The sequence below is a fragment of the Aulonocara stuartgranti genome, assembly GCF_965226115.1.
Source record: "Aulonocara stuartgranti genome assembly, chromosome: 7".
Lineage (NCBI taxonomy): Eukaryota > Metazoa > Chordata > Actinopteri > Cichliformes > Cichlidae > Aulonocara > Aulonocara stuartgranti.
In genome coordinates, this window is record NC_138945.1 from 23179023 (window position 1) to 23321077 (window position 142055).

The following is a 142055-nucleotide window of genomic DNA, read 5'->3' on the forward strand; positions in this document are numbered from 1 at the left end:
CTTTCTACGTTTTAGGTGTTTGCAATTTCCTTTTATGGTTAGATGTAAAAATAATTCTATGCTGTAGCTGTTTCTCTTCTTCTTCCCTAGTTCCCACCACTGAGAAATGTCAGTCCTGTATCGAAGTGCTGGGTACGCTGTGGGCCTCATATTAGGGTCCACAGGCACAGGAGACCCCCCGCCAGGTCTAATGGGCAAAGAGGAATTCTCGGACCCTTTCAGTCCTGCAGCAGCCACTCAGCCACTGCACAATTACACGGCAGGCGTCTCAGTCTTTGCCTGGTCAATTACCAGCCAGTCCCTGCATTTACTGTTGTGCGCACACAGGTTGTAAGATAATCAGTGTCCAAAATTGCCCGGTTAGAATGAAGGGATGGAAGGAGAGTTATTCAGATTAGTCAGTCAAGCTGAAGGGGTGGCAGGAGGGATGGGGACAGCTATCAATCTCAATCTGGCTTCAGTGGTTGGAGAGGGGGAGGATTGTGGTGACCTTTCTGTTTTGTTTCTAGAAAGATATGATCCTGTGGAATTTTTTTACTGATATAATAGCTTGCATGCATTTCTTTTCAGAATTACAAGGTTGCGTATTGAAGTTTTACTTAGGTGAATACTGCTCTATCAACAACTCTGCACGTGTGTGTGTGTGTGTGTGTGTGTCTACTTACCATATCACATGTCATATCCCATCCGCCACCCCCTCCCTTCTACCTGCCTGTCCGGCCAAGCAGGTATGAAAACTGTCCCACACCTGACCAAGGGAATTAATCATCCTTGACCCTGGACCAATTACCCCTCATTACCCACTATGTCTTCCTCTCAGGGGAGAGTTGTGTGACAATAGAGTGACATGAAAGTCAGCGGTAGCACAGGACCGATGGACACTCCTAATGGACACTTCTGTGCGACTGTGTCTTCTCAGGAGGCCAGGTTGACTAGCCTTCCACTCCCTGTCACTCTTCCGCAGCACATGTACAAAGGAGGCTATTGTCCCGGATCACAGTCCGCGACCTCTTGAGCTGAAGTGCAGAGGGCCGCCGGCAACAAAAGCTGGAAAAGAAATACTCAAAGGTGGTGATGATAAGAAGGTTTAGTTTAACTTTATTTAACCATTTGGTACAGCTTTCTAAGATGACAGCACTTTTAAATGGATTCTAAGTTACTAATAATTTATAGACCAGTTATGCAAAATACTAAAATCTCTTTGGATGAAAGTCCAAACTTCACTTCCATCTAGTATTAATTCAGCTGCAAATGTTTGAAATGTACAGTGATTAAGTGCAAGAGAAGGGATGGGTGGTGTTGCTAATGCATGATCTCTCCAAAGTGTACCCTACCTCTCGCCCTATGTCAGCTGGGATAGGCTCCAGGCCCCCTCTGCATGCCTGAATTGGACGTGCAGTTAAGAATGGATGGATGTATGTTTGTTACCTGCTTCAAACCACTGCTTTAGCAAACTGCTCTCAGGACTTAATATTTCCCCATCGCTATCTCTAAGTTGTCATGTTGCAGTTTGCTTTTTGAATTTGCAGGAAGCTAAGTTAATCGTCAGGTTTTTACCCATCTATTGTGATATTAATTTGTTGAGGAATTAACAGAACAAAGCGCACGAGAATGTCTGCTGTCCCCCCCCCCCCCCTCCTTCAATCTGCGCTCCTCATCTGCCTGTCAGTGTGGAGAGAGAGCGATCCTTTTTTTCACTGACCTGTCCGCTTCAGCACAGTAAGACAGGAACAATGACCAAAGACCGTTAATTACCACCAATTACAGGCCAAAGAAGCTCTTGTTCACTATGGTTTGTGTGTAATCCAAGCCCAGGAAGCCGCATGACGGCTGTCCCGCTGTGTCTGTTCCTTCACCTGCCTCCAGAGCACCACATACACGCACTGTTCTTACCACCATCACGTCATATTTTATACCTACCTGGATTAATAAACACCCGCTTGTATCTGAATAAACTGGCAGCTGCTTTTTGTGCTCTACCATTTCACTTAATACTGCTTTACTTAGCAGGTAAAGGGTTAATGGACTGGTCCCCTGAGGTTAGTGTAGAAAGCTTATGGGCTTGGCAAAGATGATGAGGTCATTCCCAGCTAAGAAACAATAAGTGATTTGCAGCACACAGTAAACATTCTGCTGGGCTACTATGAATACATTATTTATATTAATATTTTCTGTGTTCACTGGAAGATCCAAATTGAACAGGACAGTATTAATAGCACATATATGAGGATAACCGCCTCATTGTTTTCTATACAGATGTGAAGTATCTGTTTTAACCACGGGCCATTAAATTGAATACTTTGAATAAACTGAGATGGGAGTGAAAGTTTCTGACACCTGTTGTATTAATTATCTAAATTATCTAATTCTGTGGTTCACGTGCTGGGTATAAGTGCCACTTATGCAGGCTAGTCTGAAAGCACTGATGTGTCTTTATGGGTCAGATGTGCGCTTCGTTCATACTCCTGAAACTTGATCTCCTGCTGCAACATCAAGGCGACCATCTGTGAGGAACCATCAAAATAAAACCTTCCAGGCTAGCTAACATCCACGGTTCCTGTGTGCGTGCATGCGTGCGTGCGTGTGTGTTTTTACCTTGATGTCAAAGCCTATTTTCTGGTGTCAAAGGACACCCATACATGATGTCCTGAAGATCTATAGACAGATGGGACCATTACGGTCAAAGCCCCTGGCTTTGTTTGTCCTAAGTCGGTGATGAAATATTGATGGAAAAATAGAAATATTTTGCCCGCTGCTCAATGTTGCTCATCTAAAAGGGTTAATGAGTGTGAGGACTTCCCTGTCTCCTCTTACAACCAAATGTAGCTCAACTACTCACTAACATTGACCGGAGTCTGCAGGCTCTGTGGGCCTAACAAGAATCGATAACCTTTTTCAATACCGGATTAAGTCCGGGTATAATTGCTCAAGTAGCCGAATCCTGACTGATGAGTGCGCTGGCCTGCATTTTACAAACTTTGGATATTGTCCGTCTTTGAAAAGATCAGAATAGTAGGACATTAAAAAGATTTTTGCCTATTTTCCTTCTTGCTGAGAGTGAGACTCACTTCTGTCTGGTAAATATAAAGCCACAACCATCTGCCAGTTAGCTAAGCCTGGCTCTGTCCAGACGTAACAAAATCCACCCTAGCCTGAGGTTTTTGCACTTTTATCTTTGCACAGATTAAGCAAACAAACTGTAACATGTTTGTTGCCTTTTGTGGTGGATTTTGTTCCAGCTGAACTGAGCCAACCTCTCTTGCTTCCCCTTCTTATGATAAGCTGGACTAACTCCCAGTCATGTAGGGTCATGTTTAATATAACAGTGATAGAAACACTGATCATTCACTGTCAATTTAAGTCAACGTATGCTTCTTAATCTGTAATTAAGGGTAGAAATATACATCACATCATATATTACCTACAGGTTTCTTAAGTATTTGACTAATTTGTGGATTTTTTCCGCAAACTTGCACAAATTGCTTCTTTTTAGCACACTAATCGCACAGATCAATACTGAGATGAGCGTACTGACTGTGATTCTCTTTACTTAGAGCTTCAGTACACTTTTATTGGCTACATTATAGCTTAAAGTAACATCTTTGCTTTGACAATGAGTTTTTTCCGACTTCATTTAAAACCTTTAAACTCCTGTGTTTGGATAATTCTTTGAAACTGGTTTGAAACTTCTGCCGTACTTTCACTGAATCCAAACCTATCAAAGTTATGACAAACACAAGCGCACACACACACACCATTACAATGCCCTCAATTTTGCAGGTCCCTCTGGGAAGCGCCAATGCAGCATGTTGATCTCAAATCAATAGATTTATCTCCCTGTGTTGCTTCCCTTCCCCTCCTCTCCCTGGGGGTCTGCTGGCGAGGTTTGTTTGCTGGCACACGCTCTTTATGTTCTTCGATCTGTTACTCTGTGAGGAGGTGACTGGATGAGGGGTTCAAGGTGGATGCTGGTAGCCTCATTCTCAGTGAATCCCCTGGATGATGTAAATGTTTAATGGCGCTGGTTATTCGGTTGTTATGGCGTGTGTTATGATGGATGGTAATGCAATGTTTTCTGATGGTGCCTGAATTACACCGCAGGGTATGCAGGCTATTTGGGCTGGGTGTTTAACTGGCTTTCATTACTGAACTTTGCAAATATGCTCTGAAATTATAGTTCAAGCTGCTGCAGTATTTTCTGCTTCAGTAGTCATTTTAAGTCATTTTTGCACAGCGTCTTGACTACTAAACATGGTAACTTCACTCTAGCTTTCTTGTTATTGCTTTGATACTAAATGCACTGAGTGACCACATCTTTCTCATCCCATATAAATGTCTTCCAACTCACCTAGCTTAAACGTTTTGTGTGCCTTGTATTCTCCATGTTTACATGTAGATTTTAAAGCTGACACATTTACATTTGAAACCTAATTTGACAGAAAATTATTGTAATTTTACAACATTGTGCTAAATCTTGAAAATGGATCATAAATCCTGAAGCTATCATCTACATCAGGGGTGTCAAACTCAAATACACAGTGGGCCAAAATTCAAAACTGGAACAAAGTCGCGGGCTAACGTTAATATTTATTGAAATATATTTATTCATCCAGATATAAGAATGAATCTTTTCTTATGGACTCAAACACGTTTTGCTGAAAAACTGAATATGGAACAAGCAAAGCTTAACACTAAACAATATATATATTAGCTGTATAATACCAGTAGGCCAGCTCTGATAGTAATTTGGTATGGCTTCGCGGGCCAAATGTAATTAGGCTGTGGGCCAAATTTGGCCCGCGGGCCAGAGTTTGACACCTATGATCTACATGTAAATAATGCACTACATTACACAACACAGTTACAAATTGCATTTCATTTATGCAAATTAAATTTTGTACAGTATGACTGATTTAGTGGAGGAGTGCAATTTTCTATTGGAAAAACAACTAGTTCAAAGAGAATATTGTTGATTTGTAAAGATAGTTATCAGGTCACTAACAAAGTTTAGGTTGATGATGAACAAATTTTGCTGGATGGATCCATCCTTTCATGTTGTTTACACCAAATTCTGGTCCTACTGTGCGAATGTTGCAGCAGAAATTGAGACTCTGGCAACATTTTTGCAATATTCTATTGCCCAAACTGAGGCAAACAGTTTCCTGTTCTTCATAACTGACTGCCTGTGAGGCAAAGATACTACAATATTAGAAAGAGATCCCAACAACCAAACAACCCATTATGAACAAGCAACTGGTGACGGTAGGAAGGAAAAAACACCCTTTCTACAGGAAGAAAACTGTAGAAAGTGGGTTTGCAATACTCATCACACAGGTCTTGTACCCTAAGTATAAACTTTATCAAAAAACACCCATTTTGAGCCTAATCTTAAAGGTCATTTTGAAAACTCTGAGAAGCACAAGTAAGCCAGCGGTCTGAGACTGAATTGCTCTAGTAGAATAAGATGGTACTATGAGGTCTTTAAAATATGATGGGACCTGATAATTCTAGATTTTGTGTGTAAGGATAAGAATTTTGAATTTAATCTGAATTTAATAGGGAGCCTTTCTCACCTTCCTCCTCGATTCTGATGCTCGGGTTGAACTTCACCAGGCTGTGTTGACCATGTATACATGGCTAAATGCATTGAGCCTCCACGTGACCAGCTGATTGGATGCTATGCGTTAATGAGACTTTGAACAGGTATACCTTATAAAGTGGCCACAAAGTGTACACATAGTGTTTTAGCTTTGGTGTGAGACTAACAGGGCTGCTAAGCTGTACAAAAGACTCATGTGACGTGTTTTGCAAACCATAAAGAAAGGCATGCAACCAGTTGTGAAAAATAGGTTTGAAAAGTTGTGAGATGGTGATAAATTATGCATGCTAAGTTGGGTTTTTTTCCTTTTTTGGACAGCCCTGGAAGATCTATGCGCCTTTGTATGCATGAAATGAGGAACACTTGTTTTGCTGTGCAGTATTCAGGGATGTGCTGCCACCTCAAAGCTGATCCAGCTGTATGCCTTGGCTGAGCATTACGTGATACTTTGCACCTCAGTGAGTATGAGCAACACAGCAGTAGGTGAGGGTTTTATCTCGAAAGTAGATTCAACACCAGCCGAGGACATCAACGGTCGGTTCCGCTTTTAAAATGCCTCGGGGCCCCATAAGCTGTGGGTTTAAAGTGCCGAAAAGAATTGCAACCCTGCTTTGCTTTGGGTGAATAAAAAAAACATTCAGTCCATTTCTGCAGCTCTGCCTGCTGATATGCTTTTATTTCTGTCATGCCTGGTGTTTGGCTTTGAACGGCGCCTCGTGTCATCCTTATGAAACTCTTTTCACCGGCTTGTTTTGTGGTGACAGCAGAAGAATTACCTGCAAAACACTCTTTGTCAGCTCAGTGTGCAGAGAGCTCACAAACAAGACCATTTAGCTATTATTTCCTCTCAGTATCCGTTAGACACAGCAAAACGGATGTTTATCAAGAAAAATGGGCGACTGTGGGAGAGGAGGAAAATAGGACAGGTGAAGAGAGAGGCCAGGAGAGAGGGATGGAGAAAAGACGAGAAGGGGTGAGGATGGGGGGGAGGGTTATTGGAGTTGAGGAGGGGTCATGGTGTCCCAGTGGAGAGAAATAGTGGAAAACATCCGTAATTTTCACTGCGGGATCCCGTGTAATTGAGTCATTTAAAATACAGATACAGAGCTGAATCAAAGCAAAGTGGCTCTTGGCGGGAGGAGGGGGCTGCAAAGTAAAATGGAAAAGAGGTAAAAACAAGGAGGTAAAAAGTGTGTTTCTCCTATTAGTGGGAGAAGCTGGTCTGTTTATCCTATTCATCTGTCAATCTTCTCTTTCAAGACACCGTGTTACCTGCCACAGATTTTCTTTTGTTTGTCCTCATATACTCTTTCAGTCAGCATTATGCTCCTGTTTTATGTTTTTTTAATTCATTTGTGGCACTGACTTAGCTTTTTGTCTCTGACTAGGTTCGTTTAGTCTTTGTGATGGATCTCCTATAATTTGACTGTTATGTTGCACTTTTTTTTATATCTCATTTATTTTAGTCAACAATCAATGTTGAATTGACTTAGCAAATTCTTTATATATAGCTTCTTCAGTTTCTATCATTTCTGATCACACATTTCCAGATAAATAAACACGACTTATAAATTGAGGAGTTTTTGGATTTTACGTTGTTTTTCATAAATAGAGAAAATGCTGATTTGATTTAGTAGCTTCGATTTTGTGAAGACATTTTTTAATTCTCGTTTTTAAATTTTAAAACGAGAGATAAACCTGTGGCGTGAGCAAATTTTGTTTAGACTGCAACAGAACAGCAAAAAAAGCAAGCAGCAGCACCTATGGAGAATAAGAAATGCAATAAAGAGTTAGCACAGCCTTCGTTTTAAAATGAACTTATGTGATCATGTAAATGAGTGTTAGAATGTAGAAAATATACATTTTACTAGCAGTGAAGTATTTCTGTGGGATTCTAGGATGAAAGTAACTTCAAGCACATAGTTTGCAAAGCAGGAAAACTTAACTGTCAAACTACTGTACAGAAAAAAATCACCAAGCATATATGGCATATTGTTTTCACTGAATTGTTGAGCACACCCAGGTGCAGACACACCTTACAGTTTGTGTCGCATGTGTGTGTTGCAGGTGTAAAGAAGTGTCATTATTCAGTAGTACTGTGTGAGAAGCACTGAGCATCTTTATAATGGCCATAATAAATAAAACCAATGCTTTCTGTTATGACAGGTGAACCAGTACTGCAAATACTGCAAACAGACATATTGTTGAACACCAAAAAAGTAAGAGCAATTTTTTCCAGCAACTCTACACCTCATCCCAAACCATAAGCAACACACACATGCTTAAAAAACATAGTTTGAGTACACCTACACTGGCTTATACAGGAAAAAGATAATAATATTACATAGTAAGTAAATCATTAATCATTAATATTTAATATGAAGGTTTAAGTCCTGGGACAACTGCTCAAGGTTTAAAGGCTAAGATAAGATCTGTGATTAGAAAACTAGTTCCCATACTTGCAGCTGCATGTTTCTACACACTGTTTAAAGGTGAGCTCAACATTTTTCACAGGTCATTTAATATATGGAATATTTGTTAAAAAAATAGTTATGTAAATTCTTTTGTGCCTCCATCTGAAGGCACATGAATCAGCATTGTTTGGATGTGCAGACTTTAGGTTTAAAAGAATTAAAAAATAATGAGCCCCATATGCTTCGTACAGACAAAAACTTGCACCCATCTGGTAGGTGGTTAAGTTGCACTGTGAGTAATTCTGGCCCCTGATTTTAAAACTGCACAACCGGGGTGTCGAACATGCAGCCCCGGGGGACCATATTCAACCCAATGGCTTTGCATGGTGAGAAAATTGCAATGAAGTCATTCACTACACTTTTCTTTTTTATCATAAGATGCAATCCCATTACTGCTGTGGTAATGTGATGTTAGTATTACTACACAGAAGAAGTATTTTTAGATGTAGACATTTTGTTTCAGTAGGATTGATGTTTAGATTCAAAGGCTATGCATGATCAGTAAATGTAACATGTCTGTGAAAAGCACTCCGTAATTAAACTTTACATAATTACTCCTTCCTCTCCTTCACTTATTAAAGTAAGAATAAATTAAGGGTTTTATTTAAGGGTTTTTTTTGCCTATGAAACACACTCTATAAATAGTTACTATAGTTACTTTCTTTCTTATTTACTCACACTACTTGTTATTTATGCAACTAACTGTGAATTGATGAATTTATGTTACTCTCTTTTTATTCTTATGCAATGTTCATATATGGACAATACACTAGAGTGAAACAACAGAAAGAATGTGTTTAGGGTCATAGTGTTTGTTGCAAACTTCTTACAGAGAAGGAAGAAATGAAAGAAACTAGTTATGCAACATACAAAATTTACAAAATTGCCAAAATTTGAGTGAATGCATGATATGGATAATACAAAAAACCCAACATATTTATTACGTTTGAAATTTAAGAACAGCTATTTTGGAAATTGGTTGTGGAAATAATTCACAAGCTGTGGCCCTCATTTTTTTTTCAGATATGAAAATCATTAACGCTTCAGAGCCAAGGTTTATTTACTGCTTCCTGCTGCATGAACAATGTCTTCCTGAATGAAAGCCATGCTGGGATACCTCTGAGACCTCTGGATGAAACTCTAAACTATGTCTTGCATCCAGCCTTTAGAAATTTATGCCCATAGCAGAACTATGGCAATTATAAAGCAATTACAGTCTCATATTGCCTGTTCTTTTGAGATTGGAGAGAAAAGAGGAGGAGGTAAAAGCTCGGTAGTCAAAAAGAGTAAGTGTGCCAATATTGATGCTCCTTTTTCCTAACTGCTCAGTTGTCCACCTCTGCATGTGTTCCACTTGCCTGACCGCAGAAAACATCAAATTTTGACTTCACTGAAATGAGCATGAAAAGGACAAAAAGAAAAAAGATCAGCTACTCAGCTTCAACTGATGATACTTTTTTTTTTTTTTTTTTTTAAAAACAACCTTTTATTCTTGAGAGACCAAAAGCTTGGCTGAGTTTGTGCTCAAATGCACTTCGCTGGCGAGTGGCCCAACAGTTTTACCACAGTGAACCCTGGGAACAAGCATCTATTCTCTGCCAGACAATGACAGGGAGGAAGCTGTGTCTGTGTGTGACACTTGATCAGCCTGCTACGGTAACCACAGCTCCACACACATAAACACACACTTGGTCAGTTCCCGCTGCTTGATTGGCAGCACTCCAGAGACCCACACCTGCCTTAACTGCCTTTGCTTACTACTAGGCCATTTAACCAGATGGCGGGCTGATTTTATACAAATTGTATGTGTGTGCTTGAGTCCATTCTCATGAATGCATCGTCTGGCTGTATATGAAGAAAACCACCTGACTGTGTCTTTGATTTCCCAGCCACCTCCGGGTTTGAATACATTGGCAGCACAGCACATGGTTGCAATATGTTAGTCGCCCAGATCAGACTTCAGTCCTGCTAGATTGGAGGTCTTCATTTAGAGGTGCTGGTCTGGGAACAGCGCTCAGTTGCCATTTAATTTCTCTGCTTCTTTTCTGGGAGTGATAACATGCCCGGGGGCCGACGAGGAAAGGAAACTGATATATGTAGTTACGTCTGTAAGACACGGCATGCCAGTCTCCATGTCTCAAATTAGAGCAGCTGCATGAACTTGCTACATATAAGAGGAAAACATATTTAAGTGTTTAAGAAGCAGCATCTTAACAGACTTATGAGGATCAGTTGTGGGCAACAGAAACTTCCACACAAACGACCAGACAGATTAGACTTGAAGAAAACTTGAAGAATGAAGAAAATCCTCATCAAGACGACTCCAAAAAAATCTCCAGAAACTCTTAACTGCATCTGCTCTGCTGGACCACATATTAATATCAGTCCTCAGTGGTCAACTTGTCTGAGGTTTGGATACAATTTATGGAGAACGAACTGTTTTGCATAAACATTTTGGAAATTTGCAGCAATTTTACTCTTCTGTATTGCTGCTGGCATTTTCCAGATGTGCAATGATATAGATGTTTCCACATGTGCAGGTTTTCATTTTGTTGCATGAGATGGGATTTTTTTTTCATCCTGTCAGACAGTGAAATGTGACTATAAATAGTAAAAAAAAAAAAAAAGATTGAAACATATGTGGCTCGAGGAATCCGCAAACTGTATGTTAAGGCTTTGCATTTTCAGCTCAAACACGTAATGTGTGGACCATCATTAAATCCAAAAATAAAGTTCATTATGTATAATTATGTGTAATTAAAAGTTGATGTTTTACTTAGACTTGTTTTGTTTTCAAAAAGGTATTTTTTGCTTTTAAAGGTATGCTTTTATTTTGCCTTTCTTAGTCTATTGGCATAAGAATAAGCTGCCAACAATTGACATATATGTTTATGTTTATCCTTTTAGTAAGTAAGAAAGTGTCCAAATTTTCCCTGACATGAAAAATGTCTCTCTTTCTCTGATTTGTATACGTATAATATGAATAGATTTGTGTTTGAAGCCGATAAGCAGTGAAAGACCAAAACTCTCAGAGTACCACAGACAAATAAAGACATAAACATAGAGAGCGATAGCGTCTCAATAAATACCATTAAATGCACAGATTATCATTTGTCATATCCTATTTTTAATTACATTTTTCTCATTAATTAATTAAATTACTGGTATACTATTTTCCTTTGCTGTTCGTTTTTTCCTAATTTCATTTATTTATTTATTTTGGATTTTCACAGTTTTGGTCTTTGATATTAGCCAACCAAATTTACAATATCCGTTTTAAGTTTGTTTCCACCACTGAAAAATAAGCAGCCAAATCTCAAAATAAGTCAGAAATTCTTGAAAGTTTGACTTATGAATATTTATTTTTGTTTAATTTAGTGGCAGAAAAAAGCTGCCACAGATATAGCACTGACCTCTGAGTGATATATATATATATATATATATATATATATATATATATATATATATATATATATATATATATATATATATATGTATGTGTGTGTGTGTGTGTGTGTGTAGAGAAAGAGGGGGAGAGAGAGAGAGAGAGAGAGAGAATTCGACTGAATAAAGAAATACACAAAATAATTTTTTTGACTAAGTACATATGATATTTCAAATATATAATATCATTAATGTGTGCAGTACAATTCTCCTCTATAGTTGTAATGACTGTGTTTTTCTTACCTATGTCCTACATGCCATGTGTTCTACGGTCAACTCGCGAGATCATCTGGCTCGCGGTGCTTTGGTTTGGCACGTGTGCTTTTTTTTTTTAAGTGCGGCTCTCAGCTGCCGAGGCGGATGATGATGATGGCGGAGCTGGTTCAGGGACAGGCCTCGGTGGCTCAGCCCGGAACGAAAGATGACTTCGCAGACACGATACGCCGGGTCCGACAGGTAAAATGCTCTTCAGCGAACACGGGAGAGACGCTTTCGCACCGCAGACAACGTGTTTGCGGGCGGAGCAGACCGAGACTTTGGTTGGGGCATCCCAGATCCTAAACTATAAACACCCCTTTTGCACACTGCGAGCTGGCAAGCTAACATTAAATAGCCGAGACGGCATAGCTGAGCGGACAGATTAGAGTTTATAGAGAGCAGAAAACGCTTTTATTCAGCGTCAACGCGGTGAAAACGACCCATAAAGACACGTTTGTCACAAGACACGACGGCTTATTGAGGTGTCGAAGTTTGTGCTACTTTAGGAAGTTAAGTGAGTCCACTGCAACCTGTTGTCAACTCTCAGAAGTTGCAGTTAGCTTGGCTTGCTAGCTGACTAACACAAGTTGAATACCCTGCAGCTCGACACCACGTGACTGAAGCTAACATTTAGTCAAGACTTGAAGCCCAATACGGCTAAACTCTCTCTACGGGCTAACTTGTTAGATTACAATGTTAAGTTAGCTTCAGTGAGACAGCTGTAAAGAGGCATCATCAAAGATTAGTGAGTAACTGAATGCATCACCAACGATTAAACTACCTCGTTTGTTACGCTTGTAATTTATTAACTCTTCCTTGTGAAACGTGTGGCGTGTGTTGGACATAAAAACACAAGCGAGCAAGTTACTACAGCTCGTGTTAGCTAGCTAGCGTTTGTGGTAGTGTGTCCTCGCACGCAGCGTTGGAGTTAGGCCATGTAACGTAACGTCATCAGTTGAAATAAGCCCCCCTCCACTACTCCTGTTATGTACACTGGATTTTTCCACTGCTCCTTGAAAAATAATAATTAAAATAAAATGCAGTTTCGTCAGAGATGCTGTCCGGTGTCTTTTTGTGACCGTTGCAGACATGGTCACTGGAGCAAGCTATCAATAAGTTGATCACATGGAGCTCGCTCTTTGCTGCAGGCTTAACTAAAAACACTTATATTGTGCAAACTGGACTTTACTCTATAGCTACTACTGTGCCCCCCTCCAACCCCCGTGAATTATAAACCCCACCTGAATATCTTACCCACTAAAGTTGTGTACTCAAATACTTCCACAGCAGCCCAATGCATTTTTTTTTCTCAAAATATACTAATATAGGTCAATTTAATCTAGTTTGGAGCTGACATGAGCAAAAACATACTGAATGTATTTCACTGTCTCAGAGTATGATTGTTTTCACATTATAACAAGTTATTTTGGGGGGGGGGGGGGGCTATGCACACACAATTTAAGGTATACAAACTTTGTTGGCTTTCCTATCAGAATTTTGTATTATCCTTTACATTTATAAAAAATTTTTAAAAGTACTTTAAGCTTGAGTACATGTAGACACCACATACAACACAGATCAGATGAACCTGGATTACCCCTTTTTAAAGCTGCATAGACACCGAAAGCTATTCACTCATCGCACATTGCTTTGAAGCTGATGGCTGGTCAGTTGTAGACATTCCAGGCTCTGGTGCCTAGGTGACCCACTACCAAGTCATACATCAGTCGGTTGCTTCAGTTACTCATCTGGAAGTTGAGAACTGTTGATCTCAGGTCGCGCCCATTCCCCCCTTGCCCGCAGTTATTTTGCCCCTAGTTGCTTCATCAAATCAAAAATGTTATTCACATTCTATAGTCTCTGGTCACCACATCACTGCAAATCGCTTCCAGTGTGTACATAACTAAAGTTTGACTAGAAGTTGACTAGAGCACTACAAAGTGCTTTTGGGGAGACGTTAATGTGACGGAACAGCAGCAGAAACGAAAACAAACTAAATACACTTAAAGAAACAGGATTTATTGGTGTTGTGGGAAAAAAGATGCAAAGTAATGTGCATTTTGATTGCATGATTTTTATAATGCTGTTAGTACGACTCTGCTGTAGGGCTGCACGATATTAGGAAAACCTGCGATGTGCGATTGTCTCCCCCGAAAAAATTTCCGTTGTGAAGGTTTTCCTTGTATTTCCATTGTTTATTCAACTTTTGTTGCCTGTGGACTTGGGCTTGCATGTGGCCAGTCAACCAGGGTCGTTGCGTAGTCAACATTAACAATACTACTTGGTTAAATGTACTATTGTTACTCGTACACCTTTGAGTGGCTTTGTAGCGTAGTGGTCTGAACAGTCATCTCACAAGTGAGAAATCCTTGTGCTGATCCCAAGGTTTTGTCTCTGGAAGGGCAATATAAAAACAAAGAGAAAATCTGACAGATGAAACGTATGGAGCTACCCACCGTGGAGCCCTCTTGTAAAAAGCAAGTAGCTAAAAGTAGCTTTTAGTATGTCCACATGCTGGTATATTGCTTTGCCAATTCATTCTGTTGGCTGTGAAAATACAATTAAAATGCTTCTATAAGGTGTTATAGATGCATGCATACAAGTAATGGGCCATTTTAGACCTTTGCTAAGTGGGTTATCAGCAACAGGGCAATGTTATATCATGTATAATTTAGCTTTTGTGGATAGAAAAGAAATGTTGTCCTGAAACTAAAACAATAGGATCATTTCCTTAAGGTGGTGTAGATGCATAAAGGATTAAAAAATGGGTATTTTTTTTTTTTATCCGGTTGCTACATCGTTGCTCGGCAACTTTATGGCATCTTAAGCCTAGATTATACTCTGTTGCAGACATGGACAGCTAGGGACCCGATGGCAGAATAATCATTCCCGTTATACTTTGACATACACTTAAACTCCGCCACCTGGGGAGCCTGCGTAGTTGGTGCATTGTAATGTAAATTCTCTGCGTGCGAGTTCACACGGGCAAAAGAAACCGGCTGGCACACGGACATCTACAGGGGCCCTCGCGCTAACAGTACATTGATGAAATTTACATCACTAGTTGACTTGCGGACATGTAAAGTATAATTCCTGCTAGGGCTGTTCAATATAATGATAAATATTGGATGACGATATGAAAACGTCTATCGTTTCATTTTACGCTATCGTTTGTTTCGTGGTGTCGCAAAATATTTTTTCATCGTTTTGATGGTCACTGTAGAATTTCTTAAAGTTCTCTCTTTATCTTATATTTAATATAACAGAGTGTTTACGGATGAGCAGCTAAAAAGAGCCGTCAAGTGCTAAAAAATAGACCTTAGAACACGCCATGTAATAAATACTCACAAGGAAAATTGCGGCCGTTTTTACTTATGTAACACTCAACTCCAGGTTCACGACGCCCATGCACACATTAACACTTCACTCAAGTCGAGTTGCCCAAGATTCACAGAATTTACAGAAAATGTAAAATTTTTGTGATCTATATCGTTGTCAGGACTAGAGCAGGGTGATATGACCAAAAATATCTATCACGATATACATTTGAAAATTTGCGATAACAATATAACTGACGATATAATTAACACTAGACAAAATACTTTACAACTCCTCAACTTTATTAGTGCAAAAAAAACCCCATCAATGTATTTTGCTCTTACACAAGCAGCTTTTTAAGTGCATTAAAATTTTATAAAAAATTTGCAGTGCAAATGCAAATCCTTGCTGATAGTTTAACTAAAAGGCATTTCCAGTGGAAATTGGCCGACATATCCTCAGCATAACCATGTATAATATCCACAAAACTTAAAAAGAAGTTATATACACACAATACGGTAATATTATGTTGAAGCAGAGTACGTATCACTCCGCGAAGCTCCTTACTACGGTAGCTATAATGCTCCGACACTCCATCAAGCGGTGCAGCTTCGTAGCTTAGCAAAGTCGTACTAAAACATTTGACAGATTTTCGAGCGCCGTGTAGCACATAAAATCGTTTCGAGGTCAGTAAACACAACCAGAACTCATACATAAGGCACACGGGATTATAAGGGGCACTGTCGATTTTCAGAAAAATCAAAGGATTGATTTCAAGTGTGCCGTATTTACCAAAAAACACTGTAATAACGACGGCCCGCTAGCATGCTCTACCAAAAATAGTGCTTTGTTGTGTATCTGACGGACGAAAGCTAAACCAGTTCCACACCACTGAAGCTCCAGCATTTTTACAATCCAATTCTGGTTCATCCGTTTCATTTAACGATCCACTTTCGCTCTTCTCATTCTGCGTCGCAGCCATGTGCGTATGTAAACAAAGGCACTGCGCATGCGCGTTTTACACATATTCTATCGCGATATTTCATTTTCTTATCGTTGCCCAACATTACACCGGTATTACCGTGAACGGTATGATATGGCCCAGCCCTAGTCAGAACGATAAATGTCTTATATCGGGAGATGAGATTTTGGTCATATCACACAGCCCTAATTCCTGCTTTCGTATATTATTCATAATTGAATTTTTGTGAATATGAAAATGTTCATAAAATGTCATAAAAGAAATTATGTAATTTTATTTATTTTAAATTAAAGGTGTTACAGGTATATGAATGGAAAAACATAGGCCATTTTAGTTTATTGCCAGGTGGTTGCTAGGATAAGATAATCTGTAAATAAAAACCTTCAGCTTAAGACATACCTGTATCAAGCGTAGTTGCTCAACACCAAGCTTGGCACAGTTAGTCACTGGCACACAAAGAAACAGAGATTTCTTGTACCATAGTAAGATTCCTTTAATGTACAACAAGAGTTACCGGTTTGAAAATGTTACAACACCACCAGCAATGCAGCCAATGTCCCTCTAGGTTTCTGTGAACGAAAGTTGCAAATAACCCAGTGGAACTGAGTAAAATGTTGAAAACTGTGCGTAACTGCACCAGTTAGCACTATTTTGATGTTTTGGTGTTTGTTTTAAAGGTGGATGTATGGCACCAGTTTCTCAATATACTGGAATATAACCAAGCAACTAAGGCCATGTGCTGAGCTACACTAATCTGATCCTCTGTTTGCTACAATGTACATGGCACAAAGTAAACTATATTTCAGGCACATTTAAAACACTTAAGTTTCACACAGCTCCTCAAAAATACAGGGAATATTTAACTATTAGCATAGGACCACTATTTTGAAACCACAGACTAAATTATTGCCATCTTTCTGTTAGAATCCAGAAGTAGACTGTGTACATGTAGCTTAACAGATATGAAAGAAAAGATTTGACTGTGTGATTAATTGCAGAGAGCCATAAACAGTTGAATGAAGCACCAATAATCTGTTCGTCTCTGCCACATTTTGTTTGTGACTCGCTACACTAGTTCCCTTAAGTGGCACCACATACTCGACAGAAAAGAGAAGTCATCCCATCGTTTTCTGTTTTGTTTTGTTTTTTTGTGCATCATGTGACATTGATGTGGCATTAGTGTTGTACGGTTTGTTTTGTTTTTTTGTGTCGTTTAAGTTCCCTCTGATGCAGCTAAAGCTAGTACCTGTTTGTCCCTGCTTGGGAGCAGCTGCTGAAAGTGACTGACATTTAAATCTTGGAGCCGAAATGGCTCAGCCGTACATTTCCTACTTTCTGCTTTTATTAAATGGTCTTGAGCCATAACAACAACAAGTCACATTAAATTGCTAGTCTAATTCACCTCTGCAATAAGCCCCCTATTTCCCATTATCTCAGTGTTGTTAAGCCATTTTAATCCCTAAATAAGTATTTGACATTTAACACATTTGTTTTTTATTAAAGTATGAGACCTGACTGACAGTAGCAGTTTTTCTTGTTTTGCATAGCTGCTCTGCAAAGGTTGCATTCAAGAAGTGAAACCCAGAGGACAGGCCAGGCTGCAGTGCTGTTTGCCTTATGGCCTCACTGGACACAGAAGGCTTTCTGCTGATGAATATGAAGTGTGTACCCTTCAGTGAGCCACCATCCATGAGATGGCATGCCTGTCAACCTCTTGCATCATAGATGTAGATTTCTACATTTGTTCAATGTCAGGAGTCCAAAAGTCAGAAAGGGGGGGGCAAATGATAAATTAATCTACACCTCTGCCCACAGTTAAATCTTTTTTCCCCTAACATTATTTAACTTGCACTAGTTTGCTCTCCTGACCCACAGCTGCAGGTTAACGGGTGGTGGTGGTGGGGGGTCAGGCAGTACAGAGCAGCAGGGGAACAGTAGCTTAACTGAGAGTATCCGCAGTGTTGAGAACAAATTCATATAGACGGATGTGGTAAAGGTGATAAACTTGAAGCTTTTCTACTTTTACAATAAGGTTTGAGTCAGCTCCTGTATAAATGCAGCATGTAGCAATTGCTGGTGTTTAAATTGCCTTAATTTTTGCTGGATAAATATAAAATGTTTTGAATTATGTAGTTATTTAGCAGTCTGCTAGTACCGCTATGATGATGGCACAAGGACTGGGCGATATATCGAGTTTTTAAATATATCGATATATTTTTATACGAGATGAGAGATGTGACTATATCGTTTATATCGATATAGTCTATGTTACATTATAATTATACTTGTGGAGCCGCATGTTTGCCTCTTTTGTCTCTACGCTGCGTCACTCTGCCTCGCCTCTCTCCTTCACTGAGCACAACTCCCCCTCCCCCATCGCTTCACCTGCAGGTAACGACAAGATGGACACGGCAGCTATCAAAGAGGAGCTGGTCGGTAAAAAAACATTTGGAGATTACTATTTTAGTGCTGCAGCGTTAACGTTATTAAAATGAAGTTAATGCCATAACTGTATTAACACGGCAAATCTCCGTTAACGAGTTGCCGCGGATCGCCCCGTGTGCGGTGCTGCATGGCGTCAACGTGTTAGCGTTACGGTTAGCGGTTACCTCGTTAACGTGTTGACGCCGTGCAGCTAGCACTACTAGTATTTTCACCATTTACAGCGCCATAAAGTGAAAAATGAAGAGTGTGTGAAACTGCGTGCTGTATCTCCTGCCCCGAAACAAACCACCTTACAAAACTCGTATACCGTATTTTTCGGACTATAACCTTACACTAAAATCCTTTCATTTTCTCAAAAATCGACAGTGTGCCTTATGTGTGAGTTTAGGGCTGTGCGATATGACCAAAATCTCATATCCCGATATAAGAATTCTATCGTCCCGATAACGATATAAATCACAAAAATGTAACTTTTTCTGTAAATTCTGTGAATCTCGGGCAGCTCGACTTGCGGGAAGTGTTTCCAGCTGCGCGTCATGTAGCTGGAGTCAGTGTTTTAACCGATGCATGAAACTATACATTTTTAGACATAAGTTGTAAAGGCCGCCGTTTTCTTTGTGAGTATTTATTACACAGCGTGTAAGCCTGTTCATCACCCCGTTCTACGTGAGCAAAAAGTGAGTATTGAGTGCCTGATTGGGAAATTGTAGTTCAATGGTGGAGGTCTGTGGACAGCTTCAGACTGCTCATCAACCTGCAGAGAGCGTCTGATGTCAGAAAGGGGCAGTGTCAAAAATATGTGGTACGACCGATGTGTGGTACACTCTTGGTTATAGGTTTTGCATGGCTCCTGTTCCTGGTAACTCCGCTGTCACTCCCTTCCCTATTTTGGCCCACTTATCAACCAGTTAGCAGTCTTCCACATGGGACATCATTGCAGCTGGGATGCTTCTAGGGCTGAACGATATATCGCATTTGCGATAATATCGCGACATGATCAAGTGCAATTTTCTAACCGCAAAGGCTGCGATTATACTCTGGACATGTCCAAATTCATGGGCTGCATCCTCCTGAGGCCGCATTTGTAGACCGATTACGTCACAGCGACGCGCCGAAGGCTGTCCAAATTCGTAGACTCCTCCGAATGTAGCCGACAAATGCGTCCTCCTTTTCCCCGAATTTGAAGGATGGGTCGGGTGTGTCCTTCGTGGCCTACCATATCCCAGAATTCATAGCGCGGCCCAGCCAAACTCCAGTTTCCAACAATGGCGGCCGCTACTAAGTTTTAAAATTACTCATACTAATCTTTCTGGGTCACAAAATAAACTTTTAACATATTTTCAGGCGAGAAAGTAGTTGTGTAAACATCAAATATCTGCTCGGTTTATCAAGATATCGCATATTTGCAAAAGTGACGTTTTCGGAGGCGTCTGCTACCCACCAGCTCGACAGCTAGCCGGGACCTCGAGGGTTACTGATGCGGCCGAGAACGGCACAACTCCCGGCACATCATTTTCAGATCACCGCGGAGTTTCGCTGCTCGGGTTAAACGTAATATATAAGTCACTTAGACAACCTAAAAATGTTATTGTTGGGCTTTTTTCAGTGTTTTGTTTGTTCGTGAGTAAATCGGTTTGGCTGAGATTAAAGTTATTAGATTAGATAAAATAAAACTTTATTAATCCCCCGGGCGGGTTCCTCCTTGGTTTTCACACAGCTGACTAAACGTCAAACAGAAAACTTATTAAACAGAAGTATGAGACAGTCGAGAATTTACACCAGTGTCTGGTTATATTTTAGATAGCAAGAAGCAGACGGCCGAGTTTATTAAACTCCACCGAGACAGCGGTGACGCTAATCAGAACTAGCCTTCTGATTCAGAAGGCTAGACCGTCCAATTTCACGCCTTTAAATTTTAAAGGCGTGTTTGTGTGTGTGTTTATACAATTGCTATTATGTTTGCACTTTATGTGTAATGTTACTGACTGCAGAGATCAGTAAGATGTGTGCATTTTTTATTTATTAGTTTTATTTATTTAATATTATTTTTTAATTGAATGACTGTCTAGTAGTTCACAGATGTCGAAAAACTGAGTGTGGTAAAGCCACTGATTTTTTTTTATGTATATTTCTGCAATCTGCACATTGTACTGACTTTCATTTTAATGTTTACACCAGGGTTCATTGCCAGCACTTTATGCTCAGATGTTTGTAAGCTAAAAATAAACTATTGTGTATGTTCAAATATACTGTTGTGATTGAAGAAGTTAGATAAAAATGTCAGTCATCAATTCATGCATCACCTCATGTCATCATAACAGAGGTCTGTCTTCCAGGAAAGAACAGTTTAAAATTAATGTAATATAGTATTGGCCATACTATATGATGTATTGCTTGTCTTTGTTTAATAATACAGAAGACAAAGACCTTAAAAAATAATCGCATATCGCATCGCAATCGCAATATTGGGGCAAAAAAATCGCAATTAGATTATTTTCCATAATCGTTCAGCCCTAGATGCTTCTACACAAGGGAAGAATTTCTGCTTTTATTTGAAACTACATTTAGGTTAATGAAGATCTCTGCTTTGTCTCGTTTACTTTTAAAATGATTTCTCACAGTGAAAGTTACTAAAATACAAAGTTAGGACTTTGTAGAGATGGTTTTCGAAAAGCTCAGCCTCTCTCCATGCGGGAAAAAAAATCAGCTGAGATGAAAAGATGTGCATTTCACATTTCTTCTTAATACAGAAATGTGTTTTTGTGTTGTTACACATGTACTTAAATGCCACATCACCATGGAAAAAAACAACCCCACACCTGCTTCCCTTTATGCCTCCTTATTTCCATTGCAGGCCTCTCACTTCATGAAGTGGATAATTGTCCCTGAAGGTGATGGGAAACTCTAATTTCCATCACTATATTTTCATATCGGGGAAGAAATTCCAGTCAGGCGCATATGGCAATTCAGTGTAATTTCCTGTAATCCAATACTTTTGTATGGAAGGAGAGGTTGCAGATATAATGGGGGAATGGAAGATGCAGCCGGTGCTCACAAGAAGATTTAAATGTCGATCATTGCAAGCATCTAATTTAGGCAAGTGGCTGATTTGGAAATGGCTTTAAATCAGTTTTTAGTTGAGCTTTAAAGCAAATAGCTGCACTCTACTTGTACTTTAAAGATGGGCTCGAACACTTTCCATCACTACAAGAAAACTGGGTAGTGAAACAAATGTTGTGTTGCTAACGTGGAGTGCTGAGCCTTACAGCTTGTTTGGTAATTTAAAAACAAGTGCTGGTCAAAGCTGAGCGTATTGTTTCGTTATGTTTTTTTGGGGGGGGGTTAGATATTCTGTGCTATATTTATTTGCCAGATTTCCCTGAATTATATTATAATTTAAAGAAACTGAAAAAATAAAGAAAAGTTGAATGTGCAACTGTTTGGTGCAAGTTGCATGATTTGTGTGTGGGGGATATTGTGGTGTCAACAGTTTTCCCCAACAGCCTTTCAATTTTGGAGATCAGTAGCAAACTAAAGTCCTGTGCACAACCAATGACGGCTTTGTACTTTCTTCTATCTGTTGTAGCTGTTTACTGTCACCAGGAGGCAGTGTCACAAACACCTGGTCAATGGCTTGTCAATGCTGTATCATTTTTGATCTTTGGGTTTTTTGGAAGTGCATCTGGACCAGCAGCTGACCAAAATTGCCTGACATTTATGCTGGCTGTCAGGCCGCTGGTTAAGCAGAACCCTGCGTTGTATATAATTGCAGTGAAATTGTGTTGCTGTTTGCTTTTTGGTTTAGTCACTGTGTGTTATACATTAGGTCCTTTAATTAATTGCTAGCCGGCCCTTTGAAAGAGATTCAGTTTTCGCTCCAAGGACCTGGGAGTCTTTGTCGGTGTTTTAGGTAGCTGTTGTGACATATCTTGTCAGTTGTGATATTGCAATGTACTCTGATCTTTATGATTTATTGATGAAAGCTTGAAAACTTGAGCCAGTGAGAACCAGAATGTGACAGATGTTTCCAGGAAAGCATCACCATCGATCAGTCGTTTGAATATATATACTGTCACAGATTGCAGCTGTCAAATAGATAACACCCTAGAGAGACCAAACTTTGCTCCAGAGCTGATGCTTTAAATCAAGCAAGAAGGAAAGACGAGGTGTCACACTTATAAAAGGTTGCCCAAGATTATGTGTTGGAAAGGAAGTGTATGTTGAAAGGGTATCATCATGTATCTGCTGTTTTGTCCGCAGATGACAGCCAAGATGGGAGGAGACCAGATGCCCAATATGAACAGTTCATCTCCAGTCTTGGACCCCTCCATGTATGGCTTTGGAGGCCAGAAACGTTCACTAGACAATGGAGGTGAGTCTTCAGGATATATACGCGCACACGCCGCATATTTTATAACATACGTGCTCACTGGCCCCTTTGTTAGGTACACTTTGGAACCACTTTTGACTTCAGAACTGCCACAATCCATCATGGCGGAGATTCAACGTTACTGAAAACATTCCTCAGAGATTTTGATACTGACATATGGCCACTCACAGCTGCTGCAGATTTGTCATCTGCACATCCATGAACTAACACCACATCTAAAAGGTGCTCTGCAATCTGGTAGCTGAAGAAGTAGTGAACTGAAGAAACAACCACTTTATTTGGAGAAAAATAAAACAAAAAAAAATGCAAGAATAGCCCAGACGTCCCAGTTTTACACTAGCACATGAACGCAGCTTACATTTGTGGATCTATGCAACGCTGGAAGTGTAAAATTACTTTTAAAAACCCCACATGGGCATATGACATCTGTGTCTATCAGGCAATTCATGCGCACACATTTAAGGTTTTGTAAGTGAGGGAGTGTATTTTTAAACATTTGTATTCAGACAAAGCTTTTTAAAAGGAGAATTTGTCTAATTTGTGAAGCCGAACTTTATAAATTGTGCGTAATGATCAGTATTTATTCCGGTGTGGGTTGAAGCATGTGCTTGCGAGTCCTCAAAAGTTGACGCATCACTGCACACATTAGTAAATCTTAATTTATGCCTTCCTTTGGAGGCCCATTTGCATCTAGGTGCATTTGAACATGTGTACCTACCAAAATGGCCAGCGAGTGTATAGTTCATATGTTGGCAGCATAAAATTCACAGATATGTTTTCTGGTTCTGCAGCTTCTCTTGCATAATGTTTACACGGGCATTCTGCTGCATGAAAACAAGACGCGTTTATCACTATTGGAGAGCGATTTTCAAAATCTGGGATATAGAGCCGCAGCAGGCGTGTGGTTGATAACCAAAGGAAAGCATGCAGTGAAATTAAACTGATGTAGGGAAGTTTGTTTTGGGTGTTGTCCCTTTTCCTCACTGAACTTGATCTTTGTTTTATTTGCTCTGTTTTATTATTAATGATTAATAAAAAATGGGTGACATGACACATGGCTCTTTGCCTTTTTAGCTTGCAAGGGTTTGTGCAACTCTGTTTCATACTGGGCTCCACAGAGTTTAGCCAACAAACACCATTATCCAATCCGAAGGAGAAAATGAGGCATCGCCTTTTGGCGTTACTTTTCAACAAAAAGCTGTGGCAGCAGTTGCTAGAAGCAGTTAATCGCTGCTTATAACAGTTTAAGTGCACTGGTGGCCAAATGTTTGCAGCACATGCCATGCCTTGTGCTTGTGATTATTATTTTTTTCCATCTCTTGCTTAAGATGGAGGGAAAACAACATTTCTTGAGTTATTTGGTGATTGGATAACTTGTACAATTTGCATCAGTAATCGTGATCCTTTTTCAGGGTTTGGCACAGAAGAAATACATTTTTGTTTTTACTCTTGCCTCTAGAGCTCTGGCTAATTGACAGTTTTTCCGCAAAATGTACAGTGAAAGCATCATGAAACCTGCTCTGTTATAAATAAACAGACGTGTGGACAGCAAATTGGAGATCTCAAACCAGACTACGCTAAAGCTTTGAGACATTTTCATGTAAAAGCAGCTGAATTTGGTCATATTAAATAAGGAGTTATTAATTTGAATTGTAATAAATGGCTTTTCTTTCTAAACTCTTTCTGAGTGACTCTCATTCAGTCACTTTTCAGTATTCACGGTTCTGTGTAGAAGTTGCCAAACTGCCTGTGTACATTTCATCTGTGTAGGAGGAACTGTTGTAATCTGAAGTGTTTTTGTGTCTGCTTGGACCTGACACTGCAGTGTCGTGATTTTATTTTATATATTTTTAACTACAACAACAAAACATTGCATTTTTCTATGCCTTGCACACAAAACAAAGATTTGATGTCTTTCATATCCCCGAAGTGGAAACGCGAGACATTTATCCTGTCGTCTTATCTCCTCACAGTTGTTTGTATGATAGTTCCACCCTGAATGAACGGATAAGAAAATTGTATGCAATTCTAGTTGAGGTTTATTTGCTACTGTCATTGTTTGGATCGCTGTGTGCTCAGCTTTTTCTCAGTCAAGGTTTTTCTTGCAGTCTGGAGGGGAAATGACAGAAATTGTATCTGTGTATCACTGCAGTTAATTATCAAACAAGTACACAGGCACTCGAGGCATTCAGACTTGATCATCCAGTCTTGTCCTCGTACGAGTGAGACACACACCTTCCTCGTTTATATTCATAGCGGTCCCATTCTTAAGCGTTAACCCCAGTGCTTTTCCAGAAGAAGTGAAATCAGTGCAAACAGCCATAAAATTGATTGAACCCACGAGATATCAACTCAGGTGTTCACGTCCATGGCAGCACATCCTCCAGTGACCCTGCAGGACCCTTGCTTGGTGCTACCTGTCAAAATTCAATTCAGGACCAGCAGTCGCTGACCCGGCTGCTGCCTCTCTCTTTCTGAGCGGCTCTGATTGAAACACTCACTCATACACTTGCAGGCCCGATTTCCATGCTGGTGAAAGCCCCCTGCTGCAGGTCAGCCACAAACATGAAGGATTGGCAGAGCCGTCCCCTCCACCACTGACTCGTTCTTTCTCATTTTGCTGCTTCGCTGGCGATCACTTGGGCAGATATTTGTGGTGCATCTGCTGTATTTTAAACCATGATCTCAGATTATTTGTCACATGTTAATTGGTGTGCTTTCCCCTCTTTTTCTCTCAGTGGGGAACCATCTCAGTGCAATGGTACATCAAAGGTAAGCAGAAAACACCTGAATAAGTCCTGTGTTCATAGAAGTGCACTCAGTTTATCAGCGTATTTTCTCATACAAGCACATGCATGTCTGTGGTTAACAGTATGTTGTTGTGCCGTCAAAGATGAATATGAACCCAGTTTTACATGGTTATCATAAAGTTGTTGCTGCTTTTGCTTTTAAGTACTTTTGCTATAGTTTAACAGTAAATTAAATTAGAAAAACGTAAAGCACCTTTAACGTGGACTTGTGATTATCTCATCATACAAATATTAATATAGTGGTGATCACATTAAATGGGGTCAAAGTTTAAAGTGATGTGGTAAATTTTTCTCAGTGAGTCAAAAGCTCAGGCTTATTAGCTTTTCTTTCCTACTCTTGGCTCTGTATGTAATCAGTGTGAGCAGATATTCCCTAGCATGGTCATCTCAGCCCCCTGCTGATTTGGCTGCAACCACAGAAGCTCCACACACCTGCTGTTCAAACCCTCTGTTTATGAGCGACAGCCATTCACAATAAAGTTAGCCAAAATTTGTTTCTGACTGTGGGTGGACACCAAGCCTTGGTAATAATATTTTAAACTGTTAGTCATGCAAAGCTATTAATGTCCAAGAATAAAACTAATATGGTACTCAAATTGATCCTCATAGGTCAAAGCAAACCTTTTGGTTCAAATTGTAACTTCCTCACAATCTTATAGCCTCAAACAAAATAAAATGAAGTAAATTATGTGCCCTGTGATGGACTCGCAGGATGTGCCCCAAATTTCAGAAGTTATTCTGTTGATTGTATAGAAAACGGTCATTAGTTGTAGTCCCAATAATTTCAGCATTATTTCTTTTGATGTGTACAAGATGTCTCTGGCAGAAGGGCAGAATATTGATCATGTACCAATTTCTCTCAGGGCTTTTACAACAGAAGACTTCAAAGTGCCTGATAAGATGGTGGGATTCAGTAAGTAGCCTAACATTTGACCTGTAATCATCAGTATTGACATTCTGCTCAGTTTTTGGGTCAAAGCACTGGGCCTCAATCTAAATTGTGGGGCGGGGGAGAAAAGTTAAATGCTGAAATTTCTCTCTTTTTGCTCAGTCATTGGAAAAGGAGGCGAGCAGATCTCAAGAATTCAGCAGGAATCAGGTTGTAAGATCCAGATTGCTTCAGGTAAGTCCAGTTTAATCATAAACATAATATAAAAACATGGTGGCAGTGAGGTCTTTCAAGGTGGCAAAACAAATGTAATAACACATAACATGGTCACTTTTCATTTTGTATATAAATACTGCGCCGTGTGCGTTACTCGCTTTTATTGTGTGCAGCAATAAAAGATGATGGTGAATGTTGTTTCCTCTGAGGGTCAAACTGTGGCTGGAAAGAAGTTTGACATAAATTAAATGTTGACGAGGTGAAAAATCATCAAAAAAGCCCCAGATGAAAATTTAATTTATTGTATATATATGATGTACAATATAATATATTTCAAACTCTCATCTTCTGTTTTATTTGGTCTTGTTTTGGTGACACATTGGGTTTCTCCAAAGCTTCAGCCTTCCATTAATATCTTTTTTCTTTTAAGTCTGAGCAAACTTGCTAATTTTTCATGATTGTATTTTAAAGATACAATTTATGCTAGCAGAAGCCTCGTGTCTCTGCCAGAGGCCGTTCTGCATTTGCAGCATACCTGCAGATTAAGAAAATATTGAATTCAGGATTTTGTATAGAATATTTACCTGAACTTTTTGTTTTTATCAAGCTTTAAGTTTGCATGAGCAAGCCTGTACTTTTGTGGACTTAAAGTATGATGTGATAAGATCAATTACTAAGTTTTCTGCTAAGGCTAGCAAACTTGGTTGGTAAGCGGCATTCACAAACTATAGCTGAAGCTCACATGCCTGCTAATTAGTGCAAAGTCAAGGACTAATAAAATATTAGAAACACTCAAATCCTGGGGCGCAGACTTCCTGGATGTCTGTTCCACGCTTTAGGCTAAATTTCACTGTCAGATTCCAGATAGTGAAAGTTGGACTTTAACATGTGTTGCTAACTTTTACCATTTAGGGAAGGGGAAGAAAGTCTAAATGCAGGGTTTTGTTTTTTTTTTTGGGTTTTTTTGTTTGTTTGTTTTAAACCAGGTTGTAACCTATTGCATAACATAAGAGCCAGTCGCAAGTGGACTTTACACTTTAGAGGACCTGCAGTTTGTGGCACTTGGCATTTTTATTTTCCAGCCTCTCTGTGGCTCTCGTCTTTGTTCTGCCATTCATTTATTCTTTGTCTTTGAGCCTAGTACAGAGGGTTTGGGAGTTTTGTTTTGTTTTTTTCCTCCCCACTCAAGCTAAATTAACAAAACAGAGGCTTGTCTTCACATAGTTTGTCCAACATTGGTTCCAGTGTTACTCGCACAACTATCAGCACTGTTTGTGGGACATGCAGTGTTCGCCACATCTCAGGCTGTGGTTTGTTATCATGTTAAGTTGCAAGTTTGTGAAATATGTTGCTGAAAAATGAAACTCACCTTTTCTAACATGCAGTGCATTCATTTTTTTTATTGCATGAAACTAAAACTTAACCAAAACTACTTGTAAATGCAAAGATTTATTTTTTAGTGATGAGTTTCTTTAATTGTCTGTTTTCTTGCAGACAGTGGAGGCATGCTGGACAGACCCTGCACGCTGACTGGCAGTCCAGAGAACATAGAGTAAGTCTCACATTAACTTTGACAGATTAACTGGAACTCCACATGTCATTAGGAAAGTGTGCCCTTTTGTCATTCAGGGCTTGAACTCCAGTCTCTTTTCACTTGAAGTGCTGATCAGTGAATGAATCACCTGAGCTCATCTTTCACAACTGCAAAGCGTTTTCTTTGGGGGTGGTTGTGCAGGTTGTAGTGACAAATCCCTTGTCTTGCTCTTGGCTCCATCCCTTCAGGCAGGCAAAGAGGCTTCTGTGCGAGATTATCGAGCAGTGTAGGTATGGTCCAGGCTTCCACAATGAGATGGACGGGAACAGTTCCATTCAGCAGATCCTGATCCCTGCAAACAAAGTCGGCCTGGTGATTGGAAAAGGAGGAGAGACCATTAAACAACTGCAGGTCCGCGAGTAGATGCACTGCACTGATAACACAACACATGCACTACAGTAAAAACGAACCATGGTGATGACCTGATTTTTGAACTTCGTATTATTATTGCAACATTTTGCATACAGATTGTAGGACTATAAAGATTGCAAATGGAGAGAATGGGTTTGGTGTTTAACAACTGTTGGAAGTTTCGGGGGACACGTCACAGCCCTGTTGCACAGGGTTAAACTTTTTTTTATTTTTTAGAAGGTGGTTTCGTGTTAGTCTGTTTGAATCACGTGACTGTAATTAAAAATATGCCTTGAAGTGGTAACTGTCTGCTTTATCTGAGAGTTCTGCAAAAAGGACACTAAAAGCACAAAGCCATCCTCTAAAAGAGGTCTGAGGAAGAAGGAAGCAGCTCTAGTTCTAAATTATCCACTGACTTACAAACTGCATCTTTAGAACCGATCAAATTAAGGTGGTCAAGTTGAAATTGATTTCTTTAGACTGGTTCTTTTGGGACAAACTTAAGGTTTGTGTGATTCTTCATCGAGCATTTAGAAATGAGTAAAGTGTTTGACCTGTCCAGTAGAAACTGACCCAAACTGAAATCAGCTGGGCTCTGTTTTAAGCATTAATCACTGGAGTAGGAACAATCGGAGGGCCCTTTTCAAACATTTTTCAAGGGACCTGTTTCAGTACCAGTGTGTGTTTTGAGCCTTGTTGTCAAATGCAGTGGTCTGATTGGTCAGATATCTTTATTCACATGTAAACAAACAAACAAAAACAAGCTTAATTCAAAGCTAAATGCCACAAATTTATCCTGCAAAAGTACATGGTTTGTGTGAACGGCTGCATTCAGAATAGTTTTGTTTTAGTTTTTTAACAACAAAAAATACATCCTGTTCTTTGAGATGTGCTAGAATCTCCTCCTTTTTGGAGCGAGTAGTATTTTGTTCCCCAGGTAACTCTTTGGTGGTTGTTTCTTCTTCTGTCTGATTGTACCCCTGCAGGAGAGAACAGGAGTGCAGATGATAATGATTCAGGATGACCCCATGCCCACTGGAGCAGACAAGCCCCTGAGAATCACTGGGGATCCCCACAAAGTGCAGGTCAGCCTCAGAAGTGCTCAGTGTGTGCCACTATCTGTCCTGTTTTACACTCAATTTTACACATTTTATGCCTTCAGCCTTCGACTCAAACATTTTATTTCGAAACTTTTTTTTTTTTTGAGGAGCGGGTCAGTCCGACTTGGCTGTGTTTCACATGCAGGATCGTTTACCCAGTATTTGAATTTTCTTCTTAGCAAGCCCGTGAACTTGTGGTGAAGCTCATCCGGGACAAAGACCAGGGGGACTACAGAGCTGGCAGGGCAGATTTTGGCTCCAAAATGGGTGGAAGCAGTCTGGACGTGAGAGCCTTTTTCTCTGCTTTTCAGCTTCGGGACAGCCAGCTAAATTTGCTCAGAGTACATTTAAGCGTTCTTCATTTTCCTTTCTTTCTGTCAACATAGGTGGTTGTGCCTAGATTTGCTGTTGGCATCATCATTGGCAGGAATGGCGAGATGATCAAGAAGATTCAGAATGACGCTGGGGTCAGGATCCAGTTCAAGCAAGGTAAAGAGGATTGAACAAGGCCTCATTTTGGCCATTTCTGCCTAATACGATTGGGTCTAGATTAATTAAATCACATACAAGGGAGTAGCTGACGTGCATCTCTGGTATTTTAATTAAGCTGTCGTAAAATAAGCTGTCATCATTTGTAGTTAATGTAAACTGTAGAGTAAGAGGTCAAGAAAGCCCTTAAAATCTGACATGAACGACACACAAAATATGGATTTAGTACAACCATGGGCTCTTGAGTGTCTTTGCAAGTGCTTGAAATCAAATTTTTGTACTTTATTATAATAATTTTACATTTGTAAAGTGTTAAGCTTGTACATTTTGGTCCTTATCAGCCTACCTGCATGTAAAAGATGACAAAATTATAGTTGTAGTGGTGATGTACTTTACAATCGGTCACAGAAAAGCTTTTTCTGAATTAGCCCAGCTGTCAGTAGCTGTTCATTCAGAAGTTACGGTTTTGTTTGACATCTGTCTCCTGGAGTGCATGCGTAGTTGGTGCATTTTCATGTAAATTCTCTGGAGACGTGTCCATGCAGTCACGGGGGAAAAAAACAGGCAGCCACTAAAGTTAGAAACATATCACCTATATTTTCTTAATTTAAATTCAGAAAAGTATATAAAGTCTTCATGCGGTTTAAGCTTCTCTAAAATAACTTTTCCTCCCTTGAATGTGGTTGTTCAGATGACGGTATCAGCCCCGACCGTGTAGCTCAGGTGATGGGACAGCCCGACCACTGTCATCATGCGGTCCACCTCATCAATGAACTCGTTCAGACAGCTCAGGTATGTGCTTCTTAGTCCCCGTGTATTTGCATCTGTTCATGCAAAGTTGGCTTTAAATATTTAATTAGACAATTTGTTTATGAATAAATTTTTTTATTTTTATTTTAAATGTCCATCAGAGCAGTCGCTCATATGCAGGGATTTTTTTCCTGACCTCCAACAATCTGTCAAGTTCTTTTGTGTCTTTATTATAATGACCTTTCTCCTGTCTCCTCCTGACAGGAGCGAGATGGATTTGGCGGCGTAATAGGACGTCGAGGGCGAGGTGACTGTAACATGGGAGGGCCTGGAGGTCTGCAAGAGATGACATATGCAGTACCAGCTGATAAGTGTGGCCTGGTGATTGGCAAAGGTAAGGAAAATGTTCTGGAGATATTTAAACACAGATACAGTTTTTTTTCTTTTAAATATCACTAACGCTTAAGCACAAGATGCTGTTTTTTGTATTTGTTTGAGCTGATGTTGCATAAGCCTGATTAAAATGAGCAGACTTGATAAGAGTATCCAGCTCAGCAGATTGCAGTTTCCATTTTAATAACTGCCGTTTGGTGTCCTGCCTCTGAGAGAGACTGATGAGGAGAGGAGGGGGTGAGTGACCACCCTCCTATTATCCCTCCAGGGCTCATGTATACAGCACAAGTGGCATTCATTGGCTTCACTAAGGGCTTAATGACGGGGATAATGCGTGTAATGTGACATTAATTGTTAAAGGTGCATAATAACAGCCCTCAATCATGTGGAAGGCTGCCTGGCATCTAATGAGGGTCTTTCAGCCCAATAGAGTGCAGCGAGGGAATGAATAGGAGGAATTAGCTTATTGGCTATTCATGCCCACTCTATTGCCAGCTATTTAAAAGTCATTGACCATTGCATTGGAAGGAGCTGTGTGTGTGTTGTATGCTAGGATGGATGCTGCCTTAGTGTGTGTGTGTGTGTGTGTGTGTGTGTGTGTCTGTGTGGGGAAGGGCAGGTCAAAGGGGGCCTCTTTACCTAAGATAAAAACATGGCGATAGAAATGTCAAGTGGCTTTTGTGCATGTAGTGGGGCGAGGGAAACAAATAAACCTGGGCGTTGCGTCCCCCTCTCTGTGCATTAGCATATGAAGTGGGCCAATATGGTGGAGATGGCGGTGGGTCTGGGTGCTGTCAGGCATCCCTTAAAGGGTGCAGTGATTAATATCTTTACGATGCCATATGCAGCTCATTGCCCCTCTGTTCTGACCTCATACACACCGCCACACCGAGCTTGACGAATCAAGCCACCCACCAACCTACTCAGACTTTACCAGAGACGTGACGTTAGTGCAAAACACATAACCAGCATCACAAAGTATATATCAGTATATCCGTACATTTGCCGTAGTACATCTGTATATTTGCTTAACTTATCTGTATATAATTGCTCTTATTGCACTTCTGATTAGATGCAAACTGTATTTCGTTACCCTGTATTTATACGTGTGTAATGACAATAAAGTTGAATCCTGATCCGAAAGTTACACCGCACAAGTTTTAACCTGAAACATCTAAACCCACAGTGGGCTGCTACCTTTGCTACTGGCTAAAATTACCATTTGTGTAGGAACTTTTGTTATTCATCATAATTTCAACCACTTGTTGTTTTGTTTTTGTTTTTTTTAATGATTTAAGCTTTTAATGATGTGATTTTGATATGGGGTTGTTTTGCTAATTTAAGCTGAGTGAGTAAATATTTAAAAGGGGCCTGTGACTTTTTCAGCTCTTCTTGTCAAAGAGACAAAAATAAACTACCAATAAGTACGTCTGAGACGTAATAAAAGGTTTAGTTTTTTGGGTTTTTTTGGCTTTTTGGGGAGGTATTTGGGTTTAAACTGTTTATATACTGAATTGTTTGCACTTTTAGTCCTTTTTTTTTTTAAATTTATTTAATTTTAAATCTCATTAGTGACAGACTGCTGAGAGCACGAAGGCATGTTTTTATCTACTCCGTTGTTTTCTATTTCATTTTTTAAAATTTATTTTATAACTTCTATTTTAAGTTTTTAAACTAACCAATGAGATGTTAAAATAAGATGTGATCTCTAATTGTTTATTTCTTTGGTAGATTCCTAATCTTAAAAAAAAAAAAAAAAAAAAAAAAGCCCAACCCTTCATTTGACTTCTGTAAAAGGTGTTAAAAATATATATAAACAGTCTTCCCTTGGAGATTAATGTATTTGAATGGGGCTACAGGTTTGTCTGTTTCCCTGCTCTCCCAGTGGAGCAGAGACTTTCACTGTTTAAAAGTAAATAAAATTTTTACCTCAGCTGCATTTAGTTTGTTATTAGGCTGGGGTTTCAGTCTCAGCAGTATTTCATTTTATTTGGCCTTCTTGGACAACAAGTCAAATGGTGCATTGGTGTTTATCCCATAACACGAGTCAATACCCATCCTTATTTTTTTAAAGTGGGAAAATACTTGCATGCAGTTCAGCGAATATACATTTCTGTTCGTGTTTTAGAAGTTTTATTTATTCCACTGTTTCAGCTATAACACCCCACTGTAATGTCATATAAAGCTGAATACAACGACATTAGAAACATCGCTGCCCGTTCTGCTAATTCTACTTTCCCTTAATGCCACTAGAAGTTTTATTTTCCCCACCAGCAGCTAACCAGTCCCTTGGCTTCGCCCTGAATGCCGTCACCAGTTGCACTTTTGTCTCCCTCCTTTTCTCCACCTCGCTAAACCAGTCTCATTAATAAAGCCTGTATTATCTGTCCTCACTACAGCCCAGTCCATGAAATGAATAGTCGGGGTCTTCATTGCTCTCTGCTGTCTGACTAGAAGAGCTCATAATGGCTTCATTAAGGCAGAAGTTTCATTTGGTTGACAATGGGTTAATGGCCCATGTGCAGTCTTTTGGCAGCATGGAATAAGGCTACCGGAGGAGGAGAGATTTTTGATGAGCGCTTTCATTCGGAGGTCAGCCAGGGTCATCAGAGTGTCAGCCACAAGTGAACAAATATGTAATTGATGTTGGGACAGCCCCGGTGTCCCCCCGGGAAGCACCCTCGGAGACACCACCCCCCCCACCCCCCCCCCCCCACCCCCCACCTCTCATCACAGAGGACAACACCGAGTCAAGAATGAAAGGGGGTAAAAGAGACAAACGATATCCCAGAAGGAGGATACGCTTCAATTTTGGCCCCCTTTCTCCTGCCAGCTATGTTTCATTTCTCCCTGCTGGTGTAATTGCTCTCCCCACACGTCGGGAAGCTGGCATCCGATGCAGAGGAGGGGCTGTCGTGCAGGAGATGTCTTCCTTTGTTTCCTGATTTGCATGGATGTTACAAGAGAATGGTAGATAAGTGGTGAGACACATGCCGTATTTTTCTTAAGGTAGCACTCTTAGATTTGGTCAGAAGAGAAAGTTGGCCCAGTGCTCGCTCCATGTGTTGTGGAGCAAAGCACCGAGTCGGACCTCAGAAGAGAGGTTACGATGACTTTGGTCTTCATGCAAACCCTGTAAGACAAACTTGACGGTCTCGTATTGAATGACCAGAAAGTGTAGTGAGCGACAACTGTTTTCTTCTCTCATTGCTTTAGTTTTGATGAAGTCACACACAGATATCATTTCCTTCACTTATCAGGTAATAACCTAATTTAAAGTAAAGACCTTTACACGCCGGCTGCGTGAAATCTGTGCAAATAGTTCATGCGTTCGAAATATTTTTCAGACTCTCCTTTATTTATTTTGTTGTTTTTTGATACAGCCGTGCACACGGATTTTTATTTTTTTAATTTATTTTTTATTTTTTCTTCCCATATCTGAATAAACCGATCTGGCCAATCAGATCATTACACTAAAATAATGCAGCTTTACATGTACAAAAGCCGTCGTGATACAGCTCCAACTCTGATGAAACAACAGGACCAGCTCATCATCGCTTGGTCTCATCTTGTTTTTAACTGCTTTTTATTGTAATTTCTTTTAGTTTTTTAAGGGCAAATTTCTCACTGTGTGTGTGTGTGTGTGTGTGTGTGTGTGTGTGTGTGTGTGTGTGTGTCATAGCCAGTTTGACTCTGAAAATTCTGAATTTCGTGAGTTGGGTGTGTAACGGCTTTTAGCCTCTTGGCCTTAAAAAGATGGCACGATGCATAGATGGAGTCATAAATAGAAAGAAGAGGGGAAAGCTGTTATTTATGGTTTTTACAAATTCAGTCATGCAGATAATTGGGAACTAGCAGTATATGAAAGCCAATCGTTAGGAAGGGCTGTGGACATCAGTGATAGCAGTAGCATGGAGAGGACAGTGGTAATGAAATCTAAAGTGGATTACAGCTCCTGTAAATATTAGTCGGGTGCATTCATAGTCAACAATTAATAAAACTGAGACGTTACTAAAATCGTTTCCTTGTCTGGAGCTTCTTTCAGCTGCTCCCGTATTCACAAAGGGTTGTCACAGCGGAGGATGAAGGCTCTTCTTGACATAACCCTCTCAAGGATTTGTTCCTCCTCTTGGTCTAGAGCGAGGGCTCTTTTAACATGTTAGGCGAATGTGTTAACCACTGTGCTAAACACATAACCTTGTTCCCAATTAGCTGTAAGCTTTTCACTGCTTTATTATGATAAACTCTGACAAGTACTGATAGTTGAGCACTTCAGATCTTGGAGTTTACTTGGAGATTAGATCTGGAGTCTTCCAAACCCACCTCAGCCCACAAGTGTTTGGCGTTAGTGCTAAATGCACTGTTGTTTGAAAAATGTGTGCAAGCTGCATATGAAAATTGAGTGCGTTTTTGTTTTGTTTTTTCAGGTGGAGAAACCATCAAGAACATCAAAGAGCAGTCTCGTGCCCACGTGGAGCTGCAGAGAAACCCGCCGCCCAACACCGACCCCAACGTGCGCATCTTCTCCATCCGAGGCACCCCTCAGCAGATGGAAAAGGCCCGCCAGCTGATCAATGAGAGAATTGGGGTAGGTGGTCTAGCTCCAGCCCCCCACGATACTCCCTCCCCAAAATGTCCATTGTCTGGTCTGATATTCATGAGCGCACATGTCAAAGCGGGGAGCTTCTCGGTTGAGCTAGGCTGCTCTGGTCCTGGTGGCCAGCAGGATGTCACCAGAGGTTAAACATGAAGAATCCATCAAATGGACTTAATGGAGTGCATCAGCGCTCGGCCCTGCCCTCTGACCTTGCCTGTTGGCTCCTTTTAAACACAAGTGTGGTCTCCTCTCTTTATCTTGTCCAGGGCCCAGGAATCGGGGGGAACAGCACCTTCGGTATGAATCCCTACAACCAAGGACCAACCACTCCCCCGCAACAGTAAGGGTCCATTTCTCTCCTCCTCACAGTGCATTTTAACACACACCTATGTGAATATAGATGTTCAGCAGATGCCGTTTAAACTCACGATTGCAATCTCCTGTTTGAAGTGGGCCTCAGACGTTCATGACTGGAGGATGGGGGACAACTTTTCAGATATGGCAACCCCAAGGACAACAGGATAACGGTGAGTAATTTCACCAAGAATGTGCTTCTTTATCTAGACGAATACTGTGATGCATTTTAAGAAGTTTTATTAGCTATAAATTTGAAAACTGCGACCAAAAGCTCGGCAGCAGAGCACGACTAGCTCTGTTCTCAGTCTTTGGCAGCTTTCCCGGAGGTTATCCACGTGTTTCTTGCACCGACGTGTTTTCCATTTGCTGTCGGTGGAAATCATCAGAAAGCAGCATTGCAGATGGAAAAGCGGAAAAGTAAAATCTAGCCTCAGTAACTCTGGCGGCATTATCTGTGTCTGGTTTCAGGTCACAATGGATCCCAGACGGGCCAGATGGACTGGGAGCAGTATTACAAAAAGTTAGGCAAGTGTCACTCAGGAACAAAAGGACATTAATCCCTCAGCTCTTTGTTTTACTCTTTCAAGACTGAAGTTGAATCTCATCTGTGCACATTCATTTTTATTCACACAAGCCTGTTTTTAAAAAGAAAAAAAAGAAAAAAAAAGAAGAGAAAGTCAGTGGAGTAGAAAATAAAAATTCTGCTCGTTATAGGTCAGCAAACCCAGGCCCAGAGTACTGTTCCTGAATACAACAAAGGATGGGGTATGTAGTTTTACCGTGTTGTTTTAGGAGTGCAGTAGATACGGATTTAAGCATATGCTCAATTCCTGCATTTGTTTCTTCTTCACCTAATTTGTTTTTCCCCTCCTTCTGTTCAGGCCAGGCGGCTAGTCCTGGATCTCAGCAGACCTCCAATCCTGACTACAGCACCTGGGTTGACGTCTACAGACAGCCGATGGCCTTCTTCAGCCAGGGCGCTCAGACGCAAGCCCCGGGTCTTCAGGTGAGGTCGGACTCAAATGTACAGATGTTGAAGGATCAGCCCGTCTCATACGGCATGCATTCAGTTTTATACTCCTGGAGTAAATATTAAAGTTAGGAGGATTTTTTTTTTTTTTTGTATTGCTGCTGATTGTGGTTTACATTTAAGAAATCATAGTAGTGATATTTTACTTTAGCCAGGTGTAGTAAAACTATGTACTGTTTTTGTTTGGTTTTTTTGTTGGGATTTTTTTTTCTTGATAAATAAAATTACATTTGTTAAAAAAAGTAAAATATTTATATAATATATATTATCACTTTTTTTTTCCAGCTTAAATTGGTGTATTTAATACTAAGCTCTTGGAAAATAGGAAGAAAAAGCAACTTTACTCCCATTAAGACTGTAAATATTTTATCCATTAACTGACTGTTAATTAGAAATGGTTCACACTCAAAATTAAAACTGTTTTTAGAAAGCTCGCAGTATGCTGCTGCACCGAACACTGTGACGATGCAGCGTTTTTGCAGTGCTGTCAGTAGTCGCACGTTTTAATGGAAGTGCCTGACAAATGTCGATGTGCTAAACGCTGTCATGTTTTAACTTTACAGGATCATTAGAGAAGGCGCCCAGGTTAAAGACTTGAATCACTGAGGATGAAAACAACCCTTCTTCTTCTTTCTTTTTTTTTTTTTAAACTGGGGGTGGGGGTGGGGGGGTCTAGATTTCCAGCGCCTTGAAGACTTTTTTTTTCTTTTCTTAGTGAGAAACACTAGCTGTAGAGTGACTTATATAATAAAGTAATATTTCTAAAATCAGGAACATTTATTTGTTACTAAATGCTTATGTACACTGTTATTTTGGATAGACAGTATATGGGATCCCTTTGTTCTTTGGACTTGAGAGAGCTGTTCTGTTATATTTTTTCTTCCTATATTTTCCTGTCTTTGCTCAGTTTGCGCGCCAAAATGAACCCAAGAGTTGTAACATTTCAAAAGGCAATATGATCTATTTTTTTCTAGCTCTGTCGAAATGAAACCATGATTGTGTGCTTAGCAGTCTTGAATACAGTGTTTTGTTGTCACATGTCGTAAGATGTTTAAAACGTTTGTTTAAAATGTCTTTTCTCTCCTTTTACATAATTCAATAAAATGAAACTGTGATGTTTTTTGTTACAGGTTTTTTTTTTTGTTTTTTTTTTAAAAGGTTAAAAGGTTTAAGGTGGGTTAATGTCAGCCAGTGGCAATAGTTCTAATTTAATTCCTGTTGTGCATTGTTATGCTGTTTCATTGTCATTTTTATTGTACTCTGGTTTAAAGAAAGGTGCAATATCTTATTTCACTTTTGAAACAAAGATGGGTTCTCTAATATTTTGACAGACTTTTTAACTTGTAGTTTTAAGATGATTTTTTTTTTTTCCAAATGCAAATGTCATGGATAATTTATTACACTGATCTGATTTAGGGGGATGTTGCAAATAGCTTTTTTGACTTTGCTACCTTGTACAACTATGTATATATATGCTCATATATTTGACTGTTTAATTTAAACATCTGTTTCATATATATAGATATATAAATACTTTTTTCCCTGCGATCAGAGTTGCAGGAAAATTGTCCCTCTTTTTCTGTTCTGTTTTCATACTGAAAATGTTCAGATTGTGAATGTGCGATTTGAAATTTGATGTTGCATCTTGTTATGAAGCAAAACAAGACGTGGTGGATTTTGTTTTTATTTTATTTTTCTCTCCTCTCCTGGGTGTGTTTTCTGTACCTGAACTATTCAAGACTGCTAAGCCCCTGTAATTCGTACCTGTGTAATAATTAATGTAGTATTTTATGTTTTAAGTATTATGATCAAAACCTGTCTTATTTGGTACCTCCCAGTTCGCCGGCGCCCCCTCTGAGCCCTTGCTGTGGACTCAGCGGGGCGTTGGACTCAGTCCAATGCTAATACCTTTTTTAATTTTTTTTTTTTAATTTTCTTGTGTGATCTAATATAAATGATGCGTCATTATAGCAAGTGATTCTGGTTATTAACGTCATTTCTTAATGAAAAGGGATATAAATTCAAAATGTCTAATTATGGTGTTTATTTTGTTTGGTTCTTTTTCCTCCTCTTGTGTACAGTTAACCATGTATTGAAAACATCTGGACTACCTTTATTGTGTACTGTTGAGCTGAATTTTTATTTTATTTTCTTTTTTCTGTTTGAATATTGTAATCATTTGGATGTCTTTGGTTGTATTCTGATACTAAAGTGTTAAATTTCACATCTGAAACTTTCTGAGAGCTCTATTGTGTTCGTGTGTGTATATATATACTAACAGATGATACATAGAGGATATATAGGCCAAATGTATGTTTTCATGTTTTATAAGCAGAATATCTATTTTCTATAGTCCATTGCCAGTTCTCAAATTCAAATAAATTTTCCGCAAGCCTCTCTTGTGGGTGATTTATGCTATTACACGTTCATAATGGTAACTTTCCTGCACTGCTGAGCTGCTGCATGCTGTAATACTTCCACTGCGTTACGTCCACAGACAAAGAAAATACCTGCGTGTTTAAGAGTCTGTTGCATGACTTTTCATTGAAACTGATTTTTGATTTATTATTAAAATAAGCCACTGCCTTAAGTTTCTGGATGAGGACTTCAGTTGGAGTTGTACTATAGCAGACTTCACCTTCAGAGCCTGTCAGGAAATCTAAAGTTGGCCTTCCTTTTATCTTTTTTTTGTTGTTGTTGTTGCTCCAAATGCTGCACTACTTGGCCACATTTCCTCTACAGCCATTCCTCATTGCACTTGAAACAATTCTTGCACTTTTTCCTTCCTCATCCTTCTCGCACATTAAATGCTTAAAGCCAGCATCAGCTCATTCCACTGTCCTGTCCCACCCCTCCTCCTCTCCTGCAGCTCTTTCCAGCTTTGTCACTGCACATCTTTGCCCTCAGCAGGGAGGCTCTTGCCACAGTGGATCCTGCGTGGCCCCGTAGCGGCCCCTGCTTTGATGCCGTGCAGCTGTTTCCAAATCCAGCCCTTGATTTTGATCCTCTTCGTCTTTAACGTGCCATCCCTGTGGACGTTTTGGACCTGCTGGGTCCTTTGTGGCCATCTAATAATTTTTTCTTTTTAAGCAGAGTGAGAGGGGCACTTCATTATCTGTAGACACACCGAAGCATTTTCCTGCTTATCCAAACTGACAGTATGATGGGGAATTTATGCTGAATATGCCGATCTGTTGCACAGGCAGGTGCCCCTGTATTGAAACGTTGATTTAAAAATGATCCTGCTTGTACAATAGTACTGTGGCCTTTTTAAAAGCGACTGCTTTCAGTCTGAAAAATGAGAAGAGCAGAGCATTTAAAGTAAACCACATTTTTTTTGATGTATTTATGTGCAAGTAAAATATTCCTCAAATTATTTTAATGACTTTATGCAGGTTTTGCAAATGTTGTGCCAAATCAATGTAGTTCTAGGGACCTTTACTTCATTTTGAGGCCTCTATTGTTCCACCTCACTTAGCTTGTAAACAGCAAAATGATCTATAATTTCATAAACACTCTGCAGAGTGTCTAAAATTAGATGCGTCATTCTGCATTTATCTTACATCACCTGAGCCCGAATCACTCTTAAATTCCTAGATTTTTTTTTTTCCTCCCCAATCATAGCTGAACATTTTCATTATAATTCAATTTTATTTTGGCTATATTTGAGGTAAAATGGCAATGTAATGTTGGGAATATCGTTCCAGAATAACATTTTTAATATAAGGTAATTATAGTCTACTCGGCATGAAAAAGCCTTCGCAGTTCAGAATTATTGGATATTTTTAACACTGTTAGATGGGGGGGAATGGCAGCAGTGGTTGTTTTATCCTCTTCCCCCTGCTCTGTGTCCAGGTCTTGTTTGTATAAAAGAGCATTACTGATTGGAAAGGCCAACTTCGACTCAGCTGACTGTACGACTTGTTTTTATTACGTCTGCATGCAATTTGGTGCAGTTTCATTAGAGAATGTTTTAGAAAACGATCAATTTGTCTCAGACTCATTATTTTTAAAAGGTAAAAGTACAGTTGTCAGTATTTGTTTATTTTCAAATCGCACTCCAAACTAATGATGAGAGAAACTGGATTTGTGGGACTTTTATCCACAGCTTAGCAGTTTTGCGGCTGCTACTAAATTTGGGTACATTTTCTCTTTAGAAGTGTGAAGTAGATTTAAGGGGATAAATCAAGTCGTGACATTTTAATTATTACTGCAGTTTCTGCTGATTGATCGAAAAAGGAGACTGATATAACTTCGCAGCTTCACGTCGCAGCCAGTGTTGGGCAGGACGAACCAAACCATGTTTCAATTAGTTTCCATGCTTTGTAAGTAAAGGTGGGCCTCCACACACACACACACACACAACACCTCCACATCCAGCAGGTGGCCTGTCCTGTCCCGCAACCGAGGGAGAGAGGGGTGAAGAAAAAGAGGCTCTTAGGGGTGTGGGTGGGGTGGGGGCTGCACCTCTCTCACCTTTGCAGCAGATGAGCCGGCCTCCAGGATCCGGCGCACTGTGGCAGCTACCTTAATCTGTTTTTAATGACACTGCGGAGGATCCCGCGGGAGGCTCTGCGCTCCTTTCTCCCTGCTGGTTGGAGTGTGTGTGTGTGTGTGTGTGTGTGTGTGTGTGTGTGTGTGTGTGTCGCTGAAGCGGGCCTCAGTTAAATTCATGCGGATGTTTGGGTAAAGTGTCAGTGATTTACGTTCTTATTTCTAACTAGCAACAAAAACGGGGAAAAAAAATTCCAAGCAAATTCTTGAAAGCATCTTTTAATATTGAGTAATTTTCAGTTTATTCTCTGACATTTTAATGTGTAAAGCCAATCATGTGTGTTCTCCTGTTTTTCTTCAGGGGTGTATCTCTCCATTCTCACCCCCTCCGATTCGCGTAAAATTCCGCTATTTACCCACAAACAAACGCTCGCCTTTGATAGGTTTCCCAGCAGCTCTTTGAAATCCATCAATTACCACATTCTTTGTGCAATAATTGTCAATCATCCACATTAAATTGATAAGCTTTAAATGGACAGAATAATGGCTTAAATTGTTTTACAATGGAACGGCTAAGCGGGATGATTTGCCATTGCTGACATGCCCGCGGCTTTACCAGCTCCGCATAATGCCACAGGTTAATGCATAAATAAGCAAATCAAATCCATGCGTTACCCCAATTCAATTCATTTAATTCCTCTTTAATAAAGAAGCGGCCCACCCCCCAGTCCCCGCCATTTACCTCGGATTTGTGCGATGAATGCTATAAATGTAAATCAATCTAGATGAGAAAGAATCCCATTGAAAGAGCAGAGAAATTTCATCTGGGAAAAAGGAGACAAACGTGGGAGGGGCCCGCTCATAAAAAGCAGCTGTACACGGTAATCTTTTTTCGTGCCCTGTCACTCACCTTGCCTTTTCACTATCTCTGCAGCTCAACAAAACTCCGCTATTGTATTTACTTGCCATATCTTCTGTGCCATTACATCGCCATAGTCCATATTCGTCCAGAGAGAAAGAGGGAGAGAGAGAGCTCAACGTTGCCCACTTTTTTTTTTTTCGGACAATCCCCTTGTAGTTGTTGGACTGAAAAGAGGAGTGCATGGATGTCAAATTGCCCTCAAAACACCATGAAAGATTGATTTGCAGCACTTTTCAGGGCCCTGACATTACTGGGAGGGGAGCTGAATAGGAAACCTGTGAGCCAGGGATGGAATAAAGATGTCCTCTCTGCTGGAAAAGAAGGAAAAACTGCCCATTTAGCCCCAGTCCATCAAGCCCGAAAAATAGGCAGGAGAGGAAAAAACACAGAGGACTGCGACTATATGGAGAAGAAAAGGGCCCATATATACTCATCTAAACGTCGCCACAATACCGAGTGGGGGTGGAGGGGATCCGAACATCCATGAATATTAAACCGCTTACCTCAACAAGGGCTTGAAAAAGTGAACCACGTCAAAGCAGCTTTGCATTTCTTTTGCATGCGAACAAAGCTGTAAAAGAAAGAAAGAAAGAAAGAAAGAAAGAAAACCCTAAAGTTGAGCTTGTTTCCATTCTTGTTATTCCCGCGCTAACTCTTCACAAAAAAATTAATATTACCACCACATGAATACGAAATGCATGAGAAAAAAATGGGCGAGCAACTCCCAGACGCAATGACCCACTTCTGTACGCATGAGGGGAAACTTCTCGTTCTTCTTCATCATCATTTTAACACCACCTTCTCCTTCTTTATTCTTATTTATCAAACATACATCATTAAGAAAGTCCCAACAAATCCACGGAAGCACCCCCCCCCCCCCTTCCCCGGCAGCACAGGTGTGCATTTAAAGCGGGTTTTTTTTTTATTTGTGTGCCTTTTTCGATCTCACAAGCATGACTACAATGGCTTTGCGCATGTGTGTTAATTTAATATGCAGCTTTATGTGCGGATAATTACCAAAGTAAAGTTTGCCCCTCCGCTGACCCACCCTCCCTGCCTCCCCTCACTCTCCCCTCCTGTCTCCGTTGGTTTTAATGTCTCTGCTGGTTTGTTGCCGTGCAGCAGGCAGGTCCACGCGGTGAGGGGTGTGTCATTAATAAGTAATTAGACAGGGGTCACACTAGCCACTTATATAAAGAGACCCCCACAACCAGGCAGGGCAGCTTTACTGCGCACAGTTTGGAGCAGAGAGAGGGGCGGACTGAAGAGCAGCTCCTTGTGTGTCCACTTCTTCTTCTCCTTCTTCTCCTCCGCTCGCTGCAGCTTCACTTATCATCATTTCTGGGTTGATTTTTCCCCTCCTCGCTCTTTGTGTTTGTTTTTTTTTACTCGTCTTACAACATGGGCTCCGTGCTACCCGCCGACGCTTTGGCTCTAAAATCTGGATTTAAGTGTCCCAGTCGCTCGCTGTCGGACGTGATCACATCGGACATCCTGCACAGTTTCCTGTACGGCAGGTGGAGGAACGTGCTGGGCGAACACCTGGCGGAGGAGCGGCAGGGCAGCACCGGCAGCAGCCCCAAGACCGCCTTTACCGCCGAAGTCTTGGCTCAGTCCTTCGCTGGAGGTAGGCTGAGCTGCTGATGCTCCACTATTTCATTCAAATGTTTACCCACACTGCAGTGCGGGTTTGTGGTTTTTTAATGCCGATTTTGGTTTGTTTTCGTTACACCAGGTTGTGCGTAAAAGGTCCCCTTGATTTGCGCTTTATGGCTGTAGGACACATTTTTGGAAGTATTTGATCAAATCATCTTTCTTCGTTAATCAAAGCCGACAATAAAACTTTGTATTTTTTCCCCCATAGATTTTCTCTCTCTCAAAATTCTCATTTATTTTCATCGCTATAAACACGGACCTGTTACTGGCCTTCTACAGCGCTTATGTCCTAAACTTTCCCTGACTCCTCGCTGCTTTCCACGTTTTCTGCCAATTTTTTTCTGCTTTTATTTCGACCCATTTAACGCGTTAACCCTTCCCCAGCTCCGAGACCTCGCGCTGGAGGCTTGTTAGGCGTGTAACTGAAAGACGCGGAGCATTAAATTCATTTGGTTAACTTTGTGCTTGACCTGGGAAAGTTTCCACTTAAACCTCGCGGAGTGAAAGGTTTCCTTTCTTTAAGATGTCCCCGGGTTTTTCTTTTTCTTTTTTTTCTTTTTTTTTATCCTGCATTCATCAATCTCCGGACAGTCTCTTTTCCTCTCTTGGCAGCTATGGGGCTCCGGAGCCTTTCTCTTTCTCTCTCCTTAAAAGATTTGCTGTTCCTCACATAATGCACCGTGAAGGCTAAATCTAATGCTATTCATTGCATGTCAACCATCTAATCGCCTTTCCATTTTTTTGTTGCAGAAATTTCTGAGGCTTTTAACAAGTCCGCGTTTCATTCAGTGCAAATTTATTGCTACAAAGTTCTTAAAAGGATAATGAATTTGGAATTAGCCGTTTCTTTTCCAGTAAACTTTAATGAATATCACATCTGAAGCATGACAAATTGTTGGACCCTGCGCAATAGAGGACCATTTAACCCCTATTCGGACGGGATTTTTTTTTTTTTTTTTTTTTTGGCAGCCGAAGTAATAAAAAAAAATCTTTGATTTTGACATTAAAGAAGCACGATTTTCTTTTTTTCCTCCCTCCTTTCTGTTGCGGATGAAAATGCTTTCCGAGAGGCTTTTGCACAACAAAAAGTTTCAATTCAGCCAGATAATCGAATTAAACGGAGGATGAGGTGTAGCTTAATATTTCGTGACTAAAATAAGATCCAGTTCATTTGCTGCTTTAAGGACTTTTTTCCAGCAAAGCTTTGGTGCTGAACGTCTCCCGACCACAGTGATCTGGCTCCCATGCCCTTTAACTGACACAAAGATTCATAGTACGCGGTATCATCTAAACTGAGCAGCTGCTCTCAGTATTTTAACTTCCTTATAAAAAAAAACACAACAAAACAAACAAACAAAACAAAAAACATTCTCACGTTTCTTCCTCTTTATATTCGTAGAGGTGCAGAAGCTGTCCAGCCTGGTGCTGCCCAGTGAGGTGATCATCGCCCAGAGCTCGATCCCCGGTGAGGGTCTGGGCATCTTCTCGAAGACCTGGATCAAAGCCGGCACCGAGATGGGCCCCTTCACAGGGAGGCTCCTGTCCCCTGAACACGTGGACCTATTCAAAAACAACAATCTCATGTGGGAGGTGAGCTTCTAACTTCATTTGTTCATCCCGCAGCCTGATGAGGCCCGTGTTATCCAAATTCCTTAGTCGGACTCTTTACAAATTTCTCCCACTTTTTATTGCCTTGTGCGCTCAGGTGTTCAACGAAGACGGCACAGTGCGTTATTTCATCGACGCCAGTCAGGAGGATCAGCGCAGCTGGATGACTTACATCAAGTGTGCCCGGAATGAGCAGGAGCAAAACCTGGAGGTGGTGCAGATCGGCAGCAGCATCTTCTACAAGGCCGTGGAGGTGAGGACGCACTTAGGTTCAGTCCAGATAGCAGCTGTAACATGCCCATGGCATTAAAATACCTCTAAGCGTGTAAAATGCAGGTGCCACCTGCTGGCTAGAATAAGAACTTAACCCGTGATTTCTTTCTTTATCATTTGCATCATTCACAGAGCAACTAATCGAAATTTCACGATGTCTAACTGATATTTTTTTTTATCTCGCCTTTTCCCTCTCAGACCATCCCGCCAGACCAAGAGCTGCTTGTCTGGTATGGAAACACTCAGAACACGTTCCTGGGAATCCCTGGAGTTCCCGGAACCGAAGAAGAACACCAGAAGAAAGGCAGAAATGGTGAGAAGCAGGTTTTATTTCACTGTGAATGAAAAAGGAGCTACTTAAAAAAAATCACGGTAACCACGTGAAACTCGAGCTGAAAAGGTTTTCAAACATCTCCTGCTCTTTTTTTCTCCCCAGATGACTCCCACCCCTGTGACGGCCCTTCCTCGTGCTCCCCCTCCTCCTCCTCCGCCACCCCCTCTTCATCCACGGGTCGGATGCGCTGCGTCATCTGCCACCGCGGCTTCAACTCCCGCAGCAACCTGCGCTCGCACATGCGCATTCACACTCTGGACAAGCCCTTCGTCTGTCGCTTCTGCAACCGGCGCTTCAGCCAGTCGTCCACTCTGCGCAACCACGTGCGCCTGCACACCGGCGAGCGGCCCTACAAGTGCCACGTGTGTCAGAGCGCGTACTCCCAGCTGGCGGGCCTCCGGGCGCACCAGAAGAGCGCACGGCACAAACCAGTGGCTGCCGGAGCCGATGCGTCCTCCCAGGTGTCCCCTCCTCCCCCACAAATGACAGCCGTACCCCACCAGATGCCCCTGGTGCACCACATCCCAACCATGGTGCTATGATGACGGAAACACTGGAAGGACTGCCAGGCAGGACGACGTTGCACTTTAGATTAGAGCCGATTAGAGCAAAGGGTGCTCAGTGAAAGGAAAACACGAGTCGAGGTGACGGTGAAAGCATTTCTCGCCTAATTTGTTTTTGCGTGTTTCTTTTTGTCAGAAATCATGCTTTAATTTTTGTGTTTTGGGAGATGAAAGAAAGAGAGAAAAGACAACCCATATTTCGTTTTTATATCATTTGTTATCAGTGATTCTGTGCGTAATCCTTAAATCTAATTGATATGTTTGCATCAAATCCTCACCAGCTCAGGTGTAAAGTACCATCACAGATGTGTACAGTCATGTGAAACTAAGGGAGTACATGGTTTCCGCTGCATTGTTCCACACTGTAAACTAAAATAGTCACTTTAACGTTGTACAGACTGGGTACTTTGGAGAGTTAGGTAATTATATAAAAAATGGAATTGTATGCTACTGTACATGTGAATGTAAATACATTTGTGCTTTCTTCTATTCTAAATAAATGATATGATATTACATGTGGTGGTGTTTCAGTTATTTTCATACATTAGTTCATCATTAACCATATGCCCAAGTTTTATTATCATATGTAAAAGCATCATGTTTCCTTGGACAGTTAGATTCTTTCTTTACTTTCCACAACAGCTCCAAATATTTAAAGGAAAGTCAACATATAAAATAGAAACATAGAATAAATGATATTGGTTTGAGTCCTCTCCCTATCGTCAGCATGCAGGAGAAGAATTTAGTGAATTAAATCAGTGAAGTTGTTCTTCTGAAATGGTGCGTGTGCCTCAGGATTAAGCTTTTTTGGCTGTGTCTGTGTCTCTGGGTTTTGGAGTGTTTGTTGCCCATGTGTTTTTTGTTTTTTTTTTTAAATACATATAAATGGAGGCAAAAAGGGATGAAACATAATGTTCAAAAACGTAGATACTTCTCTAGCTCATTGGCTCATCATTTTTGGCCTGGACTTGTAATAATCTTTGCATCATAACCATTATTATAAGTAGTTAGATGGGCATCTAAGGAGCAACTGGAGTTCTTCCAGTTTCTTGAAGACGTTTCACCTCTCAGCCAAGAAGCTTTTTCAATTCTAAAACCAAATGGTGGAGAGCCCCTGGTGTTTAATCCCCAGTGGAAGTTGTCCCTTAAGAGTGTCGATAACCCACTATTGATCATTTGCCTCATCATGGTCAGTTATCAGAAGATGAGGTGCTGAATTTTAACAATAAAAAGTTAATATGCAGTGTACAGTATTAAAGTACTGACCGGCATGGATACTTTAACATATTTGGTGTAATCCCATTAACAAGTAGTTGGCGTGTTTTTATGATTAGTGCATATTTCCTGTGTTGCCATGGTGTTTTCATAAACCTTGGAAATATTTTTATAATCCTGCACGCTCAGCAGACTGATCCCCAACAAGTCCTACAGCCTGAAACAGTAGTTTCTTCCACAGGATGGCGCCAGAGACACTAGAGAGAAGAGATGGTTTCACAAAAAGGTCATTTTGTGTGTTTTTATGTGCTATCTTTGCTCATATTGGTAAATAGACTGTAGGGGTTATATGATTCTCTGTTACTGTAACTCCTGTGTGCTCTCTATTATAACCAGTCCAGTTCTTTTTGGCCACTTCAGATATTTTTATACGACTGTTATTTTATATTTGTTGCATTTTCTGCCCCACTCTTGGCCAGATCTCTCTAGAAAAAGACAATTTTTATGTCAGTGACACTTTTTAGCTCGATAAATAAAAGTCACTTTACTGAAAACTGATTGCAGCCTCACTTTGTACGAGCAATCGTCTTTCTTCTTTTCTTTTCTTTTTTTTTTTTTTTTTGACAAATACTAGAAATCACTACTTTACTGGAAACACACCAGGAAATACAAAATGAAACATCCTGCACAACTCTTTATTGGTTAAAGTCATGATGTGACATGATGACCTGACTGATGCTGCTGTATTTGTCAGCTGTCAGACATTATCCAGCTTCCCAAACAGGAGTTTTTAGATAAGTCATCATTATAACAAGCACAGAGCAACACAAAGTCAGACCAGAGCGGAGATTAAACACTTTGCAGGGTGTCCGGGTGGAGAAAATGTGGCTGTCGTTCCTCTCCGCACCGCTGAGAGGAATTAGGAAGGCTTTTGACTGGATGTCGCTGCATCATCAGACACTGTCCACACTTGCTTTCCTGGAGAACGAGGTAAGTAACAGCATGTTTAGGACAACTCTGCAAATTATTGTTCTGAAATGATACCATGTTACCCAATGATGAACACCTTTACACTTGTATGCCTCTCCTGATGATGTCCCGTCCTTTGCTGAGGAGCAACAGCAAGACACGACCCAGGCAGCCACATTGTGCAGCGCTAAATAAAGACAGAAACTTTATCTGTCTGTTATCTGTTGCAGCATTAGCCTAGCCTCTTCTGCTGAGATAATGGTGCAGCAGGTAAACTGATCCCTATCAGGTGTAACATATGCCATTAACAGCAATATGTCTGTGAAGGTTCTCAGTCATCCAGGTCATCGTAGTCAAAGGAGTTTGCAAAGAAAAGCGTCTGGACTTCTTTAAGTTGCTTGAAGAAAAAGATAAAGGACACTCTTTCGAGGATGCCAATGTTCACATTTTGGACAGAGAGGACAGATGGTTTGAAAGAGGAGTGAAAGAAGCCATCTATGTCCACTGTGAGCGACCATCTTTGAACAGAGGCGGGGGTTTACGACACCAACTCTCTGCCATCTATAATCCAGTTTTGAGATCCCTCCCCAGACGCCTTAACGCCCACTCACATCCTGGGCCATCTGATCTCAGGAATTCGCATAAGGTGGGGCCAGGTTTCACAATGAACACACCCGAAACTCTGGCTGATTGGGACCCACACCCAGTTTCACACATAAAGTTACCATTGACCACTGACCATTGGCTCAGGCGATTAGAGGATCATCAGGGGGTCCTTTTGTCCCTCTGTGGGGGGAAACTCCCACTAGGTTTATATCTGGGACTCTCCACCATTTGACCTTAGAACTGAAGAAGCTTCTCGGATGAGAGGTGAAACGTCTTCAAGCAACTTAAAGAAGTCCAGACGCTTTCCTTTGCAAGCTCCATTGACATATGCCATTAACACATTCACCCAGGATGCATGTCTATGTTTTACATCTTTATTTCATTAAAAAAATAAAACATAAAAAAAAGCGGTGAAAATGTTGCTTATCTAAACAAAAATAAATGCATTACTCACATTATTTAATTAATAAATATATTCATTAATAAATCTTTATGTTTAAAACTTTAGGAAAAAATCTAGGGAAATTTAAAATCTTACCAGAACATATCAGTCACAGCATGGCTCCACGTCAGTGTTTTCTTCACTGGTCAGTCTTGTGTCAGATCTTGTGTAGCTGGTCAGTAGTCAGTGTTATATGTGCAGCGACAGTGCCAACCTAATGACTCAGCTATTTTTCAGTCACACAGGCTTCAGTACACAACTGGGGTGTCAGTTTACCACGAGCCACCACTCCTGTTACTGCCCTTCATTTCTCCATTGTCTGCTTACTTCATGGGCAAGAAAAGAAAATGAGATAATTTACTGATGCTAATAAAATGGCTTTTTATAGGGGTGGTGTATATTTTTACACACATATGAAAAAAGTTTTCCATCAGCTTTTTCTTAATTTTCCATCCAACGTCACCATGTCAACATAAATCTTAGAGCTGAAACAATGTTGGAGAAATAAAGTGAACAGTTTCTTTTATGAGTTTTCTTTTTGCATTTCTCTTTTTGCATTCATCAAAACAATCACATTATTTGTGTATGTCTGTTTGTGTGTGTTGCATCACTTTACATAAAAAAAAAACATAAACAAGAGTAAAAAACTACCCAAAAAAAGTGTTATATCTATTGGCAGAAACTGAGTTTTCTTCTCTGTCTCTCATCTAACTAAACATATCAAATTCAGAGTTGGAGATGATGATGATGATGATATGAGTCATAAAATATCCTAAGTGTAAATGCTGAACAGGCCGAGTTAACTTTGTTGAAGTTACTTTTATGTCTTAAGGAAGGAGACAAAAGATTTTGCATCGATTGGTTAGACAGAGGGATCGAGCTGGAAAGGATTAGCAGCAGCTTTGCGTGATTAAAGAAAGAAAGAGAGAAAAGTGTGTGTCAGGAAGGTGGAAGGAGGACTTTGAGGAGTTGATGAACGGTCACAGCAGATGGAAGAGAGCATGGAAAGGTGAAGGTGTCCTCTGGAGAGAAGAGGAATAAAAGTCAGTCGAAGCAAAACCGAATACATGTGTGCGAATGAGCAGGAGACAGTGGTGAAGACAAAAGGTGGAGGTGGGTGGAGACGAGTGTCAGGGTTGACTTGTGACTGATAGATAGCAGCAAGCAAAGGCTTACAAGATGACAGTGAGACCTGAGATGTTAAGATTAGAGGAGTATCTCAGCGGGTTGGGGGGTTTGGAGACACAATTAGAAAGACAAGGCTGACATGTGCAGAGGATGTTAATGATGAAGCTGCCAAACAAAAGAGGACGACCACAGAAGGAGAACATACAGAGGTTTGGTGTGACATAACAGGATACTAGAGTGATGCAGATGATCAGCTGTGGCGACCCCTAAAGGGAGAAGCTGAAAGAAGAAGAAAACGATTATGCAGTTAAATAAAATAGAGTTGCTTTAGTAATCTCAATATGACACAACATTTATTCTTTATCTTTACTTTTGACTTTTAAATCAATTTTTCCGAACTCTTCTGTCGGACTGCATACGTTAAAGTTCCTCGGTGTGTGTATCGATTATTCTGCCATCTATTAGTAGCGTCTGTCCGTCTCGTAGCTGCTGCAGGATTGTTGTCATTTTCTGTGGCTAGCGTTTAGCGCTGGCTAGCCGTTGGATTTTTCTCTCCAACATACTCTGATCCAGCAGGTGGGTTGTGTCATTAAACCTGTATGAAGCGAGGCTCTTTAAATTAGTCAACGAAAGCTTTTAGTTGTAAAATTAGCAGCTAGCAGTCAATATTGAGTGTTGCCGGGCGCAGCTAAAAGTTGAAAACAAATGTCAGCTAACAGCTAGCTGCATTCTTAATAAGTTAGCTCGCTTAAAGCTAGCTACATAGTCTTCTGCAGTAGCTGAAAACGAAACTCTTTTCCAATTTAGACTGGCAAACAAATACAAACGTTTATTACTTACAACGTATTTCTACAGATGTCCGGTTTGTGAGGAGGAAGGCTAGACTGGTTTGATTTCACTGTAAACATAGTACCCGACATAAAATGTCCATGTTAGGTCATCGTTTCACGACGGTCCCTCACGGAAGAGCTGGGGACGTTTACTCCAAAGTTGGAGAGGGTGTCGATCACATTTTTAAAAACTCAGTTCACGTAAAATTTTCCGTTTTGCACTTTTGTGATGTAAGGAAATGCCACGCTAACATGGCCCTGTTCCAGCTGCTGTGAAGAGGACTCGACATGTCAGCTCCCCCTTCCTTTCAAAATTCTGCAAATAAAGCAGGTTTTAAGGAAGAGGGCAGGTCGTAGGTTCACTGACATCACGATGATGTCTTTAATGGGCCGCTGTCTTTGCGCTGCAACAGCTGTCAACAGCTGTCTGGCTTCAGATAATCTCATTAATGGTGGAGCCACAAAAATATGCAGCACCCTGACTGGTTATTTTATTTTAAAAGTGTAGCTGAAATTTTCATTATAATTGAGCTGAAATGAACAGAAAACGCTAATGCTAGAAGCTGGATCTGTATTTGTTCTTTATAGCTCGTGCAATAAATAATAAAAATAGAATTTCAGTCATATCTCAACTGACTGGAGTCAGAATAGGAGTTAATCTCATGGAGCCTGAGTGATGTCTTTATTTTACATTGTGTGTTTTATAAAGCAGTGAATGAGGTTTTTTATCCTTGGTTGAATCTCAACCAAAATGCAGCAAATAGAATATAAAATGCAATATACTCACATGGATAACATAAAAAGGATTATAAATGTGCAGTCATAAAAATATTTGTTTGGACAGCTTTAATTTGGAGTTGAAAGAAGCTCACAGAAACTGTCCAGTTTCCTTCCTGGCTTAAAATGGGCTTTTGGAGTTAGACCACATAGATAAGCGTGATTGGTCAAGATAAAGTTGCAATTCTGTACATTTTCCTGCCATTTCTGACCATTTAATGATCAAAAATATATTTTAAGTTTACTTTACGGACGTGTAGACTGTTGAGGGTGTACCCCCATCTCTTACCTCTTGGGAAATACTCCACAAACCTCATTTAAAGTGCTTAAAAATTTATTTTTTTAATCATTGTCCTTGTGGTTTTTCTCTGGCCAAAACCTCTTTGCTATTAGTCAGAGAATGGCTTATATTCAGATGAAACCCTGAGATATAATATTGCTGCTAATTTTTCTAACAACAACAGGGACTAATTAATCATCATCACCTAATATGTAGCAGTCCGGGAATCCATCAGCTAATTTTTCCCTCTGGAGACAATGGTCAATATTTCCGGGCCAGAGATATCTGAGACAAGACTTCCTGTTTTGATGATTTCAAGATGCACATCGACAAATGAGTTCCCTATTTTGGTATCCTAGCAGATTTTTTTTTTTTTTTAACCTGAATGCAGACACAGACTGCTCAAACACAAAACCAAAAAGCTTCATAAAAAGTTGGCTCTTTTATACTTTGTGCCTGAAACCTTTGCACAGCACTATACTATACCCGTGTGTGCGTGTTACTCAGGATGTTAGGATGGAGTGTGGCCCAGTTCTGCCGGACAGCCTGGTGTTGGAGATCTTTCTGCGTCTGCCCCATGATGCTGTGCTGAGAGCTGGTCTGACCTGCCGACAGTGGCTGGCTGTCTCCAGAGATGAGTTCCTGTGGAGGGAGCTGTTCTACAGCTACTACCGCATTCCCCGCTTGGTACCCCGGCACCCTGGTAAATATCTTTATTATTTATTTGTTTCTGAGAGGAATTTAGTTACTGCTGAAATGTTCTCTCATTAATTCCAAAACCTGCCTGTGTGCAGCGGCTGTATCGTGGTACAGGGAGTTCAAGCGTCTGTTTGACTGCATCCCCTGTGTGGAGGTTCAAACTCTGAGAGAGCACACCGACCAAGTCCTTCACCTGGCTTTCTCTCATCGGGGTCACCGCTTCTCCTCCTGCTCAAAAGACTGTACTGTTAAGGTAAGATATGCTGCTGAGGTTTCTTATTGTCTATGGAGGACAAGGGGACACTTTTACTCAATTTTAGGTATTTTACTCATCTGGGGGGGTTGTTGCAGAAGATCAGTGGCAACTTGCACAAACAGTGCAAACAGAGTAAGGGAAAAATGTCTGACTACCTGTGCAGCAATGTCTTGCTGTCCAAATACATAGTGAGTATTACTCCAGGCCATAAAGTGCAAAGTATGCAGCAGTGCTCGCGGAAATTAGTGGACAACCAATGGCACAACTGAAGTACTCAATACCATCACGCAAAGAAAAAAATACAGTGTTGAGAGGACGAATAGAAGTGTAGTGGAGAGTTAGTCATGATTCCTGCTCAATCATCCAGCGCTTCCCACTGAAAACGCTTCATCCAGATGAACAGAGTCAACTTTCTGGGACAAAATATTTCTATTTTTTGGTTAAATACTGTTCGTAGAGTCGTGATTAATTAGAAAAAAAATTATGTTGGTTTTTATTTATTTGTCTAACAGTGATCAGTCTCATCTGTGACTGCAGTGGTTCAAGGAAAATGATGAGTAGTGTCAAAAAGTTTCGTGCTCTAAGAAGTTTTTATAGAAATGGTGATGCTGAAAGCTTGCATAGGCCATTTTTTATTTCTCACAGAATATTACCAAGAATAGACGAGGGACTTGCTAAATATTCAGCCCTGTGAGCAAAACCGATAGTGGCAAGGCAAGGCAAGTTTATTTGTATAGCACAATTCAACAACAAGGTGATTCAAAGTGCTTTACAGAGACATTAGAAACAAGAACAAATAAAAAGCATGATTTAAAATTGATTAAAACAAGCAAACAAACTAACTAACTAATTAACAAACAAACAACAGTATATAAAATCAGAACAGTAGATAAAATCAGTAGTTAAATGTAAGTTTTGAAATTTAAGCTTAAAGTGTGGATTTGGTGCTTTATTCAAATGCAGCTGAGAACAGGTGAGTCTTCAACCTGGATTTAAATAAACTGAGTGTTTCAGCTGATCTGAGGCTTTCTGGGAGTTTGTTCCAGATATAAGGAGCATAAAAGCTGAATGCAGCTTCTCCGTGTCTGGTTCTGACTCTGGGAACTGATAAAAGACCGGATCCAGATGACCTGAGGGATCTGGATGGTTCATACTGGGTCAGGAGGTCATTGATGTATTTTGGTCCTAAACCATTCAGAGCTTTATAGGCCAGCATCAGAACTTTAAAGTCTATCCTCTGACGGACAGGCAGCCAGTGTAAAGACCTCAGAGCTGGACTGATGTGGTCCACTTTTTTGGTCTTAGTGAGGACTTGAGCAGCAGAGTTCTGAATGAGCTGTAGTTGTCTGACTGATTTTTTAGGTAGACCTGTAAAGATGCTGTTACAGTAATCAAGCCTACTAAAAATGAATGCATGGACTAGTTTTTCCAGGTCCTGTTGAGACATCAGATCTTTTATCCTTGAAATATTCTTGAGGTGATAGTAAGCTGACTTTGTTATTGTCTTAATGTGTTTTTCTAAGTTTAGGTCTGCATCCATCACTACACCCAAATTTCTCGCCTGGTTTGTGGTTTTAAGATGTATAGATTGAAGTTCTCTGGTGACCTGTAATCGTTTTTCTTTGGCGCCAAAGACTATTACCTCAGTTTTGTTTTTGTTTAGCTGGAGAAAATTGTGGCACAACCAGTCATTGATTTCCTCAATGCATTTACCAAGAGCCTGTACAGGGCCTCGGTCTCCTGGTGACATTGTGATATATATTTGTGTGTCATCTGCATAGCTGTGATAGTTTATTTTGTTGTTGTTTATAATCTGTGCCAGTGGGAGCATGTAGATGTTAAACAGAAGGGGTCCCAAGATGGAACCTTGGGGAACTCCACATGTGATACTTGTCTGCTCAGATGTGAAGTTACCTATTGATACAAAGTATTTCCTGTTTTCTACGTATGTTTTGAACCAGTTTAGTACAGTTCCTGAAAGACCTGCCCAGTTCTCCAGTTGTTTGAGTAATATGTTGTGGTCAACTGTATCAAATGCTGCACTGAGATCCAGTAAAACTAAGACTGACATTTTTCCACTGTCTGTATTCAGACATATGTCACACTTTGGTCAGAGCGGTTTCAGTGCTGTGGTTCTGTCTAAAACCTGACTGGAAGGCATCGTAGCAATTATTCTGTTTTAAGAAGTAACTGAGCTGTTGAGAAACTGCTTTTTCAATGATCTTACTTAAAAACGGGAGATTTGAGATCGGCCTGTAGTTGTTCATTTGTGTCTTGTCAAGATTGTCCTTTTTCAGTATAGGTTTGATTACAGCAGTTTTTAGTGATTCTGGAAACACACCTGATAATAAAGAAAAGTTGACGATCTGTAACAGGTCTGACTCCAAAGTCTTTGAGACCTTTTTGAAAAAACTTGTTGGCAGGACATCTAAACAGCAGGAGGAGGAGTTCAGTTGACCTAAGATGTCCTCCAGGTCTTTGCTGTTAATAGGTTGAAACTGTTTCATGGTGTTTAAACAGTTTTTTGGTGGACACAGTACATATCCTGGATCTGCTGTTGATGTACCAATTGCTTGTCTAATTTTTTGGATTTTTTCAGTGAAGAATTTGGCAAAGTCATTGCAGGCCATGGTCGAATGAAGTTCAGCTGCCACTGACACAGGAGGGTTTGTTAGCCTGTCAACTGTAGAAAATAAGACCCGAGCATTATGGCTGTTTTTAGTGATGATGTCAGAGAAGTAGGACCTCCTTGCATTCCTCAGTTGTAAATTATAATTGTGAAGTTTCTCTTTATAAATGTCATAATGAACCTGGAGGTTTGTTTTTCTCCATCTGCGCTCAGCTTTCCTACACTCTCTTTTTTCATTTTTCACCAGTGTGGAGTTTCTCCATGGAGACTTTTTCCTTCCAGAGATAACCTTCACCTTAATGGGAGCAATAGTGTCCATTACATTTAACATGTTAGCATTGAAGCTATTGACGAGCTCATTGACTGACCCTCTGGACAGGTCAGGTGTTAATGGGAAGACCTGGTTAAAAATTGCACTACTGTGTTCAGTTATACACCGTTTTGTGATCACTGTTGTTGATATATTTGTGTGGGCTGAGATTTTACTTTCAAAGAAAACACAGTAATGATCAGACAGGCCCACATCAGACACAGTAACCTTTGAAATGCTCAGGCCTTTGGAGATCAGTAGGTCAAGAGTGTGTCCTCTATTATGTGTGGCCTCTGTTACATGCTGAGTCAGCCCAAAGTTGCCCAGAGTGTTACTCAGGTCTTTAGTCCCTTTGTCCTGAGGGTTGTCCACATGAATGTTAAAATCCCCAGCAATAATTACACAGTCAAAATCAACACAGATCACAGACAGCAGTTCACTGAGGTCATTAAAAAAGTCTGTGCAGTATTTGGGAGGCCTGTAAACATTAAGAAACACAACTTTGGATGGGGCCTTCAGCTGTAAAGCCACATATTCAAAAGACTGAAAACTTCCAGGAGATAGCTGCTTACATTGAAATGATTCATTAAATAAGACAGCAACCCCTCCTCCTCTCCTGCTCGCCCTGACCTCACTGATAAAACTGTAGTTAGGAGGGGTCGTCTCGATGAGAACAGCTCCACTGTTACTTTGGTCCAACCAAGTTTCAGTTAAAAACATAAAATCAAGGCTGTGCTCAGTGATTAAATCATTAATTAAAAATGTTTTCCCAGCTAGAGATCTAATGTTTAATAAAGCCAACTTAAGTGTTTTAGAGGTATTACTTGTCCCCTCGTGTTTGGGAGCAGTCTGTGGCACACAAGGTATGTTTACTATGTTTAAAGATCTTTTAGAGTGCAGCTCTCTGTGTTTTGACCAGGCCACATGTCTCCTGTCACCTAAAAGTACAGAAATTTTAAAACCTTCTAGTAAACAGGGTCCCAGCTTCTCCTGGGAAAAGTCATCACTGCCATAATCCTCACAGCCCGGACCCTTCACACATCACGCATCAGACTGCGGAGACAGGGCATGAAGAGGAACTAAGGGGGGCGAGGCTGGGCAATGTGACTTCGATTGCTCTGTTGAGGGTGGGGCTCGATGGCGAACCTTTGGCCGCTCTGGTGGGGGGTTTATGGGGGACAAAAAGGGATTGGGACGGGGGGTAGAGCTGAGCCCAGCATTGACCCGCTCCATCATCTCCTCAGTGAATTTCAGGTGTGGGGAGGAGGGAGAAAGGGAGGGGGAGGAGGGTGATGGCCTATCAGGGGTTTGGGGGACTGGGGAAGATCGTGGTCCCTTGTCCTGGTCGTTGGTGTTGTTGAGAGAGTTGGAGGCAAATAGGGACCCCTCTTCTTGCCTTAGATGTCTCTCCTTTCTGAGGCTCTTCCTCAGATGCCATGGATGTGGCGTTGGTTTCTCTAAAGTCTTATCAATATCCATCCTGCACATTCTCTCACATCTTCTCTCTTCCTGTGTGCAGCTATGGGACACTGAGCGGCCAGATGGTAATATCTCCTTGGTGCACAGCTCCAGCATGCGGCAGTTTAACTGGGGCTACACCCAGTTCTCCCAGTTCAACGCTGATGACAGCCTGCTGCTCGTCTCGGGTGTCTACCTGGGACCACACCACTCGTCATCAGGAGAAATCGCTGTCATCAGTCTAGGTAGGAACCATGAAATACTCCAAATTGCTTTTGAAACCTCATGAACATCATTAAATAGCTTGATTTGATTTACATAGTTCAGGCTCAAAGAAGGAAAAAATACTTTTTTTAAAATTTTGCGATTAATGATTACATTTCTGAATGAACGTCCATGTTAAATGCCATTTTTGGTCACATTTTATGGTGTAAGAGCTTTCACCCAACTTCATTATCCAACTCTCCAACTATGAGGTTATGCTCAGGGTTACTCATCGAACTGACAAGTCATTTAAAACGTCACGTGCTAGTCTAAGCTGCATTTGTTCATTAATGTGTTCTCTGTGACGCTCTCCCCATTCGATGCGTTGCTACAGAAAATTACACGCTGTTGTCGCGGGTCAGGAACAAGCCCTATGATGTCTTTGGCTGCTGGCTGAATGAGACCCACCTGATATCTGGAAACCTGCACTGGATAGGCAACATGACATCCTGCTCTGTGCTCTGGCTCAATAAAGCCTTCCAGGTGAGACCATAGACTGTAGCCTTGATATTATTATTATAAAATCTGCCATGCAGTTATCATAAAGGAGGAAATGAGCAATATGTGTAGTCGAGTGGAAAATGTGTGTTTCCCCTGATTTAACCTATTTTCACTGTCAACATGTGAGTCTAACTAGAGTGTGTTTGCACAGGTAGAAAGCAACTAATTGTAAGATGCGTTTGAGATCATGAAAAGCCCTCAAAGACAGCTTACATTAGTCTATGAAATTAAAAACATATACACGCTTAAATGATAATAAAACACATAAAACCACTAAACTGTAAAAACTGATCAATAGATTGTAGACTAAGGCCATGTCATAATGAACGGTTCTGAATACATGGGATTTATGGTCCGGAGATCCGGTGTAGGCATATCCCAAAGTTTTGGGGCAGAGAAACTAAAGGCTCAGGTTATGAAAGTGAGGAGGAGGATCTAGAAAACAGGATCTTGTGTGTTATCAAGTAGGTGCTTACATGACCGTGAGCGGAAAAACCTCCCAACAGCTGAGAAAACAAAGATTGCATCCACACATTAGTAGAAAGGTGGTGTTATTTTTCTTTTTCAGTATCAAAGACTGTTGGTGAGGTATTAATCCATTTGGTTTCTTTCAATAACTCTGAGAAATTTGGTTTGTTTTCTTTTTTTCAAAGCAGCAGACTGTAAACATATTTGTTTCTATTTAATTTTAATATGGCAGTGCTCTGTGGGTTTGCTCTTGTTTTGGAGCACAGACTCACACATCTCTAAAATCTTGCGTATATTCAGCAAATTCAATAAAATCGAGGAGCTCGTGGTTATGAATATATGTGAGCATGTGCAGCGGTGGGTTTCCAGGGGAAAAACAAAAAATAAACGTTCCTTTCCTGCAACAGGATATCGAATCGGAGAACGTCAACGTGGTCAAGCGCCTTTTCAAGATCCAGAACATCAACGCCAGCACCATTCGCACGGTGATGGTGGCCCACTGTCGGCGGCACGATAACCCGGACTTGCTGTTGGACTATGAAGCTCAGTCTCAGGCCCGAAGGCAGAAGGGGCAGCACCACCACCAGCCTCTCCTCTTTGACTTGGCAACGTCCGGTAGCGAGGAAGAAGAGGAGCAAGAAGAGGAGGAAGAGTGCCAGAGGGGAGCGAGAAGTCACGGCCTCCCCAGTCCTCGTCTCCCTCAGCCAACCATGTCGGGACTGGAGCACGTTATACATGTAAAGAATCTGTTTGGCTTTTGTTTTGTTTTTTTAGCTTTTTCATTTTTTTAATTCAATTTCTTTTGTTGCACTTTCCTTCTTCCTCCCAGAGCCGAAAAAACGTGGGGCAGAAGGAGCTGGAGATTGAGACCCAGGTGGCTCAGTTGATGGGCAGAGCCTACACGAAGCCCCCTGACCCCAGCCTCACTGAGCCGTCCGAGTCTGGGGAGGAAGACAAAACGTACTTACTCTTCACCACCGGCAGCCTTACATACTCCCCTCACCAGATAGGTAACAAAGTTATTCAGCAACGCTGCGATATTTTCTCAAAATTGTGCCAACCCTCTCTCACCTGGAAGCTCCTTTTTCACTTTCCAGGCATTAAGCGAATCAGGCCTGAACAGATGACCACTTCGGGTCCTGTTCTCGGCGAAGAGCGAAGTTCAGACGAGTTTTTTGATTCCCTGGATCATGTTATTGATATCCACGGTCACATCATTGGCATGGGCCTTTCTCCAGACCACAGGTAATTAAATGAGAAATATTTGAGCTTATTTGATCCTGTATCAGCTTTTTAGTTTAACATCACTTCTCCTCTGTCATTGGTCAGATACCTGTATGTTAATAGCCGGGCTTGGCCAGCTGGATGTGTGATCTCAGACCCCATGTCTCCGCCCCCCATCGCCGAGGAGATCGACCTGCACGTGATTGACCTGAAGAGTTTGAGAGAGGAGAGAAGAAGCCTGCGCGCTCATCGAGCTTTCACACCCAACGATGAGTGCTTCTTCATCTTCCTGGACGTCAGCAGAGACTTTGTTGCCAGGTGTGTTTGTTATTTTATTCCTCAGACACAGAAGTTTTTCACACTTGAGCCACTCTCCACTGGGCAACAGAAAAGGAAGCGATACTGCAGTGTTGGGTAAACGTGCTCACCATTTCACTGCTCAGGATGTAAGAAATTCCCTTTTTTTCGTTTTGGCACAGTGCGTCACAGTGTGTCAGTTGTACATGACGTTATTTCTAGTAACAGGGGTGTGTCAGAATTTAAAACAGTAATCAGACAGCTCGTTTGAATGAAGACGCTGCTTTCGGATGTTAAGGTTTACACTCAGGACGTGTCAGTCGTGAGTTTGAGCAAAAAGAAAATAATGAAGCAGAAACAAAATCTTCCCTCGAAACCGAGAAGAATCTGTTCAGTATGATGGGTGCTGTCATGAAGAGATTTTCCACTTACTGTCCATATTATTCCCCCACTACTTATATAAAAACAAATATTTCCCATGGCATGTGAAGATTTTTGTTGAGAGTGACAAGGATAGAGGGACAGCTCGGATTGAGCTGGTTTGGATATGTACGGAGGAGAGATGGTGGGCATAACGGACAGTAGATGTTGAAGAGTTGCCAGGCAGGAAGAAAAGAGGTAGACCAAAGGTTCATAGATGCAGTGAAGTGACACCCATTATCACTATAAGACAAAATGTAGATCCACAGCCGATATATCAGCAAGTTTGATTTGCTTCAGATTTCTCACAAGATAGAAACCCACAACTGAGACTCGGTTGGTGTCTCCTCCTAGTCCCAAACTGGTGATCTTTTGCATTTTAGGGAAATACGATACCGCATACTGTACCATACTACACGATACTATAGCAGGTTTATTTGTAAAGCACTTGAAACCAACCACATGGACCAAAGTGGTGTACAGAAGAATAAATAAAAGACAAAAAAAAACCTAGTAGATAAACACAAATGAAATAAATGAAATAAAATGTGTTCATAGATAAATATTAATAATCATATGCTGTTGTTTTAAGGGGTTTGTGGGCTGTGATTGTATGTTTATGTCTGAATAACTCAAATTCTGAACTCTGTGGTTTAATAGAAATATGTATAACACAGTTTTGTTAAACTCACTATTCACGATTTATTTGATTGAAACATTGATGAGGTAAAAGCGCTGCGTAACCACACACAGCTCCAGCTTCACAGGGGACTACCTTGATCTATTTCAAAGTAAAGTAAACGTATTCATGTGTTTGTCAGTTTTAATTGATATTCACTGCAAATGTTTACACACTAAATCAAACGCTCGGTAACCGCTCTGACTTACCCTCCAATCTCCCACCTGTAGTGGAGCCGAGGACAAGCACGGCTACATCTGGGACCGTCACTACAACATCTGTCTGGCGCGTCTGGCACACGACGATGTGGTGAACTCGGTGGCGTTCAGCCCCGCCGACCAGGAGCTGCTGCTGTCCGCCAGCGACGACTCCACCATCAAGGTGTGGCGTTCGCCGCGAATGATCCGCCTCGCGCAGGCCTCCGCCCGGCCGCCCAGACCACGCAGCCTCCTGCCGTCCTGGCTGAGCCGCAGCAAGAACTCCTGCATCAACGGAAAACCATGAGTCAGGCTGGAAAACACTTGAAGCGGGAGGGGGAAGCATGGTGAGGAAAGTCTGATCTTTTCCCTTTGTGGTATGAATATATACACACTCCATGTATGTGTACAGCGTGGGCACAGTCTGTTGTTTTCGCTTGAGCTCACGGTGTCGTGACCTAAAGCAGTGACTGATTCAGCTGACAGGAAACGATAGCGGCTCAGACACAAGGGGGCGCTGTTGTGCCAGCAGAACTGACTGCAGACAGAAATGATACGCAACGTTAACACAGGTAGAGATGTAGAGAGTGTAGAGCTGACGCCTAAACACAGATGCCCAAAAACTGCTCCCCTGAAAGATGGTTGTTCTCCTTTTTTTTTTTTTCTTTAAAAAAAAAATCAGTAAAGTTGCGTCCGAACAGTTTGGACTCCTGGATGTGACGTACACATGTATACAAAGGTCCTGCTCCTTTAGGGCAAAGTGCAACTGAGAATAAGCTGAGAAATGTTCGTTTTCCTATCAGCGGCTGTATCCAATTGACGTCTCGAGTTAAAAGTTCCTCATAAACGCTTTTCTCAAAGATTTTATAAAAGAGTATAAAACGAAAAGGGAAAAGGAGTTTGAGCTGCATTTAATGCGGTCTGCTTTTTTTGTTTGTTTGTTTTGTTTGTTTGTTTGTTTTTTGTCTGTGCCCGGGAAATGATTCATCACTATTCTATTAAATGTAGAATTACTGAGCAGTTTAATATAAGAGGAACCGCTGGCTGTGAAGAAGAGTTGTTTGTGTAGCTGAGTGTTTATTGGATCTGTATAATATAAAAATGTATTTAAACCCTTTTCATTCATTCGCATCACAACGCTGCACCCTTTATTTTGCAGAATTTTGTTAATTAATTTTGCTTTTCTTATTTAGCAACATATTGTGTCCCCCCTCTGGAGAAAGAAACTTTACAAGTAGAGCCTTTTTAGGCAATTACCTAAATCGGGGATGTCAAATTCATTTTATGCTGCGGGCCACTTTGATCTGAAGAGAACCAGACCAGTAAAAACATTTAAGTAAACATTTAATCCCTGACATTCAACACTACATGATCGTTTTTCTACATGATAAATGTGTAAAATTGCAGAAAAAGTGGTAGCACGTTGCCCAGACTGTCCTGTATTTATAAAACGTAAAGGTTTTGTTAATTACTCTTTTGTTAAACTGTGGACCCACGTTTTTTTTTTTTTTTTTTTTTTTTTGGTTGATAGTGTAAAAACAGGAATCTGTTACTTAACTGCTTTGGTGTGGTATGAATGGGGGAGGTCTGTGTGAGTCAAAAAAGCTGCAAAACTTATGAAAATACAGTAAAAATTTCCAAATCTATGCAATCTTTTCCAAAGCCGTCCATTGAAGTCTTTGCCGGGCCCATTATGGTCCTCAGGCCTTATGTTTGACACCCCGACCTCGAGCTCCAATTGGTCCTGTGGATTTTAAATGAAAGCCGCCGTTCTCCAGTTTGTCCACAGACTGCTGAACAGTGCTGTAGTGTATAAATAACTAATGTATCTCCTTAAGGATTAGAAGGCAGTGTTAATCTTTATTTTAATGTGGCACACATGTAACTTTTAATATCACTCTTTTTTTTTTTTTTTAAACATTAATATGCTGTAATAAAGATATTCAGTGGATTTCATGTTGTAACTTACGTTGCGTACCAGTGCCACAGACTTTTACCCAAAGCAATAATGAGTTTCATGGACCTTTCAGGTTGCACAAGTGGCGCCTATTACTTGAAATTAAATTCAGTTTAGAAATGCTTAAAAATATTTTGACTAATTTTATTAGTCTTTTTTTGGTAAGTTGACAAGAAACAACAGATTAAAAACACTTCCACAGAAACAGACAGAAAGTATAAAGGACTGAAGACAAATTGTGTTGAAATGTCTGTTGGTATTTACATCATACTTTAAGTCCCCTTTGAGGTGCTTTTGCTGGTAAACACAAAGCAAAACAAAAAGTAACGCATGGTTACAGCTACAGTTCAACCAGCACAAAGGTACTTTACTGGCTTCTTATTTACATTTCCACGCAGATGCCTGTTTAAAGAGGACGTGACTGATTTTAAAACATGGCTTTAATTATGATTGGGCGACTGTTTCACTTGTTGACTTTTCAGAATCCCCTGTGAATCCGACACTTGAACAAGCAGGTTTCATTCAACTGAACAGTGTTTTGTTTTTTTCCCCCATGTTTTTAAATTTGTTTAAAAAGTCACAAACTTTCTCCTTTTTTTCCCCCGAGCTCCCCTTTCACTTCCTCCTCATCACACTGTCATGTTTTGCCAATGTTTGCTTCCTCATGATCATTTTTTTCCAGCTTGTGTTCTTTTCAAAACCTCCACGTTAATAAAGCGCATGCCCTGCAAATCCAGAAAACTGAACATGTGTCAGACTGATATTCTTTTCTGCCAATAAAATGTTGCTTTCTTGTGCAGTTTTTGATTAAAGGTTTTGAAAAGAGAGCTCAATGCATGCTTAGCCTTATTGTTATTGCCTGTTTGCAAGTATTTGTCAGTTAATGAAGTTTAGAAATCGACCCTGAGCGCTCTATTGGTGCAGTTTGAGTTTTCTCCAGTATCAGAGTCAAATCTAAAAATAGACACATACTACACAGGCATATTTTTAGCTTCTGTGTGAATTAAATTTTCCATCAAAGTGTCAATGCCGCTTACTAATAGTCATGTAGGGGGGAAAAAAGTACATCCCTGGTAACTGTTGTCTCTATTTTTGACATTTTTAGACATTTTATTTTTGATACAGCACCTACAGCACAGATAAAGATGATATATGTGAACCATACAGCAGGGAAATTTAGTTGTTTTTTTTTGTTTTTGTTTTTTAAGTAATTCATGAAATAATTTTATCCTGTGCATCTGAACTTGTATTGCCCACCTTTTCAGACAGCACTGGGCTTCTTGCACATTACCTACAGGAGCTGCGTCATGCCCTGAAGCCCCCGGCGCACAACTCTTCTGCTGATGCCGCAGGAGGTTTGGAGCTCTGCAGTTAGTGAGTCAGCAGAGAGTTGGTGACTTTTCTGTGATTTTTGCACCTCAGTCCTCAGCAGACCCGTGCTCTTTGACTTTGCGTGGTCTGCCACTTCATGGTTGAGTTGCTGTGGTTCCTAAATGCTTCCACTTTTCAGTAACACGACTTATAGTCAATTGCAGAGTATCTAGGAGGGGAGAAATTGCACCGACTTGTTGCCTTAGAGCATCACCCTTGAATTCAGTATGATCTTCAGAAAGACTCATTCATTTTTGACAGATGTTTGTAAAGGCAGACTGATCAGCTGGGTTTTTGATTTTCTTTATCTGAGGTGATGGGACTGAAAAGAGCAGAATTAAAATAGCACAGTCTTTAAATATTTCATCACCTATCTATAATATCATCTAAAAACTGGAGAAATCTTTTATGCATAAAGGGTCCTGCATGATTTGGAGCAACACCAGTTTTTACACAACTAGGATCCTACGTATATCAGACAAGAACCAGAAAGAGCCCAGTAGCTGGTCTGCTCGCTTCCAGATGTTGACAGAAGAGGGGATGTTGTTGCCATCAAATTCAAAATGAGCTCATGTTTTTCATGCAACAATAAAATGTCTGTTTAAACATTTAATATTTTTTATGCTCTATGATAAATTAAAAAAAATGAGTTAATGAGATTTACAAAGTCACCGCATTCTGTATTTATTTAAATTTCACACAGTGTTGCAGATTTTTTAGAATTCACTTTGTATATTTAGATATTTGACAGCAAAGTGTCGCAACTTTACTTTAGACTACATCTCTAAAACATTTCAACTAGAACAGTTTCTAGTTCCGTGGATTTGTGATAAGTAAGGGGCTTTACTTTTGTACGGTTTCAGTTTTGTGTCATTTGTTTAGCACTCACTCTTGGTCACCATCTAAGAAACGATACACGATAACTCTGGGTGAGAACAGAAGCATCAACCAAAGTGTATCAGTTATAGCTGTGTGTAGGTTAGTGGATCAACAGTTACCGGCAATAACTAATTTCAGTTATAAGGGGGCTCGAAAAAAATAAAAATAGGTCAAAAACATGGCACAGCTGCACTTGTTGTGATATCATCTGGTGACCTCACAGCCTCTGACTTTGAAGATTAGATTAGAAAGTGCGTCACCATCTAAATACTTGAGAATCTAACCCAGGGGCTTTCAGAAGAAAGATTTTCATTCCTCACGTAGTCATCGATCACACGTGCGCCGTCCCTCTGGCAGGTTCTTTCCAACCACATTTATCTCAACCATGATGAGGCATTTCCACAGCCTCAGTGAAGACCATCACTGGCATGTATAATGAGTCATTTTGTGTTCTTCTATCATGCTAGTGGGGTTTCATTTTTGGTGAACATGCTTTGTGTGGTGAAGCTGATGTGACTGACATGAAACCTAAAAAATGGCTGAAACATGGGTTAAATGGACTGGTTAAAGTAAAGGGGTTGCAGTTCTGGTTTTATTTGTAATTCAGCACACTGACATGCTACACATTAACACAGTCAACATTTTCAGTTTTCACCTATGTTAGCCTGAGGTACAAAGGCATTGCTGAGGCTGCTGGGAAGCAGAGTGGTCTTAAATTTCATAATCCAAGTGAAACATTTCACTCGTTCTTAGGAATTTGTTCAGTGAGCTCAGTACCTTCAGATCTACAAGGTCTGAGTGGAAGAGGTTGTTATTAAACTGTCATACACTTACATTGGAAACTCTTTGGACCTCTATTAGAGCCTCACAGAAGTCAAAGGTGCAACAACAGGACAGCTGTGCACACTGCTTCTGCTGATTTGGGCATTCACCAAAGCAGGCTTTGTGTTTCTTTGCAAGGCAGGAAGGCCGGCATATGTTTTGCTAAACAGGCTACTTAAACTTGGTTTTATGTTCACACTCTGCCCTAAAACGAATAAAAGTTCACACATTTCCCATCATTTAAAGCGCCTCCTTGACGACAGAATGGGCTGACGAGCACTTTGGATATCAAACCTTTTATATGTGAAATAGCTGGAGTTCCCCTAGAACAACGTGAAGCAAGGAAAAACAGGTACACCACATCTATATTCACAACAAACACAGCTCAACAAACACAGCTATGTTCCTTTGCTTTCGACACTGCAGCGTGGTGCTTGGGTTTTTTTTCTTCTCTTTAGCGCCCTTGCTAGTTTGCATCATCCGTTTGTTTTAGGAGAAGGCATCAGAGTTTTACATAAAAGGAATCACCTGTAGTGTTATTCCTGTGTGTGTGTGTGTGTGTGTGTGTGGGGGGGGGGGGGGGAGGGGATTTTCACATTCACACGTGGTTATTTTAGAAAAAAAAAAAAAAAAGACAAATATAAGAAAACGTGGTTAAAAAAAACCCCTTTTTTTTGTTTACAAGATATGTTTGACTTAAATTATTTGTGGTGCTTACACCCTTGTGCCTACATTTCACATTGCTACATCCAACAATTATTAATTTTTAATAATGAATTAATCATGTTTAGGTATAAACAGGATTAAAAAACAAGTCATAAACAAGAAGACAAAAATAAAACAAGGAAATAGTATTGTTATGCTTTAAATGAACTTTTAATTAAAATCAAATAGAATTTTGTGAAATTTTATCTTAAATGAAACACACAAAAAATGGTTAAATTAATAATGTACCTATGGTCAAATGGTACTTTAGCATCCCTTAAAACACTTTATAAATAATCACCAGTCATCAGAGTCGTGAAAGATTCAAAACTAACTTTATATGATTGAGTACAGTATGAGTACAACTGATCAGGCATTATAGTTAGCAGTAGCACTGACATAATACAATAAAGTGTGTACATGTATATATTTATTTATATATTTGCTACTCTGTGTAACAGTAGATGCTTCAGGATTATTTAGTAATACAGTATTAAGGGATTATTTGAAACAGGCTACATATTTTATCATCGTTTTATCCCCTTTAGATTCATTTAAAATTTGATATAAAATGTTTACCAGATCGAGCCGTTTAAGTGACAAGTGCACGCACCACGACCTCATCAACACGAGAGCTTTGATAATCTAGTATTTTTGATTCCTTTCCATCAGTGCTTGTTTGGTTGTCATTGGTCGTTGTTTTCCTATACTGCATGAGAGCTAACACAGGCTAAAACTAAACACATCTCCCATTTGTCTAAGTATGTGCCTGTAAAAACTAAAACATTTTATTAGAACTAGTTAACTTTAATTATCTCGAGCCATAAATAAATAGTAACTGGAGATAATCTCACAGTGGTGGGAAAAACAAAACACACACATACACACTCCCACAAAGCTAAATAAGGTGTATTATATCTATTATGATATTAGGCTGCTTATAATATAAGAGATAAATTATCGTCTACAAGATGCAATACAGATATAAGGAGGGTAACATCAGGATAACAGATGACTTCAGACCCTTTTTTCCTCAGAGAGCTTTTCTCAGCTCTCACCGCTGATTCACTGATTCACTGCAGATGGATCCTCGGAATGAGTGCAGATGTCACATCGCACGCCCTCAAGGTGTAATGACATCCTAATGATGCTTTTAATGTGATAATATATAAATATAGTAACCTATATGATAATAACATTGTATTTTTGTCATATATATATATATATAATTATTATTATTATTACTGTTATTATTAATATTACTATTAAAATGATTCATTATTTGGTTTAGATTTTTGTTTCTGTGTTTTTGTATTTTAAAAAAACAAAACAAAGCAAAACAAAACAGAGTTTTTTGGTGTTACTTCCACAGTACACCCTTATAAGCCTGTCAGGTCTACAATGGCTTTAATGAAAATTGTATCATCTCTGAGGTAAGGGCTCTTTCCGGCCAGTTTGGCCAGCGGGCAGAAGAGTGGGCAGCCGCTGGCGATGTTCATCTCACTGATCGGCCGCTGGAAGGACGAGGAGCTGACGTCTGGTCGGAAAGCATCGATGATGTGCTCCCTGTTGTTCTGATCCAAGAGCATCAGAGTCACCTGGCGGGGAAGAAGAAGAGAAGAGGAGTTGGTTTCGTGCCGCTCATTGAGAGTTTCGTGCGTAAACGTATTAAAATGGTTCCCCACCTTCTGACTGAACGGCCACTTGAGCAGGGCGTCGCACTTTCCCCTCATGACGACGAAAAACAGCGAAAGGTGCGTTCCCCGGCCCGTCCCGTCACCATTCAAATACAACCTTAGACACATTTTGTAGCCATATTTGCTGGAGTAAAAAGCTGCGTGGAAAAAACAAAAAAAAGAAGGGTCAGAAATGGAAACGGAGCCTAAAACAGCATCATGTGAAATCAGCAGAGCCATGCACGCTCCCTGAAGAACAACAAGGGTGTAGCGGCGTGGAATTCCCCTCCGTCTACACGCCAGAAGATAATGTCATGTGAACTGTATGACCTCAAAACAAAACAGAAAAATCCCTCTCACCTAAAAGCATACCACACGTGATGTTTTTCCATCCTACCTGGTGAGAACATTGCAGGCGCTCGACCAGCCACGGCATCCTGCCTTCGGCGCGAGAAGTCGGAGATTTTCCAGACGAATACTCCGTCGTAGGTGCAGAACTGGAGTTCGCGCATCAGCTGTTCGGTCTCAGACAGCTGCAAGTCTCTCATGGTCAGCGTCCTCTCCAGCTGTCGGACTTTGTTAGACAGATTTTCAATCTTCTCTTGGTCTAAGCGGTGTTGGTGTGCGAATGCTTCCATTGTAACAGAACTGCGCTCCACCTCGCGGTTCAGGACGCACACGATGTTTTCTAAAGCGTTCACCTGTTGGTGAAAGAAAAAAAAAAAGAAGAAGCAACAAATGATTACTTTCCCATTTCACCAAATGAACAGAGTGGTTACAAGCGACATCAAACCTGCTGAGACTCACTTTTTTTTCCAGGTCAACAGACTGCACCGAGGTCATGGGCCCGGCTCCCTCATTAGGATCCCTGTACAGGCCCACTCCGGAGTCCTCCTGCCACTCCCCGGCACCAGAGCCCTCTGAGCGAGCCCGAGTCGCTGACAGCACCAGAGGCAGCAGCAGACGCAAGTGCTCCATAGTACTGTTGAACTCGTGGTCACAGAGCTTCCCGTTCTCTACCTGACACAGAAACACGGGAGAGCTCGTCTAAGTTTTATTGAGACAAAGGTCAAACCAGTTAGTTTTGAGCTGTGGTGTCCAGTTTGTGCCTTCAGTAGGACAAATTTAGCTCTAGGTGTGGTGACTACCAAACTAGGCGAGTGGCTCCAGCAGTTCCCAGGAACAACATCGGAGATCTCTGTCCACAGAGTGCAGTCCTAGGAACAGTTAAGATACTGCACAGGACCCTCAAGCTCCCAGGCCTCCGGTAGAGGACCCAAGCTTGAAGGATAGACCGGATAGCGGGGGCGAGCGGGGAATGTTTTATATATTTTTAAACAGGTTTCACTTGAGTATTTACATGCAGCTTCTTTTGTTCTGTTGGCTCAATGAAAGTAAACCCAATTTAGATAAAGCTTAAAATAGCTCTAAGTATGTGTCTGGAGGCCTTTTAAGATGCCTGCTGAGTAGTGCTGATTGCTTCTAGAAGAACTGAAGAAACAGCCTTATCTAACCTTTTAGACGGCTTCCTGGCAGCATGAGCAAACACCTCCTTAACTGCCACGATAGTTTGATTCAAAGGTGCCTAAGCTCTCATTGGTGCTTGGGTATAATATCATATCACATCACATTTGCCAAACTGAGCTCAGCCAACTTTAAACTACTGACGAAAGCACAGAGCGCGAAATATCTCATGTGAAAGGGTCACGTGACTAACCTCAGGGAACACATTAGGAAGAAGGAGATGAGAAAATGCATTTAATAGCATTAAGTCTGCTCTGCAATGACACCAATTTATCCAATGACCCCCGCCGAAATCTTTTCTGTGTGCAACATATTCTAGCTTTCACGAGATAACTCACATCTATCTGTGCTCCAAATACAAAGCAGCTGGTGGGAGATGATTAGCCTTGTTTAGTTGGAAACTCCCTGGCTCTTTTGGAAGTTAAACCTCTAACAGTGGTTTTAGACTTCTGTGTTAAATCTACGCTCCTGAAACCCTATAATCAGTATAACTACACAGTCTGCACAGGTATAAATACTGGAAACAGCGTGTGCCGCTTACGTAGGCTACATCATACGCTCTACACAGATTCCCGGCATACATCAGGCACAAAGCAGCCACTCATATCTTATGTTGATGTAAAACAGAACAGTAAAAACACCAAACAGTGATGCTGTGACTTTAGCCAGGCCAGCTCCTTCATCTGATTTCAACTTCATAATTTACTTACAACAGGAAAAGTATAAGCCACATTACTACCTTACTGTACAGGACATACATTTAGACTCCTTATTAAACCACAAATAAGCATCGAAATGAGAAAAATGAGTTCGATCACACTGGTCAACCCTCTACGATAAAACATAAGACAGGAGTTTTGGTGATTATGTAACTGCACCTACCATAGACTTGCAGCCCACTTCACTGAATGGACACGTGCTCTTTGACTTGGCGCAAGACTTCACATGATCATTGAACTGAAATGCAGAATGAACAAAGATAAAAGACCATTTATAAACAGTGCATCAACAGGAAAGTGGAAGTGAAGGACTCCTAGTCAAAAAGAAACTAAGTATCATAAGGAGACTGCCCTAAACCACTTAGATTACATTGAAGGTAACGGCGCTAACCTTTTCTCTTGGTATCTTCTTTTTTCCACAGTCCTTGCATTGCATGGGAAACTTCAGACAGATCTCATCATGGGCCTGAAATGCATCGTATAGCAGAACGTCACTTTGTGTCCATTAATGCCAACAAAGAAGAAGAAAAACAAAAAACAGTGTATTTTAGTGTAGTCTCTTTATGTCCCACCTTTATCTCTTTGAAGTTGAAGGTCATTTTGCAGTACTTGCAGTTGAGAGTTCTTGCCTCGCATTCTCTCTCATTGTGTCTGTCCTTCTCCGTGAGAAGGATAAGGGTTTGGCAGCCCTCGCACAGGATCCGCTCGAATTCACAGCGACCTTCGTGCTGAGCCTGAAAATAACAGACATTTTTTATTTGTTATTATTTTCGAACTGCCTGTTTGTTACTTGTAAAGCAGGTTTTCAGCATTGTGAAAGAGCAAACTGACAGTTGGGTCAAACCTTTCCCAATCACTGATAAATAACCGCTTTTCAGGAAGTGTTTAAATGCAGGTGTAGCTGCTCTGGTACAGGGTGTATCCTTAGCTTCTATGTGGAAAAACAAGTGTTTTTTGTTTTGTTTTGTTCTTTAAAAAAAAAACAAAAAAAAAAAACACCTCCAACTGACAAAAAAAGTGAAAGTAAAAGCACAATACACTGATTTGAGTATGAAAGAGATAACTACAGTTCTATGATTGCGCACACGATTGTGATCAAGATTATTTTGATATTTACTTGTTTTTCATTGCAACCCCCATTATATACACTTTTCTTACTTTCGAATGACATGCTAAGCAAACGAAATTTAAACAAAAAGCGAGCTCCACAAACATCTGATAGGAAAAAAAAGGGATGAAAATGTACCATAGAAATAGAATTATAATGAAGAGAAGATAAAAGGGGAAGTAGAATAATTAAAGAAATATATTTAAAGCTGTGTATTCGCCATTTAAAAATACCGGGAATCACGCAGACGGGGTGGAGCTTAAGGTGGGGTTAATCAACAGGGAAGTTGCAGTCTTTCAGAATGACTACCAAAGGCACGCTGCAGACCCAGAAGCAGAAGCTCAGGTACGTTAGCCGGTTTTTCGCTTTGACTGCTGACTTTCCAGACTTGCTACGCTCAAAAATCTTGAACCGGATCGCGTCAATAAAAATGACTCACATTTAGAAGATTCCTAATCTCATCCCTGTCCTCGGCACAACACTCCAACGCCTTGATGTGACTATTTTTTCCCCAGCTTCAGAAGGCCTCGCTATGGGTGTGTGCGACTAGCAATTTGTAGCTTTTCCCACACAGTGACAGTGACTAAGATACCAGGCCAAAAATATATGCAAAGTGGGTGTATCACACAGCATAATAGTTTGCGAAGCAACAATAAGAGGTTGGCATGTTTTGATCTTTTGGCGTCTTCTTTTTTATTGTTTTTTTAATAAGAGGAAGATTCATCTGCGTGCTAGTGCTTGGGATTCCATTTCCAATCCGTGCAAATCCCACACATTCGCCTAGCGTTTTCATTTAAACAGCATATCATTTTAACATTTCCCAGGTGAAAAACACACACACGCGCACATACATGCACACTCACAAAGTGATGTAGATTAGGTCACACTGGTACGCTTAGTTAAAACCACAAACAGACAAGAATTGTTGTAAACATCCTTTTCACAGTGTAAGCATCATGGTGCCATCTGCTTACTACACAAACTACGTAGCTCATCTAAAACTGATGCTTACAGTAGAAACACAGCTGCAGACAGACACACACACACAAGGCTCAGTCGCACACACACTAACCAGCTTTATTTACTTCACGTGTCTTTCATGCATTTTTACAAACTCCAGTCTGTGTTCAATGAAATCTGGGTTTCTGCTAAACTGAATGAATACAAGCAGTTTCCTTAACAGCTCTATAGTTTAATGGTCAGTAACCCAGTCACGCTAAGCTCAACAGGGTTGTTCCATTCTGGTACTTTCCACTGAGCTTTTGTTGATAAATGAGGAGAGGCTGGGACTTTCCAGCCGCCTGTTAAGTTTCACTTCCTGTTTGCAGCAACGCAGCACATAGTACAGAGCGTGCTATGAAAGCTGATCTTTTTTCAGGGAACACAGTAACCCGGGAACGCAGATTATAGGTCAGATTACCCTCTCACGTAGATTAATAAATACTGACAAGGCTCTTTTTTGGTAGTGTAAACCTACACCCAGGTAAAAGGCAGCAATGCCCATGCCACAGGAAAAGACAGATTTCATACTTTACCTCATACTCTTTAATAGATCCAGTCCAGTTACAGCCCTGGTTCAAACACCTGGCTGGCAGGCTTGCTATTTCTCGGCCTGCTGCATTGTCTGGGAAAGCCTGTGAGGTGGGGGGTGGGGGGAGAGGGCAAAAACAAAGAGATCAGTGAACTCATAAAGCCTTCAATGCTCTTAAAAGAAAGCAGACAAGAGTAGGATGCATTGATGCATTGTGTGGTTAGGGAAACCCCCGCCAGATTGCAGTCATATTTTTTCCTCTAAAGGGCAGTAATCACATGCTGACTACTCCTAGCATAACAAAGACAGTGGGTTTGAAACCTGAATACATATAAAGGCTTACCTCACTGCTGTTTAGAATGGAAATGGGTTCCTCGTATATCTCCTCTTGACGGCAGGCTTCACATGGCTTTGGGCCAGAACTACCAAACAAGACAGGTTTGTGACTTTACTGTAAAAGCAGCGGCTCGACACCAACAGTCAGCAACAATTTCCTGCTGATCCAAAACTGCAGCAACTGCTGACCAGTGTGGATCACAGCTCGAGCAGAGGAACGTTTAATCAATACAAGGGAAATGAAAAGAAGCTTGTAAGCATCATATCAGTGGGACAAGAAGAAAAAAAAAAGAACTAAAAACAAAAAAAAGTTGCTTTAGCAAGTTTGAAGGCGATTAAATGAATAACCAAAACACACACACAAGCATAAACAAAGGGCACGTGTGGGTGCGACACATCACATGGTGAATTTATAACGTACATGATCTGGTTATTTTGAAACAAATAAAAGCACTCGGACAAATCACATGCGAAATCCACACATTTCACAATCACTTGTGTTACTGTTGTTTAAATGTTTGGGGAATTAACAAAGAGTCTGCCGGTTTAAAAAAAAAAAAAAAAAAGGTAAAATTCCACATTTTCTGTCACATTTTGTTTAATTATACTTTCATTAAACATTAGATAACACATAACTGAAACGGACATCAACTAGAAATGAATTAGTGTATCCATGTATGTATCTGTAACGAATACACATCACAAATACTCGTTACAAATACGTTGGTGTGACACCTCTTTGTACTTGTAGTGAATATTCAATACAAATCCAGCGTTTTTCCTCATGTATTAGTTTTTGTTAATATTCTTTACGATTACTCTGTAATGAATTTGAATACATAAGGCAATGAAAACACTGGATTGGGTATTCATTACAAATACACCTCATGCATTAACAATCCACAAGTGTGTGAATGACTCAGAAAGAAGGTTTTAGAAAGAAGACCTTTAGAATGAATCAGCAACACCACATCCTTGTGATTCACAAACATCAGTATGACAGGTCCATCATGTGGGGCATGAGTCTGCATTAATAACTGATCTTGTCTGGACAAAACTCCCAGAGTTGAGGAAAGATGAGGAAAGGGTGTGCTGAAGCATGTCCAGTAAGACAGGAAACATTAGGTGCGGGGTAAGCAGTTTGGTCTAAGGACCTCCGGTCTACCTGGTGAGCTGCTTGAAGCAGTGTACACAGAAGCGGTGGCCGCACTGAGCCTGGACAGGCTTCCTCAGGACCTGGAGACATTGCTGACATTTATATTTATTTTCCATGGGCACTGACAGGACACTGAGGGGAATCCCTGGTAAAGAGTTGGGACAGTCCAAAGAAATACGGGCCATTCTTCTCCATCAATCTGGTGCTATATCCTGTTAATGAGAACACAGAGAAACAGCTGTCAACAACCAGGCAGGAACTAACTGCAAAGATGGAATATAAACTCAAACTAGCAGTGAATTACCCGCTGGCAAGCTTAACTATTTAAAAGATCACCATGAGAATCTGTGTGACCCTCGAGGAAATATTTGTCCACGCTACTGTGTAAGTCTTGGCACAGCCAGCAATGCCACACAAAAAAAGAAAAGCATGGTAATAATATTCAAAAATATGGAAAACCCTGCTTAACACTGCAACGGCTGAAACAAGATCAGCAAGTCAAATGACTTGAAGACATAGGTACTTTTTCTTTTTGAGTTATCAGAAAAAGTCTTGTGATTGGTGGGATAAACATAGCTGTGAGAGAAGCAGCATCAGGATATACAACCTAATCTATTTAAACACGTATCTAAACCCGTTTTAAAAAAATCCCCTGCCAATTTTCTTTGTATGTCCAGCTTACAAAGAGCTGAGTAACTTTAAACTGTAGAACTTGGTTTTGTTGTACAGCATTTCCAGATAATAATCAGATAAGCATCTTTCTACTGAGAAATACTAGTGAAATATTTCTCACTTTAATGCGGTGTGAAATGCAAACACAGCATTTACACGAGCTTTGCTGACATCTTTTGTACTTCACAGAAACGATGATGATGATGCCAGGCATCAGACAGCATAGCACATGTATTTTGGGTCTTTCCTTTAAATACTTTTCCTGCAATGCTGTCAACATTTCTCACCCTCCACAAATAGTTTCTGTTACCTTTGTTTCAGTTTCAAGCTCGCTTTAAAGCGTTAACACTAAAAGATCACTTAAGTCACGGTTTCTTACAGGAATGGCACTTATAGGGGTGCTGGCCACAGCTCCACCATGTGCTCAATTTGAGTAAGTTTAACTAAGTAATAGCGGGTACTGAAGGTACAGTGAAACACAGTGGCATAAATTAAAGGACGAGAAAGACGCAAACCCTTTTAAAAATCGTTTTAACATTAGCTACTTAAGTCAAAGTTACCATTAACCGTGTTAAAAGACTAAGACCCAATTACACTGCTGCCTGTTTTCCCAATTACCCCAATTAGATGTTTGATGCTTCACCAGATTACACAATTTGTGTCTTGACTTTTTCAAACCATGTTGCTGGCATCAAATTCACAATCAGCTCAACTTTAAAACAAAACTAAATTCTGTTCAACATGTAATATCTTTGCATTTTAAAATATAATGTCCAGCAAAAATGTCCAATCAATATCTGGGCTTTACATGAATTCAATTTTTAAATGCATTAACTTGAAGCTCCTTTTTGAATATATATTCTACAAGTGGAAAAGGTTTGCCAGCACCCTCTCTCCACACACACACACACACACACACACACACACACACACACACACACACACACACACACACACACACACACACACATATATATATATATATATACTTTATATTATTTTATACCTGGTTAAATTAAGGCACCAAATTTAGGAAACCCTCATGGTCTTTGGTTAAAATACCTCCTTTAACTGTGTTCAGTATGTCTTAGAAATTATCAAGAGTTATATTCTGGCAATCAGAAGATGGTAAACATATTTTTTACATTTACATTTAAACAATATCTTCCCTCACTAATTCTAACTGTTTAAAATCATTCTTCCATTAAAGTACTTTATGGTAGGAAATCATTTTAGACTGAAATCTGTGAAGAAAAAAGTGAATAAAGAAAATGCCCAACTGGCAGAAAACTCACCCCACCTGGTTCACAGACACCAGAATATTATGCACTGTCTGCTTCCTAATCACTTATCACTGCCAGTAATAATCTGGCACAGTTCACCTCACGCTTCCTACATTTGTCTACCTCAGACTAAAATCACAGCATATAGTGGCAGCGATTTCACCCACTGCATAAAGAACAGCACCAGGGCTTATTTTGTCTTTGCAAATATCCCTTCTGTCACAAATTTCTGTAAATGTTTATTCTGTCGGTATTATGCAATTTTTTTTATTTTTATATATATATATATATATATATATATATATATATATATATATATATATAAAAATTCCCTTATGAAAAAATGTGTGGGGAATGTCTAGTGTTTGTTTTTCCCATAACCAGCAGATGACAACTCTTACTGATATATTTCCTTACTGATATATTTCATATATTTCCACTGCATGTGTAAGTGGGTTTTACAGGTGTATAAATTATATATAATACACGCCTGCATGTCAAAGAAAACTGCAAGGAATGTGGACAAAGTGCACCTTTGCATGTCACAAACTTGAAAATATGGTTGTTTAAGTTTGTGGTGTTTGTAGGCTTAAGGTAATATGTGGCAAAAGCCACACAGCTTAACAGTGCTGTCTCACCATTCAACCATTTATGTTCTTAAGTCAAAGCAGGTGCTAAGGTGAACAGAACAACACCCATACAGTAAATGTTAATGTTTAACTAAATGTGAATGGTGTATGCAATTCCAACAAAACAGCTCAGGTTTTTCCCCACAAAGAAATAAAGTGGTAAATTTCAAATTGTGTCTACAAAACAGCACCACTCCTGATGGTCACGAGTTTTCAATGAACTTTTTGCAGACGTGGTCTCCAAGCAGAACATATCTGAATCGTGTTTTCAGTGGATTTTTCCTTAGACCAATTTAGATCCTTTTCAAACAAAGCAACTAACGTTCATGGGGGGAAGTAAGACCACACAGAAAGTGGATGTTGAATCAAAAGATAGATGCAAGGAAAACCCCTATGTTTTAATTTCAGTGGGAGTATTAACACTGAAACTGGAAATAGTTAATCCAACTCCAATACATCACTCAATAAATAAATAAACATAATATATGTAAATCCAAATACCCATAGCTAAAAAAAATAAGAAGCTTTGTGTCCTTCCTACAAACTCATCTACAAGAATTTTTTTTAGATGAATCACATTACAGCCAAGATCAGCTTACTGTCTAAAGATCCAGCTTTTAGAGTTTCATTTCATTTTTATTTATAACTGTGCTTCACATAAATTTAACCTCTTAACTGTTACTTAAATCTTAGAAATTTCTAACAAAATGAAATACTTTGGCATCTTGTTTGTATATGTTTGTTTTAAATCTAGATTTCTGTTGAACCTTTATTTTTAGAGTTTTACTTATCTCACCCTGAATTAGAACATATAGTAATATATGATTTGAATACACTGTTAATAATTTCATATTAAGGCAGGAAACGCTGCTTTTCTTTGGAAGCTCTTTCTTCCCGCGTGTATTTATTTGAACGCAATTCAATTCTGCCACTCACCCCATTCACATGAAATCATGAGTAACTTTTCTGTTACTGGTATTGCGTAAGAAGTTCAAGCCTAACTTCATTCTTACAAAACTTAACTGAAAAGCTGCGGCAACCTGCTGTGAGCGAAAAGGCGTGCAAGCTCGTGTTTGGATAATGTTGTAATTACAACATCAATTCAGCGCGATCACTGGATCGCGTGGAAACTAGTCATAATTGTCAGAGAAACACACAATGAAACACTGTGCATTGAAATATCAGAAACAAGAATTTAAGTTATATAAAAGGTAACACACACGAGGCCTACGTACAGCTAAACCTTGAAAAGTGACCTTTGTCATGTACAGCAGCATAAACTTTTCTGTGAAACGAACAACACAGCCAGCAACAACGAAATAAAGGAACAACAACAACAACAACAAAAAGAATACAAAATTTCAGTCTCAACATTTCAGCTTCTGTCTCAGACAAATAACCACAGCTGCTCTTTAAAGCTACACCCAGCGTTGCTCAAAGCCTAAAAAACATCCTCTTCCTGGGGAGACTCGTCCTCTCAGCTCGCCATGTTGCCCTGCGTGTTAACGCTGAACTTCTGCGAGTTCAGTGTGAAAATGCAGGGTGCTTCAGACCCTTTCTCATACAAAAGCCCAAACCTGAATGTTTACTCACCGAGTTCGCAAAGACTGTCAGTGGATCTTACAGTCGTCACCACCACGGACACTATTTCACCTCGTAACTTAGCTACACCCTTAACACGTAAGCATCGGAAACTACGGTATATAAACCCGGCCAGCGCGTTCAGTAGCAGAGAGCTTACAGAGAGCTTAGCCACTGTGATGTAGGCTGTTTAGCATCTATTTTACTAGATTAGCTCCTGTAATATTTTAAATATTATTTTAGAGTTTGGGCTATTGCTTTTATTAAGCAATTGTGTACTTTGGCACGTAAAAAACACTTTAATTATTTTAATGAGCACCTGCGAACTTCAAACAGCTAACATTAAAGTGTGTTTGCTTTTACGACTTATACGTTTACCTACTCAGACAGATAATTGCTAGTGAGTTATAGGAAGGGATTCACAGCATGCAAACTGACTAACCTTGGAGTCTGGCTTGTGTTTCTCAACGAGGGGAAAACGCAACTCAACTTAGAACTCGCTCTTTATCATAATTCACGGACGGGTGTGTCACTAAGTGCACTTAGTTTTAAGCTGCTGTTAGCGAGGGCGCAGTAACGGCTGGGTTTTTATATGAAAGCCCAAAGCCACCCCTCTCAACGTAGTTTGGGCTGCTCCGAAGCCGAAAACAAGTGCTCCACTCACGCATGCGTACTACTGCAAAAGAATGTGGCCGCTGATACCCTTCCGATGGATCAACCGGCGGCGACACTGTTTTACAGTTTCTAAAGGTACGAGTTTAAGAAGGTGTCCTCTGTGTTACAGCTTAGTGTTCTTAAAAATAAACCTGGTGGTAAGTTGATAAAGGAAAGAAGTAGTGTGGGAGCCTTGCTGTCAGCATACACCAGGCACAGGGCTACGCGTTACTTAGCAGTATGTCAACCAACTGTTAGCTTAACGTCAGGGAAATGTTCATCATTGTTTACCGAATCACTCTTAAAGAAAACGTTGTAGCAGGCGAACAACACATACACTACACTGGGATGATCTTTTGACACGTCATCAAACAGTGCTGAATGTCAGTGATTTATAATTCATATAAATCAAAGTGTTCTCCAGCTTTGTGTCCCATGTGTTTATGGAGCTATCTGTGCTCTTGTAGCTCATGCAGATCATTCATGGCGTGTACAGACTCAAAATGTGACGTAAATTAAGCACACGTTTCTGCCAAAACACATACACAAGACAGGACTGTGGCTTTCTTCTCTCAGAAGGAGCCAACATTGTTGTCATTATTGTTTTGTGTTTTAGTTTTTGATTTTATCACTTACGTCAATCAGTTTTTCACTTTAAGTTCAGGTAGGTTTTATTGCTTGAAAATACTTAATTTTACAGGTTTCAGTGTTACTTTTAGTCCCTATAATCTTTGTTACATTGAGGCCACACATTAGAGGAAAGCTTTAGGAAAATCAGTGCAGGTATTACAATAAAAACTCGTCTGATGGCTGAAACACAACCCTCCATCATATCATATGTGGTTGCAGTTAGAATTTGGGAACTCTAACTAATGGAACATATCTCGAAAAGACTTGTTTATGAGGAGACGGAGACCTATTTTTGCATTATTTGAACAATGAAGGGAGAGAAACACATTAGCTTCATCTATCTATTTATAATTTTCATTTTTAGATTTATTTATATTTAAGCATTATTATTATTATTATAGAAAAGTAATTTTGTGAATGCTATATTCTGCCGCCATAACTGTAAATGTGACAACTGTAATATAACAATGAATGACAAATTTTTTAAGTGTTAATAAAAATTAAGTAAAAAAAAAACATCTTTTGAAAGCAGTTGATTCACATTGTTCAAGACATCCAGAGTCTCAATACACATATCCATCAATGCCTCATCAGCCAAGCTATTATAAAATATTTGCCATACTAACAGATAGTTACTGAGGATATTTCCTCTGTATTTATTTAAATGTAATTTTAGTCAGTTTTCCAGGTTCAAAAAAGTCATTTAATTTAGTTTTAATCTGTTTCAAAAGTCTAGTTTTTATTTTAATTTTACTTAATTAAAACTTTTTTCTTTTTCCCCTCTAGTTTTAGTTAACTCTAATAACTTTGATGTGCAGTGCAGTCTGTTACTACAAATAAATGATCTGAATGGTTTATCCTGCCATAAAGGTTTTGGTATTTGGACACTCCACTATCAATAATCGGTTTAGTTGTTTTTTGTTATAACAGCAATAGAATAAATATGTCTCTATAGAATAGTGCAGCATTTAATACCACTCCATCTTTTCCGTAGTAGTTTGTGTTCAGCAGCTGCACAGCAGCAGCACTGAGTTTGCAAACATCCACTACGATGGACTGTACCCTGGACATATTCCCACCACCACCGTTCAAAAAGCTCTCTTGTCCATTGGGTCAGGTGTGGCGGCACTGCAAAACCCCTACAGACATGGTGAGACACTCACGTGAGCATTTCCGTGTGCACTGATTTTCTTTCTGTGTGTTAGGGACTATAAATCGGTTAAGATGAGGATGTTTAATCAAAGTGCTGTTTACAAGGTCAGTTATAAACCTTAAAGCACAGCTGTTTTTGGGTTGAGGGGCTTTGGAGTTAACTGTATAAAATTTAGTGCCAAAATTTACATTTGAACTTTTTTGCCTTTGTGTCTGAATCACAGAGATCGGAGCCTAACCTTAATTTACATGTATTTTTTGAGCCAGTGTTTTCACTGTACAAACTGTCTTCTCGATCTCCAAAAAAGAACAAAGTAGCACAAAATATGTAAGAATAAAAAAAGCTGTGTATTTTTGGTATTTTGCTACTTTGAGGAATTCAGGCTTCTTGGTAAAACTGATGTCAGCCAGTCTCCAACTGATAGGGATGTGAACAAGTCTGACCTTGATGTGGCTTCAGATTGTGGGATTGTTTTCCATTTTTCAGAAATGATACCACTGATTAGTTTCTTTTCCCATGTACTGATAAAGCGTTTTGTATTCATCCTCAAGGGCTTATTCTCTGGAGACCTTTAGTACGTGACTTAAAATGTCTTGGAAACAAAAATGAGACTAAATACAAATTACAGCCACATATTAGTTACCCTGAAACTCCAATGAAGGAACAGAGTCATAACACCTGTCAGCTGACATTTAGTGAGGTTTCTCATGACATCCACTGCTTAGTATCGATTCATGTCCAAAAATAAATTGATAAATAAATGGATTTTTTTTTAAAAATGCATTTTTCACAGGCACAGAGGTCTTTCCCAGCTCCGTCTTTAAAGCAGACTGATTAAAAGTTTGTGAAGTTTCTGAGTATTGCTTCCATGATGAGTAAACAGTAGTGACCTGTTTAGAATTAACACATGGTTTCTTTACTGTAAATAAAAATATCGTCAACTTTTCACTGTACTGTCATGATGTTGAACTCGGTGCCCTTGGATTTCATGAAACTCTGGGTACTTTACAGACATGGTTGCAGTCCTGGGGGAGACAACGGGACACCTAGCACTCATAAAGCTCAGGGACAGGATGAGAAATGACCCTGAAGGCTACGCTGTCCTAACGTGAGTCAGTGTGGCAGAACGTCATAGTGCTTTCTGCTTCGGGCACATTAAAAATATGTGTCCTGTCTTCGAAGGACGCTGTTTAAAATGTAAAAAAAAACAAAACACCACAATGGTGTGATGTGCAAATCTGATAAACCCGTAGTTTATTCACAATAGAACATAGACAACAAATTAAATGTTTAAACAGAGAAAATGTATCATTTTTATAATTTGATGGCAGGAACCTGACTGGGTATAAAAAGAGCATCTTTAAGAAGCAGCATTCCTCAGAAGTAAAGATGGTCAGAGGTTCATCAGTCTGCAGAAAACTGCATCTACAAGTCATTGAACAGTTTCAGAATTAATGTTCCTCAGTGTAAAATTGTGAAAACTTTGAGTTGCTCATCATCAACAGTTTAGTTGGAGAATCTGGAGAAATCTCTGTGCACATAGGCAAGGCCAAAATTAGTACTACATTTCTGGTGTTTTTGGACCCTGGCAGGAACCCTGCTGTCTTCTCTAAGCTATCCATTTAAAGTGGATCGAGGCAAAGACAAAGACAGTTCTGTAGTCAGAAAAATCCAAATTTAGAATCTTTGGGGCGAAAACATGGATGCTGCAAGACTAAAGAGGAGAGCGACTATTCAATTTGTTATCAGCGCCTGCATCTCTCTCTAATGGTATGGGAGTGCAACAGTGCACATCTGGAGAGGTAACATCAAGCAACTGAAAGGTATATACAGATTTTAGAGCAATATACGCTCCCATCCAGATGATGTCTTTTTCAGGGAAGGCCTGAAAGCAAGACGATGCTAAAGTGAAAATATGACAAAGAAGACCCAGGACTGCTGAGCAGCTGGAATCCAAAAGTCCAGCAGCTGGTTTCAGTTTTTCACAGTTTAAACATTCTATATGGTTAAGCTTGCATTGCATTAGTTTTTATTTATATTTTACACAGCATCACAGCTTTTTTGGAATTAGTGTTGCGCTTTATTCTTATTTGATTTGATCTTGCAGAGAAAGGCCGAGGATCCGGCTGTCTACGCTCGATCTGACAAAGATGGCTTCGCTGCCTGACGGCTCCTTTGGGAGGGAATACCTCAGATTTCTGGAGGACAATGTGAGTATTTGCTGATGTGATGTGCATATATACTTGTTTTTTTGTGCATTTGTAAACACTTATTGTTTGGTATAAACACGCTTCCTTCCTTCTTCCGTTTTTTAATTTTTCCCTCAGGATGTGACTCCTGACTCAAGAGCAGACGTGAAGTTCGTGGACAACGAGGAGCTAGCTTATGTCATGCAGAGATACAGAGAGGTCCACGACTTGCTGCACACCTTACTGGGCATGCCCACTAACATGCTGGGTGAGTCGAGTTCTGTGTAATCTGAAAATGCTATTTTCTGACATTTACTTTTATCAAAGTAAAGGTTTATTTATAGAAACTTCACAGCCAAGCCACGCATTGTCTTTATATAGTGCATACCTAATTGTATGTCAGTGAGAGTTATTCTGTGCATGCCTGAACAAATGTTTCCAGTTTTACAGCAAAAAGATTTGAACTTCATTTCTTCGCTCCCAAGTTTTCTCATCCAGTTGTCTCTACAAACCTACAAATCTCTAAACATACATTTTAAGTCCATTTGATATAAAGTGTTGACCTGAGTTTTCAGTTTTGCAGGCATCTCCTATTTGACCAATTCTATATCAGAATAAACCTGCCAAAAACTCTGAGAAATAGGGTTCACACAGAAGTTATTTTAATACACTGTTGGCTGACAACTTCTCCTTTTCTTTCTCCTAATTTAATCTTTAATTTGCATGTTTGTGTCCTTTTCTGTGTCTTCCGTTCAGGTGAAGTCGCTGTGAAATGGTTTGAAGCTACTCAGACCGGGCTTCCCATGTGTGCTCTTGGAGCTGTGCTAGGGCCACTACGGCTAAATGCAAGGTATAGTTGGGATAACAGGAGAGTTACAGTTTGACTGACTTGCTGAAATTTCTGTAAGTGCTGGGTTGAGTCTGATTACAGGCTGACGTCTGTTTCAAAAAGCAGCAATAATGTTGAGTTTAGAACTAAACTCCTTATATGATTACATTTTTGTGCAGCTTATGAAAAAATGTGACATCATCAGTGGAGCTCTGATGCCAGGATTCTCCATTTTAATGCAGTATTTCGATTCAATTCAGTTTCATTTATAAAGCGCCAAATCAGAACAACAGTCACCTCAGTGTGCTTTATGTTTTAAGGTAAAGACCCTACAATAACACAGAGAAAAAAACAACAAGATTTCCCACCAATGACTAACAGGATGAAAGAAAAACTCCCTTTTAACAGAAGTAAACCTCCAGGAGAACCAGGCATCTGCTGCTTTCAGTTAGGAATGACACACCGAAGAAAGCCAGAGATTAATAATAACTAATGATACAAATATAAAGCTGTGCTCTACATCCATTACTATTTAATAACAAATCGGTCACATTAAAGGCTAAAGAATTTATATTTAACTGGAACTTCAGCATGAACATCGATGCGCTCTGTGGATGGCTTTCATATTAAAGGAAATGAAATCAGAGCTGCCTCAGCAAGAGGGGAAGAGTCAGAGAGAAACTCAGGGCTCAGTGAAAAACCCCACCAGAGCATCTGTTACCTTGGTAACTAACCCAGACTTTAAGTCAGCTCTCTTCCTGCAACAGAAATCTAGCTAAAAAAAAAAAGAGAGAGAGAAAGAAATCCAGCTATTAAAGATCAGATAAATATTGTTCTAAAAGGGGAACAGCAAGCTCAACAGGAAGGAATTCAATGTTGTAATCAGTTGTTCTCGTGAAATATGAGAATAAAAAGGGAGCCAGAGGGAGAAGTGAAAACCCGGACCACTCTCCAAGTGGAGATGGAAGTGAATGTTAGATTGTAGACAAAAGTGTTCACTCCCAAATCCAAATCATTTTCAGGTGTTCTGATCACTTCCATGGCAGCAGGTGAATAAAATCAAGTACCTAAGCATGCACTCTGCTGTTATAGGTGCAAAGGGTGGGCCAATATGTTAAACCCCATGGATTAAGAATGGGATGTTACTCAAGTTCATATGCTTGTGAAAGTAGACGAGTGAATACTTTTGGCAATGTAGTGTATGTAAATCCATTTAAGTCCATTTCTGGAGTATTTGACGTGTCATTGTTTCTTGAAATAAAAAGCAATAAACCATCTCAGTTACCCAGAAGCCAAACTTGCATTTACTGTCATCACCGAATGACCGCCTCGTCTTTATAACAGTTCTTCACTTTCAGTTCAGCACAATGGAGAAACTAATCGAGATGATCAGAAGTCCTTTTGTACTCAGATTTAGTGGATACAGTGTAAAAAGTCCAAAATAAAACATCTGGAAGCAGTAAAATCCTGTAAGTGCCTAAATTGTGCGTGGGTGTGGGATGATGAAATGTATGTGGGCTGTTTTCCTGCAAATATAAAGTCTTCCTCATTTAATACCTGTGAACTTCCTCAGTATCAGGGGACTTTGTTGTTTATTGGCCAGGTTTCCTCATTATTGTTATATGACGCTCTCATCTTCCTTCTTCCTCCTTCTCCCAGTCGTTTACAGTCACTCTTTACATCTTTGGGCCCGTGGGCTCTCCAGAACGGACGGTGTGCTCGCTGCGTCCTCAGCATCTTCTACGAGAGGCGCTGGGAGCAGAGCCTCGAGGACCTCCGGCGAGAGCTCAACATCGAGCCACCTCCTGTCATACCAAAGGCTAAGAAGAAGACCTGAAGAGGGAAAACATAATGAATGTTCTGGAAATTGCTCTACAAGAGACTAAACCAGAAATATGTAAAAGATTCTGTGGAAATTTGTAATGCTGGGGGGAAGGGAGAATTTCCCTCTGCAAAGATTTGAAAAATCTCCTTTCCTGTTTTTCTGGTTTTAACGGAAGATGATCTCAGCTGATGAGACGCTTTTATTTGTGTCTGATTCTGCCATGTAACTAGAATTATTAAAGTTGTTGTAGTTATTAAAACAGGCTTATTTTTTGACACTAATATTACTTTTTGCTCAGAAGTTGTAACCTCAGCCACTGTGTTTTCTATTGTGTGCATGTGGCAGAGTTAATTGGATACAGTGAAATACATCACAGTGTTTAAGTTGGATTTGTGGTACTTTTACAGAAAGATGTATTTACACAAAATATCTGCACTTGTTCATCTGTCATTGCTCATTAACTGAAACTTGAAATGTGCTCTCAGGGGTATTCTGACTTTTTGTTTTATCGCCTGGTACTTTTCACTTTCTGTGTTCTACAGGGTGGGCCATTTATACGGATACACTGTAATAACATGGGAATGGTTGGTGATATCAAAGTCTTGTTTGTGGCACATTAGTATATGTGAGGGGGCAAACTCCTCAAGATGGGTGGTGACCATGGTGGCCATTTAGAAGTCAGCCATCTTGGATACAACTTTTGTTTTTTCAATAGGAAGAGGACCATGTGACACATCAAACTTATGGTGTGCTTGGTTTCAACGTAACTTTATTCTTTCATGAGTTATTTACAAGTTTCTCTTTGTTCACATTGACATGTCAAAGAGGTTAACACGTGAGGAGCGGATCGAAATTGTGTTGATATCTAGTGAACGCAGTAACCGGGTCATTGCAGCAGATTTCAATGCACGACACCCTACGAGACCACCCATCTCCCATGCTACAGTCAGCAAACTGCTTGCTAAGTTTCGTGAAACTGGTTCAGTGTTGGATTTGCCAAAATGTGGACGCAAGAAAACTTTCACTAATGAAGAAACATCAGTGGCTGTCCTAGCTTCATTGAGCAAGAGCCCACAGCGTAGCACTCGCCGCATGTCACTGGAGAGTGGCATTAATCAAACATCCCTTCGGCGGATATTAGCTACTCACAAATGGCACCCTTACAAACTCCAGCGACTGCAGCATCTCAACGAGGATGACCCAGATCGGTGCACAGAATTTGCAGAATGGGCAAAACAAAAATTGGAACAGGACCCTCAGTTCACGCAGAAGATTTTGTTCAGTGATGAGGCAAACTTTTATGTGAATGGTGAAGTTAACAAACAAAACCACCGCTATTGGTCTGACACTAACCCACATTGGATGGATCCCTCCAAGACTGCTGGAACAACAAAAGTGATGGTTTGGTGTGGTATATGGGGTACAACGATAGTGGGTCCATTCTTCATCAATGGAAACCTCAAGGCCACTGGATATGTGAAATTGCTACATGATGATGTGTTTCCCTCTTTATGCACTGAAGCCTGCATGTTCCCTGAGTTTTTCCAGCAAGATGGTGCACCACCACATTATGGGTGCCATTCCTAGATGAACGGTTTCCTGGAACGTGGATTGGTCGTCGTGGGCCAGTTGAATGGCCCCCAAGGTCCCCCGATCTGACCCCATTAGACTTTTATCTTTGGGGTCATCTGAAGGCAATTGTCTATGGTGTGAAGATACGAGATGTGCAGCACCTGAAACTACGGATACTGGATGCCTGTGCTGGCATTTCTCCTGCGGTGTTGCTATCAGTGTGTGAAGAGTGGGAGAAGAGGGTTGCATTGACAATCCAACGCAATCGGCAGCACATTGAACACATATGTGTTATAAAATATTTTATAAGTGGTCAGAAACTTGTAAATAACTCATGAAAGAATAAAGTTACGTTGAAACCAAGCCCACCATTGTTTTTCTTGTGACATTACCAATAAGTTTGATGTGTCACATGGTCCTCTTCCTATTGAAAAAACAAAAGTTGTATCCAAGATGGCCGACTTCTAAATGGCCACCATGGTCACCACCCATCTTGAGGAGTTTGCCCCCTCACATATACTAATGTGCCACAAACAGGACTTTAATATCACCAACCATTCCCATGTTATTACAGTGTATCCATATAAATGGCCCACCCTGTACAACAAAAAAACTAAACAGGATTATAAAACGAGATTGCAGGTTAGCAAAATCATAGTATGATCCAACTCTGGGAGTCGTGAGGGGGGAGCGAAACACCTCCACTGGGGCGGAGCCAACCTTTCCTAAATCTCGTGCTCAGGTCTCTCATACCTTGTAGTATAACTACAACGTTTTAGTTTTTTTATGTTTTGTTATTATATTGGTCTAAAAATCCCCAAAGGACACAAATTGAAATTGAATTTACAAAACAAAAATAATCTAAAATGCTGATCCGATTGAGCAATACTTTGTAAGGTTATAATACATTAGTGGCCACTTTATTAGGTGCATTTTGCTAGTAGCAGGTTGGCTTTTTTTTTTTTTTTGCTTTTAAAGCTACCTTTATACTTCATGCTGCTGGAAACGGTCATCAGACAATCAACAACACCTGAGTTATTGAGTGTCATGTAGGCTGTAGGGTTTAACAGATCCTCGGTACTACGGGTCTGCAAAATGAACCAATGTATTTATACAACGCAGGATGGATCCCTGACTTCTTGTAGTTCACACCATGTAGTTTTCTGACCCAACCATCTGAATGTTGCAGCACAAATCGAGACTCATCAGAGCAGGCAATGTTTTCTAACCTTCTGTTATCCAATTTTGGTGAGCCTGCATGATCATAGCCTCAGGATTTGGTTCTTCAATAACAGGAGTGACACCTGGTGCAGTCTTCTGCTCGGCAAGTGGTTGTTTGAATTACTGTTTCCTTCCAATCAGTGTCACTCAGAGAACTCCCACACACTCTTTTTCAGATCATTCTCTGTAAACCGTAGGGATGGCTGTGCAGGAAATCCCAGTAGATCTGTAGTTCCTGCAATACTCATACTGTCTGGCAATAACAAACATGCTAGATTCAAAGTAGCTTAAATCCCCCTTCTGATGTTCGGTTTGATAATCAAAAGGTAGTTTTTAGTTGTAAGTAAAACACTGTACATAATAAAGTGGCCATTTAATGTGTAAATATTGCCAATTGTTTAGGGTTTATATAAATGCTAATATTGATCTGATATCCATGCAGTGAGTAATTGCAAAACTGAATGCAGTTGTCAAATGACTGAGGAACAAAAGCACCTGATGATTCATGAACTCTGATGGGGAAAGGAGTGTGTGATAGGGCAGCTGTATTCCTTGACCTTTTGACTGTCTTATCGCAAACTTTACTCTCCTTTTTACAGTAATAACGACACGAGGAGGAAGTACAATTCTGTACACCTGTCGAGCTGTAACGGCCGAACAGAAGCAGCTTTCCTGGTAAAAACATACATGTCAGTGAGGTCACAAGAGATGTTTTTAAATCGTCCCTAATTCACTGCTCAAAAATATAAGAACAGAAAATCTTTGTTTAACTTTTCCAATGTAGTATTTCAGATATAAAATATAATTTTCTTTGGGCAAATGCCTGATTTTGTCTCAGATGTTAAAGTGCGCTCGTTATAAATGAAATTATCCGTTGCAGAAGACACTTTTGTATGCAGAGTCTACGGTCTTATAGTGATTGCTACATGCTGGAAAATTTACTGTGTAAGATTGAAATAACCGTTTGTTTCACATCCTAATGACGAAGCATGATTTGTATGATCAACGGTCTTTGATCAGTCATTGCACAAATATACTGTTGATAAGGTTGCAGCTGCAATCAGCTGAGACTGAAGAAGTCACTTGGATGAGTGACGAAACGTTTCTCCCACTGAAAACGCTACGTCCAGATGAACAGAGTCAACCTTTAGGGATCGCTTTTTGGAGGTTTACATGTTTCCTTTCTGGTGCTCGTGAATGTACAATCTACTTTCCAATTTAGGGTTATGAGGGGGCTGGAGCTAACTCCAGCTGTCACAGAGACAGACACACCCATGACCCATTTGGAATTACCATTTAACCTCAAACATGCATGTCTTTGGATGTCAGGAGACACCCGGAGTACCCAATCACACAGAGAACATAGAAATTCAGCACGGAAAAGCCAAAGCCTGATGGATTCAAATCCAGGAACTTGTTCTGTGAGGCATCAGTGCCAATCACTGCACCACCAGCCACTTGTCTTGGGCAGCCATGTCAGTTTCATTTATCTTAAAATTTGGGGAAGTTGTTTCACAGACTCTCATTGACAATATGTACCCAGTTTGGGAATATCCTGTATTTTTGCATGACTGACTCTATCCGTGATCCTCACTGTTCTGAGAGGAAACTTGGAGATCACAACCAACATCAAGCTTATGATGTCGGTTTCTAAGGTCGGACAGTGGTGCCCTCTAGTGGTTAAAAAGTAGATGGCGCTTCAGTGAGTGGGAAAACACTCCCTGGCCACTCTGTCAGTCACACCCTGTTAAGCTGCACGCAAATTCAAATATCCGGTCGGTCAATCGCATGCCACCAATGCATTAAGATGATAGCCAGTCATGATAGACAGCACACACATTTAAATCTTCATTAAAAACACATTTATTTTCACATTTATTCTCCTTGGAATTTGGCACCAGTTGACATCCTCATCCTTTGTTGTCTGATTTTATTTGTATTTACGTTTTTATTTCAGTTTTTTAATCTTATTTTATTTTAATGTTAAGTATTATATTAAAATTTCCTAATGTTTTAGTGTAATTTTTCTTGTAGCCATATACTTTTAATGCACTTTTACACAGCTGACTTTATTGTTTTAAATGTGCTATGTAAATAAACATGACCTTGACATGATAGGAAGGCAACAGCAATTTAAATAACTACTTGTTATATTTAAAGTATGCAGAAGAGATGTACGCCTCGAAGCAGAAGACCACACCGTGATTTCTGCTGCAACATTCAGATAGGAGTGTCAGAATCTGGTGTAAAGTATATGAAAGCATGGGTCAGGCTGCTGGAGGTGTAATGGTGTGGGGGATAATTTCTTGGTTTATTGTGTTTCCCTTAGTTAAACCCACAGCCTATCTGAGGGTTATTGTTGTGGGAGATCGTCATCACAGTTGAGCAGCCGACAAATCAGCAGTAACTGTGATGTCATCATATTAATATGGGGGGAAAAGTCTGAGGAATGGTTGCAGCATCGTTGAATCCCACGAAGAACCAAAAACGAGAGCCAACCATGTACTAGCAAGATGCACCTGATAAAGTGTTAATTGAATGTATTATAACGTTCAGTGATAGACAAAGTTCCAGCTTCTAAATGTTCAACTGTTTTTCAGCAGTTTGAGTGTCTTTTTCTGCCTTAAAGGTAATAATTGATCACTTAAGAATTTCTAATTTCCCACATAACACTCTTCCCTCTCGCATTTTCAAGGAAGCTTTGGAGACTATTGGGCCCTGTATTTTACTTTTTTTGAGTGCATCACTGACATTAGGTTGTGTACCAACTGCCTTCAAACATGCTGTTGTGCAAACCTTCACCCTAATGCTCTCTCTAATTACAGGCTGATCTCCAAATTCCCTTTTATGTCCAAAATCCTGAAAAACATAGTTCTTAAGCAACTTCAGGCCTTTTTAGATGTTAATGATATTGGTGAAAACTTCTAGTCTGGTTTCAAACCTCGCCACAGTACTGAGACAGCTTTATTAAGAGTTTTTAATGATCTTCTTTTAACCGCTTATTCGGGTTGCTCTGTGGTTTTAGTTTTACTAGATTGGACTTTGCTTTTCATGCGGTTGGTCATAACATTCTTTTATCAAGGCTAGAGGTCGTTCTCCGTTGCTATGGTGCAATTCTCTTCCTCTTCTTTCCGTATTTACTGTGGTGTCCCACAGGGGTCTGTTTTGGGTCCAACTCTTCTCCTTGTACATGCTGCACTTGGGATCTATTTTCAAAAAATACAATATCTCCTTCCACTGCCATGCCGATGACATCTAAATTTACTTTCCCCTGAACTTGGATGTCTCTACCACACTGCAACCACTGTTTAACTGTCTTCATGATGTCAAAGTCTGGTCATCAAATAATTTTCTCTCCCTGAATGAAAATACAACCAAAGTTATTATTTTTGATAATCATAGTCCTTTGGGCCAGCAAACTGATACTCTTGGTCCTCTTGCTAGCCATCTCTCCCACACTGTAAGAAACCTCGGAGTATTTTTGGATAGCTCTTTCAAATTACAGAATTTTACCAGTTACGTTAGATTTCCAAAGTGAAGCCCTATCTTCCTCTGAAATACCTTGAAAAACTTATTCATGCATTTATCACCACTAGACTGGACTGCAACTCTCTCTACTTGGGCCTCCACGACTCTTCTCTCCATCGTTTGCAGTTAGGTCAAAATGCTGCTGCACGCCTTTAAACTGGTACTAGAATGTATGATCACATCACTCCAGTTTTAGCCAACTTACACTGGCTCCCTGTCAAATATCACATTGATTTTAAAATTATCTTGCTTACTTTTAAAATTTTAAACAACTTGGCACCTAGCTAGCTAACTAAAGTCCTCTACTTGTATAACCCCAAAAGAGCACCAAGATCTTCTTGTCAGATGCTCTTAGTACAACCAAGGTCTCGGCTGAAGTCCAGAGGTGATCGTGCCTTTGCAACTGCAGCACCTAGACTCTGGAATAACCTTCCTGTTGATATTCATACTTCCGAGTCGATTCAGTCTTTTAAATCACATCTTAAAACTCACTTTTTTACTTTGGCTTTTGAATCAAACTAGTTTGACTATCATCCAGCTTGTTTTTTAATGTTTGTCACCTGTGTTGTTTGTTGGTCTGTTTTCTTTCTTAATGCTTCATTTTTTAATTTTTCCATTCTCTTTGAACCTTCACAAATGCCCCTTTTTATGTAAGATTTATCAAGAAGTATCATTCTCATATATTTACATGTGGAAAATGACCAGTAGCTGGATTATTTGCGCCAGCTTCCTCCTGATTGCCTTTCCCGCTGCCTGAAAGTACCAAAAATCCAACTTAAACACTACGCTGTGCTTCACTGTATCCCAGTGGACATGCCACACATACACAACATCGAACACTGCTGCGGCTCAAAGAAATAACAGGGTAATATTAGACTCAAGTAATAAAAGAGTCAAGTTTAGTAACTCCTTTACTCACCACATAACATCTAAAATTTTGACAATACAAAACAGTTTCAGATTATTGTTAAAGGGAGTTTCTTTTCCACATTTAAAATAGTCCTGGATCAACCAGAATAAGCGATGTTTTCTTTGTGGATACTTCTTAGCAACATGTAATCATACTAAAAACACAAATATTCTTTATTAAAAAAATGTTATTACTATAACAACACTACTTTATAATGGAATCAGCTCACAAATACGTTTAAGCCTAAAATAATAAGAAACAGTAAAAAATAAAGGTGTCTACAGCAGGACTGAATAAATAGAAACTGAGTGTCTGGAGTTCTCATTACTGCTCACACAGCAAAGCTGCTAATTAAATCTACATTAGAGGACGTTGTTTCTCTTTGTGGTTTCTTCACATCATTAATGCTCATTTAGCAATTTTGGCACTATATAACTCTGTCTGTGTGTGTGTGTGTGTGTGTGTGTGGGGGGGGGGGGGGGGGGGGGTGTCCATCAGTGCAGTATGGTGATACTGCGGTCAGTCACGGCAAAGGCCGGCAGCAGCGGGGCACTGAAGTTCTGTGAGACTGAGTACAGCACAGCGCAGGAGTGTGGCTCGTAAAACAGCAGCGTCTGACTTTGCCAGTCCAGCAGCAGGCCCACCCTCTCTGGCCTCCTCGCCACTTGTAGCGGCACCTTCTTCCCTGCGTGGCAGAAGGAGTAGTCTCCGTCGTAGTGAGACAGCACCCAGGACTGACTGTTGTGGCCCAGTCGAGCTTCGTTCCCAGAACCTTTGCGCTCCAGGGAGGCGTAGCAGACCCCGACTTTAAAGGCGCCGCTCTGGCCCACGTCTACCACCCAACTGTGGGTGCCAGAGGACATAGACACCGAGCCTAAGGCGTTGGGCCAAGAGTCAAATCGTGCTGGGTCGTAGGGTGGAGACTGCCGCGGTTTTTTGTGGAGGAAAGTTAAAGTGCAGAAGTCCTCAGACAGAGAGAGAAGAGGGCTGACTGTGCGCTCATCGAACTTTAAACATGATGATCCAGAAGCTGTGAGAAGAAAGGAAAAGGGTGGATTACTATCATGTTTTTGTTTTTATATTGTTTCGTTATTAAACATGAGAATATGCATGAATACAGAGAATATAAACAGGACATCAAGCAAATTCCGAGCGCTGCCAAACAGATGGCACATGGCCTCTTCTCCAAACACAGAATACCTGGAATTACTTTACAGTACTGCCCCGTTCATCTTCCAGATCTTCCTGATATACCAGTAACTCCTGAATTTCTAAGTTGCACAAGTAGTTTCAGTTTACCCTACATTCAGATGTCCAGGCACAACAAACACACACGCATTAGGAAATCAGATCATCTTTGGAGATAAATGGGTGATTACATGCTTAAATTTGTGTCGCTAAAAAATAAATGTAAGTACTGTATGTGCTTTATGTTCAATTTGCTACAGTTAGCAGGGATATTTTGTAGGGCGTCAGTCTGTGTCTGTATGACAATGAGAGTGACGTTGTCATCATCTTATTATGAAACCTCTGTCTTTCTGCATACTCACCCTACACAGCAGGAGTAGCACACATGTGTATCTTAGGTGTCTGAAGGTTGTCATCTATATCACGCATTATGATGTCATCATGTTGTTTAGCAACCACCTACCAACGACCTAAAATGATCCACTTGTAGAATTTGTGCATCAGTAACACCTTTTGTTTTGATTTCACCACAGTAACACCTGACTGAAGATATTCTATCCGTTTTTTAGGAGAGGGACCACACCCCAAAAACTCCTTACACACATACATTTATAAACTTGCCTAACAACCACCTTACAATGGACTACAATAACATTTATATAGTAGAGCAGGACGTGAGCACTGCAGGGGACCCACAAATAAGGACTCTAAGGATTCTTCCTGCCCAGAATTGATTCATCTTCAATTTATTTATATAAACAAGCTCTAACATCCCTGCTTTTAAAACTTTTATTACAAATTTAGTAGACCAACACATATAACATTTATGCAACAGCTGCAAATGAAGAGTAATGATATTTACCAACATTTTTTAATAAAATTATATTTTTAATGTTAGTATAATTGTTGTAAATGTAATTATACAATTTAAAATTCACTACTTTACAAAAAAAAAAAAAGCAGGGGAAAAAAAATGAAGCACATTTATTTTTAGATTAAGATGCCAAATTATTTAGTTGGATTCCTGAATAGAAAAATGAGTTTTAGTAGCTGAATGTTGTTCTTCATGAACTCCTGACCTCTCAGACACAAGTGCCAGATCAAATTTGGGTATAAAAACATGAACTCAGTTTGTTATTTCTCTAATAAATAACACAACTTTTTTAAAATCAATTAATTCAGAAAATATTGTGCTAAACTAAACTAAAATTAAAATGGTAATTATTTTTATGCCTCATTTCAAGGCATAATTTTACTAACCGTCACATTTTAAAGAGTATTTTAGAATAATCATTGAGTTTCAGTTAGGTTTGACTCTGCCATTTCACTGCAGCGGTACAATAACTACTTTCCTTTTATGTGAGAAACAAAAAAACATAATTGGTTTTAACTAGGGCTGGGTATCGTCACTGATTTGATTCTGATTCACAAGGTCCCGAATCGATTCGATCCACGATTCGATTCAATTCGATTCAATTCGATTTGAATCTGGGAAATTTTGCCTTAGACAGTCAGGAATATTATAATTCAGATCAGTACATTTACATATTTTTGTATCTATAAAAAGAAAGCTGACACTCGCAAGACTTTAGCAAAGGTGTGAGCATCACAGCAGATGCCTTTGTGTCAAAGTAGCTGAAGATAAAACACAGAAAAACATGAAGGTGATTTTCCTGGCCTGGGATTTTATAAAAATATTCTGCAGTACATCAAAAACGAAAGAAAACCATTGATGAACATTACCTCTGAAGTTACAGCGGTTTTATTAGAGACACGGCTAAGCGTTTTGCAAAATTTTAAAAAAGTTGAAATTTGTTCAGAAGCCTACTGAACGGCAGAAATTAGGTTTTCTTTTTGGAAGTAAGCAAAAGGGGAAAAAACAGCGACAGCGCTGTAAACAACGGCAGACTTGTGCGTAACAAGCAAGGGAATAATGAAGAAAACATCAGAATCAGCGAGCTGTCGGCTTTCAGCCCCGACCGTGTCCGTGCCGTCGAGTGAGAAAGGCGACATCTCACCGATTCTGATGCGTCGGCGGTCTTTGTGCAGAATCCGTGCACCTGCTCTCATTTACTGTTTTAGCTGTTTGGTGGTTGTCGAAACTGAGATTCTGGCATTTCAGGCAAAATAAATTTATATTAAAAAAAATCTATTCAGGATTTTAATGAATCGATATCACGTTATCCAAGCCAGAATCGATTTTAATCGATAAATCGATTATCAAAACCCACCCCTAGTTTTAACCATATTTTGGATATTTAGTTTATGGAATATAATGTACTGTTGTTAAAGAATGGGGTTGCATCCAGGACAGAAATATCTGCATTATGCTGCTAACACAATCTCAACTTTGCAAGCACCTACACAGACGCTAAGCTAGCCAAGAACCCAGAGTGATGTTAAAGCTAAGTGAACACTGACCCCAGCCCAGCAGCCAGACCCTGAACTTTAACAGGTAACAACATGATGAGGCCTCTGTTTCTACCTGTTCATGTGTCTAAAGTAGAATCTGTGTGTTTGCAGCCTCAGGTTTATATAGTTAAATGCTGATTATGAGACAATGCATTTAAGGTGATTTTATGGAGAAATGTGAAATGAAGTAGTAAAACAAATTACTTACTCCTAGGTGTAATTAAGTAACATACTGCAATACTTTTAATAGAAGTGTTCTGTGTAATAATTCCTTTTTTTTTGATTGATGATCCCAACACTTATCACAGGAAGCAGGGGAAATGCCTCCATCGTGAATAACCATTTGACCCTCAGCATGAATGTAATATCTTTGACATGCTGCTTAGCGATGGCGGTGACACTCAAAGCCGAGCCAATGAGAATCAGTAATGGAACAGGAGCAGTTTTCTTACATCTGTATAAACTGTAATCGGATATTATACTTTTTTCTGAGCATACTCTACAAAATCCACTCCGTTCATAGATTTTTAAGGTTGGTAAATACACCTTGTAGTGCTGCAGTGAAAACTTTTATGCTTTTGAATTTTGAATGTGCTGCATTTACACAAAATGATTAACAAGTATAATAGAAATCTACTGACTGTTTGGCCCGAGCAGCACTGCAGTAGCCCACAGACCCCTCAGCAGCTTGCTTTCAGTGCAGCACGGGTTCAGGCTGAGCTGGTCTGTGTCACAGGGCTCCCCGACCCCCTCTGCCTCCTCCACCCTGAGCAGAGAAGCAGAGAAAAGAGGTTTAATGATACAGCTCCTGAGCAAGAAAATAGTATTCACAAAATATTGCTTCATAAAAAAGAAACATTACCTTTCAGCTATCTCCTGGACACTGGTCTGAAAAATGAGACATTAAGCAGGTGATTACTCTCAGTGATTATGACTGTTATCAGGATACAGTTATTAGAGCCGCCCCTGTTAACCCCTTCCTGCTAAAGCTTCCCGAGTCTCTCACCACCAGCTGTGCGTCGGGAGTGTGCGTCAGCGTGTGCACCAGACGGGAGCGTGTTTGCGACAGATTCGTCAACGCTTGGCCCCAGTGGGCTCTCTGGGTCAGGAGACACTGCTCCACACGCTCCTCCTCTCTCTGCACCTCCTCTAAGAGACGCTGCTCCTCCTCCTCCAGGGCTTCACGTGCCGCGCTCACCTGAGCCAGCACCTGCTCCCTCGCCCTGCTCGCCGCTGCCTGCATAATAAGACAGCAGGGAAGAAGAAATGCATGAGTGTGAAGTGAATACTTGTGGTTTGGAATCCAACTGCATAAATGATAAATCCTTTATTGATTTATCAATGATTTTAAAATGATTTCCTTTAAAATCTGGCACGAGAAAACTGAAAATGAAACATTTACTGTCTCCAAAATTAAAATCTTTATCCTTGTGCATGTCTGTGAAGGTTCTCAGTCATCCAGGTCATCGTAGTCAAAGCGATGACCTGGATGACTGAGAACCCTCTAAGCCTGAAGGGAAAAAGAAGGAACACACACATGTAAAGGAAGCACTCAAAACGTGCGGCTATCCTAAATGGGCGTTCTTAAAGTCAGCAAAGAGGCACAGAAAAGAAGACCAGACACCAGCGAGGGAGGATAAGAAAGACAGACGCAACAACATTGTCATCCCCTATGTAGCCGGTGTATCAGAGAAACTCAGGAGAGTTTTCTCCAAGCATGACATCCCGGTGCATTTCAGACCCAGCAACACGCTCAGACAAAAACTGGTTCACCCGAAAGACAAAACGCCAAAACACAAACTTAACAATGTGGTGTATGCTGTACAGTGCAGCGAGGAATGCCCAGACCTCTACATTGGAGAGACCAAACAGCCACTTCACAAGCGCATGGCACAACACAGAAGAGCCACCTCCACAGGACAAGACTCAGCAGTCCATCTGCATCTTAAGGATAAAGGACACTCTTTCGAGGATGCCAATGTTCACATTTTGGACAGAGAGGACAGATGGTTTGAAAGAGGAGTGAAAGAAGCCATCTATGTCCACTGTGAGCGACCATCTTTGAACAGAGGCGGGGGTTTACGACACCAACTCTCTGCCATCTATAATCCAGTTTTGAGATCCCTTCCCAGACGCCTTAACGCCCACTCACATCCTGGGCCATCTGACCTCAGGAATTCGCATGATAAGGTGGGGCCAGGTTTCACAATGAACACACCCGAAACTCTGGCTGATTGGAACCCACGCCCAGTTTCCCACCTTGGCTCAGGCGATTAGAGGATCATCAGGGGGTCCTTTTGTCCCTCTGTGGGGGGAAACTCCCACTAGGTTTATATCTGGGACTCTCCACCATTTGACCTTAGAACTGAAGAAGCTTCTCGGATGAGAGGTGAAACGTCTTCAAGCAACTTAAAGAAGTCCAGACGCTTTTCTTTGCAAGATCCTTGTGCATCTCCTGTGAATTAGTCTCACATGGTTTTTACTCTCTTTTAATCATTTAGCGTCACTTGTACAGTTCTTTGAATATCACAAATGCGTGAAAAATGCCATAAAAGCCACATCCACAGTCCCAGCACTAATTTTCACATCTTCATACTTTAACTGACTAACATGACAATATACATACGGCACACCGTGAGCCAATCAAACTGTGTCAGCTATCTGAGATGTTGGCCTGCAGTAGCATGGGTATTATTTTTAGTTAAATAGAATAAAAATAAAAAACAGACTTTAAAAAAAATGTAAATCTAAGTGAAACGCTTTGTGAAATCTCATTATTAGTATCATAGTAACATCCCTCCTTTAGTATCCATTATTTTGGTAACAATTTTATTACAACTTGCCTGATGGGTCAGTAGTGGATGGTTGAAGGTCTACAAGTCTGTTTTTTAAAATGTTTTAATGTAACACCTGCACTGCTGTAATAAATTTAAGTGCACGTAGCATATAATTTATTTTCTATTATCCATAGCATAAAATTTGTCATACTGTGACGTCGTCTCTCTTTTTAATGCCCACTTCCTATCTGGTATTCTCTCCTATAACTCAAACACTGGCCTACACCTGCGCCTAATGGAAGCTGCTGCTCCTCATAAGCAGTGACACAAGCACTTGACGGTGGGCACGGACGACAGCTCGTTAATGATACTTGTGACTCGCACATCTGACCAAGCACAGCAAAGTGTACAGAGATTCACTGACCACGCTCTTTCCCCCCCCACTGTGTAAAGCTATTTTGTTACAGAAACATTTGATTCCTGCTCAGGTGTGGTGGTAGTTTTCCACTTATCAGACTTTTCTTGTTTGCTTGAGGCTCGATTTGGTCTCTTTAGTGCACAAGCACGACTTGTCCTGAACACCCATTAAGCTAAGAGAGGCTGCAGACTTTGCTACGTGCACTGAATCAGCAAGACTTGCCCCATGCTTTGTTGTTACAGTCTTCATCCGTTACATTTTTATATATTTTTAAGTCAGTGATTATATCAAAGTCTTTTAAACCATGTGAAGCACATGTTATAAAATATATTATCATTATCTTTTCATTATTATACCCCCGGGTTAATACTTAATTGTAAGAGAAAATAAATAATTGCCTCCTAATATTTATAGAACTTACACATACGGTCATATAAAGGAATAAACGGGTAAATGCATGTTAAGTTTTGTTTTACGTGCAAAAAAATTCAAAAGAAAAATTTACCAATAATCAATTAGTTTGCATATTTATCAAAGAAATGTCCCAGTTTTGTTTGTTTTTCTGAAATATGTCGATTTGCTTCAGTTTCTCTGCTCTAATGTGAACTGAATAATTTGGGTTTAGATGGACAAAACAGTCAAAATAAAGACTTCCCTTTGGGCTCAGAGAGTTGATTTATATATGTATATTATACTAATAGTAAAAGAAAAAAAATTTATAAATTGACTGATCAGTAGAAACAGATAGCAGCTTGTAGAAATTTCTATCACTATACACAAACCCAAAACGTGGCCAAAAATTCACATCTGAAACAGGATCCAGCAAATGTCAACACAATGCACTTGCTAAACAGGCTCCATAGCATTTGGATGCTGAGATCATCATGAGTGTGTGGTGAGCCTGGGTGGGTGTGGATCACCTGAAGCTTCTGCTCTTTGGCTGCCAGTGTCTGCTCGATAAACCTCTCAATCCTCAGGGCCTGCAGCTGCATTTTCTCACACACGTCCACCAGTTTGTCCTGATAAGAAAAAGGAAAAAAAGAAAAACCTAAATAGCCTGCACACTGTCTGCAGTTCAGGAATAAAAACACATTAAAAACCACGTGGAATTCATCAGCTGGAAACACAGCAAGAAAATCCTGTATTCTCAAATACCGCTGAGAGGAATCAGCCAGTGTGGCACTCCCAAAAAAGCCCTAAGAGCTACACAAACAATAACTTAACAAATATGGAAACACCCGGGCCACTTTGTTTCATAATAACTGTTATCTGGATAACTGTTATGGTTATACAACTGTAGGTGAAATATAAAAATCCACACTTTGTCAGTCATGATGGGCAAAATCTTTCACAAAAACTCAATTAAATCAAAGTGTTTTTACTTTTTAAACATGTATTTTGTTAAGTTTAGTCAGAAAAAGGTCATTTTATGTTAAATAGGGTTAGAAGAAAATAGTTGCCCTTAAAGATAGTTCCACTCAGACAAAGTGAAACCTTCCTGAAGCCATTTGGAGACCTGCAGGCAGATTATTGCGGGTGAAAATGTGTATTTATTGTAGCTATACACCCCTGAACTGAAAATGATCACTATGAGTGAAATATGTTAAAACAGCTGTTGCTTGGCTGCCCGAGACTCACCCTGACTCTGGTGACTCTGGTGGCCAGAGGGGTCACGGTGTGTCCCTGGCAGGAGCCCACGGTGGCGCAGTGGGAGCAGATGAGTTTCTGCTCGGTGCCGCAGAACCAGTCCAGCTCGGATTCGTGGTCTACACACAGCTCACTCTCAACAGAGTAGATCCCGGACTCGGTGTCGGAGGTGGCCGCAGCCAGTGAGGTTTTTCCGGGACTGCCGCTCATAGTCGGCCGCGGAGCGTCGACTGTCTTCTGCAGCTTCATTCCGCCTCCCAGCGCGGAGAAAATGGGCTGCTCGCACTCCATACTCCAGCTTTTAACTTTTAGAGTCTCCTCTGGGTCACCCGATGGGGACGAGCATGTTAAATCACACGTTTCGAAGTCCTCGGTCATGGCACGAAAGCAGGACAGGTGCACCGGCGGAGGAGGAGTCGCATCAAGAGCGTAGCAGTAACACAGGTGTAACAGGTGAGCGGAACGCGGAAGTAACAGGGATCTCAGAGGTCAGAGCTCAAAGAAAGAAAAAAGAAAAAAAAAAGCTTCTGGTTTTCACACGAGCGTCACCTGATAACCGTCCGTAGAGTCTGAAATCATGCCATCATGCAAGCAGGTGTGCCTTATGGCCTAATAGCCTGCGGTTACATATTCATAGTATCTCTCATTTCCCTGTTTCACTGGTGTTCCTGATTTTGGCCACTTGAGAACCTTTTTTTTTCTTTTTCAATATGCAGATAACACCTTTGGTTTTAAAACAGTTACTTTGTTTAATAAAGCACAGCTCAAAGGGCAGGAGTTCAACCTTAGTCAACTTTAATTCATAGCCCTACATTGTGGTTATTTCAGAAGAAATTCATATATAGATAATATTTTAAAAATCCTACTAACTGAGCAAAGTCCCTAAAATTCAGCATGAGTAAAAACTGAGTGGGATATTGTAGAACAGGTCAGGGTACATTAGGTAAATCACACTCCGATAATTAATGAGAATGTTTCTTTGTAGACATTTATACTTTTTATATACTTAAAATGTGTCAAATTGAGTTTTGCTATACTTCGAACAAAGTAAAACTCTCACGTGTAAAATAAAAAGGCTTTATTTCCTCATTTTGGCTCATTTATGGTGAGTTTCTGACCGTATCAATGCAACAATAGGACCCTGGAGTGTCTGTTAGATACCTGTGTGTGAGCAGAGCGTAATTATATTTTTCAGGAAGGACAGGTGTGATAGAAACTCATGGTTCATTTTATGACTATGTGCAGGGATCGGCGGTGCGGCCACACCTTGAGACAGTTCATTTAGCAATACTGAGCAACACCCACTCCCTGGAAAAGCCAGTGAATCCAGAGAGACCTGGGAATACCCAATGTACACTTTGGAAGATGGTCTGCTATCACATATCATACCACAGCCAAGTCCATTAACAAAAAAATGCCACTTGCTTTGTAAGGTGTGCCATCCAAAAAAACTCTTTAGCCGCCTCTTATTTCATTACATTTTGCTGGGATGAGAAACAGGTGCAGTGATTTATTGAGCTTCAGGCTTCTTGAGGACGTTCAAAGCTCTTCTTTGGATGTTGGTTTCCTTTTGTTCTGTTCTCTGCCCACATGATCCCACGCAGCTCCATTAATGTTGAGGTTCACGCTCTAATCAACGAGTCATAGTTTTCCACTGTGTGTCTTTCTATTCAGGTAAGTAAATAAGTAAGTAAGTTGAGTAAGTAAAGTTTATTTATAGAGAGCTTTTCACAGATATAAATGTCACACAGAGCTGTACAACAATTAAAACACAATTAATAAGAAAAACAGACTAAAAATAGCCCTGATTAAACAGAAAAGTGTTTAATAGTTTTTTTAAAGACTCCACAGACACACACTGTTGTGACTCTCCCCTGATGACCTCCATATATAGATAACATTCAAATTTGGATTCATCGCTCCATCAGACCTGTTGCCACTGATTTTCAGTCCAGTTCTTGTGTAATTTGGCACAACTCAGCCTTGACTCCTTGTTTCCCTTCCTTAAGAATGGATTAATGACAGCCAGCTGAGACCATTTCTGATGAGGCTTCAGTGAACTGCAGATAGATCAACTGAAGGTCCAGATGCATCTCTCATTTCCTGTTTCATGAGGAAATGTAGATAGTTTTTTTTTTTAGGTTTGGCATGTCTTTTTTGTCCTCCACTTTTCCAGATTTTTCCATTTTTTTAAGTCACACTGCACGCCATGCTGAGATATATTAAGCATTCATCTAATAGCTAACTAGCAATCCCCTTTCTGGAGCAATGTTATGCCTGTCAAACTGTGCTATCTTTGACTTCTTTTGTAGATGTGCTATTGTGATAGGCTAAAAAAAAAGTGCCTTAAGATACGTTTTAAAATTGGTTCTTTGCCCAGTTTTCATGTTTAGACACAGCTCTGGTTCATCCTTTCAGTTAGATGCTTTTCTTATGCTTGAATGATTTACGTGCCAGTGTTATGCAGTTCAGCAAATAAAAAAACACCCCTTGGAAAATGGTCACATACAAGGAGTACAGTGAAAAGTGAGAAAAACTGCTGATGTCCAAAGAAAAACTGACAGACATTTGGAAAAAATGAATAATGGTCAAAAGCACTTTAAATAGTAACAAGAAAGTCACCTGTACATTTTGGAGCAAACAGATCAGATCTCAAGAAACTCAAACCAGCAGGAAGAGACACCCCCACCCCCGACCCCGACCCCCACCCACTCCTCCCAGAGCCATGTCTTTAGAGAAATGAATAGGAGTGATTGACAGGACAGCATCATGCCTTTTGGCTCAGATAAGGTGGGTTTCCACTCAGTTCACTTTGAACTGAGAACAACAGAGAAACAGGGCTACCATTGTTATACTGACATAAAAAGCTGTTTTGTAAAGGGGAAACAAGTAAACACAAGACAAAGAGGTGCTTATATCATGAAATGATTAAGGGTTTCCAGCACACTGAGTTTGTTGTGGGAGAATGATGACTATGTGATTACACAGTAAAAGAAGGAAAACAATAAAAAGATTTTTTATAATCCAGACAAAAAACAAATGAAGCTCATGCTTTTCTGTCTCTTGATGCATCCTGATGAGTTCCATTAGAAAATAAAGTTACATCTGATATGATCTTCGTGATCAGTGATCTTAAAGAAGTAACTGCAGCTTCCCATCAATCTGGAAAGGGTTATAAGACCATTACCAAATGATTTAAAGTCATACATTATACCGTTATGCCATTATAGAGTATGAAAGATTATTCACAAGTGGAAAACATTCAAGACAGTTGCCAGTTTTCCCAGGAGTCGACGTCCTAGAAAATTCACTCCAAGGTCAGAGTGTGCCGTGCTCAGAGAAGCTACAAAAGCTGAGAGCTACATTTCAGACTCTACATGCCTGAAAAATGTTCAGCAAATGTTCAAGTTCATGATAACACAATTAGAAAAACACTGAACAAGTTTGGCGTGTTTGGAAAGGTTGCCAGGTTAAAGCCACTTCTTTCTCAAAAGAACGTGGCAGCACGGCTTAACTATGCAAAAGTGCACCTGAACAAACTACAAGACTTCTGGAACAATGTCCTTTGCAAGATGAGACCAAAGAGACCATTTTTGGCCATAAAGAATATCAATACAAAAATCTAAATTTAACAAAAACCAAACAAAGCATATCAGCACAAATGCCTCATATGAACTGTCAGTGTGGTGGGGGAGGGGAGATCATTTGGGCTTGTTTTGCAGTAACAGCACCTGAGCAACTCTGTATACCAAAGTATATGTCAAATGTGAGGCCATCTGTGCAAGAGGGATCCTAACAACAGCAGCAAATTTCAACAGAATAACTTAAAAAGAAAAGGAATAAAGAAATTCTTACATATTTGCTCTTTTATTAAGCATTTCTTCTACATTTTCAGTCTAACTCAAGCTGCTTGGTTTGAGGTTTCTGTAATACTGTTCCTGATCTCCAGAGGGCGCTGGCTCCCCTTAACTAAACATAACGTGTGTTGGTGTGAGGTTCCAGACTGAGAGACCACAAAGATTATTCTAAATGAGGACTCTACATGATAGGCTTCCTTAAAAAGGATTCATTTTTAATGGCTTCATATTCCAGATTTTCCATGTTTTCTCGGCACATTCACTTTGAAGAAAAAAAAACTAATGGCATCTAAGCCATTAGTTTTACTTTGTCTCTTTTCTGCAATTGCAAAATTGTTAGGATGCTGTAATCAGGGGTGTCGAACTCCAGGCCTCGAGGCCCAGTGTCCTGCAGGTTTTAGATCTCACCCTGGGTCAACACACCCAAATAACACGATTAGTTTATTAGCAGGTTTCTGGAGAACTACAAGAGTTGAGGAGGTAATTTAGCAATTTGAACCAGCTGTGTTGGATCAAGGACACATCTAAAACCTGCAGGACAGCGGTCCTCCAGGCCTGGAGTTCGACACATGTGCTGTAAATTGTCATGATCCCTGGGTCTTGACCCAAGGTGTTGTTTGTCTGTGTGTTTTGTTTCCATTTTATCTTTAAGGATCACATCCCTGCGTCTCTCTGTGTTCTGTCACCATGTTTGTCTTCTGTTCCTGTAAAGTTTGCATGTTTTAGGCTCAGTCTCAAAAGTAGTTATGCTTTCTGTTTTATTGTGATAACCTCTTGTCTCATGTGCATTGTGTTGACTTTAACTTCCCTTGTCATGTTATTCCTGGTTTGCTCCCGCTGTGTTTTCCGCCCGTTTCCTCCTCCCTCGTTATCTGTGTGTATATATTGTCTTAGTCTTCCTTTGTTTTGTTGTCCCTTGTCTCACCTTTGTAACTTCCTAGTTAGCAATTTTCTAGTATCTCCCCAGTTTAAGTTCTTTTACATTTTTATGTAGGGAAGTCCATAAATAAAGCTGTATTATGAGATCAGTGCTGCTTCTGAGTCCTACAAAGTAACAAAATGTTTGAACTTGGAAAAGTAATTTTTAATTTGATGGCAGCAACAGATCTCAAAAATGTTTGGGACAGGGTTGTGTTTCTTTTAACAACAGGTCATAAGGTCTAGAAACTATGAAGGCTAGCTGATGGGCTTTTGGTAGAGAAATGTTGCACCTCACACTATAGAAGTGCAGGCTTTTGAATTGAGTGCTGATAACATGCCAAATGGTCCCAATCCTTTTTAGTCTAGAGCAGGGGTCCCCAATCCCAGTCCACGAGGGCCGGTGTCCCTGCAGGTTTTTTTTTTTTTTTTTTGCCTGTCCCATTTGGTTCTTTAGCCATCACAATTGTTGTCTGAAGACCAACAAGGATACCCAAGTGATTTATTTTGCCAAATGGATCATCATGGCATTGCCGTATTGGTCCACTTGATCGACCTTTGTTTTTATTATTTATTTTATTTTATTTTCAGTTGTTACAGACAGGACAGACATGAGTGAGGGATAGGAAAGGGAGAAAGAAAGAGGAAGAAAAAGAAAAACAGAAGGGGAGAGGGACAGTGAGAAAGGGGAAAAAAAATCTCCTGGATCACCTGTTGAGAGAAAAAGAATAGAAAACAAGCAAAAAAAAACAAAGCAACATACTAAACACAACACCATCGCGTTAATCTAGCTAAGTGTAAACAGCAGTACTACTAATACTAAATATTGAATGTTGTTGTGCAGCATGCAGGACAGACAGCACACAATGTGCTTTGAAGTAGCAGCCAAGAAAGGTGTAGTTTATGTCTATGAACAGTGAACACCCGTGTGCACACCTGTGTGGATCAGCGCGCTTGTATTCAAATGGTTTCCACATGTAATGGTCTGCAAGAGGATGTAGAGAGCCATAGCCCTGTCCCCCAGGGCATGAAGCAGGCATGGAGGAGATCCAGGCCCCAGACATCCAGAGGCCCCAGAGTGCGAGAGCCCAAGGAGGACCACCAGAGGGGCATCCGTGCCACCCTCATGGGAAGGGCTGGGGATCCCCAGACTAGGGGTCACCCAGTAGCCACCGAGCAGAAGCTAGAGGGGGCTGCACTGGCGTGCCCGCCGGCTCTACCGGCAGCCAGCTGTGCCAGAGTGAACCGAGCCCAAGGATATTTGGCATGCAGCTAGGAGGCAGCCTGGGATCGAACCACCGACTTTCTGATTAGTGGCTGACCTGCTCTGCCACCTGAGCTACAGCCACCCACATGACACAATACTCAAAATCGTCACATTTTTACACTGTGGATCATTATTCTGTAATTGTTCCACTACCTGTGGATGCAGTCTTTTGTGGACTGGTGAATCTCTGCCTCTCTAAGATGCCCTTTTTATAACCAGAACCAAAATATTCCCACAGGTGTTTCTTTTTATTACCACCTACTTTTGCAGTCTTTTGTTACCACATAACACATTTCTGGGATGTTTTACATACATTAAATTCAAAATAAGCCCATATTTTTCATGAAATAATTAAATATTTGATATATTTTTTATGATCTGTTGTCAATTTAAAAAGGGTTTTGAGAGATTAGCAAATCATTGCAGAATGCTTTTATTTACAATTTTCACAGCCTCCTAACTTTTTTGGAATTTGGTTAGTAGTTCCTGAAAACCCCCTTTTGTTCGATCATCTCTTAATAAATCTAATTACACTATATCTACTTCCTTCTCTAATATATATCTAATATCAACCAACGATTTCTTTTCAGCAATGTAGCCAGGCTGCTAAGAGTCAGAGCTCTCTTGAACCAAGTATTACTTTAATAATAATGACTTAAAATGACTTAGGTTAATGACCTCCAGGATACAAAGTATTGAATAATCAGGCCCCACCATATGTTAAAGACCTCATAACGCCATATTATCCAAACAGAGTACAGGCTTACTTATGGTTCTTTGTGTTTGGCAGAGGCAGACTGTATGTATTGTGAAGAGTGGACCCAAAATGCAGACGCGAAGGAACTTGGACCAAAGCTTGAGTATTAACAAAAACCAAGCAGTTTAATAAGACTGGTAAAAAAGGTACAAACAAAGGGCAAGGGATACTGAAGTAAAACTAACATTAACCTAAACTGGGAGAACTAAACAAACAACAAGAAAAACCTAGACATGAAACATGGCGTGGACAACAGACGACCTGACCAGGAATGAACAGAAACACACAGACTAAATACACACAAGGGTGATTAGGGGAAGTGGAAACACATGGGGAAACAGCTGACACTAGTCTGACATAACAAAACAAAGGAAGCAAAGCTGACTACACTGACATAGGACACAGACCTTCAAAATAAAACAGAAAACATGAGACAATATAACCTTGACAACATAAGACACGGAGCATGAAACACATAAAGGGCAAAAGGAGACTAAAAGAAACTAAACAACCAAATAAACAATCTGGAGCACTCAGTCCAAACACAAGTGCATAGGAGTTCAAGAACATAGTTCAGGAAGGCGACCCAGATCTCGGTAGAACAGGAGTTCATGGCGAAGCTGTTCAGGTGGCTGACCAGGGGGTCGAGGGCACAACAGTCCGTAGTTGAAAAGTTCAGGGGGCCGACCCGGAGGCTGACAGCACAGGAGTTCATGACCGAAGAGTTCAGGCGGCCAGCCACAGGTCCAGCGATGGCGACGGAGCAGATCAGGGGGCCAGGTGGCTCAGTCAAAGTCCAGACAGAAATGCTGTGGTGTGACCTTAAGAGAGCTATGTGTAAATGAATAGTCCGTCATAAAGAAGAGTGGGGTAAAATTCCAGTGCATTTATTTTACACCATATCACAACTGCTGACAAACACAGAATCCAGTATAAGGTGCTGAAAAGCCAAAATGTAATGGGGTTGTGTAGCAAGAAATGCTACACAATGTAGGAAGAAATGCCTTCTATTAACTATGAGCAAATGTTATGCAGTCAGTGAATTAAGTGATTGTAAAAAGAAACCGATCTTTCAAAATACACAAAGAACTATATCAGATTCAGTGCGTCTGTGTAGGTTCTCAGTCGTCCAGGTCATGGTAGGTCTGGCTAGGTCAGCTATATTCCACACATGTAAAGAAAGCTCTTGAAACATGTGGTTATCTCAACTGGGCCTTCATTAAATCATCAAAAATGCACAGAAGAGAAGGGCAGACACCAACTAGGGACAAACAGAAAGACAGCTGGACAGCAATATTGTTTACCCTTGTGTAGCAGGTTTGTCAGAGAAACTTGGAAGAATTTTCTCCAAACTCCCAAACACAAGGTAAACAACATAGTGTATGCTGGGCAGTGCAGTGAGGCGTGTTCATACCTCAGTATTAGAGAAACCAAACTGCAAAAAAACCCCACAAACACATGGGCCCAAGACTCATCTCTAAGCCTGCACTTAAAGGACAATGGGCAGTCTTTTGAGGACGCAAATGTTGACATTTTGGACCGAGATGACAGATTGTTCGAGAGAAGAGTGAAGACACCCATCTACATCCCCTGTAAACGACCATCGTTGACCCCATTACCAGAACATAGTCTTGAGATCCCTTCCCAGGCTCTTAAACCCCCTTCCACACTCAGCCTTGACTCAGGTGACTTCAGTAGCTCACATGGGTTGAGCCAAGATCACACAGTGATTTCACCCATAACCCCGGGTGACAGTGAAGATTTCACCCTTTTTTCACACCTTGATGATGTGATTACTCACATGATCAATAACTGGTTAATGACCATATCCATGGCACACAACACTCACTAAGGTTTAAATAACCGGGACTCTCCACCTTTTGTTAGTAAAACAAATTAATCAATGAAAGATGAAACGTCTTCACAAACCTAAAGAACTGCAATTACCTTTTTAAGCTCTCCATATCAGGTTTTTCAATTTGTTTTTTGCTCCTTAGATGCTAAAATAATAGTAAACTATCATCTGAACACTGGCCAATTTTCTCATTTTATTATGTTTTTGTTCTTGCATTGAGCTATAAACTGAATACACTGTGTACTTTATCCTTGATCCTGAACAGTAAGTGGCCCAGCTTTCTACTGACTCTTTTTTTTGTCCTTTTCTCTTTATTATATTTATCTCTATTTTTCCAGTCTTATGATGTTCTTTTATCCATGTGTACCAGTTTCTCTTATTCCACTGGGCTCAGTGTTTACCTTATGAATCATTGTTAGCCTCCTCTATAGGCTTAGGCAATGCACATTCAATGCCTGTCGCCAAATTTAGCAGCAAACGGCGCATCATGACGTCAAAGCCCTCTGCAATAATCCCACCCAGCCATCAAACATTTCGCGCGAAAATGGCTGGAAGTGGTCACGAGAGTGTGATGACGTTATAACTGAAAATAGGCGGTCTTTTGAAACTGCCGCTTCCTATTTGGCAGCGTGAGGTGACGTGTTGTATTAAAAAGCCTTAACGCCACGCTTGATTGGACGCTGCGGTTAGAGGTACCTCCCGCCCCTCCCAGCAGCGGCAGCTCGTTCGGCTTTCCTGCGCCAGCGGCGGTGTGTCACCGAGGCTGGGCTGCTGCCGGAGAGATCCGGACTCAGAATATACCCAACCATTTAACGCAACCTGGCAAACGGGGCTAAGAGGCGGGTTTTGAACCTGAATACAGTTTAGGCTGGACCCTACGCTTCTTCTTGTCGCCTCCGCCCGTCCTCCTGATGTCGGATTTCAAGCTCGGGATCGTACGGCTCGGCCGTGTGGCCGGGAAGGTGAGCTGGATCCCAGGACTGCCATGTGCGGCCGGGGGAGGGCCCGCGGGGAAGAGAAAAGTCACCAGAAAAGATATAGTTAGCGATGCTCAATCAGCTCTAGCCAACAGAGTTGTTTATTATGAAGCAGTCGCAAATGCGGGAGTAGTTCGGCTTTACCGATTTAAAGGCGTTTGAGCGGATTAGAAAAGCCGGCCGTGCCGAGCCAGACTGGTTTCTCAAACTCCGCCGCTAACGCTAATTAGCATGTAGCGCGTTACGCTAGCCGCTGGCTAACATTTAACGACCAAACAGCGCCAGAAACGTAAACACGTGCTCAGTTTTTGTCACAGCCGCTGTCGGTGGACTGGAAACCCCTCGGCGGTCGTGTCATACCCAAACACTCGGCGGTGCAGTTAGCAGAGCCACGCTAGCCATGTTACTAGGATTACCCTCAAGTGTCGGCTAATGAGGAAGCCATTGCCATCAACTGATTCTTTTGTGCAGTGTGACAAAGCACCGGTAGGACGACACTGCCCAACATCTGTGCCTGTGTCGGCTTTGGCTTTAATCGTACTAATTAACGCTTGAAGCAGAAACTGTGGCGAGCGGTGGGTCAGAAAGCGCTCCCAGCTGCTAACGCTGAAGTCACGGGACACACTGGGAATAAACCGTATTTGAACCGTGAGCAGCCGGTTGTCCACCTGCTGAGTGGCAGGGCTCCGGTCACTCAGCTGTAAACATGATGTCACTCGTGGAAACGCCACACACATGCAATCATAGAAAGAAGAAAGTGTCACACAGGTTTCATCTGCTTCATGTTGTGTTGCTGGAGAAGAGCTCAGGTGTCTGTGAGACAACTGGGACTGCTTCAGAAACGTGTTGCTGCTGTGGTCAGTGTAAAAAGTTTGGAAGGTTGAAACTTGTCCTAGAAGTAGTGCCCCCGTTTATGACTCTGCTAGTGCTAATTCACAAACAATAAAGCTCCCCTGAGAGTGGGGATGCAGTTGTAGGTTTAAACATGAAAATGAACCTGAATTTTCTTATTTCAGACAAAGTACACGCTGATCGATGAGCAGGACATACCACTGGTGGAGAACTATGCCTTTGAGGTAAGCGTGTTTGATTTTTCACTACTGCTCTGATATCCGGATACAGTTGAGAAAAAATGTAGAGCAGTGTTTTTCTGTTTCCAGGCACGCATGGAAGTAGATGCAGATGGCAATGGAGCTAAGATCTTTGCTTATGCTTTTGACGTCGGCAAAGGACGCTGGGCAGGAAGGCCGCTGCACGAGCTGCTCTGGTAAGTCTGTTTAAACTGTGTCAAGGTGTTGTTTTTTTTCTTCTGTGACTGCATATCGTAGTCGTTTACACACTGCTTTAACAAGCGACAGGTCTCAGGTTTGCAAGCTTGTGGACTTGCATCTGGGATTTAAAAATAGACAACCTGCCAAATCAAACATGTGGAACTGCCTGCTGGAAATGGCTTCTTCTGTGGTTTATCCTCTGCTGGAAAATCTATGAGCATGCTTCTTGTGAAAGCGCCCTCCATTGTAAGGCTCATCTTAGTTTAATCAGTGTTAAAGTTGTCAGATAAGATAAGTGGGTGCTCATGAGAATTGCTTCAGCTTAACAAAAGTAGGGGAAGGGGCTAAAATGGCAAAACGAATTCTCTCGGCGCAGCGACACAGGTGTCACTTAAACCATCAACTGTTTAGCGAGCTAGCTTTTCAGTTTTATCACTAGTCGTGAGAAATAGAGGTTGTATAGTAAACTAGTGCATGCTCAAGCTCTGTAGTGGACTTGGCTTTCAATAACGCTTCATATTGGATAAGAAGTGTTCTGAGCTAGCATCAGCTCCTTACTGAGGAGTCCTTGGAATAAACACTCTTCTTATCCAAGGTCAGATTTTCGTCCTGCTGGTTGCAGACTGGCTAACTTTTAATGTCTTTACCCAGGGAGAAGCACAGAGGAGGCATCGCCCCTAGTTTTCAAGTTATCCACATCAACTCTGTGACGGTGGACAACCGACTAGACAACCTTCGACTGGTTCCAGTAGGCTGGAGCCCTAAACCAGAGGAGATTTCCAGCAAGCAGAGGTAAAACATTGCTTATAGGTACATGTGAAAATGCTAGAAAGGACACACTGCTGTTGAGGGGAAATGAGTCTTAAATCCTTTTGTGATTTATTCCAGGGTTATCCAAACAAGTAATGCATGCCGAACATTTCTCATGTTATCTGTACAGAGAGCAGTCCCTCTACTGGCTGGCTATCCAGCAGGTACCAGCCGACCCTGTGGAAGAGCAATATCTGGAGCTGAGTCGCACACGTTACTACAACGCAAATGGGGAGCTGGTGGAGGAAGAGGAGTGTTCTTGCACCTACTACGAGTGTCACTACCCTCCTTGTTCGCTCATTGAGAGGAGGGTATGTATTCCAACTCGTGTAGCAAAGCATTCCCATTCGAAAGCTCCGTGCTCTCAGAGCCAAAGATTATCTTCTTCCTTGTCTTTCCACAGCTGCGGGAGTTCAACATATGCGGCCGCTGCCAGGTGGCGCGCTACTGCGGGTCCCAGTGCCAGCAGAGGGACTGGCCGGCCCACAAGAAACAGTGTCGCGAGCGTAAGCGGGCGCTGGCCCTGGAGTCTGAGCCCGAGCGGTGATCCGTCTTCATCCTTGCTTGGAAGGGGAGGAGGAGGATGATCATCGGGGAGGGAATGGGGTTACACTTGGGAGGGGGAGCGGGGATTAAGTGCGGGGTGGGGGGGGCTTCCTGAGAAGAGACAATGTTGATTGGTTGAGTGATTGAAGGAGTTCAGGACTGAGAAGACGAGGGCACGGAGTAACGCAAAAAGACATCTGCCACTTCCCAGGACTGGTAATTCTCCATAGCTTGCTTTTCATGTGGATGACAGGGATGGGATTTTTTTTTATTTATTTTTTTCGGTTTGTTGGTTTTTGTTGTTTTTTGGGGGGGGGGTCTTTGTTTTCTCTCGAGGGAGAACCTCGGGCACTACCTGCTGCTACGGTTTTGTATGTAAGGAGGAGAAAGTCATCTTGTTGATGAACTGAACAAGCTTCTCCGGACCACAGTCGGAATACAGACCGCCGTCATCCCATTGGGTGTCACTTCGTCTGTCCAAACAGGGGACTTGGGGGGGCTGCAGCATCTGTCATTCAGCTGGTACAATGGGACATGGACCTTTTCACTGTATCGCTCCCTTTTCTGACCTCTCTCGTGCACACGGCTGCTGCGCTCACAGTCATTGACACTTTAGCTGCCATCGCCGCGGCCTCCCTGTCTGTATTCCCCACACAGCAAACCACGACACAGATTATCAGAGATTTCACGGAGTCCCACTACCAGTATTGTGTGTGTGTGTGTGTGTGTGTGTGTGTGTGAGCGCCTGTGCTGCCAACATGTACAAAAAAGGACTTTGAGGTGGTCACCATTGCTAATGAGTCGAGGTTAACGGACATCTTTGCTCTACTTAAAGGGGGCCATATTACTTAATTTAAAAATGTCCTATTTAATTATAAATTGGTGGTCTGACAGTAAGATCATTGTTCTGTAATAAAGTAGCTGCCAAATAAAGGCGTCACTTTTTTATTTTTTATATATATAATTTTAATGGTTAAAGACTTCAGTTTGTGCTGGAAGTAGGTGGTGTGTGTGTGTGGGTTTTTTTTTTTTTTTTGTTTTTTTTTTTTTTTGTTTTTTTTAAGAATTTCCAGTTAACATTTAAAAAAAGAAGTGGTTTCTATGGAAGCTTGTTTCTGCAACTGTAAAAAAAAAAAAAAAAAAAATTAAATACATTTGGGGTGGAAACAAACAAAACTAAAACATTTTTAAATTTATTGCATTTATGTTGAAATTTTGACTTACTTTCTCAGAAGACTGAGTTCATAACTGGCGTTTTTGTTTGTTTGTTTTTCTACTTTGGCAGAAACCAGCTTCAGTACGACCAGTGTTGTTGATGCTCTTACACACAATTTGTCCCAGTAAAAGTGAGCACTGATGGCGTAATATAAAAGCAATTTATTATTTGATGTTCAATAGCTTAACCTGTAAGAATGATCTTTACCAAAGTCTTCTCTGACCTTCCGTAGCTTACCACTCCTGTCAGCTGGTATAAATCCCTCTTGGGCTCAGTTTGCTGGGTTTTTTTGGGGGGGAGGGGGTTGTTTCTTCCGAACAGACACCTGCCTTTTCAAACTGTATTTTTACATCTCCAGGGTTACGCTGAATGTGTGCATTGATTGGCGAGGAGGAGCTAGTGCTCAGTTTCTCGCATGTGTGTTTGTAAGGGTTTGTTTTTTTTTTGGTTTTTTTTGAAGAAAATCTTATCTATGGAGCTATATTTATTTTAAAAAATTGATTGTGAACCTTTCTTTTGTCCTGGTGATATTTGAAGGCATAAGTCATCGTTATAAAAAGTGCTCATTGTGGGACCTTTTTTTTTTTTTTTTTTTTGTTGTTGTATATCTGTGAGGTGATGAGGTTAGATGGGCTGAAACATTTCATCGCTGTTACTTGATTTATTTTACTTTCCTGATTCTAGATGGATGATTGAATGATTGAGTTCTGGCTGTTGCCTTCCCAGTGTTTTTTTTTTTTTTTTTTTTTTTTTTTTTTTTTTTTGTAAATCTCATGAGAACACTGCACACAGTCATGTGACAAAAAAACAATCTTCCACGTGAGAGGTGTCTTGGAGTGTAAAACTTGAATCCCTCCCACGGCCCTCTTTTTGTGACTTTTATTTTGGAAAGTGGTTTGATGAACTGAACCATTTCCTGCTCTGGAGCTTTTTTTTTATAGACATGGTGGTCCTTGTCGACTTTATCCACAAATCACCTGCCTTCCTTGTGTTACCTACAATGCACACCTGCTTAATGTGTCCTCTTGTTTCTTAGGTGAGAATTCCCAACACTTAATAAGCATGTGTATATGTGATTTATTTGCTTTCCTTGTGTGTGCGCGTGTGTGAATGTGAAAGTTTTTGAACACTGCACTAAAATTTGGCTCTCGTGTTGGCATACCTGTCATAGATGAGGTGAGGGGTGTGGTGTGGATTTGGACAGCGTGTACAGATTGTGTCTAAAATAAATTTTTATTTTATTTTTTTTTTTTGGGTAAAAATATACGCATTAATCACCTAGAAATAAAGAGCTACAATATGTGAATGGAAGTACAACTGGGATAACCGACAGTTGCTTTTCCAATGTTAAATGATAATAAATAAAAATGAACCTCATTTGGTGGAGTTTGGTTTGATGTGCATACAGGGGCCACATACAGTGAGAGCAGGGAGCAGGTAGAGGTATGCACTGCAGAGATCGGTGATAAAAGCGAGACAAGGTGAATGAGAGGGAAGGTGGACAGGTTTAAATACCTGGGGTTGACATCCAACGCAATGGACAGGGCGCAAGAAGGGAGTGCAGGCAGGGTGGAGTGGTTGGAGATGAGTGTCAGAGGGTTATTTGTGAAAGAGGTTTAGAGGAGCATAATGAGACCTGCTGTGATAACAAACAGGAGGCTGCGGTGCAGATGCTCAGTCTTTCTCTGGGAGTTAGGATTACAAATGAGTACATTAGATGGACAGCTCAGCTCGAGTGGGTTTGGACATGGTTTTGGTGCAGAGGAGGGATAGTGTTTTAAGGCGGGGGGGAAAGAAGATCACAGTGGTGATGGAGGCAGATGATCCGCTGTGGTGACTCCTGAACGGAGCAGTTGATTCCTAAAGTGTCTTGATTATCTGAACTCTTGGTATCACAAAGAAATGCCTCCAAGTACTAGAATAATTCATTAATTGAGTGGAGGGGATTCATCTGTGTAACTTTGTCATGCTCCGATCAAAAATATCTACAGTCACCAGTTCGCACCCGAGTTATACTTACAAATGTGCTGTCTTTCTGCTGCCTCAAAACCATACATCATTGCAGGTGTGAGCATCATAGTCCACAGAAACTCCTGCCTGACCTCATCTGTCAACCTGTCCATCACCATCGCAAATGAAAATGAACTCAAAGTCAATACGTGATGTAATCCACCTCCCCATCTTAAACCTGTGTCAATCCTACTGCACTCCTCACCGCAGTCTCACCACCCTCACTCCAGACTTCCTCATACAGTACCACAGTTCCTCTCTTGGCACCAGCCATACTGCTGCTCATCACTTCTCTTCATGACTGAGCATAACAACTCTTTCACAACTCTTTTAGATATTACAGCGCTGCACATCAGCCTGCTTCTTGACCATCAACACTTCATTTCTTCAAGCATGGTGTTAAATAATCTGGTCTTAAAGGCAACTGCTCTCTCTCCACTCTTCATAGCTGCCCTCACTTCCTCTGCACTTTACGATTCTCTAACTTTCCTCACTCAGCATACCCGGGACATCTTTCCCTTTTCTGAATTCACTTACGATTGAGATGAATAGTCACACAAATAGGGTGGCATTGGCAGCATTTGACAAATCAGAAAGGGAGGAGGGAGGTCCACGGATCATATGACTTTTCTTCCGCGGAAAACCATCACTGTGAGTGCCACCTACTCCAGACATGTCATCAAAGGGTAATAAAAAAATCTCTAAAGAGCATAAAAATATACCAGCAAAATCCAACACTGCTGTAAATGCAAATTCATCAGCTTAAATACAGTTTATGATTTTGTCACTGAGTGAGCTCCCAGTGCTGTTGATTATTTATAAGGTGACAGCAGCACATTAGATCTCTGATACTTTAAACTGGATCCATTTAAACATTAAAGCGTGCTGTGGACATCGCTGCAGTTTGTCGCAGATCAAAGTGCGATGAATGTGATTGGTTGAACGGGTTTCCTTTGTGTGTTTCCAGGAGTGTAAAACAAACCAATCAGCCGGTTAGAATGAAGCAGAACAACATTTATAATATTTTTTATGTCATTACGAACATTCCCGCGACAAAGAAACATTACACGACATTTATAAAATAAAATAAAAAGTACAGAAGTAGTACAGAAGAGTCAGGGCTAACCTGCAGTTACTTGGACAAACCAAAATCAGGTACGGGAGAGTCCGCTCGCTACTACTTCTTTCTCCATCTTTACCTCAACTTCCAGCACTTGTTTTCTCAGCTCCATTCTCTTCCGCGTCAAAATTTCTCGCCCGAACAGGGACTTGAACCCTGGACCCTCAGATTAAAAGTCTGATGCTCTACCGACTGAGCTATCCGGGCTCTGACGTGTGTTCAGCTAATATGTAGACTTTACCAGGATGTAGTGTATTTAGCTATTTTTTTCATGTCCGCTGTATATGTTTCCATTCAGTCCAAAAGACCTCCTGGGGTAAAATATTCTTTTCATTATTATTATTATTATTATTATTATTGTTTTAATTTAGACCAAACTCTTCACAAATATGCATGTCTTGTAAATAACCCACTAAAATTAATACTAAAGATACAAAAACCAGCTTATGTTCTGTCATGCATATGATGTCTTAAAAGATGCATATAAAATGTAGCTAGTTTGCAATAATGACTGACGTCATTAGTGCTGCCTGAGAGGGGCAGCCAATCAGGAGCAAGTTGCTTTAAATGGAAGGAAAGAGATTATTTTGAACTGTGAATCAGCAAAGCTAGTCCACTTTAAGTAAAAATAAATACACTTAAGAGTATCAAACCCAAAATTTGACCAAAAACATACCAGCTGTATTATTTTACCCCAACTGTCTGAGGCAGAGCTATTACTATTTTATCACTCTGTTTCAAGGCAACAGACCCGAGTCTTAAATAGAGCCACTGGATAAATCAAAGGGAAAGGAAGAAAATAAGTAATCAGATCAGTATTTATTTTCAGTTACATTTTACATTTTATTGTGAAAAATTTCTTTATTAGTTATATGAATGAAAATAGAGAAGCTGAGAAGATTAAAGGGGAAGTCGCTCTTTAATGGAGCTGCTGTCTTCCATCACGTTGCTTTGGCACTGACTGAACCTATTAAGCCTATTAGCTCACTTTTAATCTCAATATTTATGCTCTTATTGTGAAAGTATGATGAATAATAAATGAAACATTATATGCATCATCACAGTCACCACCTTGAGAGCTAATGTTTTCTTACAGTCTATGCTTCATGTATCTCCAGCAGTCCTTTGCCCTTTGTTTTCTCTCCTCTGTAACAAGCAACAGATGTTCGGATGCTCTGCTGTGGCCTCCCTGTAACTCTACCCTTGGTGTTGTTTCTTGGGTCTCAGCAGTTGGATTCTTTCCATCTGCCTGTTCTTTCTCTTCTAGGACAGAAACTGCTCTCAGGTCTTTAAATCTTTTAGGCCACTGTGGTGTCAGAGTTCAACAGACCGGTCACAGACATCAGCAGAGAGTCTGGGCACTTGCAGATTATTGAGATTTGATCTATCTGACATTTTTGTAATGCTAACAAGAAGAATTTTTATTTCTGAGTATAGATTAGAGACCATTTTGGTGAAGTAGTTCAACAGTGAAGCCCAGTGGTACCCAACAAAGGAGATAAATACAATCCTGAATGAAAAGTTTGATAGTTCAAGTCTGCATTTGTGCTGAAAGCGCCACATGTGGTGGTTTAGGTGCCCTTTGTTATGTGTCTGCTAGGCAAAGAAGTTTGGGTAGCACTGGCTAAACCATCTTTTTTAAACGTCGAGATAACATCCGAAACACCCAGAGGTCAGGTTCTGCACATGCGCACAACAAAGAGGAGAAAACCTTATTCTTATGGAAATGAGGAAAGTGTATTTCCATAAGAATACATTTTTTGCTTTGTGTGTGTGTGTTCCTTGTCTACTGCATGACTTAATGCTGGTATTGTCTGTTGCTCTAAATTGTGGACCTTTACCACTGCAGAAGATAAATCTCCCCATCATGTGTAAGTACAGCACTTAAATTTCTTCAGTCTGGGGGAAAATCTTAAATGGACCCTCTCTAATATATAAGTACTCCTTTCAGAATGAGTGTTTGTTGTCTCTCATATTATATATATTTTTTTTCTTACTGTTGAACTTCACAACACCAGGCAAGGATTTTTTTTTTAAATGTTTTAATCTTCTGGGAGCTTGCATGATTTGTAGCCTCAGTTTCCTGTTCTTAGTTGACAGGAGTGGCAGTCTGCTTCTAGGTTCGGTATGTTATGTATTCAGAGATGTTCTTCTGCATACGTTGGTTTTAACAAGTGGTTATTTAAGTTACCATTGCCTTCTTATCAGCAGCTCAAAGAGTGGCTGTTTTTCCTCAGCCAGGCATTTTCTCACACAGAACCAATACATATTTCCTCTTTCCCCAGAGATGGCTGTGTGGGACAAACCCAGTAGATGAACAGTTTATGAAATCCTGAGACCAGCCAGTCTGGCACCAACAACCACACCACAATCAAAATCTGTTAAACTACCTTTCCTGACAATGCCCACCATGTGGTTGGCTGATTAGATATTTGCGTTAGTGAGTTAGTATATATTTCATTCATGTATGTATTTTCTTGTGTTTTTCTTTCTTGCAACCTCTAAAATGCTACCTTGAGTTAGCAAGGGTGCAGTACCACTCTCCCTCCATTAGATGACGCCACAGTTTTGGACAGACTGCTCTATTTTTCCTTCTTCGGTGTTTGTTGTTCTCAAACACGGAACTTTCATAATAGTACATCTACAGCAAGCTGTGGACTAAGAAGTTAGGGAATGAGTTAAAGTGGTTATTTCTTATATATAAAAAAAAGTTACCTCCAGCTTCAACATGGTTAATCTGGGGCTCACCAAAGTGGACGACGCGTTGGTGGCCAAACATCCGGTGGGTTTTGTGTTTGTTTTTATGCGTTTTTATTACCTGTGCACTCTGGAGGACACTGTCCCTCTGCACACTTGGAAGCAGCTGCTCACATTGATACAACAGAAATGTGTAACACAGGTGAGAGCTGTTTTTATTTGTTGTCTCTCAGGGTTTGGAGAGCTACGCCGCCTGTCAGTCTCATGCTTTCATGAAGGGGTCTGGGACCTTTGTGCTGGGTAATACTTTTATTTATTATTTATTAAAAGTCACACACTTAAAATAAGAAATATTTCAGTCCATGTTACAATCTTTGACTTTCTCCTATTTGTACATTCTTAATGCTTTCATGCTTTCATCCAAATTCTTGTTGGCTGTGTTGCTCTAACTTTGACCCAGTCAGTGCTGCTGTTTTTATGTGTAATTCTGAACCTCAGTTGTTATAATTTTTTTTCTGCATTGTGTTGACATTTTTAATGAAAATCAAGACACTGAAGTAAGGTCAAAGTGAATGTAGGCAAACAATACAGATGTCAGGATTTGCAGACAGAATGTACCACAAGAGGGAGCTGTATCACCCACAATGATCACACTGATCTCAGCACAGGGAGAAAATGATTGTATTATTAAAGTTAAAATAACTATTGTTGTTATTATATCTATTTATGTTTTTGATGTTGCTTTTTAGCATCCTGGACTGTTTTTGTTTTTATGCCAGCAGTTCATACTGTAAATGATTTAATGAAGAAATGATAACAGAAATGTACTGAAGGATACCCAAACATAGCTCTGACAATATACTCACCGATCACTTTGTAATGTACATTGATTTAACTGTTTCTTAATGCAAATATCTAATCAGCCAATCACATGGCAGCAACTCAGTGCATTTAGGCATGTAGACATGGTCAGGACGACCTGCTGGAGTTCAAACTGAGCATCAGTGTGGGGAAGAAAGGTGAAGCTGCTGTCCTAGTAAAAAAAATTGTAACAACCATCTCTATGATTGATAGAGGATAGTGTGAAAAAGACAAAATATCCCGTGATCAGCACTTTTCTGGTTGAAAATACCTTGTTGATGTCAGAGGTTGGAGGAGAATGGCCAGCCTGCTTTGAGTTGATAGGAAGTCTAGAGTAACTCACTGCTTCAGTAACTGACCATGTCCGTTCCTCTGTGACCACAGTGTAACCATCTTCTAATGGCTGTCACAAAGGTCAGGTCATCTTGAACTGGTTTCAAACACAAGGACATAGGACAAAGAAATAAGCCATTTTTGAAGGCCTTGTACTAATAAAGTGTCCAGTGAGAGGATTTATGCCTTTTTTGTCCAAGGGAAACTAGTACACCTACCACCCTCCAAACAAAAGCTTGACTGTTTGGCATTTTCAGTTTTATTCAGAGCCAACAAGAGACAAGAAAGTGAAAGAAAGTGTGGGAATGACAGTGAATGTCCAGTCAGCTGGGAATCAAATCCAGTGCCCACTGCTGATGGCATTTACCCGTCTGTGTCCTACCCACTCAGCTGTCAGGTCATCTGTCATTTTAGGTTTAACCTAGAAATTAGTTTAATTGAAAAAAACAAAAAAACCAACCAGCAGCAATAAGAAAATCTGCACAGTTACAAGTGTAAATGTTTCTCCCTGGTTTTAGATGTGTGACAGTGAGTTGTGTTGTTGGTGCAGGTGTTGCAGGTTTTTTTGCTATTCAGAAGGCCCTACAGAGGAAGCTTCCTTATCCCCTTCAGTGGAACCTGCTCATTTCAATAGGTGAGGAGTAAAATATTTGGATTGTGCTATTAAAAATACATAAAGAAATGTATTTAGCTCTCAAATGTAGATCTTACATCAGTGCTGCCACTGAAACCACTGTCTCTCCCCTGTGTGCTCTCAGTGGCATCATCAGTGGGCAGTTACGCAGTGACTCGCTGGGAAACGCAGAAATGCTCAGACCTCTGGTTGCTCCTAGAAACAGGCAAAGTCCCAGACAGGTCACCACCTCCAGGTGAGCACAGTGCAGAACTGTATGAAATGTGAATTTAATGTTGTGTTAACTGTTGTCTTGGATATAAGATTGAAGAGTCAACCTATTGAGGTATATAGATTTATGATCAGAAAAGTTATCGGCGCGTATCATTTCATCACTTATGATTCACCAAATGAAGACCGTATGCTTCATCTCTACCTTTCTCTTTACTGTCTTTCAGTACCCCAACAAGAGGAACCAACAGCACCACAGAAGACAAAATATGGTGACGTGATGGAATGAAGAAGTTTCAAACAAATTTTATTATCTACAATATAAAGATTATAAATATGCAAAGAGAAAGAGCTCAGTGGTGCTCTGCACATTTTGCATGGCCCACATGATTGTGTATTATATTTATTCTGGTTGTGGAGCTCTTAAATTTCATAACAGTATCAATGTGTGGATTAAAAAAAAAAACAAACCCTGGGTTTTCCTGACTCAGAGGTCAGGAATTAGTTGTGGGTTTTTAGTAGGAATTAGATGTAATGCTTGTAATCCGGTGTTGTTGTTATTAACAGGGTTCGTACGGGTGCTTGAAACCTTGAAAATGCTTGAATTTTAATGTTGTCTTCTCAAGGTTTGAAAAGTGCTTGAATTTCAGATGTGGTGCTTAAAAGTGCTTGAAAGTGTAACTGTATTTCATTCACCACACATAACTATCTGATTGAATAGTTTTATTATCAGATAGAGAAATAAAATGAGTCGCAAAATGTAAAAGCAAAATTTCGCCGTCTGGGCTGCTTCGTGTCTGTTTCAACGTGTGACCCCGCCCCTCCGTCGGACAGTCGGGGATGAGTGCGCTAACATACCTGTAGGTTGCTGTTTTAATGAGTGTTTGATGGAACAAATGGCGGAGTTTGCGCTCTCCGGTCGCATGATGAGTCCTAGTAAATAATATTCCAGTGCGTGTACGTTACACACGCTATTTTTATTTTTTTTTAAATTATGATTATTATTTTGCCAGCTGTCAAACTCGCTGGAGAAATGATTGAAATGCACTGAGTGTGATGCAGTATGGCAGCGCTATTATGGAATATGCTGTGAACTTGGCTAACATTACTTAGCAGTAATATGAGTTCATTTACTCAAGTGAAAGCTTTAAACATTAGCCCGATACATAACTAGCCAACTTAAGGCTTTCTGATTAACCCTCTGGGGTCGACGGACCCAGAGTCTCCATTTCAACTTGGGTCGAACGTGCGGACTTCAAACTATGTACCAGGTTTTAAATTGTGTTGATAGGCCACGTAAAGCCGATGTTTGTTTGTTTTTCTCTCTCCTCTGAATAGAACTGGCGTTTACTCCGGGAAGAAACGGTAAAAACAGCCTTTTCTAAGGAGAGCGCTAGCAAACACGCTTTGATTGTGAGTGAAAAAAGAAAAAGAAAAAACACTCCTTCCCTATTGGTGGAAAAATGTACCGTGTGGACCAATCAAAAAATCACATGGCAACATGTGGTATCTGGTTGTTTGGGAAGAGGGGGAAGTTTTAGGAGTGAGCGAAAGAGAGACAGAGAGTTTTGATACGTGAGAGATTTGTGACGTTTACGGTGTTTGGAGTCTCAAGTTAGTTTGTTGTCTTGTGTAGTTAGTGTGCGGTGTAGTCGTTGTTTTGTTTTGTGTGTCAGTTCTACTAGTGAACATCACAGTTGCTGCCTTAAAGCCACCAAAGGCAGATTGTAGTGTAAACACTGAGTGACACACCTGCTGTCAGACCTGCAGGTTTATCCCTGTGCTGTTCTCATCTGTGTTATAGTGGACACAAACAATTTTTTGGAGTTGCATAAATAATTTAAGTGCCTTCTTCTTTGATGCAGAACACCTGATTGTTCTGTAAATAGTTTGAAATGGTTATATTGTGGTGGACCAGTAGAGGGCTCCACTCACACCCAGTGTATAGGAAGTGTGTTCCTGTGTATTGTGGCGCGATATGCGCAGTTGATGTTGGAGACGAATAAAGGAGGAGTGAGAACTGAGAGCTCTGTGTCGTTGATGCTTACCTCCACATTGGTGACCCCTGACTCGAGCATGCAAGGAGCCGCAGATAACGCAGACTCCGCTATGGATGCATCAGCGGCTGCCGGACCTCCGCCTCCTGTTGCAGCTACGTTCGCTGTGGCGCTGAAACTGCCGGACTTTTGGCTCCATGACCCCCCGTCATGGTTTGTACTAGAGATGGACCGATCCGATATTACGTATCGGTATCGGTCCGATACTGACCTAAATTACTGGATCGGATATCGGAGAGAAATAAAAAATGTAATCCGATCCATTAAATATCAGAAAAGCACCTCACAAAACTTGCAACACAGCGCAACTCGGCTCATAACCGTAGCATATCGGAGCAGTATGCGTCACGTGATAGAGCGGCTGTGTGTATTTGTAGCCTCACTACCAAACCAGCGTTTCATCTCTGAAGTGATCCCAGAGAGAAGTAAAGCAAGTGTCTAAGTTTATCTCTGAATGTTTGTAAAGCATTCCCACGCTAAGCTTAACAACCGATATATGGAGCGACTGGCTCTTCTCTCTTCCTCCCTCTCCTGCTGCTACTTCAATCATGAAACTGATCAATGATCAGCTGATCGGCTTTTCTGTTGTGAGTCTGTCTCTCTTCTTTGTTTTTGGCCCACTTTGCACCAGAAAGACGAAACCAGCGGCTGAACAACAGCAGCACGTTTAAGCTTGATAAGCTGTTGTTAGAATTTATTTAATATTACTTTCTACACCAGGATCCTTTTCTACGTAGCTGACGGCTGGTAACTGTGCAGGGGCGGATCTAGCAAAGTTTAGCCAGGGGGGGGCGATAGGGCATGAACAGGGAAAAGGGGGCACAAAGACATACTTTTCTTTCTTATTCTCATTTAAAATGTCTAGCTTTTAATAAATAATTATCTGAATCTTACACCCAAAATTTTAATCTGATGTAAAATGAATAAAAGTCCATTACTGTATATATTAACTATTAAGTCTAATATACCCTAGTAAGCTATACTACATTTTTCTTTGGGAAGGTACCATCTGTGCAGTCTGCAATTCTGTAGAAGAAAGATGTTGAATCTATTTAATTATTCTTGAAAAATAATTGATTTCTATGCATTTTTCCCCCACACTGCATCAAATTAAAGTTGATTACGTCGATTAAGCATCATGAGGTGGAGGATGGGTGGTGGTTCCCTATTTTTTTTTGCTGGGAGTTTGCAACCCTATTAGTTAGGTTGCTTAATATTTCTGCTAAGTACTATTTAAAATACCAGAATAGGGAGGATGGAGTAGGTTTAAGTTTATTAGATTGATCAGTATTGCTATTACTATGAAATATTTTGTTGTACTTTTTACATACAGGTATAACAGAATAGCTTTAGTGTTGTTGTTTATTTAAACTTGAGTATGAACTTATACAAAATGCAGCAAGATATAAAAAAACAGTTTTGTTGATTAAAAAACACTATATCGGATTCATATCGGTATCGGCAGATATCAAAATTTATGATATCGGTATCGGACATAAAAAAGTGGTATCGTGCCATCTCTAGTTTGTACACGTGGAGGCTCAGTTCGCCCTTTGCAGCATCTCGGCTGACGACACGAAGTATCACCATGTAGTGGCCTCGCTCGACCCGCTGGCCACCCGTCGCGCGATGGCGCTCCTCCGGGACCCACCCGCCCAAGGGAAATACGCCGCCCTCAAAGAGCTGCTTCTTCGGCACTATGCCCTCTCCGACGCTGGACGAGCTGAAAAGCTCCTCAACCTGTCAGGCTTGGGTGGCGGTACCGCGCTTGAGCTCATGGAGAACATGCTATCGTTGCTTGGGCCGGATGACGGTGGTTTCCTCTTCGCCCACCTCTTCCTCCGCCAACTACCGGCCGCCGTGAGAGCTGTCCTCGCAAACTCCCCGCTTCTGCCTGCGAAGGATTATCGCTCTCTGGCTGAAGAAGCGGATCGCATTCTCCTGGCTAGCCGCACTTTCGACGTTCACGCCCTGGCTACGGACTCGCCGGCGGCACCTTCCACCATCAGCGTTTTGGCGACAGAGCGCGTCGCTGCCTGCTGCCTGCCGCCTTGCGCTTTCACGGCCCAGGGAAACGGACCCGCCAGCGCGCCGTAGCAGCCGCGACCGCTGACAATACAGAAAGGCTGCTCTTCATAGAGGACTCGCACTCCGGGAGACGTTTTCTCGTGGACTCCGGCTCCCAGAAGAGCCTCCTTCCCCCTACCGCTGCCGACGGACTAGCAGCGAACTGTGGGCCGCAGCTCATTGCAGCTAATGGCTCTCCCATCAAAACGTTTGGGGAAAGGTTGGTGACTGTTTGTTTTCATGGCCGGGATTTCCAGTGGAACTTTGTTGTTGGCGCTAGCTCTGTACCTATTTTAGGTGCTGATTTCCTGTGTGCTCATGGACTACTTGTCGATGTCGCTAACAGACGTTTAATCGATGCTCTCTCGTTTTCTTCGCTACCCTGTTTTACTCGGGCAGCCGAGCCCCTGATTCGGGATAATGTAGTGACCTCCGGGGATGCTTTTCAGCATTTGCTTTTAGAGTTTCCATTGCTGTCTGTCCCTAATTTCTCTAGCACGGTAACGAAGCATGGGGTTGAGCATTATAGTCCCACGGTCGGGCCCCCGGTGTTTGCGCGCTGCCTCGACCCCGCGAAACTGTCCGTCGCTCGGGAAGAGTTTGCAACCATGGAGCGCCTTGCCATTGTACAGCGTTCGAACAGTGCATGGGCCTCTCCGCTTCACATGGTGCCCAAATCGGACGGTTGGTGGCGGCCATGCGGAGATTTCCGCCGTTTAAATAATGCCACGGAGAATGAACGTTACCCCATCCCCCACATTCAGGATTTTTCTGCCAATCTCGCCGGAACGTCGATTTTTTTCTAAAATTGACTTGGTGCGGGGGTATCACCAGGTTCCCGTGCGCGCCGAAGACGTTCCTAAAACCGCTGTCATTACCCCCTTCGGCTTGTTTGAGTTTTTGCGCATGCCATTTGGCCTGAAAGGTGTCGCCCAGACCTTTCAGCGGTGGTTCCCCTTTCGTGGCGTCGTCGTGTTTTTGACTTGGTGCATGCCCTCTCTAATCCCGGCGTCCAGGCCTCGGTCAAACTGGTCAGCGCCAGGTTTGTTTGGCCGGGCCTTCGCAAGACGGTGAAAGAATGGGCGGCAGTTTGTATCCCATGCCAACGCTCGAAAATCCACCGGCACACACAGGCACCCCTCGAACCTTTCCGTGTCCCGGGTAGGCGTTTCGATCACGTACATGTGGACCTGGTTGGTCCCTTGCCGCAGTCACAGGGTTTCACGCACCTTTTGACTGTGGTGGACCGCACAACCAGGTGGCCGGAGGCGGTACCCCTGGCGTCCATGACAGCGGTGACGGTGGCCAGGGCATTTTTGTCAACATGGGTTTCACGTTTCGGGCCCCCTGCTGACATTACCCCCAGTTTGTTTCTGAGCTTTGGTCTGCTATGGCTGACGGCCTGGGAGTCAAGGTCCACCGCACCACAGCATACCACCCGCAAGCTAATAGGATGTGCGAACGGTTTCACCGGTCACTTAAGGCTGCGCTCCGGGCTTCCTTAACAAGTGGCGAATGGGTCGACCGTCTTTCGTGGGTTTTTCTGGGATTGCGTAGCGCGGTTAAAGAAGACCTCGGGGTTTCCCCGGCTGAACTGGTCCTCGGCCAGCCTCTCCGGGTCCCCGGGGAATTCTTACCTGAGAGCCCTCCCCCATGTTTCGATACCTCTTTGTTGCCTTTTCGCCCCCCAAGAGACTCATTTCCTGTTCCTGGTCCTGTGCACCACTTCCTGCCTGACACTTTTGTTCCGAGTTCGTTGGACTCTGCTCGTTTCGCTTTCGTCAGGCACGATGCCCATAGGACTCCGCTGCATCCACCATATGACGGGCCATACAGGGTTCTTAAACCAGGCAACAAACATTTCATTTTGGACTTTGGCAGGAGGTTGTCTCTGTTGACAGACTTAAGCCTGCACATGTTATGCAGGAGGATCAGGTGGTCCCGGCCCAGGCCCCTCGCCGCGGCCGCCTACCTGCCACCGGGCTGACGGATTCCGTTTTTCCCCCCAGGAGCGACCCAAAATCAACGGAGTCCGAGTCGTCTGCAGCTTTTTCTGACCGCCAGTGCCAGCCTCGCTCCCGGGCTGGGTTGCCCTCTGTCAGTTCCCCAACCCCCCAGTTCAGCCGTTTGCTTAAGCCCCGGGTCCTGGACTAGTTCTGCTGGGTGTTCGGGGGGGGGGGGGGGCGCATGTGTGGTGGACCACTAAAGGGCTCCACTCACACCCAGTGTATAGGAAGTGTGTTCCTGTGTATTGTGGCGCGATATGCGCAGTTGATGTTGGAGACGAATAAAGAAGGAGTGAGAACTGAGAGCTCTGTGTCGTTGATGCTTACCTCCACAATATAAAAACCGCCTGAGCCTTGGCTGCATTTTTAAGTAAATAGTACCATATAACTTTGTTGTTTGCTAAACTTGTGCATATTTTTTAAAAATGTACAATTTTTATTTGCATTTCAAGTTATGAAAAAGATTCATTAAACATGCTTGTGGTTTTTACAGTCAGAAATATCACTTTCTACTCATGTTTTAAGCACAATATTTACATATTTACAGTATGTCAAAATGAGTAAATAACAGATTGGCAAGATAAACAGTTTTTAAAGGTGAAATATAGAGGCCAAATCAAAAGTAGTCAGAAACGGCCAGTTATACCCTGGACCCCAGAGGGTTAAAGGCTAAAAGCAAAGTTGCCACCAAGTACTGTTTATATTTGTGTGTATTGCTGCAGCTTTTTTGAATATTAATTTGGTGCCTTTGGGTGAAATAATGGTAATATGAGTGATCCATATGGTCACAAAGAATAGCCACTTGTTTCTGTGCTACCAAAGTTTAATTCAAAATGTGTTTATGGTCGGCACCTACACATTAAACTACTTAAACATTATAAATGTCTTCAAGCTCACACTGAGGCCTGTGGGGCACTATCAGCCACTGAGACAGTACACACATTTATATGTGTATTTGTATATGAATATTTCATACTTTAAGGCTGCCTGTTTATTTAAGTGAGATGAACAAAATACATTAGAATTGTACATAATAATATGACAGATGATAAATTAAATAGATTTTAAGTAGATGCTTGTGCATTCTTAAAGTCTTATATGTTGAATTGAACTATGTGATCTGTTCAAAGCCTCCCAGTCAGTGCTGTTCTCCATGCCTGTCTGACTGTACATGATGGTATTAGCACAAACACTTTGAACGTGACGTTTAGGACTTCAGCAATAATACAGACAGCAATGTAGTTAGCAATAAAACAGTTTTATTGGGAATTAACTTAAAAAACAAACAAACATCTGTCTCCTATTTTCTGTCACACAGGAAAGAAGCATCAATATCTGATGAGAAGACTTATTTATTTCTTTTTGGGCTTTTTTTTTTCAACAGGAGAAGAATATCCCTAACAAGTTGATTTGTTCACATCTTAATTTTTAAGTGAAATGTGCATTTTGAGTTTATACACTATGTACATAAGGCGACCGTCCTTTTGCAGTATTTTTGTGTGGTGTGCTTCTCTGTCTTAACAAAAGGGGATCAAAGGTGTTCAAGTTCACCTAGGATGATTTGTTTTAATTTTCACATGGTCTTACAGAGGTGATGCGAATTGAAACATGCACTTTTTGGGGGGGGGTGCTGGAAAAAAGCTTAAAAAGGGACCTTGAAAGTACTTAACAAGTACTTGAATTTCACCCAGAAAAAGGTGTATGAACCCTGTATTAATATTTGGATGTGTTGGGTTGTCGTGCAACAGAATTAACAGTGCACTTCCAAAACCAGCTTCTACTTGTTACTGTAAAGCTAATGATGTAGAGCTGCTTATTGGACTCTCTGGTGGGCCAAACCAGTAAATGACAAGCAAGTTACTAACCTTTTATTTAAACATGTGCCTGAACTACACAGAGTAAATCATGTGGGGACAGTTATTCCTTTTAAATCCTTGCTTTCTCAGAGTAGCAGCATATTAATCCTGACAACATTTAGCTTTCAGCCCCTGGACGTCTAATGGTTCAGGTGTGCTGTAATAGAGTCTTTAGGTTACCTTTTTTTGTCTGCATTATGACAGACTGAGAAGAATTCAGTGTTTTTCCTTTGGAAGTTTTTGCTTTAACTCTATTCTGCTAATAACCTTGTAATATTTTCTTCAATAATATGTAAAAATTACAAAGTATTCTGTTTTTCAGTATTTAAACTATACGGCCACTATTTAAAATATACAGTACCAGAACCAAACATTTATTTCATACATTGCATTCATTCCACACGTCCACGCATCAGATTGAGGAAGAAAGGAGACTTAAGTGACTTTAAATGTGGCGTGGTTGTTGGTGCCAGAAGCGTCTGAGTGTTTTAGAAACTGCTGGGATTTCCCCACTCAGCCATCTCTAAGGTTCACAGAGAATGGTCTGAAAATGAGAAAATGGCTTATTGATACCAGAGGTCAGAGGAAAATGACCAGGCTTCTTTAAGCTATTGTAGATGGACAACAGCAGCAGAAGACTGCTGTTGGCTATTAGGCTACTTTCATGCAAAAAGAAGACTTGCATTGTCATGCCAGATGCAAAACAAAATCTAATGTAAATATGAATAGACTCGAGCTATTTATATAACAACCAACTAAATACTGCAAATCCTGCATTACTGAGACTGCATTATTTTAAGATTACAAGGATACCTCGAAAATGGGGACCATAAATATTCACAAAGATAGTATTCTATCAATATGGGATTTAGTGGACGCAAACATGAGCAGTCTGTTTTCTCCTGACTTATTTGCACAATAAGGCATTAGTAGTGTAAATTCTGAACCATGCAGTGCAACCCATTGAAACAATAGAGTCTTTCAAGCATACTTTTAATACCTTAAGTGAATGAAAAATCCAAAGTTCAAGCCTTCGAAATATAGAGAATTATTCTGAGAGCTGGAAACACAAACTCAAACCAGAGATGTGGAAAGCACGTTTGAGAGAGACAGCGGATATGGGAGATTCTCATAGTAAATGAAAATCTGAATAATGAACCATTTTGGCTTCGTTATAATATTCCTTTTATTTTTCCTGCTGCTCAGCTTGAGTCAACCCCCACTCTTTTAATTCCTCTCGCTCTCTTCCTCCCACAATATTTCAGATTTGATTTAACACCTCCAGCATTTGAAGGTTTTGAAGTCTCTTTGTGTCTTTCCAAAAAAAAAAAAAAAAAAATCATGCATCATGTACTGAATAAGCTCTCAAATCCTTTGTCACATGCACACCGATACTGCTGAAGGGGAAGACTTTGAGAATCAGAGCAAACAGGAGATAATGAGAGGAGAGAGAGTGTTACATGAGAGGACTGACTGGCCAGTGAAGCAAAGGATCAGTACATGACCACAAAACCCCCCCCAAAACCTTAAACAGCATTATGGACTGGCCTTTCGGGGCACCCTCAGCAAAACCTGGCATGATTAACAATGCCCAGTGTTTGTTGGTTCGAGTCTGTCTGTGTGTCTGGCACGTGCATGACAACATGAGAGGGAGAGATGGGGGAGAGCAGGAGTAAGCGCTCAGTTGTCTGACCCTGTGAGCGATTACGCTGAGCTGTAGCTGGACAGTGCATCCGTCTCTCCTATTTCTTTCACTCTCTTTCAATGGTTACATAAAAATTGAGCCAGGGATGCAAAAAAATCCTAAAAACGATCTTGGGCCCACAGTGGAAAAATCAAAACCTCTTTAATTTTTTGGCTCTTCTTTGTGGCCTGCAGTGGCGATCAATCCACAGAAATCGATGTGTTAAGAAGAAGAACTGGTGTGTGATTGACGTGCACTGGAGGGGCAGGGGGTGGTATTGATTATGTGTCCTGACTGTGCATTTGGTACACGAGGCAAGGAAAGCGTGCAATTTAAAATCTGGACCAACAGGAAAAATAACTGTAAAGTAAGCATTAGGTGGTAATTACAAGACATTCTTTAGGACACGGCATGTTTCAGGTAAATCACCGGTTCACCCTGTGTTGATGACAATGGTAAGGAAAGTTCAAGCTTGGGCAGGTCCGAGATAAACATACATCTGTGCACACAGTTTTTCCATGTTACTCACTGCTAAAGTGGGAGGAAAAGTGTCAGAAAAGATGTGTTTCGACTCTGTGTAAACATTGGATATAAAGACTGAGTCAACTCGCTGAAAGAAAACCTTGTCATAATGCATGTTACATAATATTTAAGCTGATGTATGATGAAGGAAGTCGTAAAGATGCATAGCACACCCTGTAACCTGATTTAAAGGCCAGCCTTTAAATCAGGTTACTATCAATTCCTATTTACATACTGACAGAATCTCCCCTGTTAAAGGTGTATAATTATAATAATAATCTTTTATCTGATGAGAACGGTTCTTGTGCCATTTTAGTGTTGATGGACCTCAATCAACCATAACATTCTTTTAAAACATTTGGTGCTTGTGGTCAGTCTACAGGGTCACGTTTTACATGGGTTTTCCTCATATTTGAAAAATATAGACCTTTTCTGTTCTTGTGGGAAACCCTTATCCCCAGCTTCCGTTAACCTTGGTATCCCTCAAGGATCCGTTTTAGGTCCTCTTTTTTTCATGATATGTGTTACCTCCTTGGCTTCATCTTTCAAAAACACAAAATTGACAATCACTGTTATGCAGATGACACACATTTTTATCTATCTGCCACACCTAAACAGTGACCACTCCATTAGGAACATATTTGACTGTTTGGGTGGTTTGAAATCCTGAATGGCAAAAAAAATAAAAAATCCTTCAGCTAATGAACTGAAAAACTGAAGTTTTTCTATTCAGCTTGGATTGTTTTTTATCCAGATGTGGAAAAACTGTAGTGAAAAATGTTGGGGGTTTTTTAAATGTAGATTTCCTTGTCTTTTAAATTAAATCTGGAAATTTTGTTATGGGAAGCTTTTACCAAATGAGAACCATGACTAAATTAAAACCTGCTTTGACACCAAAAGATTTTGAAACAGTTATCCACACCTTTATTACCTTTTGAGTGTATTACTGGAACTCCCTATAGGATTGCCCAATTCCACTCTCTCTCGCTCTGGTTTGCAGATAATTCAGAATATGGCTGTTTGTCAAGAACACAAAGGATCGTCTCACATTAAAAAAAAACCCATTCTGATGATCCCCAGGCCTTTTGGGAAAATATTCTATAGAATGGAGATAAAAAAAAAATAATAATAATAATTTTGGAAGATTTGTGTTGCGTCACATCTGGCATAAAACTAAAACAGCATTTCATAAAACATAAAAAGAGCAATGCAACAACATGGTGGTGGTAGTGTGATGGTCTGGGGCTGCATTGTTGCTTCAGGACCTAAACAAAGGCATATTTGATGAAAACATGAACTCTGTTCTCTACCAAACAAATTCTGAAATAGAATGACTGGTCATCACGGGACAATAATCTGAAAAGATACTAGCAAGTCCACCTCTGAATTAATAAAATAAATAAATAAAATAAAGGTTTTGTGGTGGCATAGTGAAAATTTGGACTTAAATCAAATTGACATACTTTAGCATGACCTTAAACAGACTGTTTATGTATGGAACGCCAGGACTGCCATAATGAATTAATTAAATACACCATTAAATAATTAATTAAATGTGGCAATAATTAATTAAAATTGGAATTAATTAATTAAATAAATAGTTATGACACATGTAATTAATTAATTATTGACACATTTAATTAATTATTTATGTATTTCACATTTTAATTAATTATTGACACATGTAATTAATTAATTATTGACACATTTAATTAATTATTTATGTATTTCACATTTTAATTAATTATTGACACATTTAATTAATTATTGACACATTTAATTAATTATTTAATGATATATTTATTTATTTCATTTTGGCAGTCCTGACGCCTGGCTCTCGTCATGAAATAATTTTATCTGTCAGCCTCACCCATCAAACTCAGGGGGCGGGGTTAACGCTGCCCATGCAGCTTCTCTAACATTTGATTGGTTGCCGTGCAAAGTAAGTCAAAACAGGTCGATACTAGAAAATCGATTGCTTGTGTAGACTTGGGGCAGCCAGTTATCCCAGAATGCAGATCAAATCACAAGCAGCAATGGTGGTGGTGTAGTTTTAAAATACCCCGTTTTTCTGTCACCAGCTACACTTTTAACAGTGTTTTAGCCGCGAATGTCGCGACGTATGTCTGGTCAGGTTGTCAACATAGAACATGTTTGCAAAAGTGCTCAGATGTTTTCAGAGATTTCACTAGCTCTGCTAACAGTTAGCATGCAGAGTGCACCGAGGGGGTTACGTTAACCGGTTTGTTTACATATTCCACTCTCCGTGTTCCACATGTTGCATTCGCAGATTCTCATTTTCACCGAACGATCGTCTCTTTCCGCCTGGTCTTGTGTCTCTGTGCTTCTGTAACATAAAGAACGAGCTGACATTTTTCTCACGAAACCAGCGATCAGCTCAACAGACCCTCAGTTTACCTGCATGCATCCTCCTCCTCATCTGTCAGCTGTTTAACACCTGCTGCTAATTCAAGAAACACGCCTAGTTACCTGGTGATAGTCACAGTTTAACTGGGCAGCCGGTGCTCGATATAACGCAATGTCAGCGCATTTTTCTGCACAAGATAAGTAAATATAGTGTTTTCCCCGAGCGCAGAGCTGCTGGAGCTCGTTTCCTTACAGAGCACTTTATAGGCGAACAGCTTTATCAGCGGCTGATGTCCAATCACCGGCACACAGCTTTCAAACCTCAGCTGAGTTTTAGCTCTCAGTGGTTAAACGCTGGACTTCATTCACTCAGGTTCTGTCTGTCGGGTCACGTTTACTTCGCTGTTTTATTTACAACTGAGCAAATCGGTTTGGCTGAGGTTAAAGTTACGTTTCATAACTGCATAGTTTCACAGACGTTTAATGGTTCACTGGCACATGTGTTAGACTGAACTATCATCTAAATATCATCTGTTTTTTAATAGTTATTCAACTGTATTCTAAGCACCAGCTGTCTGTTAGAATGTGATTTTTTTTCTCTCTCTGTTGGCAGAGGTATAAAAATGCGCAGGAAAATCTGACATGCATGGCGAACTTCACCGACGATATTTAGGGAGGAATAAACACACATCAAACATAAATGAACCATTTGTCTGTCTCCATAATTGAGAGAATTTTCTCTTCTTATGTCAACACTCTCTCTCTTTTTTTTTGCTTTTTTTTTTGCTTTTTCGGTCATGTTATGTTTACCTGTCAAAGGCTTGTTACAAACTATGAAACACATTGTGCAGACTTCTGGATGTTAGAAGAAAACTAATACTGCTCATGAATGAGACTAAAGGCAGGAAGGTGTCCTTTAAAACTAAACATGTTAATAGGACCTCCCTGTTTATATCATAGTTTATGATATAGCACGTGTATTTCAGTAATAGCCTGCTGAGGCCACTATACGTGCTGGCCTCATATCAAATGTGAAGGCAGACTGAGTCTATGTTTGACGTTTTTTATATCTAATCTTCCTTTTCAAACATTTAAACAGCAGCGAGTCTGCAGCTGAGGGAATACAAATTCAAATTGTCGGAACAGGTTTGCTCGTTTCTTGGATTCATTTGGTGATTTATTAAATGTATAACTGTTATTCTAATCTGCTGCTGAGTCTCTTACACTTTTCTTTATGCTGTATATTTTCACGTCTCTGGAATAGTTGGCAGTTAGATAGTCAGCTGGGAAACTTTGTGTTAACTCATGGAGCTGAGGATATCGTGGATATGCTGACCTCGCTGCGTGGTGTACAGAGCGAGGTCAGCATGATTAATATTCACAATAAAAATATTAGCCGAACATCATGAAGTCTGTATGTGTTTCATAGTGTCGAACAACCTTTGTACAGTTAAAGCCAGCAGTTACTACATGACGGAAACACCAACGTTATCTCTTTTATGTGTTTATACACAGGTCACGCTGATTACTGAACAAAAACCCAAAGATCAGATGTTAAACAGATTTATTTGCTCTCTCTCCTCCTTAAACATGTTTTTAATGTTAGTTATAATTCAGAATTGGCGACTGAAACACGTAGGACACATAAGAACATCAGGAAATAAAACATCGATAAATATAACCTCAGTAAAAGAAGTCAGCGGGGGTTACTACAGCTGTGTACCGGGGCCTGCGCTTTGTCGGTGGGATTGCTTGCGACAAACCGACCAGACACATGAAGATTAAACCACTACATTCTCGGCTAAAAAAATATTAAAACGGTATTTGGTAACACACAAACAGGGTTTTTCAAAGCTCAGTTCTGTTAGCTTCCACATGCCGGTTGTTGTGTGCTAGAAACAATGGCCACCAGGCCAAAGCAATGGTTTTGACTCGATCAGCGTTAACCCCGCCCCCTGAGTTTGATGGGTGAGGCTGACAGATAAAATTATTTCATGATGAGAGCCAGGCGTCAGGACTGCCAAAATGAAATAAATAAATATATCATTAAATAATTAATTAAATGTGTCAATAATTAATGAAATGTGTCAATAATTAATTAAAATGTGAAATACATAAATAATTAATTAAATGTGTCAATAATTAATTAATTAAATGTGTCAATAATTAATTAAAATGTGAAATACATAAATAATTAATTAAATGTGTCAATAATTAATTAATTACATGTGTCATAACTATTTATTTAATTAATTAATTCCAATTTTAATTAATTATTGCCACATTTAATTAATTATTTAATGGTGTATTTAATTAATTCATTATGGCAGTCCTGGCGTTCCATATTTATGCTCCAAAACTCTACAATTCTGCAAAGAAGTATGAGCCAATTTCCTCCACAGTGATGCAGAGACATGTTTCCAGATATTGCAAATGCTTGACTGCAGTTCTTGTTGCCAAGGTCGGCACAACCATTTATTAGGTTTAGGGGACACATATCAAGACTTTTAAATCATCATTTAAAAACAGCATTTGTATTTATTCTGGCTTTCTTTGTCTAATATCAAAAATATTGAATGATTAAAACATGTTAATGTGACAAATATGCAAAACAAAAATTAAGAAACCAGGAAGAGAGCAAATACTTTTATTGCAATACTTGACACTGCTGCCTGCAATGAATATCTAGACCATGCATGCAGGCACCAGAATGATGAGGAGATAACTTGAATACCTGCAACAAGCAACTTTCTACTGTCTTGTAGAATACTTGCCTTTATTTTTGCCTGCTAGACTTCTTTATGGAGCACAGAAGTATTTTTTATACACAGTCGGTATGTGTTAGTCAGTTTAATGCAGACAAAGAGATGTTAAACAAATGTTAATGTTAAACAAAGGGGTTCTGTATCGGATATGACGTGTGTAAGGTGAAAGTTTGCACGTCTTTTTTATTTAAAAACGCCCTGTATGTAATTATATCCAGGCTTTATGAATAACGTCTGCGCAGCTTTAGTAATAACAAAAGCACAACTCAAACTGGAGCCTACCTAAGGTCAGAGCCAATGAGCGCGGAGCTCGTGCACACCGCGGCCAATGGCTGGTCCCGGGATGCTCGCGCACAACCGTTTGAAGGGCGGTCCTGGGCAGAAAAAGGAAAGTATGGATCTCAGAGCGGCGGAGGTAGTTATTCCCGAAATATATGCAGCGGAGGCGTTTTGGGGGATAAAAGTTAATGAACATATATGTTTTCTTGCTCAGTAAGTAAGCGGGAATTTATTTTACACTCTGTATCTTCATCTTTGCGTTTACACGCAGTTAGGCAACCCGTGTAGTGTGTTTTTGACTGATTAGCTGGGGACTATCAATACCTTCATGGCTCTGATCGCGACTGACCAGAGCTGCAAGCTGAACGGGACTTCAGTGATTTACGGCAGAGCTGGTTCGAGGAAAGAGGTGTTTCGGGGACCCGCGGACGGCTTTAAAACTGCCAAAATGCAGCCCAAAGAAAGTGAGTATTCAACAGATGGTTTGCCCAAAGCCTTTCTGCACAGCCTGAGGACCCTCTTTGACATTTTGGATGACGGTGGTCGGGGCTACGTCCATATCTCAGAGATCGAGAGCCGCTGGCAGGGCGCAGACACTCGGGACCTGCCAGGCGGAGTGCTGGGCTGCCTCAGGAGGGTCACACCACCGCACGGCTGCCTCACTTTTGAGCGCTTTGTTGCCGGGCTCCGGTACTCCATGCTCAACCCGGAGAACAGCTCCAACTTTAAGGCCCAGGCGGCCGTGCACCCGCAGCAGGCTCCGAAGCAGCACCACAAACTCGCACCACTGTCCAAATGCAATGTCGGGACTCGGGTTGAGAACAAGGTCCGCCCGCTGGGGCCGAGTAACGTAACGAACACCCAGCAGCACCGGGCACCCCCTCAGCACAACCGGGCCAGGCCGGAGGAAGGGTCCGGGTACCCGGCGTGTGGACCGGCGCGGTACAGCGCGGGCCTCGATAGACCCGGGCGGAGTTTGGAGCGGATTCCCGTCGCTCCAGAGGGTGGGTGTTACCGCACCGACACGAGCCATGTTACCAACCCGAGCCATGTTACCAACCCGGCACAGCACCAGCAGAGCAGGGGCAGGTCCATTGAGTCGCTGGCATTGGAGTCTCCACAGCTCCAGAGACCAAGTAAGTGCCACTAGAAAACTGCAAGTGTGTGAGGGGGCAGCGAGTTCATGCAGGACTCATTATGTCATCATTTATAACAGCAACTCATAA

At 40.8% G+C, this 142055-nt stretch overlaps 9 protein-coding genes and 2 long non-coding RNA genes across 16 annotated transcripts in view; 7 read left to right on the top strand and 4 right to left on the bottom strand.

The window, feature by feature from the left end:
- The first annotated feature begins 11839 nt into the window (after positions 1-11839).
- fubp3 (far upstream element (FUSE) binding protein 3) lies at positions 11840-39883 on the top strand. The gene is made up of 19 exons (XM_082542378.1): positions 11840-11973; positions 22781-22892; positions 25649-25682; positions 26584-26633; positions 26772-26843; positions 28320-28377; positions 28608-28770; positions 29757-29855; positions 30050-30154; positions 30257-30359; positions 31051-31151; positions 31374-31503; positions 35930-36090; positions 36366-36439; positions 36550-36626; positions 36925-36981; positions 37171-37221; positions 37338-37462; positions 38050-39883. The coding sequence occupies exons 1-19, from the start codon at positions 11878-11880 to the stop codon at positions 38056-38058; spliced, it is 1677 nt and encodes a 558-aa protein (XP_082398504.1). The 5' UTR covers positions 11840-11877; the 3' UTR covers positions 38059-39883.
- Positions 39884-44010: 4127 nt separating this feature from the next.
- prdm12a (PR domain containing 12a) lies at positions 44011-47768 on the top strand. Its single transcript, XM_082538499.1, has 5 exons — positions 44011-44529; positions 45958-46148; positions 46264-46419; positions 46638-46752; positions 46876-47768. Exons 1-5 carry the CDS (start codon positions 44304-44306, stop codon positions 47313-47315), a joined length of 1128 nt encoding a protein of 375 aa, XP_082394625.1. The 5' UTR covers positions 44011-44303; the 3' UTR covers positions 47316-47768.
- A 1459-nt stretch (positions 47769-49227) lies between these two features.
- Positions 49228-54074, bottom strand: LOC309710688. Of its 2 annotated transcripts, XR_014277778.1 has the most exons (5): positions 52537-53163; positions 51902-51975; positions 50665-50894; positions 49618-49707; positions 49228-49529 (listed from the first exon to the last, which is right to left on the bottom strand). It is a non-coding gene; the product is annotated as an uncharacterized lncRNA (long non-coding RNA). The 2 variants fall into 2 exon arrangements; XR_014277777.1 differs by having other exon boundaries at positions 50665-51975; positions 52537-54074.
- fbxw5 (F-box and WD repeat domain containing 5) lies at positions 51969-65688 on the top strand. Its single transcript, XM_082540379.1, has 10 exons — positions 51969-52272; positions 54091-54286; positions 54378-54535; positions 58997-59180; positions 59534-59682; positions 60576-60905; positions 60998-61178; positions 61266-61413; positions 61498-61710; positions 63019-65688. The coding sequence occupies exons 2-10, from the start codon at positions 54100-54102 to the stop codon at positions 63290-63292; spliced, it is 1824 nt and encodes a 607-aa protein (XP_082396505.1). The 5' UTR covers positions 51969-52272; positions 54091-54099; the 3' UTR covers positions 63293-65688.
- Positions 65689-69038: 3350 nt separating this feature from the next.
- On the bottom strand, positions 69039-88026 carry traf2b (Tnf receptor-associated factor 2b). Of its 3 annotated transcripts, none has more exons than XM_082538236.1 (11): positions 87947-88026; positions 76779-76981; positions 75621-75699; positions 75282-75380; positions 73211-73372; positions 73030-73104; positions 72798-72876; positions 71203-71411; positions 70793-71096; positions 70405-70553; positions 69039-70317 (listed from the first exon to the last, which is right to left on the bottom strand). In XM_082538236.1, exons 2-11 carry the CDS (start codon positions 76952-76954, stop codon positions 70099-70101), a joined length of 1551 nt encoding a protein of 516 aa, XP_082394362.1. In that variant the 5' UTR covers positions 76955-76981; positions 87947-88026; the 3' UTR covers positions 69039-70098. The 3 variants fall into 3 exon arrangements, with proteins under 3 accessions (XP_082394362.1, XP_082394361.1, XP_082394360.1); XM_082538235.1 differs by lacking the exon at positions 87947-88026 and adding an exon at positions 81377-81485; XM_082538234.1 differs by lacking the exon at positions 87947-88026 and adding an exon at positions 80947-81063.
- Positions 81512-88692, top strand: coq4 (coenzyme Q4 homolog). 2 transcript variants are annotated; one of them, XM_082538237.1, is made up of 7 exons: positions 81512-81684; positions 83213-83368; positions 84383-84479; positions 85479-85581; positions 85699-85828; positions 86317-86410; positions 88049-88692. In XM_082538237.1, the coding sequence occupies exons 1-7, from the start codon at positions 81621-81623 to the stop codon at positions 88224-88226; spliced, it is 822 nt and encodes a 273-aa protein (XP_082394363.1). In that variant the 5' UTR covers positions 81512-81620; the 3' UTR covers positions 88227-88692. The 2 variants fall into 2 exon arrangements, with proteins under 2 accessions (XP_082394363.1, XP_082394364.1); XM_082538238.1 differs by having other exon boundaries at positions 81609-81684; positions 83216-83368.
- A 6754-nt stretch (positions 88693-95446) lies between these two features.
- bspry (B-box and SPRY domain containing) lies at positions 95447-104457 on the bottom strand. Its single transcript, XM_082539676.1, has 6 exons — positions 103879-104457; positions 103161-103259; positions 100052-100282; positions 99908-99933; positions 99687-99811; positions 95447-96475 (listed from the first exon to the last, which is right to left on the bottom strand). Exons 1-6 carry the CDS (start codon positions 104263-104265, stop codon positions 95940-95942), a joined length of 1404 nt encoding a protein of 467 aa, XP_082395802.1. The 5' UTR covers positions 104266-104457; the 3' UTR covers positions 95447-95939.
- Positions 104458-113202: 8745 nt separating this feature from the next.
- On the top strand, positions 113203-118738 carry zmynd19 (zinc finger, MYND-type containing 19). Its single transcript, XM_082541221.1, has 6 exons — positions 113203-113503; positions 114535-114594; positions 114679-114785; positions 115441-115581; positions 115730-115910; positions 116003-118738. The coding sequence occupies exons 1-6, from the start codon at positions 113453-113455 to the stop codon at positions 116144-116146; spliced, it is 684 nt and encodes a 227-aa protein (XP_082397347.1). The 5' UTR covers positions 113203-113452; the 3' UTR covers positions 116147-118738.
- Positions 118739-123107: 4369 nt separating this feature from the next.
- Positions 123108-127250, top strand: tmem141 (transmembrane protein 141). Its single transcript, XM_082538750.1, has 5 exons — positions 123108-123273; positions 123422-123488; positions 124933-125016; positions 125141-125251; positions 125454-127250. The coding sequence occupies exons 1-5, from the start codon at positions 123220-123222 to the stop codon at positions 125513-125515; spliced, it is 378 nt and encodes a 125-aa protein (XP_082394876.1). The 5' UTR covers positions 123108-123219; the 3' UTR covers positions 125516-127250.
- Positions 127251-135940: 8690 nt separating this feature from the next.
- Positions 135941-142055, bottom strand: part of LOC309711524 — a 21230-nt gene continuing 15115 nt past the window's right edge. The window contains exon 4 of the long non-coding RNA XR_014277997.1: positions 135941-136683. This is a non-coding gene — a long non-coding RNA (uncharacterized lncRNA). The remainder of the gene's footprint in view (positions 136684-142055) is intronic.
- sapcd2 (suppressor APC domain containing 2) overlaps positions 140810-142055 on the top strand; it is a 13877-nt gene continuing 12631 nt past the window's right edge. Inside the window, exon 1 of one of the 2 annotated variants that reach the window (XM_082542380.1) lies at positions 140810-141965. In XM_082542380.1, the coding sequence (XP_082398506.1) occupies positions 141158-141965 (808 nt within the window). In that variant the 5' untranslated portion in view covers positions 140810-141157. The remainder of the gene's footprint in view (positions 141966-142055) is intronic. The other variant, XM_082542379.1, reaches the window with a different exon arrangement.

Bases quoted from the DNA above. Each gene is read 5' to 3' on its own strand.
- fubp3 (XM_082542378.1), top strand. From the start codon at position 11,878: ATGATGATGATGGCGGAGCTGGTTCAGGGACAGGCCTCGGTGGCTCAG. The intron at 26,634-26,771 runs GTAAGTAGCCTA...CTTTTTGCTCAG, and splicing joins TGATAAGATGGTGGGATTCA to TCATTGGAAAAGGAGGCGAG. The intron at 28,378-28,607 runs GTAAGTCTCACA...CCATCCCTTCAG, and splicing joins GGCAGTCCAGAGAACATAGA to GCAGGCAAAGAGGCTTCTGT.
- prdm12a (XM_082538499.1), top strand. From the start codon at position 44,304: ATGGGCTCCGTGCTACCCGCCGACGCTTTGGCTCTAAAATCTGGATTT. The intron at 46,149-46,263 runs GTGAGCTTCTAA...TTGTGCGCTCAG, and splicing joins ACAACAATCTCATGTGGGAG to GTGTTCAACGAAGACGGCAC. The intron at 46,420-46,637 runs GTGAGGACGCAC...TTTCCCTCTCAG, and splicing joins TCTTCTACAAGGCCGTGGAG to ACCATCCCGCCAGACCAAGA.
- fbxw5 (XM_082540379.1), top strand. From the start codon at position 54,100: ATGGAGTGTGGCCCAGTTCTGCCGGACAGCCTGGTGTTGGAGATCTTT. The intron at 54,536-58,996 runs GTAAGATATGCT...TCCTGTGTGCAG, and splicing joins CAAAAGACTGTACTGTTAAG to CTATGGGACACTGAGCGGCC. The intron at 61,711-63,018 runs GTGTGTTTGTTA...TCCCACCTGTAG, and splicing joins AGCAGAGACTTTGTTGCCAG to TGGAGCCGAGGACAAGCACG.
- traf2b (XM_082538236.1), bottom strand. From the start codon at position 76,954: ATGGCCCGTATTTCTTTGGACTGTCCCAACTCTTTACCAGGGATTCCC. The intron at 71,412-72,797 runs GTGCAGTTACAT...TGTGTCAGGTAG, and splicing joins GGGCTGCAAGTCTATGGTAG to AGAACGGGAAGCTCTGTGAC. The intron at 70,554-70,792 runs GTAGGATGGAAA...TTTTCCACGCAG, and splicing joins GCCTGCAATGTTCTCACCAG to CTTTTTACTCCAGCAAATAT.
- coq4 (XM_082538237.1), top strand. From the start codon at position 81,621: ATGTGGCCGCTGATACCCTTCCGATGGATCAACCGGCGGCGACACTGT. The intron at 84,480-85,478 runs GTGAGTCAGTGT...TTGATCTTGCAG, and splicing joins GAAGGCTACGCTGTCCTAAC to AGAAAGGCCGAGGATCCGGC. The intron at 85,829-86,316 runs GTGAGTCGAGTT...TCTTCCGTTCAG, and splicing joins CATGCCCACTAACATGCTGG to GTGAAGTCGCTGTGAAATGG.
- bspry (XM_082539676.1), bottom strand. From the start codon at position 104,265: ATGACCGAGGACTTCGAAACGTGTGATTTAACATGCTCGTCCCCATCG. The intron at 103,260-103,878 runs GTGAGTCTCGGG...TTTTCTTATCAG, and splicing joins CCAGAGTCACCAGAGTCAGG to GACAAACTGGTGGACGTGTG. The intron at 99,934-100,051 runs GTGAGAGACTCG...CTCATTTTTCAG, and splicing joins CTCCCGACGCACAGCTGGTG to ACCAGTGTCCAGGAGATAGC.
- zmynd19 (XM_082541221.1), top strand. From the start codon at position 113,453: ATGTCGGATTTCAAGCTCGGGATCGTACGGCTCGGCCGTGTGGCCGGG. The intron at 115,582-115,729 runs GTAAAACATTGC...TTATCTGTACAG, and splicing joins GAGATTTCCAGCAAGCAGAG to AGAGCAGTCCCTCTACTGGC. The intron at 115,911-116,002 runs GTATGTATTCCA...GTCTTTCCACAG, and splicing joins GTTCGCTCATTGAGAGGAGG to CTGCGGGAGTTCAACATATG.
- tmem141 (XM_082538750.1), top strand. From the start codon at position 123,220: ATGGTTAATCTGGGGCTCACCAAAGTGGACGACGCGTTGGTGGCCAAA. The intron at 123,489-124,932 runs GTAATACTTTTA...TTGTTGGTGCAG, and splicing joins GTCTGGGACCTTTGTGCTGG to GTGTTGCAGGTTTTTTTGCT. The intron at 125,017-125,140 runs GTGAGGAGTAAA...GTGTGCTCTCAG, and splicing joins GAACCTGCTCATTTCAATAG to TGGCATCATCAGTGGGCAGT.